General features: G+C 40.0%; 1 protein-coding gene and 1 long non-coding RNA gene across 5 annotated transcripts; one reads left to right on the forward strand and one right to left on the reverse strand.

The window, feature by feature from the left end:
• The first annotated feature begins 7505 nt into the window (after positions 1-7505).
• On the forward strand, positions 7506-95271 carry LOC124721434 (protein phosphatase methylesterase 1). 4 transcript variants are annotated; one of them, XM_047246409.1, is made up of 11 exons: positions 7506-7830; positions 35661-35847; positions 35922-36031; positions 36381-36626; positions 45177-45242; positions 54517-54736; positions 74696-74882; positions 75282-75373; positions 76642-76740; positions 82825-82925; positions 91930-95271. In XM_047246409.1, the coding sequence occupies exons 1-11, from the start codon at positions 7769-7771 to the stop codon at positions 91934-91936; spliced, it is 1377 nt and encodes a 458-aa protein (XP_047102365.1). In that variant the 5' UTR covers positions 7506-7768; the 3' UTR covers positions 91937-95271. The 4 variants fall into 4 exon arrangements, with proteins under 4 accessions (XP_047102365.1, XP_047102364.1, XP_047102366.1 ...); XM_047246408.1 differs by lacking the exon at positions 91930-95271 and adding an exon at positions 83070-84959; XM_047246410.1 differs by lacking the exon at positions 82825-82925 and having other exon boundaries at positions 91930-95270.
• A 26574-nt stretch (positions 95272-121845) lies between these two features.
• On the reverse strand, positions 121846-142293 carry LOC124722125. The gene is made up of 3 exons (XR_007006444.1): positions 142237-142293; positions 135613-135703; positions 121846-122119 (listed from the first exon to the last, which is right to left on the reverse strand). It is a non-coding gene; the product is annotated as an uncharacterized LOC124722125 (long non-coding RNA).
• Between the last annotated feature and the right edge of the window lie 1886 nt (positions 142294-144179).

Consider the following 144179-nt stretch of genomic DNA (forward strand, 5'->3'; position numbering starts at 1 on the left):
GTTATCAGAAACTTTTACAATCAAGTAATAACATTTTTTGTGCATATGCATAATATATTGCAGAAGGAATAGGAACCAAAAAACACTAAAAATACTCTTCACATAAATTTTTAGTATGAATAACCCATTACAAATTATTGACCAACAAACAACAAACGTTCATTTTTTGGTCATTGGTTTTTAACATAAAAACACATTTGATTTTTCTTATTATTTGACAACAACGTCCATTTTCCTCACTAATGGCATATGGGAAATCTCGCAAAAGAGTATCACACCATCACTGCTCCAGCAACTTTACATTTAAATCTCCAATCACTGGTTCATATTTATCAAGAGCCATTTTCAATCAGAGCACAAGGAGTTAGGGGCAACCCCTGTTCTCAATATAATGCACGTCATATTCTGGTAACAAGTCTTTAACCCATCTCACTTTCTTCAAGTCCTACACGAAGACTCACAGCTTGGGTGGAATAACTGAGCATGTATCATTCAGCTCCATATCTAAAGGAGTACTCACTGAGCCCATGCTGTGCTGATGGTGATTTTCGATCAGCCATATTGCCGAAGTTATAACCAATTCATAGTAGGGTGTTGTCCACTGTAGAATAAAACCACCAGAAACAACAATGCTACTTCAACACCACCCAACACCTGAAATGCAATTTCCTTCATAACAAACTTATTTTCTGTGGAGTGAAATCCTTGGAAATAAAAAATATGCGTCGTACATAGTTCTGTGCGATAAGTGTGTTATCACTGTACCCCTTAGAAGTCAAAGAGGTTTCAGGAAAGGAAAAATGATGAGAAATCTCACAAAACTCTCTTCTTAAGCATCAGACATTTGTTATTACCTTCAGTAAGATATCTGACAGACCAGTGAATAGAAGTAGGCAAATAAGCAAATTTACAGTTCAAGTTCAGACCACACAAAACTAATCAGTTTTATTTATTTCCTTCAATCTGTGCTCTGTGTGTTGTGCTGTATGATATGTCTTACCTTGTAGACAATTGAAAGAACTGTATTGCTTCAGGTGTAAGTGGTAGACCAGTTAGCAAGAAACAAATCAATAACACTTTCCAATATTTCATTTGTTACTCAATCTGTTGTTGCAGCTCTGTTGGCATTGATTTTATACTTGCGTCATTAGTAAAGCACTCACTTTCTGCTTCTTCAGTGTAAGATGGAAGGTCATCTACATACTGCAAGAATGGGACTGGTTCCAAGATAGAGCCTGTGGGATGCCCATAGTAATTTATCACCACTCAGAAGAATATTCATCATGAGAGCTGCATGAGTCATCTAACATGACCCTTTGCTTCGTATTACTTAACATTATCTTATATTTACATATACCGAACGAGGTGGCACAGTGGTCAGCACAGTGGACTTGCATGCAGGAGGACGATGGTTCAAGCTAATGTCTGGCCATCCTGATTTAGGTTTTCCATGATTTCCCTAAATTGCTTCAGGCAAATGCCAGGATGGTTCCTTTGAAAGGGCACGGCCAATTTCCTTCCCCATCCTTCCCTAATCCGAGCTTCTGCTCCATCTCTAGTGACCTCGGTGTCAACAGAACACTAAACACTAATCTTCTCTTCCTCCTAAATTTACGTGTATGCCCAAATTCTGATAAATACAGTACCTCTTTCAAAATTTTTGAGAAAGAAGTTAGTAGTGAAACAGGTTTATAGTTATGAACGTCTGTCCTACTACTATTTTTAAAAGAGCAGCCATACAATGGCATACTTCCTTCTGTCTGGAAAGAAGTATATCTGCTACCTGACAATCTCAGCATACAGTGCTCTTTAGGTGTAAGCCACCTATCCACTTTCATGGACTTCGTTGCAGAATTCGTATACTGCAATCCATTACTTTTTTCCATTCCAAAGTGATCCCACATTTAGCCGGCCGATGTGGCCGTGTCGTTCTAAGCGCTTCGGTTTGGAACCGCGTGACCGCTACGGTCGCAGGTTCGAATCCTGCCTCGGGCATGGATGTGTGTGATGTCCTTAGGTTAGTTAGGTTTAAGTAGTTCTAAGTTCTAGGGGACTGATGACCTCAGATGTTGAGTCCCATAGTGCTCAGAGCCATTTGAACCATTTTTGAACCGACATATGGAACATGTAAAGGACTTCACAATTAGAGAAAGTCAGTAATCGTTGGTCTACCTTTGGTCCTCATGCAAGCGGTTATTCGGCTTGACATTGATTGACGGAGTTGTTGGGTGTCCTCGAGAGGTATATCATGTCAAATTCTGTCCAATTGGCGCCTTACATAGTCAAAATTCCGGCCTGGTTGGAGAGCCCTGCCCATAATGTTCCAAACATTCTCAATTGAGGAGACATCCGGTGACCTTGCTGGCAAAGACAGGGTTTGGCGAGCACGGAGACAAGCAGAAAAACTCTTGCTGTGTGAGAGCGGGCATTATATTGCTGAAATGTAACCCTAGGATGGCATGCTGTGAAGGTCAACAAACGGGGTGTAGAATATCGTCCACATACTGCCATGCTGTAGGGGTTCCGTGGATGAAAACTTAATGTGTGCTGCAATGAAATGTAATGGCACCCAGACCATCACTCCTTGCTGTCAGGCTTCATAGCATATGACAATCAAGTTGTTATCCCACTGTTGTCTGAGGTATCTCCAGACACATCTTTGCTGTTGTTTGGGAATCAGTTCGAAGCTGAACTTATCACTGAAGGCGATTCTACTCCAGTCAATGAGATTTCGGGCCAAGTGTGCCCATGACTACTGCAGATGGGCTTGTTGGTGTACAAAGGTCAGTGGTAGTCGGCGTTAAGTTAGAAAAAAACGGAGAACATTTTTGTCTGACATTATCCATGTTGCAGTTGATTACGTTCTGTTTTCTTTTCATTGATTCTACTTTACTATCACCTGTTTACACTGTTTTGTGCCAAAATAAAAGCAAACTTGCAAAATTTTCGTTTGTTTCTTTAATTTTGGAGACTAGTCTACATCCACATTGACAGTAGCTGCCTCGTCCTATGTGACAATGGGATATCTCACCCTGTATGATGTTGGCTTAAGGCCATATATATGAAGCCAGCGAATTACGCATTTCATTTAGACAAAAACATTGCGAGTAGGGTATGAGTACTGTAGGATGATTAATAAAAATACAAACCTAAATTTGTGTAAAAATGATTACTTATATTACCTACAGATGCAAAAACACGAGTGGAGAGTCAAATATTACTGTCTGTAGGTAAATGCTTTAGCTACAATAATGCAACGGCTTTAAAAATAGACTATTCGTTTCGAAGTTTTTAGAGACTGACTTTTATACTTATAATATGTAGGTTCCTGAGGAATAGCACATGGAAAAGCTTGTGGGTCAAGGCTTTGTGACGAAATATAGCACACACTCAAATACAGTACAGTATGTTCAGAATGTGTCCTCAAAACTCAGTTTGACTGAAGGTCGGCGTCATATATTCACATCACAGCCTAGCACTTTTTTCATATTTTCTCTCATGCATGCAGCATGTTTGCTGCACTACAGTTTTCATAAATGAATGTAATGTTTCTGTGTATGATACCTATTTATTTGACAGAATTTGATATTAAACTTGTTTTACTTTGCTCTTGGCAGTTCTGTTCACAACAGCTGACTATGCATTACATGTTTTACTTGAATATTTACCTTTAAGATAATCCAGTGGTTGAATTTTGTGAGTAGGTAACAAATTATTTGTTTAAAATTTTCAACATACGAATTCTTTTCTGTGCGTGTATGATTATTCTGCTCTGTGCTAATTGTTATGATGGAAGAGTTTTCTTTATTATTGGAACTGTTGCTCCAGAAAGTAATAATGACCGATGTGTATCAAAAAGTTCAACATTTCATGCAAATTCTACACATCTGTTTGTTTTCTATTGTTGCCAAAAGACATTCCCCTCAATCTAGATTTGAGGAACAGTTGTCATTCAGTTTGCCAAGACAATATCCTGTAATAATAACTGGTAGCAAATGAGGCACTTGGTTTCAGAGGTGATGCAGTATGTACATCCACAGAATTCCACTGATTTAATCTTTAGTGCAGTTATGAGTAAGTGTCTGTCATGTGAGACATCAATTGCCACCTGATAATCACTTAGTATTACAATGTAGTATGGTTCACGCAGTGAGAATGTTGAGTGAAAGTCTTTTTATCACATGAACAAAGGTGAATGCAAACACAGGAATCGTATTATCTTTAAAAGATAGTGAACCAGATTTGTGATAAAGTACACTGCTTAATAAGTAGCAAAGCTGTGTTGTTTGCAAAAGTGGAATAAAGATTTAATTTCATAAAGCAGTGGAATATGTTTTGCTGAATTTAAAATGATAATTTAGGTATATAACCCATTTGTTGCTGAAATACGTTTTTACAGACATTCTAACTGCTTATATGTGGAACAGTGATTGTAATGGTTGGCTAAGATCACTACTGAAATACTGATGGAAAACAAAAACGCAATACCAGCAAGGAGTTGTGTAACGTAAACGAAAGTTGGTAGGTATGGTTCTACAGCTGAAAGATGACATCTGTTCAAATTTAGCATCACTCGTGTAAGAGTGGTGCTAGTAGTGTCACCATGAAGATGTAGGTCAGGTTCGTTTTAAATACCAACTGCACAGTCGTTAGCCTTCACTACCTTTGAGATTGGATGTGGTGAGCTGATGTTAGTCAAGAATGCCTTTAAGGCGACAAAGATGGCATTATCAACATCGCACTGAGTTTGAATGAAGATGTGTACTAGGGCCATGAGAGGCCAGATGTTCCTTCTGCGATACAACACAATGACTTGGCAGGAATGTGGCCACAGTATATGATTGCTGGCAGCAGTGGTCGGGAGAATTTACAGTCACAAAAGACCAGACTCTGGATGGCCACGTGGCGCTGCCAAGAGGGAAGACCATTGTGTTTAGCGTATGGCTATTGTGCATTATACTGCATCTGCAGCAGTAATTTGAGCACAGTTAGGATCACAATGACACAATGAGCTTTCACAAATCAGTTACTTCAAGTATAGCTTCGAGGCAGATGCCCTGTAGTGTGCATTCTACAGACCACATACCACTGCGATATGCCACTTGAGTGGCGTCAAGCCAGAGCTCGTTATTGGAGGGCAGGATGGAGGTTTGTTGTGTTTGCTGATGAAAGCCGATTCTGCCTCAGTACTAGTGATGGCCGTGTGCTGGTTAGGAGGAGGCCATTTGAGGGCATGTAACCAATCTGTATGCGTGATAGACACCCAGAACCTACACCTGGAGTTATAGTCTGGGATGTGAATTCTTATTACAGCAGGTGTGGTTATCCCACACATGCTGACTGCAAAATTGTATGTCAACCTGGTGATCCGACCTGCTGTGCTGTCATTCATGAACAGCATTCCAGAGGGTGTTTTGCACCAGGATACACTCGCCCACATACTGCTGTTGTAACCTAACATGCTCTACAGAGTGTCGACACATTGACATGCTGTCGTGACCTGCTCGATAACCAGATCTGTCTCCAAACGAGCACATGGGACATCATTGGATGACAACTGAAGCATCATCCACAACAGCATGAACTGTCCTTGTATTGACTGACCAAGTGCAACAGGCATTTGGAACTCCATCCCACAAACTGACATCGAGCACCTGTACAACATAATACATTCATGTTTGCATGCTTGCATTCAACATTATGTCAGTTACACCAGTAATTAATGTACCAGCAGTTCATATTTGCAATGTTTTATCTCTCACTTACATTAACCTGTGACCTTGCAATGTTAATCACTTAAATATGTTTCCTAGACAAATGTATTCCCAAAATTTCATTACTCTACACAAAATATTTTTTGGTGTTGTGATTTTTCCCGTCAGTATTTATCTAGTGCCATTTAAGTAAAATTGTAAAACGAAATTGATAGTGTATAAAATGACCTAAACATTCCTAGAGAGAGAAGAAATGTGTGTACGAGAGAGAAACATAGATAGGCTTTTTCTGGTAAACCTTCCGGGATGTAAGGTTGTGGTCCATGAAACTCTTCAGCTCCTAACGTTTCGTCCAGCGCAGCTCTGGACGAAACGTTAGGAGCTGAAGAGTTTCATGGTTTACCAGAAGATATGTCATCCGGTCGTGAAAGCTTTCATACTATGATAGATAGGCTTTGCTTAGCATTAAGCTTATGATTCTAATAGTAACGCTTAATTGCATCTAAGCTCAGTCAATAATTTTCATACAGTACTGTCAGAATTGTCATGTTCCTTTACAGATAACTAAAAAGTGTCAGTTTGGCACTTATGTTCTGAAAATCTTGCATTGTAATAATAAAATGGTAGGAAGGATCTTGTGCCATTTGTACTGTTAACCATTAAAAGTAACAGATAGACTAAAGTTAAAATGGTCATCTGATTTGCCACGGTATGGTCAATGCCTAATGAATGAATTTTTGCATCGACAGATTAAGTGCTCAGCTATGAGCATTCCTCTATGAAAGTATGTCATGTCTAAGTACATACTCGGATGTAACTGTCAATTCAATGACCTTAAGTAGAGAGGACAAGTTTCACACAGGGTTTTATGAGAGAAATCCTTATTTCGGTCTCAACAAGATGGCGGATTTCTGTGACCCCCCCCCCCCCCTCCCCCCCCCCCCCGCCATCATCTAGTGCCTAGGTAACGCTATTTTCCTTTTCTTCTTATTCTAACCTCCTTGTAACATATGCCTTTGGTGTCAAGTTACATTAATATTACAGCCCAATATATACATTTGCATCACTCACTGCTGCAAAAATATTTCTATCTGTTAGTTGGAATGACACTAGGAGCGCTAGCTGCGAGAAAGCCTGCCGTAAAATTAATGTTTGTTTTTAATAATTTTTCTTCGTCATTAACGAAATAGATATTATGTTTTTGCATTCCAAGCATTACTAAATTATCAAGAGACGTGCATGATCGTAAAATAAATGTAAAATCAACCAGATGCAAGTATTGTATTTCATAACAGTTTCCTATGTTCTAATTTCACTGTTTTGACTGGAAGTGTTGTGAAGAAAATTTTATGTTGCTCAGTAGATATACGACAATTTTTTGTAAAAGGTTATTTCTTTTACTAGCTATTCACTTGCACTGAAAAGAAGACGACATTCTTCAGTAAATATCTGTAAGTTACAACAGAATCGTAAATAAACTGTCCTGTAATGTACCATTTCATACCTCGTAGGGTCCTTAGGAGAGAAATAGAAAGACAAATGTGGCGCCATTTCTTAATTAGTACCGATTTTGGTGGCACAGCATACGCCCCCTGTTGTAAATCTATGTTACAAATCAATATAAACGGTGCTATTCGCGTTCGTCCGACATCGTATTCAAAAGTGTAGGTTTCGGTCCGCTGGGAGCGTTGTTTTCGCAGTGTTCAACAAAAATGAGCAGGCTTGTATGTACGGGTGGTAGGTAGTCTCTGTGGTAATATCTTTATGGGCGATTGTATGCTTTGGGGACGAAAGAGAGAATGCTAATTGGCGCGATGGCTAGTGGTGTGTTGTAATTTGTGCCCGAGGAGTTTGTGTGTATTGGTTGGTGAAATGTGATTATTTCATTCGTATTAACTTCAGTTTAGTGTCCAGTGAAGTGTTGTAGAAAATGTAGTGGTGTACAGACTCTATCCCGAAACCGACTCATCGAAATTTTTTTGGTTTTGTTAAATGTCATCATCTGTAGCAGTCGTGACTCGAGCGTGATTTCACTTCAGACGTAGAATTAAATAATGTCATCGCTTCAGAAGAAAGTTCTTAAAACTAATCTCCCTCCTGGCCCGTCTGTTGCAAGGTATTGTTAAATTTGTTCATGATTATTAATGTTAGAAATGGTTGAGGTTGTTTAATATTGGATTCTTTCGGTGTAAAATGAAACATTATGGTTAGAAATTACTATGTCAAAATGAAACACTATTGTCGTATCAAGTGTCTATAAATGACATCTTGTTACTGATTTTGGTAAGATTCAATTTGATGTCGTTAGTGATAGTTCTTTCACTACTGCTATTTGTACACAATCAGTAGTATGTCGTGACTCTTTTGAACTGTATACTTTTTATATCATTTAACAAGTTTTTCTTACCGGCGTTTGTCATGTTAAGAAAAACGTTAAGTGGAAATTTCGTAGACTCGTTGTACCTAGCTGTATACTTTTAAACCACTGATATTACCCTTGTATACAGTTTGTTTACTGTGATAGTTGTATTGAGAAGGGATGGAATGTTGAATGATTGCCCTAAACTGCATAAATTTATGAAAATTTTCCCTGTGAGCGGTCGAGAAAGCAAGTAATTTTATTAAATGTAGGAGTTTAATCATATTATTTTTTTTGTTTGTGTTCCATCAAATATGTTAGCTATAACACAGAAGGTATTGGATGTTTGTCAAACAATAATATCAACTTCTGTCTACAAATAGATAGTATCTTTTGTGAATAGGCTTACTGGAAATGCACAGGATAGGTGTAATTTTATGTGGTGTAAGGTGCCTCTTTCTGCACCCCCCTCCCCCTCATCATGCAATGGACAGGTTCATCTGTTAAGAGAGGCCTAATTCCATGTGTGTGAAGGAAACTATAGTGGTTTTCCTCTTTGTGACAATTTGTTACTGAGCATATTGTAAGCTTTTGAATTTTATCCATTTCTGCTCCATATCTTTGTCCTCAGCACTTAATATTTTATATTGACAACTCCATTTGTATCCTGTCACTGTTGCTAAGCAAGATTATTTTCCTGTCTTTCATAACAGTCATAATTACACTGTATATAACCAATGATGCCATCACAGCCTTATCAGCATTGGTGGCCTAACTTACATTGAGTTGAGTAGTTCAGGATGTTAATATGAGGTTTAAGATGTTGCCTTCAGGAATTGGTTCTCTGCCTGCTTGAAGTTATTTTTGGGCAAGACATTCAGAATGATGTCAGGTGAATCCTTGTCTGTAGCACTTGTTTTGATTGTATGAGTCTCGTAGTCTACACGTGTCAAATTGAAACTCCCCTTTCTGAACTACATTTGATGCTTAAATTCACCCACATAATTTCACATGCAGTACCCTTAACAACTTCACTGGATATTATTGAATTCTTTACTCCAGTGCCACCATTGGCCTATAACCTATCCTTACAATTAATATTTCAATCTGTATTTAGGATTTTGTTGCTGTTCACATTTGTTTTCAACTAACATTCTGTTCCTGATACTATATGGGCAGTATTATCTTAAATAAGTCACACTAGTTGTGGGACTGTACCATAGATACTCCTGCAGTTTAATAATATCATATTAAACTTTTCTATTTCCAACCTGTGAGGCCAAATAGTGTCTAAGAGTAATGTGGCTAATCTATCTTCGATTTCAACGGGCAATTAATCACAGATCCAAACAGGGTGGGGGTCCTCAAACTTGAAAAAAGGTTCTGTGGCAAGGAACATGGATGACAAAACACAGAAAATTAAGTTTTAAAACAATAAATCCACTATTCAAATTTGACTCTCATTTTTAGTGCTATCAGAATATACAAAAATACAAGACTTGATTCTTCTCATTTCCTCTTGTACACTGTACACAAACATGCACAATTCCATGAAGCTCCCTTGTGTACATGAACATGCTCTGTGGCTATGTACTTCAAGAAGTATGATGCACTTGTAGTGCCTCTAAAATTTAGTGGTCTTGGAATGCCATTGACACAAAGTGCTAATGATGCGGAGAATTAGATGCAAACGATCATGGAGAACTGAATAAGAAGCACCAGAGTACCACAACACTGGATTAGGAGTGTCACAAGTCTCTCCATCATGCCAGTATGGCACACACACAATTTGCATCCATTTCACATGCAGAAGGTACAAGCATTGCTGCAGGAGACTAATAAAAGAAGCTAGAATTGTGGAACTGCATTATACATCAGATGCAAGACCAGTGTTCCCCCATTAACAATTTTTGAAAGGGAGATTGTAGGTAGACTCATAATATGCACAAGTGTAAAAAAGTGGACCCTCTGGGCACTCTAATATATACACAGTGACAAAAACAGTGTTGATATCTGGTGTAACATGTTTTCATAACTTAAGGCCATAGGTGCTACAATTAACACGGATAGGAGAAATGTAGGCCTATTTGAAAGTAATGTAACAACAGTTAACGTATGCAAAGTGTAACACAGTCAGATAAGTGTCTTACCTTCTTACTTTGTTGATATCATTACTACAGATGTGAAAATGGGCACGGGCTGACACTGGGAAGTAATGTAGTGGCACAATAGAACGTGCAATAAGGGTCAACATTTATAGATAATTTGACAGTGTGTGGCAGATATTTACAATAGTTTTATCATTCATGAATATATTTGTATCTTTGATCTTTTTAGGAAATATTTTCAGAAGTTTGTTGACCAATCATGTAAATACAGAACATTATTGAGGAAAGTTAAAGGTCATCTGGATCCTTTGATAGTGATTGCTTGTGGACACAATATCTAACAGCTAATTTGTGAGATCTCAGAACACTAGAGTTTCTTTCATGTGTCCATCTGGAATCTCCAATTTGTGAAGGGGAGATTTCAGTAGAGAACATAAGTAGCCTATGTGATTTTGGACACAGGCATAATGGATGTGTATTAAACAATTCTATCTATGGAGAGTTCAAGTTTCAAAAAGAACAGGGTGTATAAAACACTTTTGTTTTACAACTATATGTTTTTAAAAAGTACCCTGTTCAAGCATCCATTAGTTGCTGTGTAAGTACTAAATGTGCATATTACAGATTTCTTGCAATTATTATGTCACATTTTTCTTCGCACACGACATATACTATAGCACTTTGCTCATGTTCTTGCTCACATGCTTTAGGAATCATTGAGGGATCATGCCTACATTACTGAACTGTTGTATGTATGTTTCTCTTCTGTTACAGTTAGTTTTGTATTGTGCTGACTTGGGGGATATATTAATTTTGTTTTAATGCTTTACTAATATTGTGTGTGCATTGGTTGTGATGTATTATGGTGTTGAAGTATATCTTTTCTGGTGTGTGTGTGTGTGTGTGTGTGTGTGTGTGTGTGTGTGTGTGTGTGTGTGTGTGTGTATGGGGGGGGGTTGTTATATGTACACACATTGTGTTGTTGTTGTTGTCTGTTTGTGTATCTGGATTGTTTTTGATCTCCCTGTCTTCTGTCCGTATTTTCCTTTAAGTGGTGTTGCATGGTTTGTGTACTATGTTGCCTTTGTGTCTATTTTTTGTGCTATGTTGATAACAGTTGTTCTTTGTGACCTATCTAAGGCACTTGACAGTATGACTCACAGTATTCTTCTAGATCTAACCAGAAGAATGCAGAAATTTGTACTTTTAGTCTGGGGACCTAATTCTGACTGGGGTGAAGTTACATATGGAGTTCCCCAAGGCTCAATCTCACATTTACTATTTTTCCTCACCTGCATAAATGATCTTCTGTGTAATATACAATGAGCAGAATAGTTGTTTTTGCAGATGAAACCAGTATTGTAGTCAATCCAAGCATACATACAGAATGAGAAGAAATGGTAAACAATGTTCTTAAAAGTATCATTGACTGGATCTCTGTGAATGGTTTCACTCTGTTTTAAAAAGACACAATGTATTCAGTTCTGCACATTTAAGGGTACTACACCAATGATAAATGTAGCAAGTAGCACCAGTAGTATGTAGTAGGAATTACTAACTGAACTCACATACGTATATATTTTTTCTTTTTGTGTTAAAAAAAAAAAAAAAAAAAAAAAAAAAAAAAGGCAAAATGATTCGTGGAACATCTAACTAACATGTTTATTTCTTCCTGATAGTTCTTTTTGCTTAGATCACACACAAAATTTTGCCTCCTTCATTTCCCACCCTACACCACACCACTCTCACCCTCTGATAAGTCAGACCTAGAGCGTGTGAGCAAGAACAGTGTGCTATAGTGTAGGTTACGTGTAGAAAATGTGGCATATCAATTGGAAAAAATGTGTACTATGTACATAAAGTACATACAGAATAACAAGTGGCTTCATTAATAGAACAGCAAATGAATGTAAATGAAGGAAAACCGGTTCTAAATAGAAATAGTTGGATTCAAAAGAGCTGCCAAGAATCAGTACCTGTATAATTAATTTGCTTTGTATTACGGACCACTGAAGATGCCTAGCATGGATAGGCAAAACATGTACATTTCAGGTGCGTCATATAGCCATGTAAGAGGCATGCAACCTTTTATAGATGGGGAGCTTTTTTATATACGCTGTTGTTGTGGTCACGATTTTGTGATCACTGGAGAAAAATTTAGTCACTTGATGTTGAGCATTATCAGCAAACTCATCTCCAGAATATATGCAGAAAGGTTACAAATGTCTTGAGGAACACAGCTTTTTTTTAAAGTAATTACCAAATAATGAAATGGACAATAGTTTAGAAGAACGTAAATTAAAATGAACATACATTATGTGATCGAAAGTATCCGAACACCCCCAAAAACATACATTTTTCATATTAGGTGCATTGTGCTGCCACCTACTGCCAGGTACTCCATATCAGCAACCTCAGTAGTCATTAGACATTGTGAGACAGGAGAATGGGGCACTCCGCGGAACTCATGGACTTCGAAAGTGGTCAGGTGCTTGGGTGTCACTTGTGTCTTACATTTGTATGTGAGGTTTCCATGCTCCTAAACATCCCTAGGTCCACTGTTTCCGATGTTATAGTGAAGTGGAAACGTGAAGGGACACGTACAGCGCAAAAGCGTACGGGCTGACCTCACCTGTTGACAGACAGAGACCGCGGACAGTTGAAGAGGGTCGTAATGTGTAATAGGCAGACATCTATGCAGACCATCACATAGGAATTCCAGACTGTGTCAGGATCCACTGCAAATACTATGACAGTTAGGCAGGAGATGAGAAAACTTGGATTTCGTGATCGAGCGGCTGGTAATAATCTACACATCATGCCAGTAAATGCCAAACAACGCCTCGCTTGATGCACGGAGTGGAAACATTGGATGATTGAACGCTGGAAAAACATTGTGTGGAGTGACAAAACACTGTGCACAATGTGGCGATATGATGGCAGGGTGTGGGTATGGCAAATGCCTGGTGGAAGTCATCTGCCAGCGTGTATAATGCCAACAGTAAAATTCGGAGGTTGTGGTGTTATGATATGGTCATGTTTTTCATGGAGGGGGCTTGCATCCCTTGTTGTTTTGCATGGCACTATCACAGCACAGGCCTACATTGATGTTTAAGCAACTTGTTGCTTGCCACTGTTGAAGAGCAATTTGGGGATGGTGATTGCATCTTTCAACACGATCGAGCACCTCTTCATAATCATGGCCTGTGGTAGAGTGGTTGCACAACAACAACATCCCTGTAACAGGCTACCTGCAGAGAGTCCCGACCTGAATCCTATAGAACACCTTCGGGATGTTTTGGAACACAGACTTTGTGCCAGACCTCACTGACAGACATCGATACCTCTCCTCAGTACAGCACTCAGTGAAGAATGGGCTGCTATTCCCCAAGAAACCTTCCAGCACCTGATTGAATGTATGCCTGTGAGAGTGGAAGCTGTTATCAAGGTTGAGGGTGGGCCAATGCCATATTGAATTCCAGCATTACCGATGGAGGGCACCACAAACTTGCAAGTCATTTTCAGCCAGGTGTGTGGACACTTTTGATCACATAATGTACTAAAGGGCGTAGGGAGCATCATAAAGATGATATGGCATCATGTAAAAATACCAGCATCAGAATACAAATGAATGAGGAAATATAAGGTTATTTACAAAAAGTAACAAAGTGGCCAGTACGTGGTGTGAATAGTAGCACAAGGAGCACTGAATGTGGTTGACAAGCCAAATAGATGCAAAATTACTTAAAAACAAAGCACATCAATAAGAATGTGATACAGCAAAGATCATAAAATACCTAGTTGCCATATATCAGAAATAAGAGACTTACAATAAAAATGTAAAACCTAAATGTAAGATAACGGACGGACGTGGGGCAAGAAACGAATGAAAGCTGGATGGCACATTAGGCACATGTCATATTACATGAAGGAAATACATAAATATTACATTTTACAGAAGACAGACTCTTATTAAGCTGCACTATGAAAGTCAAATTCATATGATTAAATTAAGAATGTGAAGAGAAGGGGACAGAGGTGCCCATTGACAATTTTTGTTTAATACTTACATTCACAAACAGTGAATAACATAACATAGTATATAATTAAAATAAGTACAGTTTTATTGTTAAATCAATGATAAAGAGCCTAAAGAAATGGATATGCAACTCCATTGCAAAGGTTGAAGAGAAAAATGGTTTACATGATCAAATTTGAATGAAGGCCGAATGTTGTCAAAGTGCTGGTTGAAATATACTGGTGTAAAATGCATGTACATCAACAGAATCGTAAATGTCGTCTGGATTTACATGGGCTCCATTGTAATTTATGAATGGTAGGTACATCAATAAAGAGTAAAGGTAAATAAAGGGGAAAGCGGAAAATAAAGTAAGGGCATGGAGATGGGTGTAAAAAATTTTGTTAGAAAGACATAAAGGGGAAGGGACAACATGGGTCGGAAATAAAGAGAACAGTGATACAGGGAAACAGATAAGCACTGTGCAAGAGCAGAAATTGACAAACTGTAAATGAAAAGTAATGGTACATTGTTGCACAGTATTCTAAAGAGGGGAGGTAACAGAGAAGCACAAGAACCACATATAAAATAATGAACCTATACAGGAAAAATAATAAGCAGGCTGTATAGTGGAACGTGGAAATAAACTATGTAAACAACAGGTCATCAGGTACATTGAAAAACTATTGGTGAGCCAACCCTGTTTGTTGGTTAACCACTTTTGGATGACTGATAGAATGATGAATATAAATTTAAAGCTCCTGAAGAATGTCTAAATCCTGCCCTTTAGGCTTGGTATGCAAGATTTCTGAGTTATCGTTAATCAAGGATAGTAGATGGCCTTCATTTTTAAAATGAGCAATGGGTACTGTTGTTTTTATGTGTGTTCCCTTAAATGTGTGACAGTCCTTTTGAATCTGCCATATGTAAACATTATCACATGAGCCACAGTTAATTTATGCTCCAGATATTTTAAATTTCTCCTGCCATCAGGCAATTGTGTGTGTGTGTGTGTGTGTGTGTGTGTGTGTGTGTGTGTGTGTGTGTGTGTAAAAAAAAAAAAAAAAAAGGGGGGGGGGGCTATTTTCACATTGGCTCTCTTGAAGGTATAGCCTCTTATCATAAACAGGGCCAAAGTAAGATAGGGAAGCAAACTTGGTTTTCTCAGTAAATGGTGCAAGTAGGTGGTTTTTCTCTGTTCAGAATGTTATCACCCATTGCACGAATAAAGCTTTCGGCATCTCCGTTGGCAATTCCAACTTCAGTTATGATGTCAGTTCCTTTTCTAATAGTTGCAAATTTCGGAATGAAATTCCTTTCTCAAGCTGTAGGACACACACACACACACACACACACACACACACACACATTATTGGGGGGGCAGCAAGTTACCTTTGGTTTAGGCTTGGGAGGCTACAGGAGCGAAAGATTTGCTTTATGGATAGCTGCCATCTGCGCAGTTCAGAAAAGCTGGAGATGGTGGAGAGGATCCAGATGGCACGGATTGTGAAGCAGCCACTGAAACCTGGCATTTTGTGCTCTGCTGTGTGTTGTGCCACTTCTTCTGTTTGGAAGCAGTTTGATTGTGGTCATTTATTTCTGGTTGATAACTGGTTGGTTGTCAGATCAATGTAAAACACTGTGCAGTGGTTGCAGCAGAGCTGGTATATAACATGGCTGCTTCCACAGGTGGCCCAGCCTCTGATGGGATAGGACAATCCTGTGATAGGACTGGAGTTAGGTGCTGAGTAGGTGGGTAGGGCAGGTCTGCCATCTGGGTCTTCAATAAGGGTAGGATCCATGGGGCAGGGGTTGGAGTGGGAATGGCATAGTGATGGACTAGGATTTTAAGTAGGTTGGGTGGGCAGTGGAACACCACTTTGGGAGGGTATGGAAGTACCTTTGGTGGAGTGTGCCTCATTTCAGAGCATGATGATAGATAATCATAGTCCTGGCAAAGAACATGGTTCAGTTGTTCCAGTCCCAGGAGGTATTGGGTGACAAGGGGGCACTTCTTTTTGATTGGTTCTTGGGATGGGTTGTGTGTGAGTATGGCACGGGACGTATGTTTGCCTGTCTGTGAAGGCCTTCGTGAGACCTCACCCCAGTACACTCACTATGGGCCGGGAAAGAGCTGGCTGGTTTTTTTTGTGTGTGTGTGTGTGTGTGTGCGTGCGTGCGTGCGTGCGTGCGTGCGTGCGAGAGAGAGAGAGGAGGGGGGAGGAGCACACATGCATGCACGCTTGTTCCTCCTACAGCGTGAGAAAAGAATTTCATTCCGAAAGCTAGCAAAGCAAAGCTCTGTACCTTTTGTTTTTGTATCTGTCGAGGACGCAGCACTTCTGCCTTTCAGTGAGTCATCTCTTTATTCCTTAATAATTCATTTCTCTCAACCAGAACTTTTCATGCGTCTTTTCTAATAGTGTCATCCTTAAGTTGTTCAGCAAGCATATTGAACGTAGAAAGGAAATGTACTCACTTGTGGGAGATGGGATGATTTAAGTCCATGTCAGTAATTATTATCAGTGGTTATTAGCTTATGATAAATATCAGTTAGGAGGTCAGGGCACTCCGTACTTATTGTCAGACCCAGTGCTTATAGTGTGAAGGTTTTAATGTGTTGCAGAGTGGCTGGCTTCTCCTTTTTTATTCTCATGGTGAGCCAACCATGGTAACCTGCTTTGTTGTTTTATTCTCTTCATCCCGTTTCTTGTATTTCTGTGGTTTTCTTGTCCACTTTTGTCCATTTACATGTTTGTTGCCCTTCATCGTTCTTGTGATTTTCCCTTTCATTCTGTTTTGAGTTGTCAGTCTCTTTTGTTTTCTTCTCACACTTGTGGCATTGTTTTATTTGGAACAAGGGACTGATGACCTTGTAGTTGTGTCCCTTCTCCCTCTTTTAATCCAACCAACCAATTAGCTCATTCTTGATGGAGCCGCTATGATTATGTGGTTTCCTGGTCATATCACTCTGAGAGTAACAGACTGCTGCCAAGGCTGCAGTCCTTGTACCTCAGGCCGCTAGTTCGTCCAATCCCTCTGATGATCTCTCTGTTGCTGCCTGTCAGCAGGTGGTTTCACTTTGGCATCCCTTTGTGGGATCAAGCTCCAGGGAAAGAAGCTTTTTGGAGTGGCTTGGATGACCACCTCTGGCCCTCTCGCCATGGGATCATTTTAGCTAGGTTGCGTATTGGACACTGTCTTTTTAGCCATCGCCATTTGTTAAGTGGTGCTCCCCCAACACTTTGTGCTCATTGCCCTCAACCTCAGACAGGCTGCCATTTCCTGACAGAATATCTTGTTTTCAACCACTTATGTTCTCATTTGTATTTGCCATCTGAGTTATTGGCCATTTTAGAAATGACGCGCGAGCTGTCGACAGCATTTCACTTTTTATCTTTCTCACAGTATGACAAATGACATTTAATCTTTAGTCTAGAAGCTGCATTTCTCTATGGCTTATTTTATAGACCTTTCTCCACATCCCTGGTATTAGCTGTTTTTCCTTCCTTTGGTTGGGCTTAACATGTAGTCGTTTTTAAATCCCGTCATTGTCTACATGGTTCTGACATGGGCACGTATGACCCTAGTTATTTTTGAGCCCTAAAACAAAACAAACAACTGCAGGCCTTTTTGGGTAAAGTTAGTTATTATTCTAAGTTGCTCCCTCAAGCAGCACACATTATGTACCCACTTAACCAGTTGTGCAAGAAGGGAGTTCAGTTCAGGTAACTGGCTGCCTGTGAGCATGCTTTCAGCTAGCTGAAATACCTTTTATGCTCAGGGCCCTGTGTTACGCCCTTTTCTCCATATTTCCCCTTGTTTCGGCTGCTGATGCTTCCCCCTGTCGCATTGCTGCAGTGCTTGCGCATCGAAACGATGATGGTACTGAGCAACCCATTGCCTGTACATCTGAGATACTGACACCTGCTTAGAGAAACTACTCACAGATAAAGAGGTTTTGGTGACCATCTTTGCTTATAAGAAATTCCATGTGTACCTTTTTAGGACCAAGATTACCCTCACTACCAACCACAAACCATTGGCCACATTCTCAACTTCCAGAGTGGATGGCTGAAAGGCTCCAGCATTGGGCTCTTTGCCTTAGTTCTTATAATTACACTACTAAGTGCAAGCCTACCATGCAACATGCAAACATAGAGGCACTCTCTCGTCTATCCTCCGTACCAGACCTGGCATTTGACTGACAGATCTTCTGTTTCCACATTGACATAGAACAATGCTACTTGGATGGATTTCCCATTACTGCTACTCACATCAATGCAGTTAAGTGCTGGGACCCTATTTTACGGTGTGTTACTGTGTGTGGGTGGCCCACTTGTTTTTTAAAATCAGCTGATCCACAACTCTAAGCCAGGGCTCACCTCCCTCACTACCCCCCTGCGGGCCCAGGGTTAGAATAGGCCCGAGGTATTCCTGCCTGCCGTAAGAGGCGACTAAAAGGAGCCTCACACATTTCGGCCTTTATGTGATGGTCCTCTGTAGGGTTTGACCTCCATTTTTCAAAAATTTTCCCAAAGAGCGAGCCAATTGAGGAAGGTGCACCTTACAAGGTGCATTGTGTCCTTTGTGCATTAGATCTTTAGCACACTTTCTCGTCTTGGCATTGCAGTTCCACTCATCTTCCATCTCTTGGGCGAGGACACTTTCCTGGGTGTGTTTGCCTTCACCCACTATGCAGTGTCATTTTCTGCACCAACGATGACCATGGAATTCTTTGCACCTCATATCCAGCACGGTAGCCAGTCCGTTGTGGTGGGACTGACATGTACCCTGTTGGTTGTAGCCCCCTGACTACACAAGGATTGCTCTGCTGATGCCTGCGCCATTAACTCCCCATGTATGCCCAAGAGTAGATGCCCGTCACCCTGGGGCATTGGGACTCCCTGCAGTGGGCATCCTGCCAGGTGGCCTTTGCTGCAGCTGGGTGGTGCTCGTGGGGAGGTCCCCTGCTCAGAGTGCGTGGCATCAGGGTGAATGACACGCGATTAAGGTACCATGTCATCACTTGCTGGTGATCAAATGCCATCAGTCTCCAAGTGTTCCAAGTCTCAGTACACTGCAAGAAAGTATGATCCTAAATAGTTACCCTCCCTGGCAACACTATGGGAGGAACGCCAGGCTAAGGATGGCAGCTAACCTTTCTCGCCCCGTTACCTCATATGTACGAGAGTGATGGGGACTCCTTTGTCTCAGTAAAGTCTCAGTTTTTTTTTTTTTTTTTTTTTTTTTAGAGGACAGGTTTGGGGAGGTGGAGGGCTTGTCCAATATGTGGTCAGGGTCAGTCTTGATAAAAACGACATACTCTGCCCAGTCACAGGCATTACTCGCTTGTGATAAGCTGGGGGATGTTTCCGTCACCATTGTGCCTCATAAGAGCTTAAATATGGTTCAGGGTATTATATTCCACATGGACCGTCTTTTGCAGTCCGACAACGAGCTGCGCGCCAACTTAGAGCAATGAGGAGTTCATTTCATCCTGCGCATCCATTGGGGTCTGAGGGATAATCGGGTTGCCACTGGTGCCTGCCACTGGTGCCTTCGTCTTGGCGTTCGAGGGTGACACATTAACCAAGAAGGTCAAGATAATGGTCTGTCACTGTCATTTCGAGCCATGTATCCCTCCCCAAATGTGGTACTTTAAGTGCTGGAAGTTTGGCCAAATGTCTTCCCGCTGTACTTCCAGCATCACATGCCAAGATTGTGGACATCCATCCCATCCCAATACTCCATGTGCCCCACTTCCCATCTTTGTCAACTGTGGAGAGCATCATTCACCTTGCTCGCCAGACTGCAGGATTTTACAGAAAGAGAAGAAAATCATGGAATATAAGACCCTGGACTGACTGACCTACACTGAGGCCAAGAGGAATTTTGAGTGCCCACATCCTGTGACCGTGACCTCCTCTTATACCGCTACTACAAGAACAGTTGTAGCCCCATCAGTTCCATGAGTTCCAGTCAGCTCTCAGAGCTGGAAGACTACACCTGCCTCCTTGATGGTAGGGGGCACTTCCCTTCCTGTTGCTCCCATACCATATACCTCAGGAGCACTGTCCCCCAACCACTGGGGACACCAGTCCCCACTTCTCAGCTGGAGAAGTGTAAGTATTCTTCGGCTCCTCTTGCTAGGAAGTTGTCCCTTGTATCACTCCCTCCCCAGGTTTCTGATAGTGGGAAAGATGACTACTGCCAGAGGCTGAAGTGCTCAAAAGCAGCTGGTTGTATGGCTTCACGATCAGCCTCAGTCCAAGAGACTGAATCAGTGAAGCCCTCCCAGCCTGATAAAACCAAGGATCAACAAGAGAAATCCAGAAAGAAGACGTCCAAGACCAAGGGAATTGCGGTGGCACCCACACCACCACTGCCTACAAGCTCTGGTGTCCACTGAGGACCTAGATATCGCCAGACCCTCAGACACAATGGGTATAGCCTGCTCAGGAAATAAGTCAGTGGCAGCAGGTGACCCTGAGGTGTAGACTGCCTCATTGTGTGTTTCATGCCTTCCCAGTCTCATGATCACATCATCCTCTAGTGGAACTGCAGTGGTTTTTTCCACCACCTGGCTGAGCTACAGCAATTGTTAAAATTTACACCTGCTTTCTGCATTGACCTCCAGGAAACCTGGTTCCCGGCAATGCGGACTCCTGCCCTACGCGGCTACAGGGGATATTACAAGAACCATAGCGAATATAATAGTGTCAGGTGGAGTTTGCATTTATACCTTGAACTCGGTATGTAGTGAACCTGTGCACCTTCAAACTCCTCTTGCAGCTGTGGCTGTCAGGATACGGCCGACGCAGGAAGTAACTGTCTGCAACATATATCTCCCTCCAGATATTGCGGTATCGTTGAACGTATTGGCTGCATTGATTGATCAACTCCCTGAACCTTTCCTACTTTTGGGATATTGTAATGCGCATAACCCCTTGTGGGGTGGCACCATGCTTACTGGCCAAGGCAGAGATGTCGAAACTTTACTGTCTCAGTTCGACTTCTGTCTCTTAAATACTGGGGTTGCCACACATTTCAGTGTGGCTCATGGTAGTTATTCTGCCATTGATTTATCAGTTTGCAGCCCAGGACTTCTCCCATGTATCCACTGGAGAGCACATGACGACCTGTGTGGTAGTGACTGCTTCCCCATCTTCCTGTCACTCCCTCGGCATCATGCCAGTGGACGCCTACCCATATGTGCTTTAAACAAGGCAGACTGGGTAGCCTTCACCTCTGCTGACACTGTTGAATTGCCCCCAAATGGTGCCATTGATGTTGTGATTCAACACATAACTACAACAATAGTTTCTGCATCAGCAAATGCGATCCCTCGTTCTATAAGGTGCCCCCGGCGAAAGACAGTCCCTTGGTGGTCGCTGGAAGTCGCTGCGGCAATTAAGGAGCATCGGCGAGCTCTACAGGGGCATAACCGGCACCTAATAGCCTTCAAACAGCTCCATGCCCTCATTCGCCAGCTTATAAAATGATGAAAACAAGGGTGTTGTGAGAGGTACATGTCAACCATTGGGTGCCATACATCACCTTCCCAAGTCTGGAAGAAGATCGTCCATCTTTTTGGGTACCAGACCCCTACAGGTGTCCCTGGCGTTAACATCAATGGTGTGCTCTCTACCGACACAAACGCGATGGCCGAGCACTTTACTGAGCACAATGCTCGAGGCTCTGCATCGGAGAACTACCCCCCAGCCTTTTGCACCCTCAAACGGCGGATGGGAAGGAAAATCCTCTTGTTCACTACACGCCACAGTGAACCCTATAATGCCACATTTACAGAGTGGGAGCTCCTCATCACCTTTGCACATTGCCCCGGCATGGCTACTGGGCCTGATTGGATCCACAGTCAGATGATTAACCATCTCTCATCTGCCTGTGAGCGATATCTCCTCGTCACCTTCAACCATATCTGGTGAGATGGTATCTCTCCATCTCAATGGCTGGTGAGCACCATCATTCTGGTGCTAAGACCTGGTAAAAATCCGCTTGATTTGAATAGCTATCAGCCCATCAGCCTCAACAACATTCTCTGTAAGCATCCTCATACGGTGACCAGCAGTTGGGTTGGGTCCTGGAATTACGTGGCCTACTGGCTCCATGTCAGGATGGCTTCCGCCAGGCTCGCTCTACCACTGATAATCTCGTGTCCCTCGAGGCTAATTTTAGTGCATTTTCTTTGGTCCTCTGTGTCCTCTGACCTACGGCTTTTAGGGTGGAGGTTTTAATGTGTTGCAGAGTGGCTGGGTTCTCCTTTTTTATGCTCATTGTCAGCCAGCCATGTTAATCTGCTTTCTTGTTTTTAATCTCTTCTCCCTGTTTCTTCCATCTCTCTTTGGTTTTCTTGTTTTGTCCAGTGTAGTGTTTGTTGTCCTGTCTTTCTTATGGTTCTCCCTTTCTCCTGTTATTGTGCTGTACGTCTTCTTTCTTTCCTTCTTTCCCTTTGATAATTGTTCTACTTGGAACAAGGGACCGATGACCTTGCAGTTTGATCCTTTTGTCCCCCCTTTTAAACCAACCAACCAACCAACCAACCTCTCTCACTCCGTCGCCTTTGCGACCACATTCGTCTGGACTTTGCTGGTCCCTTTCTGGGATCTATGTGGCTCATTGTCGTGCATGCTTATTCCAGCTATCCACATGGGGTGAGCATGGTATGCACCACTACCACCACATCACTCAATACACTTAAACCAGAGTTTTGCCATCAAAGGGCTTCCCCGCATCCTCATGTCAGACAACAGGCCCCAATTCACGGCAGTGCCCTTCGAACAGTTCTGCAAAGCCATTGGCATCAAACACCTGTTCAGCCCACATTTTCACTCATCCTTCAATTACGAAGTAGCTGGATGGTGCAAACATTGAAACAACAAATTTTGAAAGCTGTGAGAGCATCCATTAATGCAGGAGAACTTAGGGTTCCTGAGTACCTACATGACAGCTGCTGTCCATGACCGCAGCCCGACGGGTCTCCTCCATGGGTGTCCGCTGCGTGTTCTACTCCACCTTCCTTCACCACAGCCCTCTGAATGCCAGATCCAACGTGCTAGACGATACCCCCAGGTTCAGTGGTATGGGCACACTCATGAGGAGCAAAACCTTCACGGATGCCTGCTACAGTGGTGGCCACCCATATGTGGCACCTCATTATGCTTGATACTCTGAGGGCTTTGGAACATTGGCCCACTAACTGCCTACTGACTGCCCCATCACTGAGTAACTTGGGAGTTGTAGCGCCTGCTTATGCAAATTCCTCAACCAAATGGGTGGTACAGTAGGAGCTCCAGGACACTGTCAGTGGTTCCCGTGGACGTGGATATGGATCTCACTGCAGTCTCCCACACAGCCATTTGCCAGCCCATTGTGCAAAGTCCCTTGTTCCTTCTCCCAGCTGGTGAGCTTCTCCACCAACACTGCTATTAGTTCTCCTTGTGAAACATTGTCCTGGGTGCTTTAGGTCCTATGTGCCCATTTTGGAGTAGAGGGGGGGGGGGGGGGGGAATCTGGTATCCTGGCCTGATGATTTTGAAAGCCCGCCAGAACACATGGGCCTAAACGACAGCCTCTACGTGGCACTCCTAAAATTTGCAAGTACTGCTGTCGCCACCTTAGTGCTATATGTGGGGCACTCCACACATGCAAGCCTATTGACACTTGCGGCTGCACTACAAAGCTAGCAGCGCAGGAGCCTGGACCTCAGTCATGTTCAGACTGTGCTGTAGTATTGTTCAGTGTATTCATTGTTGTTTGGTTCCTGATATTGCTATGTCTGGGCTCTAGATTTGGTTCACTCTCTGGAATTGTCATTCTGCCACTCTCTGGACTTGTCATTCTGAAATGTTGTATTCATTGTCCATCCATTGCTGTTGTTGGCTTTCCGTGATATTTGGCGGCTCACCATTGATGCCCTCGGTTGGTCAGCCAGTGTCTCCTGGCCATGTCCAATGCTTGTATATTGTCTCACGTGATATTGGCGTAGTTTCTTTGTGAGGAACAGTATAAAATATCATTGAACACCATTTTTCACATAACTGAATGAGTGAATACTATATAGGCCTACTACTCACCACATGTTGATGCCTGATAATTCTTTGGACCCTTGTTTGACCTTTCCTCTGCATTCTATTTGCTAATTATGGAAAAAAAAGTTGATCTGCTTACAGCCTGAGTTCTCTTACTTTATCCATATGATACATTTGTGAAATATGATGGGGGTTATAGAATCATACTGCAGTCTGTCTTAAGTAAGTAGACTGTTGGCCATTAATGTTGCAACTCCTCGAAAGGTAGCGAAAAACATTTTATTTGTTGTATGTATGCAGTACAGTAGGAAAATACATAGTTTAAATTTGTAGGCGATGTGGGGCTTCACAGGGGAAATTAAGTACACAGAACTGTCACCTCAGGCAGAAAGAATGGCTCTAACCCAACTAGGCATAGAGTTGAGCTAGGCTTGGATGACAGAAATTGGTATGTCATTCCATGATGCTTCAACTGTGGCATAGAGTCCATCAGTCACAATGGCTGGTGAGTGGTGGCTGTGCTGGTCGGGGCAACAGTTGAACACCCTGTGCATTGAGGTATGTCAGGACAGCCTGGGCATTGTATGGTCTGCATTATCCTGTTGAAAGCTAATGTCACAAGGCCCTCAAAACAGCTGCTGTCAAAATAACTGCCTATATAAACCAGATGTGATGATGATATGTACCCAGTGGCACCCATACCATCACATCACATTATGGTCTTGCATGAAGTTGACAAATGCAGTCTGGTCATGTTTGCTGGTGTGGCTGTTTTCTGCAGCAAGTACATAAATATTCATTTTATAAATTAAAAATGCTATTTTCTTGCTGCGATCTATATTTATTTGTTTTACAGGTGCATTTTGCCTTTGTGTTAAGGCATCTTCCATGGATTTAATCTGGAATAATATAGTTTGTTTTTATACTATATTAATAGATTAGAAAACACCTCATGTCCTAATTTGTACATTACTAGATTATTACTTATCATCATTTGCTTTTCTGGCCAAAATCAGCATGTTCTCATCTGGTCATAGGCTAGGCGTCACACTGTCACATCACTTATAAAATGTAGACACATTTTCCACAAAATTTAGCTTATGAAATATGAAGACAATACACAATGATTGTCACATGAAAATGTGTCAATGCTTTATAAGTGAAATGAGTGTACATCCTCTAACCAAAGACTAGATGAGAGGAAATGCAGATTTTGACTGGAAAAACGAATAACATGAACCGTTTCCTCACCTGTAAATGTCACATATAAAAACAAACCTGTATTTTTTCCATATTAAGTCTACTGAAGATGTAACACGCAAAACATGTCTGAGACATAAATACAGGGCTATTACAAATGATTGAAGCGATTTCATAAATTCACTGTAGCTCCATTCATTGACATATGGTCACGACACACTACAGATACGTAGAAAAACTCAGTTTTGTTCGGCTGAAGCCGCACTTCAGGTTTCTGCCGCCAGAGCGCTCGAGAGCGCAGTGAGACAAAATGGCGACAGGAGCCGAGAAAGCGTATGTCGTGCTTGAAATGCACTCACATCAGTCAGTCATAACAGTGCAACAACACTTCAGGACGAAGTTCAACAAAGATCCACCAACCGCTAACTCCATTCGGCGCTCGCATTCGGGAGGACGACGGTTCAATCCCGCGTCCGGCCATCCTGATTTAGGTTTTCCGTGATTTCCCTAAATTGCTCCAGGCAAATGCCGGGATGGTTCCTTTCAAAGGGCACGGCCGACTTCCTTCCCCGTCCTTCCCTAATCCGATGAGACCGATGACCTAGCTGTCTGGTCTCCTTCCCCAAACCAACCAACCCATTCGGCGATGGTATGCGCAGTTTAAAGCTTCTGGATGCCTCTGTAAGGGGAAATCAACGGGTCGGCCTGCAGTGAGCGAAGAAACGGTTGAACGCGTGCAGGCAAGTTTCACACGTAGCCTGCGGAAGTTGACGAATGAAGCAAGCAGGGAGCTAAACGTACCACAGCCGACGGTTTGGAAAATCTTACGGAAAAGGCTAAAGCAGAAGCCTTACCGTTTGCAATTGCTACAAGCCCTGACACCCGATGACAAAGTCAAACGCTTTGAATTTTCGGCACGGTTGCAACAGCTCATGGAAGAGGATGCGTTCAGTGCGAAACTCGTTTTCAGTGATGAAGCAACATTTTTTCTTAATGGTGAAGTGAACAGACACAATGTGTGAATCTGGGCGGTAGAGAATCCTCACGCATTCGTGCAGCAAATTCGCAATTCACCAAATGTTAACGTGTTTTGTGCAATCTCACGGTTTAAAGTTTACGGCCCCTTTTTCTTCTGCGAAAAAAACGTTACAGGACACGTGTATCTGGACATGCTGGAAAATTGGCTCATGCCACAACTGGAGACCGACAGCGCCGACTTCATCTTTCAACAGGATGGTGCTCCGCCGCACTTTCATTATGATGTTCGGCATTTCTTAAACAGGAGATTGGAAAGCCGATGGATCGGTCGTGGTGGAGATCATGATCAGCAATTCATGTCATGGCCTCCACGCTCTCCCGACTTAACCCCTTGCGATTTCTTTCTGTGGGGTTATGTGAAAGATTCAGTGTTTAAACATCCTCTACCAAGAAACGTGCCAGAACTGCGAGCTCGCATCAACGATGCTTTCGTACTCATTGATGGGGACATGCTGTGCCGAGTGTGGGAGGAACTTGATTATCGGCTTGATGTCTGCTGAATCACTAAAGGGGCACATATCGAACATTTGTGAATGCCTAAAAAAACTTTTTGAGTTTTTGTATGTGTGTGCAAAGCATTGTGAAAATATCTCAAATAATAAAGTTATTGTAGAGCTGTGAAATCGCTTCAATCATTTGTAATAACCCTGTATAGTTTGCACCAAGAAAATGGCAATTTCAATTTGTAAAATAAACTGAAAATGTTCATTCTCTTTGGAGCCTCCACACACAGTTACATACATCGTGAAGTTGTATGCTGAACTGAGACTCATCTAAAAAAGGCATGGTGTCACTGATCTGTTACTGCTTTTGTCGGAGGCATATTCATTGACGTGCTTCCCTTTGTTGCTGCATCAAGGGAAGCCTCAACAATGGCCACCAGACTGACAGTTTGTGGAGCTCAAGACATCAGTGTACTGTCCATGTGAATAGTTGTCTTGCTGCAAAGAAGCCAATTTTATGACTTGAGGTGCACAATATGATATGTCTGTCTGAACCTGCACTGCTGACTAAACAACACATCTGTCCTCCCGGGTGCTAATCACATGGAACTCTATAGAGTCCTGCATGGCAATGAAAGTGGCGCTCCAGTGCCCCTGAATTACGTATTTGCATGACAGTTATGGGGTCCCAACCAGTGTGAGCAGCAATATTGCAGACCAATGAACCGCAGGTCTTGATAGATCACAAACCTTCTGCTGTCGAATTCTGACTTGGTGGTAGACATTTATCCCTGTTACATGAAACGCAACATGATTTTATCACATACAACCAACATTCAAATATGATATTCTGATTGAGAAATCCACTTCGTAATTGTTCCTTATATACTGAATTTGGACGGTATTAGTCCTATCTAATTTGTATTTTGCAAATGCAGACATGTACTACATTTTTTGCCAATTTGACATTTGTAGCTTGCCGCATTTGTGCTGTTCCAATTTTAATGGAAAAAGTGTACTTTTTCCAATATCGCATTCTTAAAAGAATCTCACTTTTCTAACAAATATTTATAAGTAAGATCTCAGAGCATTTGTAACATTACCAAAGACTCCAGTTACAAATCTAAAAATATGCATCTGAATTCCTTTGACCCCCCTCTTTCCATCTGACATGGTGAAGATATGTGTATAGATCACCACCAGAATTCAAATTGATTTGGATGCTAAAGAAAACTCGGGCTATATTAACTACAATGTTCTTGATATTTGTCTAACTGTGGTAAGTAGAAAAACTGTCAGTTATTGTTGTCACTGAGTTTGCAAAATTCCATTAATCAAATTCTGTCCTTAATTGTGGGTAATCCATTTAATTCTTACTTTGAAGTTAAGAATATGATGCTTACATTTAGTGGGATTGACCAATAATGTGAATAATTTTATGTATCTTGTTCTTGATTGTGTGTTGCTTGTCTCTTGGTAAAACAGAACTGTTCAAAATTTGCCTTATAACCTGAATCTTTTTAGAGTGCAGTTTCTGAGAAAGACTTCTTATTTACTGGGCCATTTCAGCCTTTTTTTTAAATTCCTGATTGACATGATGTTGCAGTTTCAGGGTAATTGTTCACCAGTAGCAAGATTTATGTTCTGGGAGGAATATCCCTATGGTAACCTCAGAAAATTTGCTTCAAAATCTTTATTTTGTTCTCATAAATTCGTCTGCTTTCATATATATGTATACATAAAATGCTTGATATATTATGTTCCATAATCTCATGACACATTAACTGATGTCAGTGGTGTTCATCCACTCTCCTATTATCTCCCTCCTACTGTTGTAGGTAGTATCACTACTAACTTCATATCGTCAGATATTTTTGCTGGACATTTTACTAAAAAATCATCAAATTATGCACAACCAAGACTAAAAACTTTCTAGTTTAAGTCAGGTTCAGTTAGGTTAGTGACATCTGACATTAATAAGTGGAAGACCAGTCAAGTTGAGATAATTTGCAAAGTTGCTGGAATTAAAAAAGCCTCAACGCAGAATGAATGTACATTTCCAGAAAACTGGCATATGCACTGGAACAGGTGAGTTGTCAGTTGCAACTAGTAGAGAATTTCTCACTGACATCATTTTTTATAACTATTAGGTATCGATATGGATGGTACACAGTTCTTAAAAAAAGTGGCTCACTTTATATGGAACCTTACCTTTAATAATTGATACCTGGTTGGTTACAGTGAAATGTGGGGGAGATATGTTAAACACTTTCTGTATTTGGAGCGATTGCCCAAATACAAAACATAAGAGGGGGGGGGGTTGGGTAAAGCCTTATGGTAACACTCAGCTAGGATATTAATGCAGATGTGATATTTGGACTATTACTCCTGCACAAGAAAAATACTATATTTGATTTGTAAGCAGAACGGGGGAAGTGTGACTATGAAATCTTTCACAACAGATTTATTGTTGTAAATGTTCTCAGTGTACTTACCGCATTAAATTTCAACGAAAAAAATGAGCTTTTGGCAGTATTCGCCATTATATTGGCAGGAAAGCACCTGACAGTTAAAGGAAAAGAATTACACAGATATAACTGATACTATGTAATAGTGCCCACTGTGACCCGATGTTACATTAGAGCCAGCAATGAAACTTCACTGACATTGTCTTTATTTGCATCAAAGTATGTCGTTTTTACTCCTGTACCTCTAAGAATCATCCACCACAGCAGTCACCACTACATCAGATAAATCTGTTTAATACTTTTTTTTTTTTTTTACAGTCAGTTGCTTTCTTGGCACTGGCAGCAGTGGACATTGTGAAAAGCTTGAATTCTCATTTGGAATTAAAGTGACAAGTGCTCCGAGACCATTTAATACAGAAGAGAAATAAGTTTGTATGTTGGCTAATGTGGTTATACATCTAATACTGCTTCATTTGACGCCTTTCTGAGAGACAATCTCCACTCCTTCCAAATTAGCAATGTACTAGCTTGAATTCAAATAAATTAACCAGCAGTGGAGCTGATACTCCTTTGTACACAAAAAGTGTCAAAACACTGTTGCAGAGACAACAAAAAAAACATGCCAAATTTAAATGAACGCGAAACCTCCCAAGATTGGCTATCTTTTACGGAAGCTTGAAATTTAGTGCGGACTTAATGAGAGTTGCTTATAATAGTTTCCACAACGAAAGTTTGTCTCGAATCCTGGCCGAAAATCTAAAGAGATTCTGGTCATAATGTAAAGTATGCTAGCAGCAAGAGACAAGAAATGTCCTCTCTGCGTGATAGCAATGGAAATACTATTGATGACAGTGTTGCTAAAGCAGAGTTACTAAACACAGCTCCTAAGAAGACAGCGTAAACATTCTGGAATTTGAATCAAGATCAGCTGCCAACATGAGTAACATAGAAGTAGGTCTCCTCGGGGTAGTGAAGCAACTTAAATCACTTAATAAAAGCAAGTGTTCTGGCCCAGACTATGTACCAATTAGATTCCTTTCAGAGTATGCTGATGCAATAGCTCCATGCTTATCAATCATGTAAAACTGCTCACTCAACGAAAGATCTGTACCCAAAGATTGGAAAGTTGCACAGGTCATCCAATATTCAAGAAAGGCAGTAGGAGTAATCCACGTCGATGTGCAGCAGGATTTTGGAACATATATTGTGTTTGAACATTTATGAATTACCTCAAAGAGAATGGTCTGTGACACACAGTCAACACGGATCTAGAAATCATTGTTCTTGTGAAGCACAACTAGCTCTTCACTCATACGAAGTGTTGAGTGCTTTTGATTCTGTATTTCTAGACTCCAGAAGGCTTTTGACACTGTACCTCAGTCGGCTTGCAGTCAAGTTGTATACTTACGGAATATCTCTCTGTTATGTAACTGGATTCGTGACTTCCTGTCAGAAAGGTCGCAGTTTGTAGTAACTGACAGAAAGTCATTAAGTAAAACAGAAATGATTTCTGGTGTTCCCCTAAGCAGTGTTATAGGCCCTCTGCTAAACAATTTAGGGGACAATCTTAGCAGCCGTCTTGGTTGTTTGCAGATGATGCTATCATTTATAGTCTAGTAAAGTCATCAGAAGATCAAAACAAATTGCAAAGTGATTTAGAATAGATACCTATGTATGTTACAAAAATTAGCAATTAACCCTAAATAATGAAAAGTGTTAGGTCATCCACATGACTGCTAGAACGAATTTGTTACACTTTGGTTATATGATAAATCAGTCAAATGTAAAGGTCGTAAATTCAGAATTACAATTAAGAACAACTTAAATTGGAATTAACACATAGAAAATGTTGTGGGGAAAGGTGAACCAAAGACTCCGTTGTTTTTTATTGCAGAGCTTTATGCTGTTCTCCAGGCTGTCCAATACATCCGTCACCATAAGGGGATACACTATATTATATGCTCGGATCCGCTCGGCTCTCTTCTCAACCTCCAAGCTCTTTATCCCATTCATCCTCTGGTCCACCGGTTTCAGGACTGCCTCCACATGCTCCACTTGGGAGGCATCTCTGTGGAATTCCACTGGCTTCCAGGGCATGATGTTGGTATCTGTGGAAACAAGGCAGCTGATATAGCAGCAAAGGCTGCAGTAGTCTCTCTCCCTTGGCCCGCTGTTTTCATGGTTCCCTTTGCCGATCTACAGAGTGTTTTATGTCATCGTGTTGCTCATTTATGGTACACACATTGGTCTGCACTTCCCAATAATAAATTACAGGACGTCAAACCTCTTCCCTGTCCTTGGACCTCTTCCTCTCGGTCTTGTAGTCCGGAGGAGGTAATTTTAACTAGTCTCCAGATAGGGCACTGTCGTTTTAGCCATCAGCATCCTTTAAGTGGCAGTCCTCCCCTGCTTTGTCCCCACTGCTCTCAACCATGGACGGTGAGACACCTTTTACTTCACTGCCCCTATTTTAATCCGCTACATGCCCATTTACAGCTGTCACCTGACATACCTTCACTTTTAGCAGATGATACCCGCTCAGCCGATCACATCCTTGAGTTTATCAGTGTCAGTGAGATGACATCAGTCATTTGAAGCTCTTTTTCGGGGAAACCACCCCACCTTCAATAGCAATTTTCTAAGATTTCCTTCAGTTTTGTTACCCTCCTCCTTGAGTTTTGCTCCCATTGCTGCTCATTTGAAATTCATCTTTTTACCCTTTGCTAAGCCACAGAATGGACACTTATGACCATAACAATTTTACACCCTAAAACCATAACAAAAAGGTTGCGTTTTGTTGGCAGAACACTTAGAAGATGCAATCGATTTACTAATGAGACCGCCTGCACTACACTTGTCTGTCCACTGTCGGAATACTGTTGTGCGGTGTGGGATTCTTACCAGATAGGATTAAGAGTACATTGAGAAAGTTCAGAGTAGAGCAACACATTTCGTGTTATCGAGAAATAGGGGCGAGTGTGTCATTGACATGATACAGGACTTGGAGTGGACATCATCAAAACAAAGGCGTTTTTTGTTGCGGCGTAATCTTCTCATGAAATTTCAGTCACCAACTTTCTCCTCTGAATGTGAAAATATTTTGTTGACGCAGATCTACAGAGGAAGAAATGGTCATCATAATAAAATAAGGGAAATCGGAGATCGCACAGAAAGATGCAGGTGTTCATTTTTTCCGGACACTGTTACAGACCAGAATTATACAGAATTATTTGGCAGAGGGTTCATCGAAGCCACTGCCAGATGCTTAATTGTGTTTTGCAGAGAATCGGTGTAGATGTAGGTTTTATATCTGCAAGACAGTTGGTGAAGAGAGAGGGCATATGGTGTAATTTGCTAGATTGTATGGTCATAACTGTCACTAAAATGCTTTGAGAAGGTTGCAAGTTGTTCAAATGAAATGGATACAGCCATGTTTACATGATCCAGTCTTCTTCTTTACTTGAGGTATTGATGGTTTTCCCAAATCATTACAAGTAAATTTGTGAAGGTTTCTAGTAAATAAGGCATTTTCCACCTTAAATTCCCGTTGATAATATTAGCAGAATGAAGTAAATTTGGACACACTGTTTATTATTGTCATGGTGTTGTTTAATTTTGAAATTTCATGGTTCCTTTATTAATCTGTTTTTACTTTATTTTATTTATTTATTTTTTATATGCTTCTACCCAATTAAGTTCAGTGTGTGTTATATTATAATCTGTGACACTATAATCATCGCAGATGTTCGGTTTAATAAAATCAGTAAGCAAAGACATAAAAAATGGGTTGTGACAAGATTAGATGTCCAGTCCTAAATAGCAAGGTGTTAGATATATATATATAATCTATCAAAGATGATGTGACTTACCAAATGAAAGTGCTGGCAGGTCGACAGACACACAAACATACACACAAAATTCAAGCTTTCGCGACAAACTGTTGCCTCATCAAGAAAGAGGGAAGGAGAGGGAAAAGACGAAAGGATGTGGGTTTTAAGGGAGAGGGTAAGGAGTCATTCCAATCCCGGGAGCGGAAAGACTTCCCTTAGGGGGAAAAAAGGACGGGTATACACTCGCGCGCACACACACACACACACACACACACATCCATCCACACATATACAGACACAAGCAGACATATTTAAAGACAAAGACTTGTCTTTGTCTTTAAATATGTCTGCTTGTGTCTGTATATGTGTGGATGGATATGTGTGTGCGCGCGAGTGTATACCCGTCCTTTTTTCCCCCTAAGGGAAGTCTTTCCGCTCCCGGGATTGGAATGACTCCTTACCCTCTCCCTTAAAACCCACATCCTTTTGTCTTTTCCCTCTCCTTCCCTCTTTCCTGATGAGGCAACAGTTTGTTGCGAAAGCTTGAATTTTGTGTGTATGTTTGTGTGTCTGTCGACCTGCCAGCACTTTCATTTGGTAAGTCACATCGTCTTTGTTTTTAGATATATATTTCCTACGTGGAATGTTTCCCTCTATTATAACTATATATATGCTATACTCAGAAACATCCAATTGGCATTGAAAAATGCTTTAAGCATTATAATCTCACAAAACTGTGAGTTACAGGAGCTGATGAGGTCAATCGATATAGTGTTACTGATAGTCATTTAATTTAAGAAAAAAAATGTTTACTATTAAAAACTACCAATTTTCTTGTTTTTGTCATTTCATGCTTCAGGTACTCTGTCTTTTTTAGTTTCCTCACATTTATGTTACCTTGTTCCACATTTTTGCACTGTGATTGTTAAGTTTCAAATTCTACTTGTATTATAATTTGTATATTACTGTCACTGTACTAGTGCATATATTGATCCGTTGTCTTTGTTGATTCATTACTCTCTCCTTTTTTTCCATATTTTAATTCTCGTGATGTTTACATATGCTGAATACTGTACAAGGTCATAATTTCTGCTCACTGTTTCTCTAACACCTGAACATCACACACAAACTTTCCAGTGTTACCAATGTTTCATAGCAAAGTGTCCATTGACTTGTAGTGTTATTGCGGTACACAAATGTAATCCATTATGTGAACTACTGGCAGACTGATGAGTCTTTCCCATCCATTTCTGTTTGAAACTATACACACTCATTTGGCCCTGCATGTGTTGTATTGCTATGTTCTCACCTTTCATTAGGCACTCTTCTTAGTCTTGTCTACTTATATCCAGAAACAAACTTCCTTGATCGGTATATCTTCAATCCATTCATCTGGCTATGTATCATGCTAACCTATTTCATTTTGATCATAGTTGTAATTGCATCCTGCACTGTATGCTGTTCCCTTGATCCATTTATTTTCTTTTACCGTATCTCTTAATAATTCTTGCCATAATCCTCTCAACTACCCACTGAGCAACCCTAAGTTTTTAAGATTGTTTTTGCATTAAAAGCCCACCTCAGTGACAAAAGGCAAAACTGGTAAGTCACATTGATGGAGAGCTTTCATTTCAGGTACATCTGGATCTTCATTTTAAAAACTCTGTAGTTTAGCAAAAGCACGCCACACCTTTTTATGCCAATTTCGGTTTGTGTAAGTGTGATCATTGTCTTCAGTTACCTGTAGTACTGAAACTAATCCAGCTGGTTCTATGACTTCGTTGTATATTTGTACTGTTTTCTTTTTGATGTGTGAATTATGCATTTTTTCTTGTCTGTTTACATCAGCCTCTAATTCTTGTGTTATAACATTTTCTTGGGGATGGAATCTTAAATTTTTGTTGTTGTTGTGTCTCTCTCTCTCTCTCTCTCTCTCTCTCTCTCTCTCTGTCTCTGTCTCTGTCTCTGTCTCTGTCTCTCTCACTTTCCCCCTCCCTCTCTTTACTTTTTTTACTTCATTTCATCTCCCTGTATCCTTGTGTTTCTTGCGCTCTTTCAATAAAAAGTGGTAGTGTTAAGTTTACAGTTTTTATTGGGCTTTGTCTGCAGTTGACACCATTGTTTGCTAGGAAAAGACAGTTAGCCAGGTATGAGAAGTTCACACTTAAAACAGGTGGAAAATGAAGTTTAAGGTTCTAGAGTATTCGGTTTCAGAATCTAATAGTTTTACCTGCGTGGTGCTGCCCTTGTCATTAGTGTTGTGTAGTATAATCATTCTACAATGCAGAGCTACATTTTGTTCTCACTCACAGCCCCTAGTGATTTTTGTCTTTTAGGATATACATTCTTTTCTTCTTTGAGACTGGGTCTACAGAACAAATGGCAACTGCTGGTATCATTAAATAATTTAAACGTGTTATTGTTTTACAGAAGGCGCCTTGCAGTGGGCAGTAAACGTGATTACGCTCCCACAAAATGGAATAAATATTTCAGTGAATATGAAGATGTGCATGTTCGAGAAAACACATTTCGTGTGTATAAGCGAGGTGACAGTGGTCCTGCTTTGGTTTTATTACATGGTGGAGGATTCTCTGCACTTACTTGGGCAGTCTTTTCAGTAAGTAAATTCTCCAATCTACAACTGTTGCACAATTAATTTATATGATAGTGTCAAAGTCTCAATGTTCATAGGCATCGGTGACAAACTTGGTTGCGTGCCGAGTTCTGGCTATTGACCTGAGGGGCCATGGTGACAGTGAAACGACAGATGATGAGGACCTGTCTGCTAAGACAATGGCAAGGTAGGTTCATTAAACAAAAAGTTTTGTAAATTTCTAAATCTTCCTCGTGAAGTTAGCTAAAAAGTATTGCTAAATGAGAAAAATATTTTGTAAAGAGTTTTGACATAGGATGATAGTAAGATTTTTACAGAGTAACAGTAGTAACACTTTTCATTTTGTACCCAGTTCTCACTTTTCTAATTTTCCAAAGAAATGAGTCGTCATAAATATTTGAAGTGCCATTCCAATTTTAACTATTACATCTACAGACAGTATTAAATTTGAATCTTGAGTAATGTCTTACAGTGACCAGCTATAATTTTCATGAGCGATGATATTGTTTTTTGAGTGTTCTTATTTTATTTTTTAGCGATGTTGGAGATACTATAAGCATGCTGTATGGCACTGATGCTCCCCCAGTAATTTTGATTGGTCACAGCATGGGTGGGGCAATTGCAGTTCATGTTGCTGCTGCTGATTTAATACCATCACTTTGTGGACTAGTGGTAATAGATGTTGTTGAAGGGACTGCTATGGATGCTCTTACAAGTATGCAGAGTTTCTTACGTAGCCGCCCCACTGGGTTCAAATCAATAGAACAAGCTGTCGAATACAGGTAAGTGCTCAAAACTTTCAGCTGGCAAAAATATGTATGCTATCTTTAATTAAGGGGCTTAGTAGTAAATAAAGAATATCAGTTAAATACTGTGTACAAGAGACACATCCTTCATTCTCAGTTGTTGCGTATGTGGGTGTCTTATTAGCACCTAATTGATTTTGTTTTGAGTGTTTTTATGTTGCTGAAGAAGCCTAAAAATGTAATTAGCAACATATATTCTACTAAAATTCCCATGTTTTACCTTTGAATTTAGCCATTCAAGTAATTTTACAAGGCATCACCGAACATTTTAATGGGAAATAGTTTTGCAAGTTATCAGATTCTTTCTGCCACATGTATAAAATGAGAAACTTAATCCATGGTTAAAATGTTGTTGTAAACAATATTACTCTCTTATGGATCCATTTTGTTTGGTGTCTGCTCACTTCAGGGCACAATTAGTTTATATTGTCCTACTCAGTTTGATAAACAAATGACTTACTTTCTTATGAACGGTTGATTCTATTGACAAGGAACCCCTTGAGTGCTAGGTTGCAGAAGGCCAATGATGTTTTCAGCATATGGTGCCCCCCATGTTCTCTACCATGCAACCACAGTATTGGCTGCAAATGGCAACAGTAGTCGGCACTGGATATATCAAATAGTGAGCATAGCATGAGGCTTTCGAGTATAGTTGAACTGCTTAGTTGACTAGTAACTCACAACAGTGCTACAGTGCTAGTGGTGTTGATACAAAGCTGAGCAATAGCAACGATAATCAAAGCAAACATTGCATTATATGTACAACAGTTGCCGAATTTGACATTTGGTCAGAAAGGAACCCAAGGGATTTCGCAGAATAAGAAAGAAATGGCAGATGAAATATTAGCATTTCTGCAAGATGAGTCAGTGGAATGTGTGGTGCTGTATACACCCGACAGTGTGGACAATGTACATGAGGAGTACAATGATGATGCTTAACAAATGAAAGTGATATTGAAACAGGTGTGGAGCCATGCAGTGCATCATCATTGTTGGACAGGGAGCCACAAATCCCGTCTACAGTGAAACATAGTAAAGGACAATCGTCCAAGGAGCTGGTACTAAACATAATTACATATGTGGAGGATTATCCATAGCATAGTAAAAATAATAAGCAAATAAAATTGTGAATAGATATTCAATAAGTGTGCAGCAATATAACAGTGTAACTCATCAGAAAAACTACAGATATTCAAGAGAGAACAAGGTGCACCTGTTACAAAAACTGGTGTTTGCGAATTTCAAGGATGCTTGATTCAGTTTGAGGGCTTTGCATGGCAGTGACCTACTATGTCATGCTGCATGCAACATAGATTAGTCATTTCAGGGGAAATAGTGGATGTTTGCATAACTTGAAACAATATTACAGAACTGGAAAACGTAAGATAATGAAGTTTCAAACAAAGCGTTAACTTGACGATGCACACCAAACTGCAGAATTGGCCTGAAAATTTGTAGATAGATAAACAAACTTATCCCATCATTCAGTACGGAATTTGTGTTTTACTCTGACCAATGGGGATTTGAAGAGCAAATGCATGTGAAAGAAGCTCTGTAAATTATAGGTACCAAGACAGTTGTGTGAAAATCGACTAACATCAATGCCTTAACACATTTGTAGACAATTATGCTAGTTGTTAATCTGGATGGTAAATTGGCTGGAAAGTTATTAGTTATTGTGCTACAAGAAGTTGGCGGTGCTCTGCCTCCTACAATTCTTTCACATGTGCGTGATCTTCAGAAGGAATATTTATGTCACAGCAAGCAAGAATCGGAAAATTGGTGTAAGAGAACTAAAACTGTGGTATGATCACTGTTTTTGGCCAGTAGCTGGTCAAAATAAATTGCTTTTGCTTGATTCCTGGTCTGTGTGTAAAAATAATACTTTTTTAGAGCAAACTATCCCTCCTGAAAAATTTGTGACATTGTAAGTGATACCACCTGGAACCACTGAACAAATTCAGCCTCAGTATGTTTGTTTTCTATCATGCCTCTAAAACACATTATCACACTATCTGCAGCTCCGCCTTCCAGGATATCCAGTTTCATAATGATTTCAATGACAGACTGTTTCGCATTTGGTTTTATGCCATCACAGTCAATCAGTTCTCATTACCATGTTACACCACTATGAGTGTACATGCATTCTTTAAGAGTGGAAACGTAGCTGAACATCCTGCACGGTTTGTAACTCCCAAGAAGTTCACCTTTGATCTTGAAGGTGCAAATCTTTGTGATCACTGACACACCTTTTTTCATGCGGTTTTTATGGTGTAAGTTAGTGGTCTGTGTTGAACATTTCTTGAATGTTGTTGATTTCCATTTTGTGAAGTGTAATACATACATCCCATTGAAGGTTGATCTCTGCACCTCCTGGACACTCATTTTGTCACCCTTCTGATGAACATGGTGATTCGAACTTATGACCTCACACTCAGGGGGTTCCGTGTGTGTGTGTGTGTGTGTGTGTGTGTGTGTGTGTGTGTGTGTGTGTGTGTGTGTGTTTTATGATGATTAACATTAGACAGTAATGTGTTTGTTATGTAATGTGATGCAATAATTGATGTGACATGAAATAGGCTATTTAGGTCATCAGGTTAAATAACATAAACTTTTTTCTGAAGGTAATAAATCATATTTTCGGAGTTAATTGTTTCCAGTGTATAATGTTACTCAGTGTCTCACAAAATGTTCTTTCTTCTTCAGCCACACTATCCAAAATTAATAATTCACCATTTGGAAGCATTCATTATTTCAGCTCTAACTGTGATTTTAAATAATATTGTCATGTAGAAGAAGGTGTAATTATATGAATGACTTCACTTAACGAAGGTTTATTCAGCACTTGCACATACAAGAGTGTGGAGTGAATTGCCTCTGACCAGAACACATACAGTATATGTACAGTTACAGAACATTCCAGTACACTGATTCTTGACATTTGTGGATACTTCTAGAATGTACTCGAACCAAATATAGAAAATAAAATTGTACAGCCCAGGTAAGTTTTGAACTCGCGACCCTCCCTGCAACTGTTTAATATCATAACCGGTACACCACAGTGATGGTGCTACTCGGCTTCTTCTGCGACATTGCTCCCTCCTTAAGAGAACAGCGTCTCAGTGTTACGTTCTCATAGTCTGGGACCAAGTCATCGGTCCTGCATACTCAGACTCCCGATAACTGATGTTCACCCTGGTGGTGATCCTCTTAGAACTTCCTATGCTGCTACGCTCTTCATCACCTTTCCGCTTGTTGCCTGTTGCTGGAGCTGCAAATTTACCCTGGGTTGCAGGATCCTTGTGGGGCTTCATTCGAAGGATGTGGACCGTATCTCTGATCTTTCATCGTTTTGTGTTGGGGTCGAAATCTTCAACATCATAAGTGAAATTAGACAACTGTATTACAACCTTATAAGGTCCAAAGTAGCACCAGAGGAACTTCTCAGAGACCAACCTTCCATACAGGAGTGAAGATCCAGATGAGGTCACAAGGCTGGTAGACAACGGGGCAGTGGCTCGCGTTATACCTTTGGCAATTGTTTTCTTGAGCCTGCAGCATGTAGAGTTGAGCTAAGTGCCAAGCTTCCTCAACTCTGGTTAACACCTGGCTGATGTAGTCATCGTCCACGTCATCAGGATGTAACGGAAACACAGTGTCCACCGTCGTAGTCGCCTCACGCCAGTGCACCAGAAAAAAAATGGCGTAAATCCTGTGGTGTCTTGTTTGGCAGTGTTGAGGGCAAACATCACGAAAGGTAGCACTTCATCCCAGTTGCTACGCTCAACATTGATGAACATTGATAGCATGCTGGCCAAGGTCTTATTAATGTGTTCAGTTAGCCCGTTAGTTTTCGGATGGTAGGCAGTCGTCATGTGATGAGTAATGTTGGACTAATGGTTTATCTCTGTCACAAGATTCGATTGAAAAACTTTCCCTCGATCCGTAATCAACGACCTTGGGGCACCGTGTTTTAATACATTGTCTTCCACGATGAATTTGGCTACCTCGGATGCTTCGGCTGTTTCTATGGTTTTTGTAATGACATTGCATGTCAGATAATCAGTGCAAACAATAATAATTGTATTGCCACTAGCAGATGTTGGAAATCGTCCGAGGAGGTCAATCCCAACATGCTGAAAGGCATTTCGGCTGGTGGAATTGGTATGAGTCGGCCACGTGGTTTCTGAGGAACTGCCTTTCTCCTCTGGCACTCTTGACAGTGCGAAATATAGTGGCGGACACTCCTAAATAAACCTGGCCAGAAAAATCTCTTGCGGATTCTATCATATGTCTGAATAAATCCTAAATGTCTGGCATCAGGTGTGTCATAGAATTTCTGTAGAACATCTAAGCGCATGTGTTTAAGAATCACTGGTAGCCATCTCTTTCCAAACGGATCAAAGTTTTTCCTGTGAAGTAATCCATTAACTACCTTAAATTGTCCTTTCACATCCTCTGACAGACTTAAGGCGAGCATAATTTGAGATATCTTGGCATCCTCCTCCTGCTCAGCAGAGAGATCTTGGAGTGCAGCGAGACAGTCACGATCTTCATCAGTCTTGATGGTCTTGCACAGGGTTTCTTGAGAGACATTCGGCATCTTCGTGTTTTCTTCCAATTTTTTACACTATGGTAATGTCATATTCTTGAAGATGTAGTGCCCACCTGGCGAGTCGTCCTGTTGGATCCTTAAGACCTGTCATCCAACAAAGTGAATGATGGTCTGTAACAATTGTGAATGGCCTTCCATAGAGATACTGTCGAAATTTGCACATGGCCCAGATCACAGCAAGACATTCTCTTTCTGTAGTTGAGTAGTTTCTCTCAGCTTTTGTAAGTGTCTTAGTAGCAGAGGCTATAACCTTCTCTTTTCCATCTGAAATTTGTACCAGATCAGCACCGATCCCATACCTACTGGCATCTGTGTGTAGTTCTGTAGGTGCTCTCTCATCATACAAACCAAGTACGAGGTCGGTCAGTCAGAACATTTTGCAGCACATCGAAAGAATCTTGTTGAGCACCACCCCAGATAAATTTAGCATCGGCTTTTACAACTCTTGGAGTGGCCAGGCTTTGATACAAAAGTCTTTGATAAAACATCGGTAATAAGAACATAATCTGAGGAAGCTTCTCACACCTCTAATACTTGTAGGAATAGGAAATTCTGTTATAGATCTCACCTTTTCTGGGTCTGGCCGCACACCTTCGTTTGACACAAGGTGTCCAAGTATTTAGATTTCTTTTGCTCCAAAGAGACACTTTCTTAGATTAAGTTTCAGTCTGGCTTGTTGGAGACACTTAAGAACAGCCCTCAGTCTTTTTATGTATTCATCAAATGTCTCTGCGAACACTATAATGCTATCTAAATAACAAAGACACATCGTACACTTCAGGTGACTTAGAAGATTATCTATCATCCGTTCAAAAGTTGCTGGTGCATTACACAAACCAAACGGCATTCCCTTAAACTCATACAGGCCCGCAGGGGTGATGAATGCAGTTTCCTCATGATCAGCTTCATCTACTTTGGTTTACCAGTATCCCGAGTACATGTCCATGATTGAGAAAAACTTAGCCCCATTCAAGCAATCTAATGTATCATCAGTTCGTGGAAGATGGTAAACGTTCTTTTTAGTTACCTTACTAAGCTTCCTGTAATCAACACAGAAGCGGCAACTGCCATCCTTCTTCTTAACGAGGAGTGCTGGTGACGACCATGGGTTCTGCGAAGGCTGAATGATGTCATTCTTCATCACTTTCTCTAACTCGTCGTGAATTATTCGACGTTCCGTTGCTGACACATGGTTTGTTCTTCACCTGTTTATTGAAGCATTCAGAGAACTCTTGAAGAACGGCAAGTAGCTTCTTCTGTTGTTCCTTAGTTAGATAGTCGAGCTAGAAGATCTTGTCTCGTAGTGGTAGCACTAATTTTGCCACAGACTTGGCATGGGAGGTTTCTGTGACGCTCAGCTGTTCTTCGATTAACGGCTCAGTGTTTGCTACGCACGTGTGTCTTGGAAGGATCTGCAGTTCTCAGCGACATTTAACTATACACAATTCAGCGAATCCATTCTTAAACGAGACGCCGGAGGCTGGGATGACTAAGTTATTCTTCAGTGGTATGCTTCTCTTACATTCCACGACAAGATCCATGGGTTGCTGCATGGCATGACATGTGACAGTTACCTTTTTAGTGCTGACTGCAGGACCAAGGAAGACTAACATCTGGAGGAGCACACGTAGTCTCCACACACTTGGATGCGCATCTTCCTATCCACAGTATCTCATCTCATCTAGCATAATCTTCGAGCGACCACAATCTATAATTGCCTGACGAGCTTTAAAAAAGTCCTATCCGAGAATGACGATTAATTCTAAGGGCTGTGCATGGCCACTTATACCCACACATATCTTTGTGTACATTTTACATATTTCCCATTAGCCACCTTCAGCAGAGATGTTTTGTTGTCGACGAATACGGTTTTCTGCAAGTGGCGATGCAATTTCTCTGAAATGACTGAATATGGTGCTCCAGAGTCCCCAAGAGCTTGGGCTGATCGGCCATCCATGAGGATATCAACGTAGTTTCCTATCGTTTTTGTAGTGATCGACGGCGGAAGATTTTTCTCTTCGACGGCCTCACCTCCAAGAAAGGTCGCACCCTTTAGTTTTCCAGGTTGTGGTGGCTAAGTGATTGGCTGGCGCTTCTAAACGGCAATGGAGACCTTGATTGGCATGTTTGGGAGTGTCCTCTCCAGCAGCTAGCTTGTGTTGATGGTGACCTACGTCATCCTGCACCCACATCTTTTTGTTCATCTTTGTCGTCCCGGAGTTGGCGTCAGCTAAGATCGGTCCGCTGTCTTCTGGCGCGGTCGTCATCAAATATCTGCTGCCTTTCTAGACAATAGTGCACCACATGTCCCAGTCGTCCGCAGTGGAAACATACTGGTTGGTTATCCTGGGTCCTCCAGACGTCAGTCTTCATTGGTGCCCAAACAGGTTCCTCATGTGGCATTGTAGGAACATAACTTCGCCTTGGTCTCGACTTTTTCAACGTTTTAAAGGCAAATGAAGGATGAGAAATTGGGTTCAGTGTTTGTTCCACTTCCTCCCTTATGACCTCTTGAAACGTCTGAGTTTTTTGCTCACTGTGCAATCCAAATGCCTTCTGAACTTCCTCTCTCACTATCTGACGAAGAACACTTGTGAAATCAGTTCCTTCCTCCATCACAGACATCGATATAACTTTTGGAAGCTGTTCGATCTTCTTGCGTGTAATTTTTTTTATGCATTGTCTCGATATACTGGCACCATTTTATGAAGTCATCTGCTGTTGAAACCACTTTCAGGAGTAGGGCTTGATACATGTCCTGAGAAACACCCTTTATGAGATGTGCAACCTTATCTTCCTCCTTCATTCTAGGATCCACTATTTTTCACAGCCCCAAGACATCTTGAATGTAGGATGCTGTAGTTTCTCCTAGATGTTGTGCCCTCCACTTTAATCTTTCTTCAGCCTTGTCCTGTTGTTGTTGCGTGTCACCGAAATACTTGCGCATTTCCGCCAGGAATACTTCCCAGCTTGTGAACTTCTCCTCGTTGTTCTCATACCATTGCTTGGCAGTGCCCTCGAAGTAGAAAAATCCATTAGCCAAACACACGGTGTCATCCCATTTGTTAAATTTGGCTATACGCTCATACACTTTCAGCCACTTGCTTGGATCTTGGCCATTGTCACCAGAGAACCCAGAACGATGTCTCATGTGGTGGCACACAGTTGCTGTCATCATAACATCCTCTTCTTCTTCTGCCTCTGATGGATTGCAATCTGTTGAATATGGCATGAACTGGGGTTTCTCGCCACGTAAACGGCGGCTCTGTCGTTGCCTGATGGGAGCCACTGTGTCGTCAATAATGTGCTGTGTAACAGGTTCCAATACCCGGCGCCTTCACCAGAATAATGTCGCTTAGAGGAAGGTGTAAGTAGATGAATGACAAACACTAACTTCACTTAATGAAAGTTTATTCAACACATGCATATACAAGAGTGCGGAGCGAACTGCCTCCGGCCAGAACACATACAATATATATACAGCTACAGAGCATTCCAGTACAATGAGTCTTGACATTTGGGATACTTATAGAATCTACTCGAACTGAATATACAAATTAAAATTGTACAGTCCAGGTGAGTTTTGAATTCACGACCCTCCATGCAACAGTTTAGTATCATATCCGCTACACCACAGTGACGGTGATACTCAACTTCTTCTGCGACAATATTTTCAATAAGAAATTTTTTTATATTGTCATAGCTATGATAATCATTTTCTTTCACACACACACACACACACACACACACACACACACACACACACACACACACACACATCCCGTAGCTATGTTTTGTTATTCTCTGTGAATGTTAAGTCTTTGTTTCATATCACGTAGATTGGAAAAAAATACTTACATGCAACAATTAATATGACATAAAGTTATATACTATTTATTTATGTATTTCAGTGTTCGTAGTGGACAAGTCAGAAATTTGGAGTCAGCTAAAGTTTCTATGCCTGGCCAAATAAAGAAGTAAGTACAATATAGGCTTATGAAGGAAAGTAGTGAAGTAATGTTGTAGTAGTGAATGAATGAAACCATTATCTAACCTACAGCAGATTTTAAAACCCAGTAACTTCTATGTAACATTTTAGTAGAATGTTTTGCACCCAAAGTAAGAAATATATGAAAGAGTTTTACTTGCTTGAATTGTTTGCATGTGTGAAAGAGTTTGAGAAATAAGGCAAGTTCATAAAATTTCAATATTTTGTATTAAATAGTATAGTGAGAAGTAAACTATGGAATGTCAGAGTTTGGACACTTTTCACTTACAGCTTCAGAATTCCAATGCCGAATGTTCTGCTAGTTCACATACTCCGATAAATGCAGCCATGCTTCATCAGATAAAAGGACATTTCAGGATTATCTTCATCATGGGCAGTTGGAGTACTAATGCCAAGCTACAGTATGTGCATTGGTCAGTCAGTGCGCTAGAGTAACTTGGTCAAGTTTGAGTTTGTGCACAGCTCCGTGAGCCGATGCTATTGGTGAATCAGTCTGAAGTGCTACAGTTGGGCCACTGAAAGAAGGTCTGGGGCAGCCAGTGTCTCTTTTGCCAGTGCTTCTACATGGCTGTTTGTTGTTAAACGATGTAAATTACATGATTACGACCATCACACCAGAAGATTTTAGAGCCATTGCAGTGCCAAACTACTGAAATGTGAAAAAACATTAATAATCTCGAGGATCAAAACACTCTTATCTTCATAATTAAAAAGAAAAGGTTTGGAAATATATTGTGAGGTAAAGAAAAGATTTTAATGTTTCAGTATGTATTTAAATGCATAGCTGCACCTGTTGTCTGCATCTTACGGAAGAGAGTAGACACCACAGTCTCCAGTGTATGTGCATTCAAGATCAACATCTCCTGTTTCATCATCACTGTCTTTACTGTACTCTTGCTGCTGCTGCTGCTGCTGCTGCTGCTGCTATAATCCCCTAACCTTTTACTGATTCTTCCACTCTGTGTTCCTGTGCAACTTCTCATTACCATTCCTGTATGGGAGTAATACTGCCCAATGCCTCGTACACATTAAAAATTCAATACCTTTTAAATTCAAATTTTTATTTCTGTCTGCAACATTCAGATTTCTCCTGAGCCCAAACGAATTCCTCTGTGTTGAAATGGCAATGATATGGTGGATGGCACAATACTTTATGACCGTTTTCCTTGCAATTTTGTCAATGTCATAAATGATATACGATTTATGGTGTTTCCAGATTTCAAGATTTGTCAAGGTGTATATGACCCGGGAGATCTGGGAAAAACCCGGTAATTTTTTCATCTGGGAGAAAACTGGGAAAACCTGGGAATTTTTTAGAATTCCAGGAATTTTTCATTGTTTTAGTTTTCAGTTAAATTTTTGTAATTTTGGCTGGTTGAACCGATAATCTAAGAAAGGATATTACTGTATCCCGCTACTGCAGCAATAAAATGTAAACGAGAGAGAAAAATGAAAATAAAACTTCATTTCCGAAGGAAATGTGCCACGTACATCATCAAAACACAGTGCTCATACAAGTGTCTGCCAACAGCAAAATGTGTCAAAGCTTTTAGGAAGACTATGAAATACTTCATAACAACAAATTGCCTCTGATGAGCGTGACGTCACAACTGTTTACATTAGAGTCATTCGAACAGTTGAGAGCAGGCTCATGCGCATGCGCAGTTGAGTCACATATGAGTAGTACATTCTCCCGTTTCTGGCTACAGAAGTGTGACTGTCACGTGTATAAGCAGTAGCAGTAAGCAGCCAAATGCTACCTGAAAAAATTTTACTGGTGCGTCCAATCTGCCAGATTCACACGTGCACAGCAGGCGCGGATCTTGCGGCCAGTGGTGGGGGGGGAGGGGGGAGAACTGGGGTGTCTGGGTCGGCTGTTTGGAAATATCGTAGATCTGGGGAAGATGCACAGAGCAGTCTGAATTATAGTGGGAAGGTGGGTAGTCTCCACGTGACCCGTGTTTACGTTTAGTGATTTTGCTGTTTCCTCTTTGTTCACTGCTCTCCAGTAAAATGAAAACAAAACAGATTTCTGTGGCCTGAAGCTATCAAGTGAATTAAAATACGTTCACATAATTATGAAGGCCTAAAATGTTATTAGTTTCAGATCTTATTTTATTTCCATGTTTCTGACAGTCAAGCATTAATTGCCTTGCAGAACAATGAAGTTATTTTTGTCAGTTTGCTAAAGAAATTTGGCTTTTATTAATCTTTTCTGCTGAGGCAGTCAATTTATTTGAAACGAAGTGTTTCATTCCACGCTTTTGGCTAGTTTCAACTGTTCACTGCATTTCAAGTGCACATTTTCATCTTCTAGCACATATGGCATTATGCCATAATAAAGAACCAATCAAGAAATAATACAGTACTGGTACTCCAAGAACGTTTAAGTCTTTAAAACCAGACTGAAAAGCTTAATATCATGTCAAGGCCTACTTCATTGGGAATCTGGACATACAAATGTGCACTATAAGCCGAATTATGCATTTTAGTATGGTTCATGAAATTCAAATGCTCGTGGAGTATCCACTGATGTCTTGTTTCTTTTAGGACATAATGTAAGATATTTTAATGTACAAACATATGGGCTTCCTACGTAATTGTAGCTGCACAAGTGCAGGGACGACTGTTATCTGCTACTCTCTGCCAAGTGCTGAAACGAACCTATTTCTAACAGGTCACGGGAAAATATTGCGAATGGTGGTTTGAAAAGCATTAAGCCTATTTTGCACAACGACTGTGTGCAGATATCCGAAAAGGGAACATTATTCTCTGTTCCCCCACTTCATATTTCAGTTCGTCCACACACCATGAACACACGTAATCTCAAAACTCGCGCAACTAGTGTTGCCAAAGTTGGAATATGCCGAAAGTGTTTAGTTTGACAGAGTTGGGCGACTGTGCATGTGCAGTGGCCGGTAGTGCAGTTGCCTGCAACCTAGTGTTGTGTAAACTAGGCTTTACTTTCAAAGTAAATTTCCTTTTACGCAAGATGAACTATGTGCGAGAATGTACGATGAATTTTTAAGATGAATTTTTAAAATCAAAGAGCGTTTGTCTCTCATTTAAAAATCAACTCTTTGAGGACAAGCCATTTAGAAGAATTTAGAGTCCAGAAGATCAGACATTTATGTCATTATTAAACATTTTTCTGGCACATTTGTGTGATGTATCTTAAAGTGTAACACGCGCAAAAAAAAATCAACATTATATGGGAAAGCATAGCTTTTCTCCGCAGCTTCTTAATCTATAGGTAGTGGAGAGCAGGCGTGGTAATTAAGAAGATAATCACTCATTCTTCCATCACTTTCTATGAATACTTTTATTCTCGCAGTGTATACACAATGCGTGTAGCGTAGAGTGCGTACTACAGAGAACTGATCTGACAAAGATACAGTTGTTCTCGCTATGGTAGGGTAGTGACATTATTGGGGAGTGAGCCAGAGTTCTACGTCCCCAAAAATCGTAGAGACCAATATTATATGTGAATGAGCTGTTATTCTCATAGCAACGCTATGTATATTAATTTAAACCATCAACTTTTTCCTGTTTGTCTTTTCGCGCTACTTAACAGTGATATTGCTATTGGCTGACTACATCATGTATCCTGTACTCTGAATATCCGCTGTCATCAGCTGGCAAGATCATGTGACTTGAGCTGTGACTGGCTGAAAAAAGCACATCACAATCTTGATTTCAATGGTTCAGAAAGTAACATGTGGTATTAGGTGAAATTCGCATTTATACTTCCGTAAAACGAAAATATGCAGCGTACATGTTGCTGCACGTCAAAGATCTTTCCAAAACATGTTCCCCTACTGAGTTTTGTTTTCTAAAGTGCTAAGAAAGTCTACACCAATGTTTAAAACCATAGCCATTCAAAGGATTGATAACTCTTACAGTTCCGAGATAAAGTATACTGTGACGTAACATGGAAAAGTGTATTTTCACCCAGGAGAAGATTAAATTTTAACCGGGAAAAATCCGCGAAATTTTTTTCCTTGTCTGCGTATACACCCTGTTCGTGCTTTTTTTCATTTTACTATTAAATGAATATATGCCGTTCTTGCCTACTTAGTCCACTGTGTCACTTCCTGCTGCTGCATGTAGAAGCTTTATTTAACTGAACAGGTATAAGATGCATTATCAAAAATTATTCAGTTGAGTTTTCTTCTGTGTTTGGAAGCAAAGAGTGTGCTAACCATTCTTTAAGTTCTGTTGCTGTAATTTCTTCATGGTAGTCTACAGATTTCTTCTATGTAAGCAACAAAACGTTTGGAACAAACCCACTGATCGTTCTAGCATCTAAAACAATGAACTGACTGTCTTCTCCATTTGGAACTTGCAGTGTCATGGATCTATGCAGTTGGTTTGAAATGACTAATATTTACCTGCATTTAGTCCAAACAAATGATTTCGTGAGGTTTGCATTTGCATACCTCCCTCAAAAACTGGCATCTTCAGGCAACAATACCTTCCCATTCAAGCAAAACTCCTCTTCCAGGAATTGTTTTCCATTGAAATCTCATCTTCTTTAGCGCCACTGAAAGTCCGGGTTTTCATTAAAAAAAAACCTCAGGATCTCATAGTGAGAGATTGAACTTCTTCCATGTGAGATATATTTTCTGCACATAACAGTCTTATATATGTTGCTGAATTGCGTCTTCTTGAAAATGATCCAGTTCCATCATTTTAGCAACACACTCTCTGGTTTTTCCTCAAGTCAAAAGAGTAGCAGTTGTTTCTTTTAAATCTTCATCTCACTTCTCTCTTATTTCCTTCATAGCGATAGTTACAATTTTCAGAGCTGCAGCTACTTGTTCGACAAAGATGTAAGAGGCCCACTGTTATCATTTTCTTCATCAAAATAGCATCGTATATTATATACAAACCCATAATTTTGGCAGAGGTAGCTCCCATATCTACTTTCCTGTAGCTTGAGGAAGAGATCATACTTCCAGACACATTTGAAATTGCCAGTACTACACTACACACACCTCACTGTTAACAAAATCTGTATCAGTAACTCATGATCTGCAACAAATGTGCAGCCTTGAGTTGTGTAAGTGTGGCAGTGTCACACCATCACTGTAGCAACATTTATTAGTCCCAGAGCACAGATTGTCACTGAAGTGTCCCCCCCCCCCCCCCTCTCTCTCTCTCTCTCTCTCTCTCTCTCTCTCTCTCTCTCTCTCTCTCTCTCTCTCTCTCACACACACACACACACACACACACACACACACACACACACACACACACACACACACACACAAAATAAATACACCACCTGCCACACTGTCCAAGCACTTGACCAGAATGTCATGTGATGACCACAAACAGTCCATGTAGGTACTGATTCAACTCGAAGCTGGAGACTGCACTGAATTGTACATGAAATGCCCTGTATTTTTGAAGCTAAATATAGCTTACTGTTAAAGTATTATTATTTATCTCAAGGTTGATGCAACCAAACAGTTCAAACTCGAGGATGTCGTATTCATAACAATATTAGCTTTCCCTTTTGTGAAGATAAATGCCTCTCTCTTGTGATATCACTAGAAGTGTCATCCTCTTCATATTCAGATATCTCAATTCTACCTTCATTTTAATCCTCGTATCCTCTGAAGATCAGGAGGACGTTATCAGGAGAAAGAAAACTGGCATTCTTTGGTCGGAGCATGGAATGTCAGAGCCCTTAATCAGGCAGGTAGGTTAGAAAATTTAAAAAGGGAAATGGATAGGTTAAAGTTAGATGTAGTGGGAATTAGTGAAGTTCGGTGGCAGGAGGAACAAGACTCTGGTCAGGTGAATACAGGGTTATACATACAAAATCAAATAGGGGTAATGCAGCAGAAGGTTTAATAATGAATAAAAAAAAATAGGAATGCGGGTAAGCTACTACAAACAGCAAAATGAACGCATTATTGTGGCCAAGATAGATATGAAGCCCACGCCTACCACAGTAGTACAAGTTTATATGCCAACTAGCTCCGAAGATGATGAAGAGATTGATGAAATGTATGATGGAGATAAAAGAAATTACTCAGGTAGTGAAGGGAGATGAAAATTTAATAGTCATGGGTGACTGGAATTCGATAGTAGGAAAAAGAAGAGAAGGAAATGTAGTAGGTGAATATGGAATGATGGTAAGGAATGAAAGAGGATGCTGCCTGGTAGGATTTTGCGCAGAGCATAACTTAGTCATAGCTAACACTAGGTTCAAGAGTCATGAAAGAAGGTTGTATACATGGAAGAAGCCTGGAGATACTCGAAGGTGTCAGATAGATTATATAATGATAAGACAGAGATTTAGGAACCAGGTTTTAAATTGTAAGACATTTCCAGGGGCAGATGTGGACTCTGACCACAATCTATTGGTTATGAACTGAAGATTACAACTGAAGAAACTGCAAAAAGGTGGAAATTTAAGGAGGTGGGACCTGGATAAACTGACAGAACCAGAGGTTGTAGAGAGTTTCAGGGAGAGCATTAGGGGACGATCGACAAGAATGGGGGAAAGAAATATAGTAGAAGAAGAATGGATAGCTTTGAGGGATGAAATAGTGAAGGCAGCAGAGGATCAAGTAGGTAAAAAGACAAGGGCTAATAGAAATTCTTGGGTAACAGAAGAGATATTGAATTTAATTGATGAAAGAAGAAAATATAAAAATGCGGTAAATGAAGCAGGCAAAAAGGAATACAAACGTCTCAAAAATGAGATCGACAGGAAGTGCAAAATGGCTAAGCAGGGATGGCTAGAGGACAAATGTAAGGATGTAGAGACGTATATTACTAGGGTTAAGATAGATACTGCCTACAGGAAAATTAAAGAGACCTTTTGAGAAAAGAGAACCACTTGTATGAATATCAAGAGCTCAGATGGCAACCCAGTTCTAAGCAAAGATGGGAAAGCAGAAAGGTGGAAGGAGTATATAGAGGGTCTATACAAGGGCGATGTACTTGAGGATAGTATTATGGAAATGGAAGAGGATGAAGATGAAATGGGAGATATGATACTGCGTGAACAGTTTGACAGAGCACTAAAAGACCTGAGTCGAAACAAGGCCCTCGGAGTAGACAACATTCCACTAGAACTACTGATAACCTTGGGAGAGCCAGTCCTGACAAAACTCTACCATCTGGGTGAGCAAGATGTATGAAACAGGCGAAATACCCTCAGACTTCAAGAAGAATATAATAATTCCAATCCCAAAGAAAGCAGGTGTTGACAGATGTGAAAATTACCGAACAATCAGTTTAATAAGCCACAGCTGCAAAGTACTAACACGAATTCTTTACAGACGAATGGAAAAACTTGTAGAAGCTGACCTTGGCGAAGATCAGTTTGGATTCCGTAGAAATGTTGGAACACGAGAGGCAATACTGACCCTACGACTTATCTTAGATAATAGATTAAGGAAAGGCAAACCTATGTTTCTAGCATTTGTAGACTTAGAGAAAACTTTTGACAATGTTGACTGGAATACTCTCTTTCAAATTCTGAAGGTGGCAGGGGTAAAATACAGGGAGCGAAAGACTATTTACAATTTGTACAGAAACCAGATGACAGTTATAAGAGTTGAGGGACATGAAAGGGAAGCAGTGGTTGGGAAGGGAGTGAGACAGGGTTGTAGCCTCTCCCCGATGTTATTCAATCTGTATATTGAGCAAGCAGTGAAGGAAACAAAAGAAAAATTCGGAGTAGGTATTAAAATCCATGGAGAAGAAATAAAAACTTTGAGGTTCGCCTATGACATTGTAATTCTGTCAGAGACAGCAAAGGACTTGGAAGAGCAGTTGAACGGAATGGATAGTGTCTTGAAAGGAGGATATAAGATGAACATCAATAAAAGCAAAACGAGGATCATAGAATGCAGTCAAATTAAGTCGGGTGATGCTGAGGGAATTAGATTAGGAAATGAGACACTTAAAGTAGTAAAGGAGTTTTGCTATTTGGGGAGCAAAATAACTGATCATGGTCGAAGTAGAGAGGATATAAAGTGTAGACTGGCAATGGCAAGGAAAGAGTTTCTGAAGAAGAGAAATTTGTTAACATCGAGTATAGATTTAAGTGTCAGGAAGTTGTTTATGAAAGTATTTGTATGGAGTCTAGCCATGGTTGGAAGTGAAACGTGGACGATAAATAGTTTGGACAAGAAGAGAATCGAAGCTTTCGAAATGTGGTGCTACGGAAGAATGCTGTAGATTGGATGGGTAGATCACATAACTAATGAGGAGGTATTGAATAGAATTGGGGAGAAGAGGAGTTTGTGGCACAACTTGACTAGGAGAAGGGATCGCTTGGTGGGACATATTCTGAGTCATCAAGGGATCACCAATTTAGTATTGGAGGGCAGTGTGGAGGGTAAAAATAGTAGAGGGAGACCAAGAGATGAATACACTAAAAAGATTCAGAAGGATGGTACTGGGAGATGAAGAAGCTTGCACAGGATAGAGTAGCATGGAGAGCTGCATCAAACCAGTCTCTGGACTGAAGACCACAAAAACAACATCCTCTGAAGATATACCAACTCCTCTTCATGTGAAGGCTACATATTGCTATTTGTATAATAAAGTGTTGTGTTATGTTCTAATGTGTGTTGTTTTATACAGATGCCAAGATACTTCATCTGACAAAGTTGGTCACTTCCTTCTCATGCTATCCTTATCTGAGTGTGTTGAATGATGAAATGTTGCCTTAAACCATCCATCCGTATGACTGCTTTTGAAAGGATAAAATACCCAAATCGTTTTCTTACATAATGAGTTGTGCTACATTTGTTTTAAACAGTTGCTTGAAATGTTTAATGGTCTCACAGGAATTGAGGACATAATAATATTCAGTTACTAGTAAATGCTTGCAATATTTTCAGGAACTAGCTTAGAAAAGCATTCTTTTAGTCTGTTTCTTTGTGCTAGCTAGTAATTTTTTGAACATTGACCGCAATAAGTGTCTGTACTAATTGGCCTAGAAACAAGGAATCAAATCTATATACATGTCTCTATCTTGTCTGATCTGAGGTCCTTTTGTATCTTAATGTTTTCACAGACTTTGATTATAATTTCCGTTACTGGGGTGGTGAACATTCTGAAAATGTTACTACATTTTCCACTTCCCACAATTTATTGCATTGTCATCTTACCTGTCAAGTCATTAAACGTTTATTTGGATTTGATTGCTTTGCCATTGCTTATAATTTCATTGATGAATTAAATTATTGTTCTTTCTCTTGTATACACAGCTGTGTTACTAACAAGGCAGCTACAAATGACCTTAATTTGTATGAACCTTCAGAGGAATCACTCGTTGCTGAGATATTATCTTCCGAGAATGTTATCCAAGAAGAACCAAGTGGAGAAGAAAATGACAACACTTCTTGTAGTGGTACAAATGCAACTCATCATACCAGAGACTCTTCAGATACAGATGATACGTGGGATCAACAAAGCTGTTCTGTCCAAGTAAGGGTAGATTCTTTGTAAATTAGCTGTTCTCTACAAATGAAGTGAAACTTAATTCTGATAAGTCACACAAAAATTGTGGTACTTTATTTGCATATTAATTCCTGGTTGTAAAGTCTGTTCACCATTTCATCTTACTAGAGTTTTGAAGTTAGTGGGCTATGAAGTACTGTGTCTAGATTGTCAGTGGTGGAAACGATAAACAATTTTAGCAACATAATTGAAGAAAAAAACTGATGCTATTTTCTATTCTGTGCAGTCACAATATTGAATGGAACACACTATATGGTGTCACAGACACTACCGTCCCACTATCTGCAATACTATCTCCTTTCTGCCATTTAACCATGCAGATTTAGAAATCTACATCTTATTGTTTATGGCAACTATGGTACATTGAACTTAGTATTAACACACACACACACACACACACACACACACACACACACAGTTTTGCATCACCCCTATATTTCAAAATGCATGGCACAGAAACATAATTCTCTGAGGCATGCACATAATTTCTTTGCAATGTTTCTAGATCACCAAATGGAAAGAAAATCGTGTAGTGACAAAATCAGTTTCACATTGAAGTTTTTTTACAGCACTCTTTACTTCTGTACAGGCTTGAGTCTGTAGTGGCATACCTTTGATGAGATCATCAAGTCAGCCTTGGTCCAAATTGTCCCACTCTTCAATGGCAATCCTGCATGAGTCGCACAAAGTGTGTGGTCATTGTCAACACCCAAAAACAGCTTGTTTCAATTGATCCTACCCATGTTCAATTGGTCTCATATTTTGGAACAGGCAGGCCACTCTGTGGTGGTGATCCTAGCATGCTGAAAGTATGTGTTCACGAGAAGAGCACCTTGAACGTGAGAGTTATCATCCATCAAGATGAAATTGTCACTAAAATGTTGACAGCATGGTTGCGTTGTTGGTTACAGAATTTCGTCCCTGTACATTAGAGTGGTGAGTTTTCCCTCAACAATCAGAAGAGCTGTACATGGCCTCATGCACCCCAGAACATCTCTCTGCCACCACCTTGATGCACATGGGAAACAGTGTTGGGAGACATTCAGTATTATCTGGTTGTCTCCAGACACGTAGTCTGCAATGATCGCTGTCCAAATATCAGAGCTGCATGCATCAACACCACTTGACCCCAACTCTGGTGCATCCATACTGTAAGATTTCTTGCTAATCGGTGGTGATGATCTGGTTCTCGCCATGTTGTTGAGAGTGGAGATTCGCATCATGCACTCTTCTCCTTATCGTTTGGTGCAATCTGCAACATCCTGTAGCCCTTCACATGCTGAATACAGTTCTGGAGCACTCAGCCCATGGTTCCTTTGACTCAAAAGTTGTAGATATCTGCCGTCTTGTGCACTTTGCAAATGTGGACAGTATGTGTGGTGTGAGTCCTCAAAACTATCTTCCAGGCGGGACTGATACCCCATCCACAGCACATCACTTTGACTCTGGTGCACACATCGAGCAACTTCCTCGGTTGATAAGCCTTATTTGCATTGATGGTTTGGACCCGATCATCGGTTGCAATTGTCCTTAGTAGCAGAATTGATGTTCACTCTGGTGTTCCCGTGCTGTCCCTAAGGCCATACCCTACAGCAAGGAACATTTGGATATGCGACACTCCAGAAACAAGTGGCAACATCAGGCGATGTGCTTGGGTGTGCTGCATGCAAATGATAGTCTCCTGCTATAAGATGGCTTCTAGAACTGACCATCTGTTTCTATAAAATGGCACCTCTAAACTGTAGAACATTGTAGCTTGAGGGTAAGGCAGCAAAATTAGCTTTGCTTAGGAAAATAAAGTGATACAGAAGCACTGTGCATGAAATTTATGAAGGGAGGTATCTTCATGGAGAATTTCGTAATTTATATCATAAAATGTGAAGATTGCCACACAAATGCTTTGATTATAAGTGGATGAGCAGAGACACATTCAGATGTCTCGTCAATAAATTAAAGATGAATGTTTGTGACATGACCAAGAACTTTCAACAACTAGTAAGTGCGGGAGAGTGACTAGGTAAATATGGAATAATGAGCGATTTACTGCTGAAGGTATACATGGTGTAACGGTTGCATCATAAAGTAGTAACTGGTATCATTATTAGGTCCCAGGTTCGATCCTGGCTACTACTTATATTTTATCACCTATCCCAGAATATATCACACACATTAAATTCTTAATAAAACACAATGAACAAGCATGAAATTTTACTGATATTTTATTGTTGGCAACGTAATTCATCAGCAATCATTGTTAAGGCCAAGTGTTTCAATTCATCTAAATAGTATGTGTAAGTAAAGCGTACCAAATCTTTGAAAAGAAAGTGAAAATTTTTGTGAAATGACATAAGAAAAGTAAGAAAACAGGTTAGACGAATATTTGATACATCTCATTTTCTGTACATGATTTCGAGGCAAAGGCACATCAAATGTCTCTGATCTGTTTTATTTTTTCAGACAAATCATTTTCACAAAATATTTAACAGATTTCTTTCATTTTTTATTTTTATTTATTTATTTATTTATTTTTAATTCAGAAAGCACGATTTCATTGACACCCCATTTGCCTTCCTAGTATCTTCTGTTCTCAAAATTTCTAAATTTAGCACTTGATTTTGAAGGAAGCCCTTTGGGCAGTTAAATGTAGCACCAATGTATCTTTTTATGCACAAGGTAGCCAGACCTTGAAGAGATGAACTTTTTCACACTTAATTTACATAGCTGGCAGCAGCTGTTCATGAAATATTTCAGTTTTCCTCAAATCGGTAATTAAATTTTCCTTAATTACCCTGATTACTTATAAACAATTAAATATTTTCTTGTAATACTGGACCTCACACTGGTCACTTTGATACCTCATTTGCCCATTTCTCACTCTTTGTTTGGCTATGAAAATTTGGACAAAATCTCTTTGTGTAATTTATAGGAAGTCTTGTTTTTCCTCCGCTCAAACATTTGACCAAAATGTTTAGAGTGTTACTCATACACCAAAACACATCCTTTTTGTCTGCTGTCATTTCCAAAAACCTCATCTTGATATCTTGAATCATTTATAAAATACGATGATTTTTACGGTCACTTGATTGCAGGTCCCAAGGAACTCATTCGGGTGTGCTGCAAGCGACCTGTCATTTGATATAAGAACCAATAGCTCAAGAATGAAAAGAGCTATCATTCTGCTCTCAACTTTAAATACAATTTCGATGTGTTGGCTGCATTTAATATGCAATAATATATGGCTTAAAATGAACTACATGCAAAGTCTACTCAGTGTGATTTTATCTCCGGAAACTCTTAAAAATTTTGTGCAGTCATTTATTTAGTTTCGTGCAGCACAGTAACTATGACAAATAATGAAAAGAAATTCAGCCCTCCATTGAGCGAAGATATCAAGCTGCAAGGTGCAGAAGAATCAAATGTTTTCATAGAATAGTTTTCTTAAAATCAGGTATTTATTTCATAATTTCATAACAACCATCACGTCTGCACCTGTGTTTTGCTGAAAAGACTAGTAGTGGTCACTGTCACTGCCACACATGCTGTGGCAACAAGATTCAGACACATTTGAATCCAAACATCACAAGTTGTAGCAAAATGCAATTTCAATATTCAATAACAGTAGAATAGCTCTGCAGTCAGCCTCAAATGCCTGTTCTCTAAATTTGCACAATAGTGCCTTGCAGAAAGATTGCTGTTTTCCCTCCAGATGCTTTCATTTGAGTTCATGAAGCATATCTGTAAATACTTGCATGCTTATGGTATCTACCATTAACAAATCAAGCAGCACGCCTCTGAATTGCTTTGAGCCTTCCTTTAATTTGACCTTGTGGGGATCTCAAATACTTGAACAGTCCTCAAGAATGGGTCGTACTAGTGTTCTGTATGCTGTCTCCTTTATGAGTGAGCTGCAGTTTCCCAAAATTCTCCCAATGAAATGAAGTCAAACATTCACCTTCCCTACCACAAACCTTACATGCCTGTTCCATTTCATCTTGCTTTGTGCCATTACGCCTAGATATTTATAACACTGTCAAGCTGCATCCTGCTAATCCTGTATTTGAATGTTACAGGGCTATTTCTTCTGCTTATCCACATCACCTTAAATTATTATTGATTTGGAGCAAGCTACCAATTATCACACAAACTAGAAATTTTGTCTAAGTCATCTTGTATATTCCTACAGGCACTCAATGACACCACCTTCCCAGTTCACCCCTGGTAGCTGAGTGGTCAGCATGACGGAATGTCATACCTAACACCCGGGTTTGATTCCTGGCTGGGTCTGAGATTTTCTCCGCTCAGGGACTGGGTGTTGTGTTGTCGTTATCATCACCATTTCATCCCCATCAACACGCAAGTCACCAAAGTGGCGTCAACTCGAAAGACTTGCATCAGGCGAATGGTCTACCTGATGGGAGGCCCTAGCCACACGACATTTATTTACCACCTTCCCATACACCACAGTGTCATCAGCAAACAGCCGAACATTGCTGCTCACCCTGTCTGTCAGTCAGGTAGAGGGAAAAAAAGAAAATAGTTCTGTCACACAGTCCTCCTCCGAATGCGAAAATATTTTGTTGACACCGACCTATATAGGGAGGAACAATCACCACGATAAAATAAGGGAAATCAGAGCTCGTACAGAAAGATATAGGTGTTCATTCTTTCCACGCGCTATACGAGATTGGAGTAATAGAGAATTGTGAAGATGGTTCGATGAACCCTTTGCCAGGCACTTGAATGTGATTTGCAGAGTATCCATATAGATGTAGATGTAGCTGTAGAGATGGAGATGTAGATGTAGATGTTGATGTCCTGGGGAAGTCCTGATGATACACTGTCTCCTCTTTGAGGACTGCTTACTGGCTTCCATTACTTAAAAAGTCCTTGAGCAATTCACACATCAGGGAACCTAAACCATATGCGCGGACCTTTGTCTCCATTCTGCAGTCATGGCACCAAGTCAAATGCTTTCTGCAAATCTGGGAATATGGAATCTGTCTGTCTGCCCTCCATTCATGGTTTGTAGGACATCATGTGAGAAAACGGTAAGCTGAGTTTGACACAAGTGATGTTTTCTAAATCTGTGCTAATTTGTGGACACACACCTTTTTTGTCTCAAGGAAATTTGTTACATTAGGACCTGGAATGTGTTAAAGAATCCTGCAGCAAACCGATGTTAAGGATACTGGTATTTAATTATGTGGGTCAGTTCTTTTACCTTTGTTATATACAGGAGTCACCTGCACTTTTTTCCATTCACTTGGGGCTTTTGGCTGGGTGAGGGGTTTGCGATAAATGCAAGCTAATTAAGGGTCCAAAGGAACCAATGCTGCCCAGTACTCTCTGTAAATCTGAATTTGGATTCCATCTGCACCTGGTGACTTACTTGGTTTCAACTCTTTCAGTTGCTTCTTTATGCACAGATGCAGATTCTTTGTCCCCCAGGTGAGAGTGTGTGTGACAGTCAAACAATGGTATGTTTGTACAATCCTCATGCATGCAAGTGTGAAATTTAAAACTACAGCTTTCGTTTTGCTGTCTTCTACAGCCACATCAGACTTAATGAGGAATGGCTGGATAGAAGCCTTCAACCCGCTTACTGATTTTACTATGTATGACCTGAATTTTCTCAGGTTCTTAGCAAGATTTTTCACTAATGTGCAACAGTAGAAGTTGTAGTTGTATGCATCATGAATTGATCTTCTTAGTTACACACGAATTTCTACTAACTTTTACCTGTCTACCTGTCGACATTTTGTGTGTGGGTTTTTTTTTAAGCCAAGAGTGCAACTATCTCTGTTTCCTCAGCATTTTCTAAAGTTGATTATTAAACTGCGGAAGGTCCTTCCCCATCCTTAAGCCATCAAACCACATGTCTCCATAGTGTGATTAACAGTCAGTTTAAACATTGCCCACAATCCCTTTGCATCCATTGCACTGGAGCTAAATGATGCTCCTTAATTGTCTAAGTGGGGTGTTATGTTACACCACATGTGCTTTGAAAATGACTTAAGGTCGAAATTAACCAGATGTTGTGATTCAAATAAAGAACATTCACATTACGGCCTAGAACTGTCTGTGTTTTCATTTAGGGGTCCTCACGGAAACAAAATTTATTACCTCTTATATTTGGCACCATAAACAACTCCATATTTTTTTGAGATAAGATAGAGATTTCATTTAAGGCATATGCTGACAGGATATTAATCAGGATAAATTATGTGATACGGCTGAAGATTGGTTGTCCATTTCAGTCCTCCTCCTCCTCCTCCTCCTCCTCCTCCTCTCATATACTTTGAAGCAATCAAACTGAAATAGTTCACTGTGACAACAGAGTTTGTTCACAGTTGTTGGCTGAAGGAAAGACTTTTTGTCATGTGCAGAAGAGAACAAAGGGTAGAAAAGCCCACCACATACCTCTCCTGTTGGATTCTTTTTTTGTCCATTTACGCCCCCAACCACGGCAAAGGTACTACTTACCACACCTGTGGTGCACCCTATTGTGGTGTGAAGTGTAAGTACTCTGTTTAATTTTTGGACCTGAGGATATTTCACACCTCATCAAAGAGGTTGGTTCCTCTTTACAAGAACATGGTAACTTGGTGTACGTATCAAAAGTTTGGGCAGATCAGCTAGAAAATATGATCTGCAATGAGCACATTTTATTAGCACAATAGGATGTAAATGAGTACTAAAACATTATCATACTGTTCTTCCTTTCTCTTTGGGAAATGAAATTTGAACGAAAATATCACTGTAGTTATTGGTCTGATTTCTAAGTGTAGACGGCACAGTGTGGCAGAAATTCACTGTAAAATATTTCATGACAGCATAGTTAATGTTTTACCTTCCTACTACCATAGTAATTACTTACTACTACCATAGTAATTACTTACTTCACTGAGTCCTTTCAGAGAAAGAACTGTCCTGAGTTGAAATGTAATGTTCTTCAGATAAGAAAAGCTGTAAAAACTTGGCTGCCCTATACGTGTGAACATGGTGCATAGATATACAGGGTGTTACAAAAACGTACGGCTAAACTTTCAGGAAACATTCCTCACACACAAATAAAGAAAAGATGTTATGTGGACATGTGTCTGGAAACGCTTAATTTCCATCTTAGAGCTCATTTTAGTTTCGTCAGTATGTACTGTACTTCCTCGATTCACCGCCAGTTGGCCCAATTGAAGGAAGGTAATGTTGACTTCGGTGCTTGAGTTGACATGCGACTCATTGCTCTACAGTACTAGCGTCAAGCACATCAGTACGCAGCATCAACAGGTTAGTGTTCATTACAAATGTGGTTTTGCAGTCAGTGCAATGTTTACAAATGCGGAGTTGGCAGATGCCTATTTGATGTATGGATTAGCACGGGGCAATAGCCGTGGCGCAGTACGTTTGTATCGAGACAGATTTCCAGAACAAAGGTGTCACGACAGGAAGACGTTCGAAGCAATTGATCATTGTCTTAGGGAGCACGGAACATTCCAGCCTATGACTCGCGACTGGGGAAGACCTAGAACGACGAGTACACCTGCAATGGACGAGTCAATTCTTCGTGCAGTTGACGATAACCCTAATGTCAGCGTCAGAGAAGTTGCTGCTGTACAAGGTCACGTTGACCACGTTACTGTATGGAGAGTGCTACGGGAGAACCAGTTGTTTCCATACCATGTACAGCGTGTGCAGGCACTATCAGCAGTTGATTGGCCTCCACTGGTACACTTCTGCGAATGGTTCATCCGACAATGTGTCAATCCTCATTTCAGTGCAAATGTTCTCTTTACGGATGAGGCTTCATTCCAACGTGATCAAATTGTAAATTTTCACAATCAACATGTGTGGGCTGACGAGAATCCGCACGCAATTGTGCAATCGCGTCATCAACACAGATTTTCTGTGCACGTTTGGGCAGGCATTGTTGGTGATGTCTTGATTGGGCCCCATGTTCTTACACCTACGCTCAGTGGAGCACGTTATCATGATTTCATACGGGATACTCTACCTGTGCTGCTAGAACATGTGCCTTTATAAGTACGACACAACATGTGGTTTATGCACGATGGAGGTCCTGCACATTTCAGTCGAAGTGTTCGTACGCTTCTCAACAACAGATTCGGTGACCGATGGATTGGTAGAGGCGGGCCAATTCCATGGCCTCCACGCTCTCCTGACCTCAACCCTCTTGACTGTCATTTATGGGTGCATTTGAAAGCTCTTGCCTATGCAACCCCGGTACCAAATGCAGAGACTCTTCGTGCTCGTATTGTGGACGGCTGTGATACAATACGCCATTCTCCAGGGCTGCATCAGCGCATCAGGGATTCCATGCGACGGAGGGTGGTTGCATGTAACGGAGGACATTTTGAACATTTCCTGTAACAAAGTGTTTGAAGTCATGCTGGTGCGTTCTGTTGCTGTGTGTTTCCATTCCATGATTAAAGTGATTTGAAGAGAAGTAATAAAATGAGCTCTAACGTGGAAAGTAAGCATTTCCAGACACATGTCCACATAACATATTTTCTTTCTTTGTGTGTGAGGAATGTTTCCTGAAAGTTTGGCCGTACCTTTTTGTAACACCCTGCATTTAACTGTATTATACTGTGGGTCTTTAAATCGTGTTAAGTTGCCAGCCTGGTTGTCCACGTGTCAGACCAGACTGACCACCATCCTGTCCACAAATCTGGTCTCTCAGCAGTGCCATGCGTAAGCTCCTACCTCTGAGCTTTGTTGGTTGCCAAGCTGTCACCTGCTGAAGCTTCTGCACATATTTTGATTATTTCTCTCTTCATTTTCTTTACAATTCTTTGGCTCTCACATTCCAACTTGTCAAATACAGCTCTCTCCATGGTTCTGACATCTCACCTTTTTTGTAATCTTTATGTATTCCTTTGGACTCTTACTACTTTGAATGGTTATATTTTAAGAATTTATGATGAAGTCTTTCTATAACTCCATGTCCACCCCATTTGGCTTCCTCAACATCATGATACAGTAGGACAGTTCCAAATTTGTTGTTATTTTTGTGTTCGTGGCCATCACTGTCGATCAGTGTCAGCTTGAGATTAACTATGTTCATGTATTGTCCAAATATGCCATGTTGTTTTGCTCATCACAGTACAATCACCAACATACTTCATCAAAGCTCGTAATTATGTTCTGTGACAATTTGGTACTAGTTTTGAACTGTCATATTGTTACTGATCTTCAACTTGCTGTCTTTTTCCCCCCCTCCCTGTCATATTAGTGGTACTTAATTATCTTTTAATAAGTCCTTCAAATTACCCTGTTGATTCCAGATGATCTGAGCCCCAAGAACTATGTTAGATTCTTTTTTCCTCTTCTACTTTCTTAACTGGATGCATTAATTTTTATTTTTACATTTTACTATCTAGACTTTTCTATTGAACATTCAGAATTCTTAGAAATTGTTTGTATTTTTTTTCCACAGAGGACTTTCCACTACTGTATTGAAATTGCATATGGTGCTTAACTTCCCCAAACATCTCCACTTTTGTATAGTTTCCAGAAATTTGAATATTTTGTTTTTGAACCACTGGGCAGTTTCTTCTTTTCTTATTTTTCAGGTAGGAATTTTATTTCTTAAATGATTGTTAGTGTTATCCTTGATGATGGCATGTGCCTTCTCTAATATGTGTGTTACATTTTAAACAAGTGTTAAATACATTCATATTTAATCGTAGGTAGAGAGGAGGCTCTGCCAGTAGCCATTGAATACACTGGTTGTGACTGGCTGTATGTAGATTGAGGCCCACATCACACAAAGTTGAGTTACGTGTACCGCTAGTCTTGTACGAGGGGTGGAAACACAATTCTTGATTTACAACATAATTCACAGAACTGCTTTTAATCCTCTAGTTTGGAGCTGATTGAGGTGTTAAACTAGAATCTCAGAAGTTTCTGTGCCTAGCTTTGATGTAGATTACTTCACCTATTTCATCAAATAGAGAGTCATTCCCCTTAACACTTTGAGGGCTGGGCAGCTAGGGTGTCATTTAAGTGGCTTATACTGCACATTTCCACAATTTTTCTGAATTTTATGTAGGAGGTTCTATTGCACAGAACTAAGATTAGTTTGTTGCATTTGGAAGACAGCTTTTGTTTCTGTGAAATGCTGCAAAGAAACATAAATGTACATGTATGACAAATATTTTATATCTAAATAAAAATGTGTTATTTTCACAACAACAACATTTTTTTCTGACATTATTTCCTAAATGGAGATAAGATTATAATTTGTTGGTATTAAAAATAAGACTGTTTGAAAATGTATTTTTTTGTCTAAAATTGTTTAGTTATATTTGGTTTAGTGTGAAAACTTCTGAAGCATTCTGGGTGATCTTGTGGCACATCCTTTCCTATAAAGGGGGTCTACAGTACAGAATTTGTAGACTAATAGTCAATTTCTGTTTTCTAACAAGTCACATATGTAAAACCACAACAAAAAACTTGTGCAGTTCACTGAGTTTCAATTGACTCCACTAATGCCAAACTGTGCGTGGCTCCAGGTTCCATGTTACATTTAACTTGTCAGTAGTTGTTCTAGCACAGCGGTTTCTCTCTCGTATTACCTTCTTCAGCAGTTCTTTGCCGAAAAAGTAGGTGAAGCAATCAAACACTGTAGAGTTCTTGTCAATCTGAGTTTGAATTCCAATTGATTCTCCAAAACCTTGAAGCTTTGGTGTAGTAGTGTTACCTCTTCAGTGCACAGTTGAAAGACGCAGATTGATATTTTGAGATGGGGGATCTCTGAAGCAGCATCAACATCAGCAGCTTCACCATGAGGGCTCCTGGACTCATAGAAATGCCTCCTTCTTCTATATAATAAATCACAAAAATTAACTTTCTTGTGTACAGTAGACAATATGTACTCTTACGGAAAAATGTGGTGAAACAAGTAGCTTACCATCACTGCATTCAAAACTAGAAATTTGTTCATCATGCCCAGAGTCACTGTTGTTCAACAGAAACTCTATCATCACATAAGTTCATCTTGAAGACAAACATGTAGTGTAAACTGGCAACACAGACAACATTGGAAGTCCTTTGCTGTGTGTGTGACATTGGGAGACACTGCATATGGCAGCTAGGTGAAACAAAACAAAGCAAGCAACATTCCTTTCCCACTAAGACAAGTGACACAGGCTGCCAATAGCATTTTTTTATGGTCGCACAAGTGTTAAAGAATCCCTTCATGCAGAGGAGACGTAAAACAAATTTTGGGATTCACATATGAAGCTGAGAAACTGCAAATTTAGCTCCTACATAAATTATCCTTTTTGGAGTAAACCTGTGCGTCATAAGAGCTATGTCATTCATCTTGAAAGTGTTAATAGGTCAAATGAGCACCACCCACAGAAAGCATCTGCACCTCATGATCTAGTGGCTAGTGTTGCTGCCTCTGGATCATGGGGTCCTGGGTTTGATTCCCAGGTGGGTCTGTGATTTTCTCCACCCGGGGACTGGGTGTATGTGTTGTCCTCATCATCAGATCCTCATTCGGATAGTGGCGAGACTGGAAATGGAAAGATTGGAACTCGTTCAGGCGCTGATGACCACGATGTTGAGTGCCCCACAAACCACCACCACCACCACCACCACCACCACCACCACCACAGCCAACCAACCAACCACAGAAAGTGGTTACTCACTAAGCGAAGTGTATATGTAGCCTGGCATGTTACATGTGGTGTTTACATGGGGATAGGTTTTTGAGGCTAGAGGAACATGTCTGTATGTCCAACGATGAAGTAGATACTAAATTCAGAGAAAGATCAGCTACCTCAAGTAGGTATGACATCTTCAAATGTATTTATGTGCCGTAATTCCCCCTCCCCCCCCCCCCCCCCCAATCAATTTTAGTGTTGCATTACACCATCCTCCGACCTATGAATGCAGTATACTATCTTTGTTGTAATTGTACACAATGCAATATCGAACTACCTATATTTACTTCGAAATTGGTTACATATTAATTCCAGTAAACTAAAAAACTCCAGTTTTGATATGTATGTATGACCAGCAAAGTGTTAAAACCATAACAAAAGAAATGACCCATATATAGTGTGTATATGGCACCATATTTATAATGACTGCACTGAAATCTGACAACCTATGATGTAGAATTAATAATTAACAACAGTGCAGTCACACAAAGTAATTAGATGTACACGTGGTTATTCAGTAGGGTGAAGAACCATATTGCTCTACTCAGCCTTTGTCAGCATTCACTGCTTGGCACTGGTACAGGCAGTTACATCTACATATATATTCCGCCAGCTACCAAGCGGTGTGTGGCGGAGGGCACAATTCGCGCCAAAGTCATATCCCCACCCCTGTTCCCTCACAGATTGTGCGAGGGAAAAACGACTGTCTGAATACCTCAGTACAAGCTCTAATTTCCCTTATCTTTGAATGGTGATCATTGTGCGATTTGAAAGTTGCTGGTAATAATGTATGCTCTTCATCCTCGACGAAGATCGGATTTCAGAATTTAGTGAGCAGCCTCTTCTGTTTAGCGCGTCGTCTATCTGCTGGTGTGTAACACTTCAGACTTTCTATGAGATTTGTAACGCTCTTGTGATGGCTAAATGTACCAGTCAAATCTTGCTGCTCTTCTTTGGACCTTCTCAATCTCTTGAATGAGACCCAACTGGTAAGGGTCCCATACAGACAAACAGTACACCAAAACTGCACGAACTAATGTGTTGTAAGCAATTTCCTTTGTTGAAGGACTGCATCGCTTCAGGATTCTACCAATAAACCGCAATCTAGAGTTCACCTTGCCCATTACTTGTGTTACTCTCGGTGTAAACAGATTTAACATATTATGCATAAATAGGTGGGGAAAGCCCATTGCTGTTTGATTACAAGATTGATGATAAATTGCTGGATCTCATCGGAACCAGGAAATAATATCTAGAAGTGCCCACACACGTAACTGCGTGCTTGACAAGCATGGATGCACAAGCATGCTTGGCCAAACATACTTGAGCATGTGTAGGATAAATTTGTACAAGTATCATGATTGTACAGGCAACTTGATGCATGATCAAAAGTCAGTTATGCATGCTTGTGCAAGTGTTCAAGCATATGGGTGCTTGAGCATGTGTACGAATAATAGGAAAGCTTATGCAAGCATTCGTCAGTGATTTGATTTGGTTTAATTTTTAATTGGTCCTGTTAAATTACATTGTGTACGGAGGTTGTTCTGTAATGTAGGACAAGTCAAATAATACAATATTACATGGAGAAAAAGAGAAGGAAAAACAGCAGTACTGTGAGACAGTTTCTATAGTGTGTCTCTCTTGAATAGTTAACATGGGAATAATATTTTCTATCTTTACTCCAAATAACACATTTCCATTTTTTCCTGTAACCCAAGCAAAAAGGCTGCCAAAACCAGCGCATCGTCATCTGAGCTTGACATTTTTTGTTAAACAAACTGGTGCTTGTACAAGTATAGTTGAATGAACTGAAAGTGCGAGGAATTTGTGCATTCTTGTGCAAGCACATTGCCCATGCGCGCATGTCAAACATGCAGTTGTGTGTGTGTGATCGCATTAAGATTGTGGTTTCAGAGTAATTGTCAACAGTTCACATCACTGCTGATGCCTAAAAGTTTGAGCACTTTTAGGGAATTACACTTTTTAATTATCTTACTTTGAAAGTTTTTCATGGTACACAGACATATCCTCAGTGACTTGTGGTGCGAACTGTGTTATATTTGTAGAACATATTTTTCATATCAAAAGTAGTTCGGCTTTTCATTGGTGAACACCCTGTGTTTAACTTGTGGTTATAGCACAGCCGTACAATGTACTTGTCAACAAGGTTAGGTATGTACTTTACTGGAGCAATAATATCTACGACTGTTGGGGACATGAGAGTTGTAATAAGTATACAATAATCAAGCAAAGATGTGCAGGAGGAAATTAACAGGCCCTTGTCATTCTCATCTTAATGCAGGTATCACCATTTGATGCCACTTTCACAACTTATCTGAAAGGGGAAAAAAAAAATATCAGTGACAGAACTGAACCTCTAACCTCCACATTATTAGGCAGCAGCACTTGCCTCTTCGTATTGAAAATGATCTATTCGGATGTGTGTGGTGATAAATAGGAAAATTTGTAATGACCCTGGTGTGTATTATATAGTACTTTAGTGCTTGTTGTCCAGAAGGATAATGTAGCATTTTGTGTATGAAGAAATGGGCATCAGGACATAGTCCCCAAATACTAATCAAAGACTATGATAGAGATTTGTCAGCTCAGCAGTACCTCAAACTGCTTGCCTTGCACCCAAGCACATCTTCCTCTACATCAAAGATACATTCATGGTGTAGTAGCATAGGAGACAGATGGTTTTGAGAACACAAAGTTGCTGTGTTGAGCAAACTGCTGCTGGGGAGGTATTATTATGGGGAAACCCATGTAAATGAGGATCCTTGAGAATTTTGTTTTATTGAGGAGGCCAAGTCCCATCCTGAGATTATAGTCTGTCTGTAAACTGAAGAGCGAGCAGCGCTTTTGGTGGGGGAAGTGGCCTTTCCCGGAAGAACCCTGCCACTGGCCTACAGGGCAACCCAAAATCAACTGCCCCTTTCCTGTCTAGCGGTGTAGTTCGGCGTGCAGTGATATACGTCGTTTCTGTTCGTGGGATCTTAGTTGCCAATCTCAGTCAGTTGACTTTGTATACTCACTGATATACTTCAGTATCCGGAAGTGATGGATAATCGCCCTGCATTGCAAGAAAATGTGCAGAATACGAGGAACTTCCGTGTCGGCACTATCACACGCGCTTGTTCGGAGAAATCACACGCGCTTGTTCGGAGAAGCTGTAGAAATACAAAAACACGCGAACAGTTTCAACAAGAAAGAGGAAAGCCTTAAGGTAAACGGGTCCTGGCTTCCCGTACTGCAGCGAACGACCGTCGCAGGTAGCAAGAGGAGAACCGCACCGGAAGTGACCGCGGAGAAGCCCTCGGACGTTGGCGCGCCAGGTACATATAGTCTGCGGCCGCGAGCTCGGCTCCAGTTCACCACCGGCAATGGAGAGTGAAGCTTTGACAATGTCAGCCACTCGTGCTGGCGAAACGTCAGAAAAATCATTAGATGAACGTCGGCTGAAGAACCCGAGACAGAAGCCAATTGGCAGTTTGTCAACAAGTGGCCACGAAAGCCTTAACAATTTTGTATTACAGCGTGTACACAAAACCAACTGTTGGCTAATATTACCAGTCCCAATCAAAGGGCTGCACTTTATGCAAACGTCAGCCTCGCCACAATAGGACGCATAAGGAAGGAACGCGAAAATAAGCCGCACGGTTTACTGGAATCGTCGCAAAGGAAAACCAATAATTTAGGGAGGAAACCCACCGTTATAGACAGTTTAACAAAATCGGTCATTCGACAAACGACGGAGGACTTTTACATAAACCAAAAAATAGTGCCCCCATTACGGAAATTATTTACTGCCGTGAAACAAAACATACGTTTTCCTTGGCAGAAAGATGTTTCACACAAGACATTGCGAGAAATGGGATTTACCTGGAAATACTTTTCAGACATGTTTACGAAGACGGTGACAAAAAAAGCAGTGCGAATCGAACTAGCATAACACACGAAATTATAAATTTCTGGTCACTTTTTAAACACTCTTCATGATGCAAGAGTTGTTAAGTTTCAATGCAGCCCTTCGAAGAAAACTTCAACCTTTTAGTAGAAACACAAAGTAGGAACAAGCCTTAAATTCTACAGATTTATTGCGCTATATCTGGTTCGTCTTACGAATAGAGGAACATACATTCACATGAGTAGTCATTCGGTTCTATGTTTGTAGCAGAATCCTGACTTCCGTTCTTATGTTAATATCAGTTACTCTATAACGTTTTGTTTCGAAGAAGCTATCGTCTTTTGTTTTCCTTATACTCTTGAAGCATTTGTCTAAAAATAAACGCAGCCGGGACGTATCTGCACACGGCGTCGCCACAGATTTAAACGCGCGCCGGGGCAGGGCCGGAACTACGTTGTGAAACAGCCTGTGGAAGCACCTCGTGACGTAGCAGGGTAGGCAGAGTGGGGACTTGCTCGCTCGCTCTTCAGTTTACTGCCAGTGGAAGAAGAGAGTTTTGTTAATGGTGGCAAAAGTTATCAGCTAAGTCAGATGTGAAATTCCTTGTTGGAGGCTATATGCATAGAGCACATCCAACAGTGGACAGCACATGAGACAGATCAAAAATGCCCATGCAAAGGTTAAAATGTCTCTCTCTTGGCTCCCAACCCCACCTCAATTCGCCCTCACACCATCTCAACCTGCCCACAACGTACACAAGATTTAACTAGGTGGAGGGGGTGCTCCCCACTGCCAGTAGAGTATTAGAAGTGTAGGAAGAGCTGCAGTGTCTCAACACCACCAGAAGATGATTTGTTTGACATTCACCAGAACTTCTCAGTGTCTAAATACTACTGCTGGCTGCAAACCAGCTTTATGTTAGTTGTATATTCTAGGAAAGTCTATGTTTATCCAAAACAGAATGAGGTAACACAGTCTAGGTTAATTTCTGTGATATGTTGCTATATTTCAGATGCACAGTGTAAAGTGAAAACCACACAGAGGGATGTAAGGTCGTATAAAAAAAAAAAAGTCTTTCACGTACACCTAAGGGAATTATTATGAGCTGTGCTTTGAAAATTACTTCACATCTCTTTTACAGTGTCAAATTTATGTGTGTGTAAGAAGAGTAAAGAACAGCAGAAAAGGCTTTACAGAAAATTGTGTGTTAGAAATGATTCAGTTTGAAAGGGAATATTTTATTGCCCTCACAGCTTTCAAATGTGGGACAGAAAAGTGCTTTGTATCTTCTGAACTTTTGATGTCCAAAGGGAGAAACAGCAGTGTTACACAGAAGTATGGGTGGAACCAATGACAATGTTCCAGTTGTACAACTTACATAGACAATAAGAAATAAGTGGGATATGTTCGTGAAGTAGACAGACATCTTGGAAATATGATATAAAATTGACAGGAAAAGCTGAAAGTAACTGCCCAGAATTTTTTCCATTTCCACTTCCTTGGTATCACAAATGCATGTCCTCTCCAAATTAAGATCCCCAGGTGTGTCAATGGCTGTGAAAGTATTTTGTATATGCATTGTCAAAGGTATTCGCACGAAAAGGAATTTCTCTGAGAGAATAATTTTAAAGACAGATATAAAATGCCCAAGAAATGTAATCCAAAAACTGCACAGGACTAAAGTTTCACAGAACATAGGCAGTGTAAGCCTTCTAGTATGTGACATGCTTAAATTGGAGCACCAAGCAGGAACCACATCACTTTGATGGATCTTCAGAGTATTTGATTTATCAGTGTGTCTCACATATGAAATAAACTACATTGTTAATTTTTACTCTAAGGTAATATAACCATATTCCGTACCAAGAACAATTTATTTTACAGCTCTTGGACTATTTCCCTTAGTATAGCATTCTTCAGGAACATACCAGTTGTAACTTTTTTCACCACAGCAATCCATAATATTTACATATTTGATCAACAGTTACTAGTCCAATTCACAACACCTAGTTATCTTCCATTTCACTGTGACTTGTCAGCTGTATATGTTACTTTGATGATTATCAACAATGTAGGAAAAGATAGAGGGCTACTTACCTTAAAGAGAACACACTAAGTCACAGGCAGGTACAATTAAGACACTTACACATAAGCTTTCAGCCTCTGCTTTCATCGGAAAAAGAGAAACACACCATTCATTCACGCAAGCAAGCAGGCCTCACTCAGCTGTATTCTGGCCCTGAGCTGCCGGAGTTGGCAATCATGTCTACCACTTGGGGTGGAAGCGGCAATTTGGAGAGGGTGGGGAAGCGAGGGAAATATACAGGTGGGCGAAGAGAGGGAAATATACAGGTGGGCGAAGAGAGGAGCATTATCTGGCGGAGTGACTAGAATGCCAACAGGCATAGTGTCAGCAGGTTGTGGGGAAAATGAATTAAAAAAGGAAAGAAGTGGGGAAAATGGGTGGGTGCACTGTTAGAGGGTGGGAGAAAAGAATGGAAAGGAGGTGATAGGACAGAGGGGGTGGAAACTGTCGGGTGGAGGGTGTGGGGACCATATGTTCCCATAGGTTGAGGCTGAGATAGTTAGACAGCAGAATTTTTGTTTGTAACTTTCAGCAGCTTTAGAAGCTAATGAGGCTAAAAATTCATGAGAAACTCATGATTTTGACATTTAGGGAACATTAAAATAAGAACGCTGAAGGAGCTAAACATCCCAAATTCTTCTATGACAAACACTCTGATGCAGACAGGTTTTGCATGTTACAATTTTAAAAGGATTTGTTTAGTTGTAGCACCATACAAGTTTCAGCATCTTATTTGAAAATCTGAAATACCACACTTAATAAACATTTGGACTTGGCACTGGAACCTACAAGACAAATGAAGCATCCAGTGTATCTGTTGAATATGATAAGCTGCTAATTGCTTTCATGCAAATTGCGTATAAGGTACATTACTAATGACGTTGATCACCAGGCTACAAAGTACAAGTTCCCAACAGCAGCATGGTCATTTATGATACAGGTGTACTTTGGAGGGTCAGGTGCGAAAATTGTTACTTAAAGCTATGACACTGTTCACACGTTTGGTTTTAAGAAATCTTGACCCAAAAATTCTATAATACGAGAGAAATATTACTCAAAATCGTGTATAAACTGCTCATTAAAAGTTTAGCACCAGCTGGATATCTGCAAACGTGTGGGCTTACATTCAAGGAGAGTGGGAAATGAAATAGTAAGCTTTGTGAGACGGAAAAATATTGTAATGAAATAAAAACGAAACAATAGCTTAAATAAAGACAGTTTACTCGAAAGTGAGCATTTTTACACAGGTGTGGTATCAAAATTTGATGCTGAGTAACATCCTCCCTTGGCATATTGTCTATAAGGTGCTCAAGATGATATCAGCCCTCAAGAGGTATTCCGGTGTGTGAATCAGGTTCCTGTGATGATGATTTGCAAGTTTCAACTGACCCCACATGTGCTCTGGTTCAAGTCTGTAGATGCAGCAGTCCTCTCCATTCAGTCGATTATTGCCTCCAAGAGTTTGGGTACGGATCTGATCTTTTCATTCATTATCATCTTGAAAGGCAAATCCTTTGCCGAAACGTTCACTATAGAGAATCGACAGTAGCTTGGAGGATACTCTCCTGGTAGTGCACAACTGAAATTACGTAAATTGCAGTAAGCTGTGTCAGACATCTGTACGTGGCTCAAAACATGATTGATCCATCTCCCTGCTGAACACGTGGACATGCATACCACGGACGTGATCCTCCTCTACTACAGTCGTCATGTGTCACACAATTCCTACATTTGTCAATGTAGGAAACCAAACACAAGTTATCCAGGTTTCATTTCAGATGACCCCTTGTCCCCCCCTCCCCCTCCACAAACCTCATTGCAGGAGGGTTTGTACTGTTCTTTGTAATGGACATGTAAATTCAAAATTGATCATGTGGAGACGGGTGTGTACTTTCTGGGGTAATATGTCCTTGTTGCCCCGAAGGTAGCACATAGTTCTATTGCATTCTTCCCTTCATTCTTCCTGTTTTGCTCTCTTCTTCCTATTTTATTCTCCAGTCTCCCTGCATATCTCTCCTTCTGTAAGAGAGGTTGAATCAGTACCTGAAGGAACGATCAGTTTCTTCAGTAAAGTTATTCCCTAATGATTAACATAACTTTTTTGTTACCCTAGTGAAAATCAAAAACCACCCTATGCAGATGCTATGTTTTATTTTGTATTTAAGGCTTTTGCGTACCAGGAATATTACTGAAACCTTGTGTAATTTGCATTTGCTACTGAAAATCTTATAATTTTCCAGGAAAAGAAACGCAGTAGAACAGCTGACAAATATACGTGGCGAATAGACCTAGCAAAGACAGAGAAATATTGGTCTGGATGGTTCAAAGGACTGTCCAACATTTTTTTGAATTGTCCAGTGCCAAAAATGTTATTGTTGGCTGGAATAGATAGGCTGGACAAAGAGCTCATGGTTGGGCAAATGCAAGGTAATGTGTTCAAACAAGTTTTGAGCCTGGATAATATGTGTTACCATTTTGCTGAAAACTGTAGAGAGCATTAGTTGTTTTGAACTGTTGTAATAAACCCTGTATATCCCCTGATAAAAATAAATATCCATGCAACTTTTACTTAATTTTCTGTATCGCCAATGTTAGGAATGTTAATATTTAGAGGGCAGCTATCATTGTGATATTGTGCATGTGTATTGCATGTTTTTGGGAGATAAACTTGCTGTGTTACACAACTACTAACATCTCACTCAAATTCTGTGGAATTGTTGTCTTGAGTGTTTCTAATGAGAGATAGAAATACTCTTTATTTTGTGAATATAGTTGGTTTATAATATGTTTACCTATTTTGTTTTGAATATTGCTTCTCTTGTGCAGGTAAATTCCAGTTGCAAGTTTTGGGACAGTGTGGCCATGCTGTGCATGAAGATGTTCCAGAAAAACTAGCAGATATAATGGCATCATTTATGGTGAGATATAAATTTGCAGAGCCAACAGCAAACTTTCAGCGGTATGTATTGGTGTTGTGGAATGATGAAATGTTTTTCAGTAGCTGCTCTAAAGCAATTAATTTGCTTTTATTTGAATCTCCAATAAAATTTTCATTTGACAATGTACTTTTTTGTGGCGACATTCTTGTATAAATCCTTCAGAGTTCTTGCCATGTCTGATTTTTCAATCTTCAGCACTTGATGGCATCCTCTTTAATCATTGTCAAATTTCAGGCATTTGTTATAGGTACTAAAGTTGGCTGAATTACGTCACGGAAATATCATAAAATAACGAAACTTTCATGTGTTACCAGAGATTATGTTGATGTCTGTGACTGAAGAACATTGTTAACAATGTTGATTTTGTTCGTTTAGAAAATTCACCACATTGTCCACAGTAACTTACTGAAAACAATACTGTGATACATTTAATCATTCTGTGGATGTATGTGGGATAACCCATCTTAGCTCTCTTACTGTGCAGACTATGGCTTGTTTATGTCCATTCTGTAGGCTTTTGATCAGTACCTATTTCCAAACAATGATACTAGACAAATTATTGTCTTTGAAATGAAAGGATCTTTTTTAGGATTCAGTGGATAGCTGTATTATGCACCATCTGGTCCTAATGTACAAATAGTGAAACATTTTGTGGAATATTTGAATACTACAAACTAAGCTTCCTCCTCCAGATTCTTGTGCCATGAGGTGAACAATATAACGGAAAATTCATGAATGATACAAATAGTACACACCATGAAAGATGTTAGTTATCCATCACCATCAAACTATTGTGCCTAAATTGGAGATGTATACAAGACTAATACTAACCGTAATTGTGAGGTCTATGACAAGGAAGAAATATTTCTTGTAACCACATGTATAAAGACTGTAGCTTCCTAATTGATCTGCTTGGTTGGGTGATCAGGAACATCACTGCCACCCTGTTGAAGACTGACCATCCCTTTTTCCTGTAACATAAATCTGTAGTACCAGCAATAGACTCAGCTTCTTCTCATTACATTGGAATTGAGTGAATGTCATTAGCTTTTCCCCAATGAAGTAGAAGTTGAAGAAATTTTCAAAAAATTACCATATTATGTTTCCAACCCATTTGCTAACGGACCAACTGCAAATAGTGTTCTTTAAATCTTAAGTTAAATTTTTGGTCTTCTTGTAATGAGTAGTAGTATGGACTAAGCAATGATTGATTGTACATAAAACAAAAAAATCATTATTGTTCACAGGACTTTCCCTGCATGCTAAAAAATAAGAAAGAGTGCAAGAAGACAAGAAACTGGGAAATGCAATGTGTTCTGAGGTGGAGAAATTGGCTGACAGTTCTGGTATGTGAAATGGAATGTGAAGCAGAAAAAAAGTTAATCATTTATCCAGTCATGTTAAGATATCTCAGCCAGCTGTACTTCTATAAAAATAAGTGTACTGTAGCTGAGCTTATGGCCTATCTTAATAATCTATGGTGTAGTGAGAGAGAGGGATAAATGGATTGATAGCTGTTCAGCACTTTGTATTAATTCCTTTACCAAGATGCAGTGTTTTTTAAGAGATTGAATAGCATGCTGGTGTGTTTATTCTCAGCAACAACAGTAATTTAACAATTTATTCTTGTATTGTTAATGCTATGACTTTCAATTTCAGATTGTGGTTCATTGCAGTGATTTCTGTTTTCTAATAACTTGTCATCTTTCGTCTTTAATTCAATGTTATTCCAAGATAGTTATGTAGAAATTCACTCTGATCTTGGGAACAGTTTATAACTCAGTGTAAAAGCTCATACTAACTCCAAAAGCATTTAAGTATGGGATTTTTCTTTGATTTTTAACGTCATTGTAAGTTTAGTGAAATTACTATGTAAAATTCACTGTTGTGTAGATATACAGGTCGTCCCAGGAAGAATAGTCAGTATTCAGGGAAATGACAGGAATGATCATTTGGATCGAAAAACTTTGTATGAACATTTGCTCTATGCCAAATGGTTTCCGAGATAGAACTCATGTAAAATAAATATATATATATATATATTTTGACAAGAGCCCTATGGCTCCTGCCACATCCCGTATCTCGGCCTCCATAATAACCTATTTTGTGTTTTCAGTGGTCAAGCTTCTATCGCTGACACCCCTTCCTATCCTTTGAATACATTTAAGTCCTGGTCTTCCTCTGCACCTTCTGTTTGTTTGTCTGTGTTCAAATAGATTTTTAGGTAGTCTTCCTTGTCTCATTCTCATTAAATGTCAAAACCAGAAAAGTTGTCTGCATTTCATTTCATCCAGTATGGTATCCCGTACATCCTCATTTGTTCTTTGTTCCAAGTGAGACATACTTGAAACTTGTCTGTATTATTCAATACATAGTCAGATTTATTCATGTACAGTAGTTAGTAAATATTATAGTATGTGTTTTACAAAGTGTCAACTGATTTGTACATTTTATAACACATTTATCTGTAAGCAAGATCATACACTTCACATTACGGCTGTTGTACAGTTCCCAATAAATGTTTCAGTATCCCACCGTCAACTTCAAGGCATTTGTGCACTCTTCGGAGAACATTTGTGTTGCATATCTGAGTGCCTCTGCATGTTACATAATGACGGCAGCAGCATCCATGATGTGACCAAGCAGTACATCTTGCATATCCACTTTTTGTTTGTACACATGAGACATCATCCAACCCCTTTTACAAAAATCTAATGGCATAAGGTCTGGCGATCTTGGTGGCCTGTTAATTGTACTACCATGACCAATCCAGCGATTATGGTAAGTTTGTGCGAGATGTTCCCTCAAATGTCTGGGGAAAATGTGGAGAGACTCTGTCATGCAGAAATACAACACAGTCTGTGGGGCCAAAGGAACAACCATCACCAAGGTGTTTAACAAATGAATTTTCCCATAAAAGGGGGGGGGGGGGGGCAAGTTATTCTGTCTCGTCATTCACTCTTCGAACATGACTGGATCTGTTTGTTACAAAACATGCTCCACCAAACATTGATTGAAAAACAAACTTGGAAATCAGTTTCCTCTGTAGCATATAAATTTTCCTAGATGATTATTGTGTGTGTTGTTGTTTCACTTTTGTGCAAAGGTGACCTGATCGGTGAATAGTATTAATGGAAGCAGATGATGATTGTCATTTAACCAGTGACAGTATTAGTCCTGTGGTATTGTTGTCAATGTGAAGATTGTAGACACAATGTATGTGAAATGAGTGCAGTTTTTCCCAGTGTAATCTTTGCTGTATACATGTTCATGGGACATTGACATGTGTAGAAAGTCACCGTGTGCTGCTAGTAAGATTATACTACACCATTTCAACAATGTGTTGCTGTTCCTAGACAGGTTGTTGAACTACATGATCAGAAGAAAAATGAGAACTTGGAAGAATACCTGTTTCACACAATGTGCTGAAACCTCTGGTAAACTCTCTGTCATCAGGAATTCAATGAGTCAGAAATTAGCAATTGTATTGCTAAAGGGCAGCAGGAGCACTACCATTGCAGCAGCTATGTATAAACTCAGTTAACAGACACTTCTCTCTGCTACATGCTCAGACTCCCACACTACTTTACTCACAACACACGATGGACAGCTGTGCATTCCATGGGCTATTTTATTGGCAAAAAGACATCTTGAGCAAAAAGGTTTGAAAGCAATGAGGTAGGTTGGGCTAACATGAAATTTCAGAGGTTGAGTGGATAAGACACACAATCATGTGTGCCACTAGCCCGAAAACAAATGTACATTATATGTGTCCTATCCCAGAAACCATTCAGAATAGGACATGTGTGCATATGAAGTCCTTTTTGCTATGAATTAGTGTTCCTGTCATATTCCTGAATACTGACCATTTCTTGTGGGACACTGTATATCACAGTAGTCACAGCAAGTGACCAGAAAAATTAAACCCTGCTTGATTTACAGGAAACTTCATAGTAGTATCTTGTGAGATATATTTAAATGCAAGTGCCCCCCCCCCCTCCACACACACACACACACACACACACACACACACACACACACACACACACACACACACACACGTGCCAGACTAAGTGCATTTTGTTAAAAGGTAATACTGACAAAGAAATTAGCTTCCTTTTGTTGTAATTTTTTAGTAGTACTTTAAAATGTTTAATAGAGTCCTTTATAGAGAATGAGTTGTGAAAAATTTTTGGAACGTGACTGCCTTCAGTTATCACAAAATGGATGTCTTTCTACTACTTTCTAGAAGCAGTGTGGGTGATATATGTGGATTAGACTAGCTAATGACACAATGCAGTATTTGTCAGGTAATCAGTCTACTCTGGTGGGAATCTGTCATAGTCAACAGCTATTAAAGCATAATTCAACTTATATTACCACATACCATTTTGTCAAGCTGAAGAAAGATTGCCCACTTTTTGAAAAAGAGGAATTTACGTTACCATTGTTAAACATGTTTTAGTGTCCGCCATTTGTGGCACATGTGGAATGACACGTGCGAGTTGCCCTGGTGTTAACATGCATTGTCTCTTAACTAGCAAGATTGTGGCATCATTGTCCTTAGTTGGCTATTTGAAGCTTTGGCAGTGGGACTATAAATAAACCAATCTCCTTTCTGGTTGCTACCATATATGTGGTGTTTTTGATTTCTTATTTGTTCAACTGATCTGAACCAGAATGGAATACTTGTTTCTCCATGCTGTAACTGTCTTTCAGAAAGGTCCAGACATAGGCAAGGAAGAGAAGGTTTTTGAAAATGCTGAAGGTAGTACTAAAAATGCATTGCCGATAACTATTGGATGGCTTATATTCTTTCATCATTTGTGTGAAGTGATGAACACTGGTAATCCATTTATTATGTCAAAGACCAGCTTGAAGTAAACATAACTTTTTGTAGTGTGGTTGAAGTGATGTATACTTGAGCTGTAGGTTTTCTTAAGGAGAAATTAGTGGTTTTTGCTGAAGATAATCTGACTTATTATAGAGTTTGGAGACAACTGGTTACCCTCCATGAAATGAATGCGAGAAAAATATTGTAACCACAGAATAAAAGAAACCATGTATCAAACTATTTTGCAACATTTTAGCGGCACATTTCAGGTGTGTAAGGTTCTCCCTTAAGTGGAATAATATGGAGATAGTAATTAAAAGCCAAATAGTTCATTAATGAACTGTTCAAAGCAGTTCTCCACCACATCCTTTCTCTCAGGTGTGCTAGTGTTGTGTGGGTTAAGCAGCAGAGCATCTTTATGGGCTTTGGAAATCACTCAGATTTAATAGTGTGCCATAAATTGCTAGAGGGCTTCATATTTTGGTGCTTTAGTGTTAACAAAACACTACAAGAGGCATTAAAAAAGAAGTGTTATATGATGATGCATAGTAGATGTCTTAAATAACAGCTTATAAATATCTGACAAGTTCTGTTCATCTGCACATTTTGGTTTGGTGGCAATAGCAAAATTGTTTGTATGTTGTATAATTAGTCATTGGCGGTGTGAAGATAGCCACCACAAAACTGTAGGCAGATTGTTTTCATGGTACACAGGGGTATCTTCATTGTTACAAAATGGGCTAAGTATCGATTCATAGTCATTGTAAATTGGTGGTAAAAGAATACATCAATATAAATACTATGTCAAAGTGTATTAATTTACTTTCTGACTGTAAAACATTGTGATATATGTTATGTAGGCATGCAAAAATCAAATGTAGAGCTGTGAAACATTTATTGAATATCGGAAAGTATTGGAATTATTAGGTTAAATTATACTAAAAGACAAGTTTAGACACAGCTTTACTTTTCATGCTAGTCCCATCTTAAGTGCTAGCTCAATTGGTGTTACCAATGTGTAACACATACAGTTACGACACACACTGCTGTGAAAGTTGTTACCCCAGAAGTTGGAACAACACTAGCTCCCCTTGTGGTGAGGGAGCAACTGTAAGATGACATTATGTGTTTAATTATTTTTCTACTTGATTAACAAAATAGTTACTATATTTCTGCAGTTCAATTATTGGTAAATTATCGAAAGATGTGATTGATCCTGAAATAAATGTTAAAACAGCTAAATCTCACTGATCAGCACTATAAGCTACAACTTAGTCATGAATAAATACTTTTTAATATGTGTATAATTGCAGCTTATACAGCTGAAATTGAGAGAATACATACGCATATTTTATGCCTGAGAAACACTTAATTCTGTTGTCTGTTCTTATTATGATAAGCACTTTCTTTGACATGTAACAATTTTCTGTGAAGTCTAATGATTTGCACATTCTTACACTTCTCTCAACTTTCCAAAGTGTGAATATTTTTGTAAATGCAGCTGCTATTGCTTCAAAAGTGAATGCGTTGAAGATTCTTGCCATTTGTGGTTCAGATGTAGCAGCAATAAGAGAATTGCTTTCTTCTGTGTTGGGAAACAGGCGTACGACATATTTTTGCAAAAGGTTGGGTTTATGCTCTTTACTAATCCTTTCTTCTTGTTCATAAAAGAAAATGGTATTCTTCAATAAATATCTGTAGGTTACAAGATAATTGTAAATAAAGTGGTCTGTAATGTACTATTTCGTACATCCCAAGGTCCTTAGAAAACTAAAGAAAGTCAAATGTGGTGTTACCATCAATTTTTATGGCACTATATATGGTGTCCATTGTAAAAACTATGTTGCAAATCGATATGAGTGATAGTATTCGCACTCATGCGATATCATTTTCAGAAGCATAACTTACTGGCTGGTTAGAGTGCTGCTGTCACAGTGTATAACAAAAATGTCATGACTCTGTGTGTTAGACTGTGGTGTTACTAAGTGATGAAAATGAAGTGGAAGTGGGGATGTTGTGTTGTGCAGAATCCTTCATGTAATGATTGCTAGTTAGTCTACCAATGGTAATTGAGCTGATCTCTCAAATCCCGGTGTTGATTCTTTGTTAATGCTTGAATTTATTTTTTTCTTGATTTTTTTTTTTTTTTTACTGTGTCTATAAAAGCATAAATTACACAACATAATTGTTTTCACAAAAGTCAGTACCGCCTTTAGCGAGGTATTTGATGTTGCCATATGGCAATGCTAGGTGTTTTCAGTACCTAAATTTATATGGATTAGTACTTCAACAAAATAAATAAATTATTGAAAGTTCTTATTGCATATATAACTTTCATTTAAAATTATTATTAACTCTTCGTTATACAATTGATATTTTATGATACAATACAATTGCTAACAATACATGGCTAAAAGAATCAAATACCTCATACACAATCCCACATTACACTTGGAACAGTGTTCTCACAGTAGATTTACAGTCATTGTGAGAACATGTATTCTTCTTCTTCTTCTTCTTGTTCTTCTTCTTCTTCCCTCCTGTATGTCAGATGAGGTGGTGAGTTTTATCAAATCTAATTGAACCTGATATACAGCTCTCAGAAGATGCCTTTGATGCAGAAGTTCTTCCAGCTCCTTTGGGTAAAGCTTTTTATCTCTGCAAGTACACAGCTGCTACTTCGCCGTTGAATTCCAGGTGAGAAATATTTTGTTTCTTCTTTTATTATACAAAATCCAACTCTTTTGTATGCCAACATCTTACATCTGTCTGTGTGTGTGTGTGTGTGTGTGTGTGTGTGTGTGTGTGTGTGTGTGTGCACGCGCGCGCTCACTTTTTTAGTTGCGGAAATCTCTGGACTTGCTCAACTTCTGGAGCACCATCACATGAAGAAGAGATTGCTGTGACAACTGAGTTGTCCAGCCACTGCACGTACTGCTCTATTGATTCTCAACTGCTGGCTCAAAATGTATTGGAAAATGATTTTTTTGTTTCCCAGTGGACATTCTTTAGGAATTGTGTTTTCTCTCATGGTACCAATGGCAGAGTATCCACAGTACTTGAGAAATGAAAACAGAGATGCACCTGAAAGTAGATTGTCCATGTGGAAACTGTAGCAAAGTTCTCTCTTCACTTCAGGAATTTCATATAATAAAACAAGTTAAGGACTTGTTGCCTTGTCAAAAAACTGCTCATAGACTGTATTTTCTTTAGGACCTTTGCCCTTATAAAGTCCATAATTTACCAAATATCCATCTTTGGTGTTGAGGCTCCAAATCTTGTAGCTGAACCTAATAGGCTTACCACAGCTGAATTGTTTGTGTCCATCTCAGCCAGAGTACTTCAACATACATTCATAGTATGACAGATGTTCCTCAGGTATGAAATTCTCAATGCAGTGCTTCATCTCCATAACTGCAGCCCTTGGTCTCGCCGGAGATCTGCCCACCATCCTCACAGATACCGATACCAGTGTTAACAGTTTGGTGAAATTTTGTGAACTATCAGGCCTCGTCCCTAAAGTGGTGGGGAAGGGCAGCAGACTTTAGTATGTTATAAACTGCTCTGCATGTGGGGACAGCCTTCGTCCCCACCCATGAGATTTCATGTTGACTTTTCGTCAGGGCACTGATGACCGTGATGTCAAGCGCCCCCCTCAACCCAACTCATCATCATAATCATCATCATCATCTCCATAACTGGACAGATTTTCCGTGCTTTGTCATTTTGATCGATCTTAGTATTATGTGCACAGTGTAAAAACCTCTCTTCTTGCAGGCTGAGTCACAGCCAAGTTTTGCATCTCATCTTTTGAGTCCCAATAGTCCCTTTTAGAAGGTAACTTGTTGTAGCCACTAACATACAAAATGGAGATTAAACACTATATCTTGTCTGCTGTAATTTTTGGGTCTTGACAATTGAGAACTAATATTAATGCTTTGTTTCTTTCATCAAATACTCAATAAATTCCTGGTCAATAAAAAGTTCAAATGTATTGATGATCAACATGATTCTGTATCTTGAGTACGCAGGCCTTGGAAATGTAGAGGGATTTTGAATGTCAAAGTCAGCTCCTTTCTCCCACCTCTGCCCACATGTATCTCCATTAGAAGACCAGTTCACAATATTGCCAGATAATAAGGTCGATCCTTCTTTGTATACAGAGTGCTCTGGTAGACTTGGACATGGTGCAGCTGGTTCAGATGCAATAGGATCTGCGCAGCATTCATTGATTGTGCCAGCGGGTCATGGTCCTCATAATAAACACAAATCCTTTTGTTGTTTGGCAGCCTTATTTCAGCATTAGCTCATAACTGGGGAGAGGATAGGTTGTCTACTAATCTTTAACAATACAAAATGGAATAAAAAAATCATAAAGTAGTCTGTGTCAGTATCAGTAAACAGGCAATTCAAAACAAACCAGTGATAGGCCTACTTACCTGCCAACATAATTTCCTGAATCTTCATCTGTGTTTAAATTCAGATCTGATGGCTCAACAAACACATCACCATCAGTATCATCATTATTAAGAACACCCAGTGCATCAGAAAGCAATAAACCTCTTCCAAAACAAGAAAGGGAATTTTTTTCATTTTACTGAGTAGAAGTGCCTCATGGCAACACCAAAGTTCAAACAGCCTAGCTCAACATAATTTATTGCACAACAAGCAATAATTTTCAAAGAATTTATATTTGAGTATACAAAGTATAACCATACTAAAAACAAAGTCATATTTCGTATATTATTGTGTAAAACATACTTACTCAAAATTATATTCCATTTTTCTTTCTCATTCGGCAAATGACAAATTCCAACACTGCATACATTGCGACTTTTAAATGTACTGTTAAAACTTGCATTGTAGTGATCTTTACAGTCTTATGAAATAGAAGCAAGTGCTACCAACACTCTTGCTTCATTGATGTCATGGAAACGATTTTAAAATAGTGTAACAAGCATTGCCATATGACAACGCACAATGCTAATGGGTTAATGGTACATTTTGTAGGACTAAAGCAAGTTTTTTGCAGAAATTAAGCTGTTATTCATGGTCTGAAAAAGCAAATACCAGTATCACTATAGTCTGATTAAAATTACCTTTTAGTTGACTTCTGTCACTTACTGCTACAGTGTTGTCACATTGGCTGCTGCTCTGTTACAGACGACACACAAATGTGGCTGGTCACTTCACAAGTGCTGTTAAGGAACCTGCACTGTTTGATATTTATTGACAAAACTAGTTTGTCAAATTTTCAGTATAGTGAAGCAATTGTCACACTATCAATGATTTTGTCAATATTCTCAGTTGACAGAGCGATTTTACAAGGTTAAGATGTTGAAAACCCAAAAGAAAGCATGTGCCACAATTTTTCTAGCTTTAGCTGGTAAACAACAGAAAATGATAAGTGGAAATAGGTCCAAGAATGGCTAAAAAGAGAGGTGACTTGTTGCATGTTTATTTACTGACTAAAATCTTAACCATGGACACAAGATTTTGTAAATTATTTTCTTATGAATCCTGCCTCTTACAACAAATTATTAATGTTTGTATGGCATAAAATAGGAAGCAAAATTCATTAATAACAAAAGAGGCAATCACAGTCAAAGAGAGATCAGATGTAGCTGTTTTTTCTGACAACAGGCAGATCATTCGAACATTTTTATTGTAGTACTGTATTATCAGCGAATACAATTAGCAAAACTGTTATTTAAACCTGTGAAGTAATTCAGTCAGTCCTACAATGATAAATTCATGTAAGCAATGTAATTTATGTTTTTTGATATTGTTGTGAGGCTGACCTGTATTTTTCACTCATCTCACTCTACTAGGTTTCCAAATCAATAAAGAAGTAAGTGCCATAATGAAGCCTTCACTGACCACCTTAAAGTGGTAAATGTTATGACTACCACTGCATAGTCCTATTGAAACTTTTTTGTGCTAAGACTTCTTAAAAAATTGAATCAGAGGGATGTTATGCTTAAAGACGAACTGAAAACATAAATGGTGCATAGTAACATTGTGTGGCTGGTTCATGAAGCTCTGTCAACATGTTAATAGTGAATATTGTGAAACTGTCAGTTCTTGACCTTACACACTCGGTGTGTATTGAGAATATGTTTGAAGGCCATCAGTACTGATTGTCAATATATCTGGTATATCTATTATTGACAATACGCCACTACACATCCTCGGTGGGTCAATATATTCAACAATATTTTTGAATGTGTGAGGGCCACTTTACCCACGTGTAACATGGAACAGTGTTGTCATGAGGTATGACTGGAACGCAAGATGATGTGTTGACAGTGATTTTAACTTTGAACTGCTATCGTAACCACAACCAAGTGATGTGCAATGTGTCCAAGATAATGGCAGCCAACAACTATTAAACACACACTCTTTGTTCACAGCAGTTAAAACTAACATATACAAGCAAACTCTAGAAAGAAGAGTGCTAAAAGCAAACTATCATTTCTCACTTTTGTTGGTTACCTGAAACTAGTCTCACACTGATGACATGAGCTGACACATTATGGGTTAACATGAGTACGGCATATACAAAATAAAGCCTTCCTGTTAAAAAGTAAGGAAATGTTTTCTGTGTACATATCTCCACCAGTTGCTAACTGCAGACAGCTTCTTTGTCTGAAAAACAGTAGATACCACTGATTTCAGAGTCACTGGAACTTTCCAAAGTGGATGAACAGCTGGAAGCAATAAGTAGTTCCTTAACATTATCTTCAAGAAAACCATCATTATTCCACACATCAGTTACTCACTTTGAATGCATAGCAACAGGCCCCTAGCCCATTTCAGTAACGTTTCCAGGCCCTGGTAGTTAATTGGTTTTATGAAGTGGCAAGGGTTCTAATAATTATAGTTTCTCTGTGTATCATCCAAAGTAACTTAGTGTTATCGTAACCCCTGAATGATGTCTAATGTCTGATGAGTTTCCTGAACTTGGTAACAACATATTTTTGAACCAGTTTCTGTGGTGTACTTCAGGAGAAGGTTGAGCAGATAAACACCTTCCCCCCCCACCCACACACACACACACACACACAAATTATTAGTAATTTATTAAAACTTGAACTTTGTATACACTTAACTTTGGAAAAAATCCATTGCATGGTTATAGTTTCACATCAGAGCACAGTTGGCCTTAAGTGGATATAATTTCAGAATAACTGTTCTGTTAGCACACAGCCAGATCTGTGCTAACACAATACTATTGTTCTTAGTAATGGTTAAAAGTGGTTGCTGATTACAGAGGGACTGGGCTGAGTGGCACTGCACTTGGACATAAATAACTTTCCGTTTGCAGTGCTGTAAGGAAACACACAGCGTAACAAAAGTCTTACTTGTGGTGCTGTCTTGAGGTACCAACGTCAGCATGTGACCTTGTTCTGCAGACAACACCAAAATTTTGTGATGGTACTCTGACTTCTCTTAGATTTGTATACTCTCACTTTTCTTCAATTTAAAAAGTGGATAGGCAGAAATGAAGCCATGGTAGATACCAACATGAAAAAGAATAATCCTACCTTCTTTGCCTGTGGAGAGTGCTATACCTTATCCTTCGTAGTCATTCCAATCTTTAGTAATGGTATGAACAGCATTCACTCATGCTTTATCAGTCCAAAATGTCCTTGAAATTAATGTCTCTCTTATGTCGCACAAAAATCTTTGTCGCCATGCATTTATGTCTTCCAGTTCCATCAACATTTTATGACCTGAGATATCTTTGCATTTAAAACTGATCCTTTTGTTTCGCATTTCATCAGATGTGAAAACACACACACACACACAGTGAACTATTTATTTTGGCAGTAGCATGATGTGGAGTGCTCTGATTGAGGAAACCAGCTCCGTGTGAAGTGTTGACCAATAAGTAATTTCAGTCAGACTATAGAATCCTAGTACACGTTTTTGAGTGAAACAAATTGTGAGCAGTTTCCCTTGCTCTATTGCTTTGATGCACATAAGGTAGTCATGGCACTGAGCAATCAAAGGTTGCAGTTAAATGACAGACTATTATTATTATTATTATTATTATGATTTCTGTTTTTCACAACAGAGCTCACATTGTTGCACATTGACGTCTACTCCAGGTTACTTCTGCTTCCTCAAGAGTAGGCCTGGTGACCTGAGTGATTTTATAGTACTTTAAGCAAGATATAGGCAGTATCAAACAGTACCTTATCTTTTATTTTACTGTCTTTACAACATCCTGGAATTCCATACAGTGAACTGACCTTGATGCTCAGATCATTGTATTTAAATTTCTTCTGAGCCGCATTATCATGTATGCTCCCATGACACTGAACTGAGACATCAGTGAAGAGGCATACTCTTTTTATCTGGCTGAACAGTGTCAGACTCGTTAGCGGCAACTGTACTATTGGTATACATTTGGTAATGGGACAGGGTAGACTTGATCTGCATCCACTACAACGTCTTCAAACTAGGCAATTTGGGTCCTGCCATTGCAAAATTTGTTGTCAGATGTGACGGAGACATAACATTAGGAGATTGCTGAGAAAAGGGGAAGTATAACCTCCTTATGTAGAAGCAAGTATACATACATTAGTATAACAGAAAATCTTCACTGGAATAGACAGACATCTGCTCACCACATGAATGAGATATTGTGCAAGGGATAAGGACAGCAACAAAACATTAAAATTTGCATCTAAGCATTTGAAGTTGAGCAACCTGTCTTCATGATCTCATCACAGTGTCGTCAGCTGTGACCATGAAAGTATACCACACTTGGACAAATACACTATTTTGCTGCCAGAAACAATGATTGTTGATGTTCTGCTGCCATTGCTGGTATATATCCTTGTACTTAGTATTACACCAGACTAATTTGAATTTGCGTAATTGAGTGGTCACATGAAGTTGCGATTTTGACAACATATTTTGTATAATGAGAACCTGACCGATGGTTCCTGCTGACAGGATGTCAAATGAAGCAATTCATGGATGTCTTTTTTTTTGGGCTGATTGTGGGTGCACACTCCAAAAGAAAATTGTAAATATATTTAGAAATACCATGACCAAGACTGCCAGTTTGAACAGTTATAAGATGCCATTTGTTACACTTTTAGAGTAAACATGGCTACTAAATTCTAAAACAGAATATGGTGTAACAAAGATTTAAAATTGTTGAAAAAATGGAAAGATTCAAGGAAGGCAAATGAAACAGTGTGTAATTTTATAGACAGTTGTATGCCCCAACCTTGTTTGTATGAAATAAGTACTGTACACTTCTTACACAATCAGCTGTGATATTCCAGAGTACTGCCACATACGTTGCTGTAACATATATTCTGTTCATTTGTAATTATTAAACTTGGAATGTGTTTGAGAAGTAAGTTCTAGATTGGTATTTGTAATACATGAGCTGTAAAGCCTTCTTCTTTCAGTAGCACAATTCAGTAGATGGTTTTTGGACTTTGTTTTCAACTCTTAGTTCAGCATGAACCATAGTAGTGTGAACCATTCTACAAGAAAATTACTTGAGAAATTACATGGCAATATTTAATATGACTGTTTCTCGTGCCCACCAGTTCTGACTCGTACAGTTGCTTGTGAAGGACTGTTAGCAGGAGCATATTGTTGGCAATATTAACATTTATAATTACACCACCATTATATTCTGAAGTAATAGTAGCTGCAACTGCTGCTGCTCCTCTGTTTCCCATGTTCAAGGCGCAAACTTTTCATATTATATTCTTTTAGAAAGTTACTTGTGAAGTGTGTACTGTGTGATTGTGTTTGCAGATTGCTTAGTCCATATTATGGTATATCTGGAATATTTTAGACTGTGGATGCTTCCTTAAGGTGCTGTTAAATATAAATTACTGGAAAAAAAAGTCTGCACTGGAACATGAACATTTGTACAAGAGTTGTGAATTATCAGTTTACCTATGCATCTATGAAAACATGATGTTGATTCCATTCACTATTACACAAATTTTTATTCATAAATGTACTATCAAGCATTATGGAAGCAGGGAAGAAATAAAGTTCCACTCAACAAATGTGCAGAAGAGCACTAGAAAGTGCAGATCTATAATACCAAGCCCTTAAAACATTTAAAAATTGGGCTCAGGCTTGTGAAATGAATATACTATTCTTCTAAGAACGTATTCCTTTCGTGGACTGAAATGAACTGTTAGTTTATTTTAAGGATTTTGTACATTCTAAGACTTACTTCTTGGTTAGTGTGTGTTCTGTTCAGTCGGTAAAAAGTATATGTGCAGAAGTCAGTACATTTAGTGTTATTTACCAACCTTATTAAACTGAAATTTGGTGAGCACACTGAACTACAACTGCAACTACACCTGGACCTGGATGTAAATTCCACCATTTCAAAATGTAGAACATGCAAAAATTTTATAACAAGTTTTTGCTTTTCTTAGGATTTAGAAGGGTGAGGGAGAGCTTGTATGTGACCAGTGATGTATTTGGATTGTTTTTCTCAAGCATCCTTCCAACAAAAGGCAGCTACATTAAAACTATTATTTCTGTAAAATGTGCTTTAAATATGAAACTTACTTTAAATTAGAAACAAGTGTCCTACATTCTCCCATTAACATGGTGTACTTTAGTTCCTCCTTCTGAAAAGTTTTATTGTTTGTAGAGTTCAGAGGTACTTGTTATGAGCATGTACATTTCTTTTCATGTTATCACTTTGTGTGCATTAAATGTGTCTAGTTATGTATGACAGTAACTCCAAGTTTGTGATGCAGTGTATTCAAATGATTTCATATTATAAGCTGGAATTGCTCAGAATTTTAAAAATGAGACTTTGTATTTTCAAGTATTTCTGTTAGTTCAAATCCAGTTATGAATTTACTCTCACTTACAAAGATATATTTATCAGAGAGCTGAATTACCAATATTGAGCACTATAAGGATGGCTGTTTCAATTGTTTTGCAAAATTTCTCACTTTGTTCTAATGTCCTTCATGTAAGATTACTATTGCTATTCGATTTTTTAGTTTATTAAAGAAACAGTCATTTGGAAACAAGCCTTCTGTTCCTTGCAGTGCAAGATTTGTCGTTCTTGTAACTTGTTAGTGGTGTACTTCATACATACTTACAATAAGTTTTCCCTTGATAGTTGTGCAGTTGTTTTCATGATTGACACCTTACTCACATGACATCAATAGATTAGTAAAGTGTTCTGTCTTATACAAATTTATGGTTTGATTTGAAGAATTTTGTCCACACATACCCTAAAAATTTCTAACGTTATGACTGTATACGTATATAATGTGATTCTGATGGAAAATTATGTTTCTCCATGGAGTGATTTATTAGGGTATATTGCTTACTTTTAAAAATAATTGTTTGTGTTCAAGAAGTAACAAAGAATTTTTATGTAATTAAAAAAGTATTATTTTGTATGGAAGGTAGATTGGGTTGTAGGTATATTTGCTTAACATATATTTGACAGTTACAGAAAAAATCTTATATACTCCATCACAGGACGGCCCAAATTTAACAGAAACACACATTTCCCCTTAAAATGTGTTTTGCATCAAAATTGCCAATCATCAAATAGGATTTTTAAATTCTAAAGCTTGTTTGCTTGTTAGTCCACAGGACTGCTTTACTCAAGTATTCAATCTTTGTCCACTTACATAACAAATCCTCTGACTACATTGTATATTTTGTTTTGCAGCATGTAAGAGCTGAGCAGTATGCATTATGAAGGTTCAGAAAATCGTTTCAGTGGGGAGCAGCTTTAACTTTCAGTTTCCTGGTCCCAACAGTGGTTGTTCAATTGTAAGGTGTACTTTTGTGCTGTTCACAATACTGTAAATTTTGAGAGGGAGAAACTGAGTTCAATGGCTGTACAACAAATAATATAATAAATGATTTTTACCTCCCTCAATAAAATAGATATATATATATATATTATTAACATCTTGCCTGTTGTTATGCATTCTCAATGGTCTTTTGGCAAAAAAGGCATTATTCATGTCTGCTATATCCTTTTGTCTTCTTATATGAATGAAATGATGATAACTTTCATTACTATCACTTACAACATCTGCAAAATATAACTTCAAACTGCAGCGTAGCAGTATTATTTCATACATCCAGAATGTCTGCCTTTTTGGACGTGTTCCATAACAAGAGAGAGTAAGAGTGAGTGTGTAGCATACTGTAGGAGAAATTAAGATATTTATTACTTGCTTAGACAAATTCCTGAGTAGATTAATAAATCTAATTATCATCTCTACACATTTTTACATCTTCAACCACTCTCTGCATGAAATGGTACAGTGTCATTAAGCCCTTTCTTTGCTTGTCCTAAAGTAGATATTATGTTCAAATCATGTCAGCAAATTTCTTTTTGCTGCTGCATCAATCCTCTGAAGTTGCATTTCATGTTCCGTACTCGAGTAATTTAACATGTTGACTACCATGAGGCCACTGGTGGACACAGTGGAGCCTTGTGACTGACATTGCGTGCCCGCTGACAGCCACACATTCAGTCTAGTAGTGTGCATTAACTGGTATTCCTTGATTAAGTTGATTCTAGTATACAGTAAGTCTGGTACTGTATCTTGTTCAACTTTTATTATTGTTATTATTATTATTATTATTATTATTTTGCAAGTTTACGTTCAATGGTTTTTATTACTAATTCTTTACAAAATTACATCATGGCTCTAAATCCATTATGAAGCTGATTCCTAATTTACCTTTTGATATGGACAGTGAGACTTCCTGTCATATAACGTGATTGTAAATGGTTTTCACTCAAATAAATCCCACACTGTCAACATTTTAAATTTCCAAAAACTGACTGGTTTCACTGAAGAATTATTGAGGATGTCGAAAAAATAAGGTTTTTATGGTGAACCAGAGTTATCATAGCTTTCTTGTAATGAGGATGTGTTTGTGGGCACAACTGATAGCAACACCAGTGACAATGACGTATTGGTAATGGTGGTGATGATGGAAATAGACACGAAGAAACCTACGGTAGTTTGAACTGTACGAGGCCACAACTATGACGAAGGCTAAACTGGTAATACCATCCATTTACAGGCTGCATTGATCCGCAGTATGTGATTAACAGGGTGCAGGGGATTGTGATGGAATTATGAACACAACTTCCAAAGATATGCTGTATTGAACAGGGTGGAACTAGGGGCTGCCTGCTGACACACATCGGGCATGAGACTGCTGCATCAGCCAGTGGCCTTGTGGCAGCCAACTTGTTAAAAATGCATCCCATTCAGTTACACTACTCACCAATGCCTTATGTGGATGCACATGAGAATTATTACACATGTCTCCACTTTCTTTTACTCTTGGAACCCATTGTGCAATATAGCACAGTCTTCTTGACTTCGTCAAATTCTATTTTGAGCATAAGAATGAAAATTATCATAGTTGTGATTGTTGTTGTGTGTTGTACAGTATGCATTAAATGGGCAATATTGTACTCGATTTTGCCTGTATAAATTTGTTTTATTTTGTGTTACTTGTACTTTAACCTATATAGTTTGCCTCTGACTGTTGTAAGCAATGTTGACTCTTTACTGTTATCGCCTTTTAATGTTTTAATGCCTTTTGTTTTTCATAAATCACTGCTTTTATACTATAATGGGAAGCAAAAGATAACATCTCAGTTTTTAGCACAAATTGTGTCCAAAACACTTTTTCTCCTAACTGATAAGAACCATTCATTTGATCAACTTATTTTCATAATTTGTTGAATATTTATTTTTTTCCTAATACCAGTGCTTTAGTGCACTTGTCTTGAAAGACTGTTTGATACTATGTACAAATTTCTTCAAATGGTATTACGGCCAAGATAAAACAAATCTTTTACTGCAAAGGGTCCATAGAGTTATGATACAGAAAAGTAACAATTCTGGAAATGATTGTTTCCAGGTATATTTTTGAAATACATATTGCCAACACACTTTTTGTGGACATTTGATGAACAAGCCAATTTGTATTCTGATTTCTTTGTTGTTTAAAGTTGAAAATATATTTATTTCATTCCTTGGAGTAGACATTATGCCATAACTGTAACTTATCACACCCTTCAAGTAACTTTGCAATGGGCCGAATTCAGACGATTTTTTTTATTTTCCGCTATGACTGTTGGATGAAATAAAATAAAGTGTTCTAAAAATGTTTGTTTGTAGAACATTCTTTATTTTCCACTACTAGACCAAGGAGATTGTGCAGAAGGGTGCCCCAAGATGTGTAACATTGAAAGAATTGTATTGTAAGTTTGGTTAGAGTTCCACATTTTGTTTGGCATTCCGGATCTACAGAATAGAATTATTTAAAAATATGACTTGCCAGCAGGTTTCATGTGTTTTGTCCTAGAGTTATTTTCTTGTAGACATAGAGAATTTGCATTGGTCATGACAGAAAAGAAATAGCCAAATCAAGCTTAGGATCTTTCCTAGGCTCACTATCCATAATCTTTTTTCACTTGCACACAACATCTGTAAAAAGCTTGCATTTGTAATAGTAATTTGAATAACCAACATCTACAACAGTTACTGATATTTATTAATTAAACAACCCACGATTTTGATAACTACAGTTGATTGTCAAGGTGCGGTATGTATAAGGAGAGGAAAATTTCACAAAGATGACTATGTGAAATTTGCAGTTTTGAGCAAAATAGCATGAAGTCAATGATTTTTACGAGATGTGCTATAAATTTGAGTGTGTGAGTTTACTTATATAAGTAACTGATAGTTATTAAATGTTAAAATCACATTTTTATATCTAGTCTCCACAAGGCTGAGGTATGTATATAATATTAAAATCACAGTTCATTTTCTGTGTAACAAATTCTGATGTGATGACAAAAATAGTGTAGAAATTTGTAAAAATAATACCAAATTTGGCAAAAAACACTGAATGTGACAAAACGGACAGAATTTGGTAAAATGTAAAATTTGGCATAAAAGATGCCGAATTTGGTGAACTTGTATTAAAAAAAAATAAAAAAAAAAAGAATAAATGGACAAACCACCTGTTCATCCCAGAGTAGCACTTGCAACCTAAATCCTCAGTTATTTTCTGTATGTATTCCAATCTCTGTTTTCCTGTACAGTTTTTATCCTCTACAGCTGCCTCTAGTACTGTGAAAGTTATTCCACGATGTCTTAACTGATGTCCTATAATTCTGTCCCTTCTTCCTGTCAGTGTTTTCTTAAGAACCACCTCTTTCCTTACCTTATTGGTCCACTAATTTTCAACAGTCTTATGTAGCACTCCATCTAAAATGCTTTGATTCTGTGCTTTTCTGGTTTCCCCAGTCCATCTATCATTACCATACAATGCTGTACTCCACACTTACAGTCTCAGAAATTAAAGGTGAAAGGATATCAATTCAAGGTGAAAGGATATCAATAATAAGATTTGCTGTTGTATAACATCACCAATACCAAACTGCAACATTCTGCTTACATGGGTTGAAAGACCACACATCCAAAAAAATGTGGCAGTGGCTTCTTGTCTACGACACAATAATGTGCAATGTAATCGGCGGCAGGTATTCCACAACATTCTGTTAACAGCCTTGAGGTATTAGTGTGGTGCAGTCTATCAGAGATCAGAATCATCATCTGGTTGATGAGTATGATGTCACAATAACAGTGACATCCGTGTACTACATCACCACGCCAAATGTGTTCTAGGTGTGGCTCTTTGAAACAATATGGTTTCAAGCGGATTGCCCAAAGCTACACTGTTGTTGCCAAAATCGGTTTTTTGCTCCTTCTTATGATGTGTGTGAAAGCTAGTGTGTATGAAGCTAAACTGCATAAGCGTGGACTTCAAACAAGACTTTCGTCAAGAAATCACCATTGTGCCAGCATTGGTGTTCAAAAATTAAATGGATAAATTTGCACAGTGTGTCTGAACACGTATTAACAACAAGCAAGTCAATTTTAAGATGAATATGCATTTAAAGACGTATGTAGCTGGCAGATACAATCAAATAGAAAATAGAGGTGTCTGCTATCTGAGCTGCTAAAGTATCGCCATTCCGACGATATCCCTAACTTTACTTTCCCAGCCTCCTGCCCTCACTCATTCCCAATTTTTCTATCCTTTTGCTTTACATACTACCGCCTTGTTTACTTAAGACTATAAATTTCTCACACACCCTTCAGAATGTGCAGAGTTGCCTCTGTATTACCACCCCAACATCCATCACCCTTTCTACACCTTTCCTTAGCAATTATTCATCTCAGATGAATTGTGTTGTCTCCAGAAATGTGAGAAACGTAAGTCCAAAACGTATTCTTTAATAGTGCAACAAACTGACAGTTGTGAAACATATCTGTTGTTTTGCATGTCTTTTCTACAAGCTTTATTGTACAGTATGTTACATTGCTCCAGTAACCTTCAATGAAACTGCTACTAGATAACCAGAAGATGGGGAACTTCTGTAATCATGCACTGTGTTGCCTAATGTTTGTTTCACAAATGCCAGCCATGTAATTAATAGTGCTACTATTTCAGATTTATTTCCATTTTTGCTGAAACATGAATAGTTGTTACAGATTCTTGGCCAAATTGATCTGCTATACAGCTGAAACAGTAATTTATTTTCAACAATTTCCATATGAATGAGGCAAAGTGACAATATTGTCAAAACTGATTTGTGCCCTTGTCGGAAACCAATGATTTGAGTCCGAACCAAGTAACACAACCTCAAGACCATTGCACATCTTCCACTGAATATCACTGTTGCCACAACACACTTAATGCCAGTGCCATATCACAGTAAACATTTCATAAAATCTTGTTCCAGTGCTCAGCAGTGGTTTGCAAGGTATGCACCATTTGTAGGTGATCTCTCTTTATTTTTGTGCCTAGTGATGTCTGGCAGCAGTATGACCATGCAAACTTAGTCCCATTTCTAGAGCACCTTGCAGTGTGCATATATTCCCATGTGTGTTAAGTTGGGTCTCTCTGAGCCTTTCACTTCTCTACATGAGCAGTGGGGGGGGGGGGGGGGGGGGGGTACATTAGCACTGTATTCTCATTTGGGAGGATGGTGGTCCAAATCTCCATCAGGATTTGTTTTCCATGGTTTTCCTAAGTTGCTGAAGTTAAATATGGGGATGGTTCCTCTGAAAAGGACATATCCGATTTCCCTCCTGAAACCGAGCTCTAATGACATTGTCTTGAGCTGAAAGTCAAACCGTAATCTTCCTTACATAACTTATGGCCATAAATAATTATTAGAGAAGTAAATTATTATGCATAAACATAAGCACTGCTGAATGTCATTGTTATTCTCAAACTGAAAAAGATATTTAATAATAAAGCTCATTAGCAATAACTGTTTGCCAAGGATGCTTATGCATATAATTGCAAAATGTGTGCTTGCAAAAACCACATTTAATAAATAAGTTTTGTTTTATGAAGGGTAGTGAAGTGAATACTTCTTGCATAAGAAATAAATTGCCCCAACAGACTGTAGCAATAGGTGGCAGTGAATGAAAATTCAGTACATTGGATGCATACAAGATTTCCATTTATAACTATGTCAAAATTGCCCAGTGCAAACTGACCCTCCAGTGGATAGCAAAGTGTTCAGTACAGTTCCTCATAGTGAACAATTACAAGCTTACAGAATATTAGGCTGGATTTATGATTTGATTGAGAACATCCCAGAAAAAGCACATGATGTGTTCTTAGCTGGGATAAATCATCAGATATGAAAGTACATAACTGTTTTTTGATGACTGTCATGTATAGAGAAGTCGCAGTATCAAAAAATTGTAGTAAACTGCTGACAGATCTGTATGGAAATGGAAAAATAAAAAAAAGTTCAACCACTATGATTGCTGTATTATTTCACTTTACTGAGTCGCCATTTACTGAACATGTATTGCCATATGAACTTGCCTTTGGAGTGTCCTCTCATGAGATCGTAGCCTTGCATCATCAGACACTGTCCTTTGGCCTGGATGAGTGAGGAGGAGGAGGATTTTCATCGTACATGGCCAGAAGGTAGTACATTTTAGCCAATTTGTAAATTTTCCTGCTGCAGCTTATTGTCCAGCCACTCGTATTTTCATATAAGCGAGACCTTACCTCAACATCAAGATGATAGCACATTGAGCTGTGAAATTTGTTGTACATGCTTCTCTAGCTACCATAATCTGCCACTTTGTATTCCCATGAGCCCTAATAAGTAACAAAATAACACCGATTTCCCCAGCCTGTTGTTGACAAAGAAAGGTGTGGATAGTCTGGATTATTTTATGTTTTGGGTACATGTGTTCTATAGACTGAAGGGTAAGTCAGGAGAAATTCTCATCCAGTGTCATGTGCTTCAACACCCCTACAATTGCATGTATCTCCACATCATATACTGTAAATCATCAGATAAATGGGTTTCAAGAAAAAACACACACACGCGCCCTGATAGAGAACCTCTGTTGAGACACATCTGTGAATATTGTGACATAGTTGTGGTGTTCATTTAAAATTTCATAAAACAAAAAGTTAAAAAAAAAATCATTGGGTGCAGTCTTCTTGTCCCTCAATATATCTAGTCTAATTTTGAGCTTCTTGAGTAACCTGGTTGACAATCTGGGTTGGAGTTGGTATCTGTCAAACGCCAAGAGGTCATACTTTGAATGGATTCGTAAAGGCTACTTGTCGTTAAATCCTGATTATTCTGGGGGTTGTGGCGCTCATGATGTGATGCCACAGGTAACCAGTGCTGCCTCCAGGTGTCCCTCTCAGCAAGTCATCTTTAGAGAGAGAGAGAGAGAGAGAGAGAGAGAGAGAGAGAGAGAGAGAGGGGGGGGGGGCAGCAACACTGCTACTTTGATAGCCGTGTTTCTGCCTAACTGCTGCGGCAGTTACAAATTGTCAGTAAAAGAGTTCAAACTCCACTGTTATACCTCAGACACCAAGTCAAATACATAAGATGAAATGGCAGAAAATACAATAGTTAACTTGTTTTGAACTATCTTACGCTTATTGCACTAATAATACATCTCCCTAGTGCTACTTATGCTAATGGTATGTGGAGTTGAATACAGTGAATATAAAAGATATTTATGCAGCTTACATATTTCTGCTTTGAATCTTTGTTCAGGAGACAAATCACAAATTAGGTGTTTTAAGATTTGTTTTCCGTGTCAAGTGCAAGAAGTTAAACATGAAACACACATTACACCACATAAGATGAAACCCCACAAGAAATATTAGTGTATAAATTAAGACAGTAAATGTGCATGTGTGCTATGTCATGAGACTAAGAAATTTATAACCTGAAGTATTGTCAGTCTCATTTGTTCAGCAAAATATCTTCATGCAGAAACTTATCTACAGTAAACAGTGGCTACAGCAACCAAAAAAAAGACATTAGTCATCTAGTAGATTCTAGTACTTTAAAATTTGAATTGCTGGACTATATCTACAGAAAGATCTGCTGGTCAACTGCAAATGCATGTTTTCCTGTGTCAGTCACTTACTGCTGAAGCCCACTAATTTCTTTGTTCCATGGAGAAACGAGCATACTAAATGGACCAGTTGTTGATGAAACTTCCTGGATTTAATTTACATTAGAAAATTATGATTCAGTGTTTGTTTACGAGGGTGGTTTGAAAAGTTCTTGGAACGGAATAGAAAAAAAGTACTTACATCACTGAAACTTTTTTATCTTTCAATATAGTCTCCTTGTAGATTAATTCACTTGATCCAACAATGTTCCAGTGCGTTGATCCCATCTCGAAAATGAGTTTCCTCCAGGCCTGCAAAATAGTTGTCAACTCTTATAATTTATTCGTTTAAAGTGCATCTTCGTCCACCAAGGAAAATTTTCAGTTTTGAGAAGAGATGGAAGTCTAACGGAGCCATATCAGGTGAATAAGATGGGGTGTGGCAACAATTCATACCTTAGTTCGTGTGATTTTGCCACGGTGACGGCACGTGTATGTGGGCGCGCATTGTCTTGATGGAAGATGACTTTCTTCCTTGCTAAACCTGGCCTTTTTTCGCACATCTTTTGTTGCAATTTGTCCAGGAAGTTAGCATAGTATTCTCTAGTAGTTGTTTGCCCAGTGGGGAGATTATTTAGAAACGAATCCCCTTCACATCACAGAACACTGATGCCGTGACCTTTCCCGCTGAAGGAATTGTCTTTGCTTTCTTTGGTGCCAGAGAATCAGCATGTTTCCACTGCTTTGATTATTGTTTTATCTTTGGGGTATATTAATGCACCCAAGTTTCATCTGTGATCACAAACCAGTGCAAAAAATCTTGTTCGTTTCTCCTCGGATGGGCCAAACATTATTCTGATATGTCTATTATCACATGTTTTTGATCCAGCGTCAAGAGTCATGGCGCCTATCTTACAGATAATTTTTTAATTTCTAACTCTTCAGTTAAAATGTGACATACCCTTTCAAACAACATCTGGCATGCATGAGCAACTTCATGCACTTTCAATCGGCGATCCATCATGACCATTTTGTGGACTTCTGCAATGATTTCTGGAGTAGCAACACATCTTGGCTGACCACTGCATGGATCATCATCTAAGCTCTCCCGACCAAATTTAAATTCATTTTTCCACTTGGCAACAGTTGAATATGAAGCAGCAGAGCCCCCTAATGTATTCTAGAAATTGGCATGAATGTCCTTCGCTTTCATACCTTTCTTTATGAAGTACTTAATCACTGCTTGAATCTCAATTTTTTCCATCTTCGCAAATCACAATGCGAGAACAGCAGCAGAGCCATGTCACCGCCACAGCTCTCTTCCAAGAGCATTGACATGGCACATGTTTACAGCCAACTGTCCAATGAATATCACATGAACAATTCGTTGCGCTAGTGCTGACCTCTCGTGGTGATTCCAAGAACTTTTCAAACCACCTTCGTATTATAATTTCCGCTTGACAAAAAGATGTAAAATTTAAAGAAAAGAAAAGAAAAAAAAATTGGACCATAGTAGATTCAAGCATGAGAGACAGTACTCATTTAGCTACAGGGCTCTGTTTCGCTTTGGCAAATTGTTTTGTACCTGACAGAGCTCTGAAATCATCTCATTTTTTAGAGGCTGCTTTTTCTGTTTTAAAATTGTGTTGCACTGTATTAGGAAACTGTAGGAAACTGATATATTTCAAATTGCAAAAATATACATAAAGGAAATCAAAGAGTGCCAGTCTGCCGTCTGACAAGAGTGCAAACACATACAGAGTGCGTAACAGATCTGACAGTAAATCAAATACATCATAGTCATTTTCAAAAGTCTGGAAAAGAACACCTCGCTTGGAAAAGAACACTTCGCTGAGTTTGACATCTACTGGCAGCCTTGGTATCGTATGGCATGACATCATGCACTGCGACCCCAGAAAGCTCAGGATTTAATGACGGGTGGCTTGTGGGCAATTTGTAAAAACTGATTCACTTGCAGTGCAAGAAAGTTGGGTGTATCGGTGACACTGCAGCAGTAAGTGATCCATTTCCCTGATACACGATAGGTAGTTGCTGTCAGATGCAAGTGTTGGCTCTCCAGCCTCAACACACAGGATAGGTATGCAGCTGTCCTAGTACGCACATGTGGCCAGTCTAATCTCTTCATGATGGATAGTGTTGGCAATTGGCAGATAAGTAAGATTTGCTATTGCTAATTAGTGCTATCTGCATTCAGAATCTAGTCAGAATTGTACACAAACTTTCTGAAAATAGGGCAGGCATCCCCAAAACATTTGACTAAACCACTAGAGAGCTTCAGGTCCCGGGATGTTGTAACTATGACAGTCTTAAATCAAACATGAAGCTGAGAATTGTCATGATACATTTAAGACATAGAAGTGTACACTGTTTGCAAAACAGATACAGGGTGCCCCAGGAGGTATGGTCAATATTCAGGGATATGACAGCAACAATCATTTGGGGTGGGGGAGATAAAAGTGGCTCTGAAATGCATACCTTAAGAGCTACAATCAATTCATCTTCAGTATTGTGAAACAAATCTATTCTACTGAAAGCTGCTCGGTTTTGAGATTTTGGGAGCAGGTAGTATGGATAAAAAAAAAAGTCGAGTAAACTTATTAAAGAGCTACGAGCACTTGTTCAGTAGAAGAGATGTTTTTCACAGTAGTGAAGATGAATGGATTCTCATAGCTTTGAAGGTATGCATTTTAGGGCCCATGTTTACTAAGATTGTTCCTGTCACATCTCTTAATATTAACCATTCTTCCACAGGCATCCTGTATATGAAAAGGATGAGGTTGTCAATGTTAAATCAATAACTTCTGAACCCAGACTAAAAGCATCTTTGTAGCTTTCTGGTCTCAAAAAAATCTCCAAATTATGTTTGCTACTGGTTTGAGGAAGAGGACTCAAATTGCCTCCCTCCACAAATTGGGAATTTGTCCTATCTGTCGTGTTTTCTTAAATAGTCATAGAAGTTTTTTGGGTTCGTTTCAACCTGTCATGGCATTCTGCACTTGATTCAGTTGTGTCCAGTGCAAAATTACCTTTAGAGAATGCTGAATACATCTCCCACATTGAAAAGCAGTGGTTATTAAATCAGAGCCCAAGCCTAGGTGGTGATCAAATGCTCAGCGTATGGACCTTATCAGAGACTCATATGCCCGCGATGCCTAGGTGGCACACTTCACATAACCAGGTTCTTCATAGCTAGCCTCCCTACATCAGATCTGTAGAAAATCACATTCATATTCCTAGGCATTGTTGCAGTACTTAAATGCAATTAGTTGGCTGTGCAGCATCTTGTTAGCCTTGCTTAGAGTACATTCTGGCAGCTTCTTTATGGGCATTGCTCTATTTGTTACACATATGCAGCTTGTAAAATAGTCTCTGGAGTGCAAATCATTAACCACTTCCCACTGAGCAATACCCCAGAAAGCATATTGATAGCTTTATGTCAGAGAACAAAATCAACATTAAAATGCTTTGAGTTTCCATATGCATGATGCTTTCAACAGCACTACCTGTCGAGCAGATGATAATAGAGTCCTGTAGCGTGTAATGTACATTAAAGTCTTCATACCAGAGAAATTGATGAAGAAGCTTTGCTGCAAATTCTGTTAGTCCGTCCCGTCTGGTGTCAGAAAAGAGATATAGGGAACATAAAGAGGTAACTGTATGAATGTATACTATTACAGTGACTACTTGTATGTTTGTGCTGTGGAGAGATGACGGGTGATATTTTTCATTGAAAATGTTAGCTTTCCACTCAGGAAGGTCATCTTTAGTTTTCACTGAAGTATGGGAGCCGTTTTATTGGTGAGATTTGTCTACATCTGCCTTTTTTCTTGCTTGTAAGATTGTAACTGCATGGCAGGTGAGGCTTCAGAGGAGAAACTGGTTGTAATAATTGGGACTTGAATTACCACTTCCTGAGGCATACAGCTGTGTGATTGATAGTTTGAAGTTTCACGAGAACAATTAGCTGGCATTACTCATAGTGGATTACCAACCAGCTGTTTGCTAAAGAAGTTGAAAAAGATGCCTCCAGGGAACAATATGCCCAGGACTGGTTGGTTTCCTCTGACAACTTTCTATCTGCCATTTTATGTTTCTACATCTATAATCTGTAAACCACTGTGAAGTGCATGACTAAGGCTATGTACCCATTGTACCGGTTATACAGGCTTTTTCCCGTTCCATTCATGTATGGACTTTGGGGAGAATCATTATTTAAATGTCCCTGTGTGTGCTATAATTAATCTAATCTTGTCCGCATGGGAGCAATACGTAGGGGGTTGTATTATATTCCTGGAGTCATCGTTGAAAGTCAGTTCTTGAAACTAAGTAGGCTTTCTCAGGATAGTTTACATGTATCTTCAAGAGTGTGCCAGTTCAGTTCTATCAACACCTCTGTGACAGTTACACAGTCCCACATGTTAAACAAACCTGTGAACTTTTTTTCCTTGTTTTTTCTTTTCTTCAGCTTGAGCAAAACACAGCTTTCTTTTCTTCTATTACACAGACATGTTTCACTGAAGTTTCAGCATTGTCAGTCAGCTTTTATTTTATTTGTGTTAAACGACAGGAAAACATCCTCTTTACTACCTCTAAATATATAAGATTGAGTTTTTAAAAAAGTACACTCTAACGAAAAAAAGACAAAGAAGACGCACCACAAAGGAATTATCCAGATGGGACAGAAATCAGTAGATGTGATGTACACATTCAGACAAACCAATGATTTACAATTTCAGAAAAATTGGATGATTTATTCAAGAGGAAGACCTTCACAAATTGAGCACGTCAATAATCTCTGGCCCTTATGCAAACAGTTATTTGGCTCGATATTCATTGATAAAGTTGTTGGGTGTCCCCCTAAGGAATATTGTGCCTAATTCTGTCCAGTTGGTGGCTTAGATCATCAAAATCCTGAGTTGGTTGGCGGGCCCTGCCTGTAGTGTTCGAAACGTTCTCAGTTGGGGAGAGATCCGGCGACTGTGCTGGCCCAAGGTAGAGTTTGACAAGCATGAAGAGAGGCAGTAGAAACTCACTGTACTGTAAGCCCAGGATGGCTTGCTATGAAGGGCAACAAAATGGGGCATAGAGTATCACCAATGTTTTGCTGTACTGTAAAGGTGTGATGGGTGACAACCAAATGGGTCCTGCTATGAAATTGATTGGCACCCTAGACCATCACTTCTGGCTGTCGGGCCATATGGCAGGTGACAGTAAGGCTGGTATCTCGTCGCTGTCCAGGGTGTCTCCAGACCCATCTTTGCTGATCGTAGGGACTTATTTCAAAGCAGAACTCATCACTAAAGACAGTTATACTCCAGTCAATAAGATTTCAGTGCGAATATGACTACACTGTAGAAGGGATTGTTGTTGTACAGAGGTCAATGGTTGGCACCGTGAGCTCAGGCCCCTTTCTGTGAGTTGCCTGTTAAGGTCCTTCTGGTCACTGAAGCACTAGTTACATGTAAAATCGTTGATTATGCTGATAACGAATCCAGGGTTCTGAGTGTCTCTCTGACAATTGCTTGGTCCTCACGTTCTGTCGTCTCCCTATGTCAACCGCTTCCTACTTGACACTGTATTCGGGCATGGTTCATCCACCCTTGCCAACACTGTCAAGTAGTCGCATGACTCCTATTCAAATGTCGAGCAATTCACCAGTTACTCCAACCAGCTTCTTTGAGATCTACTACACATTCTCTCTGAAATGCTGACACTGCATGTATTGTTCACCCACCTCTCTGTGATACGTAGTTACTGTCCAATTGAGTACATGGAATGAAATTCACAAAGACTTCATGCCCTGGTATCAACATGTCCTCTGTTTACTATCCTTGCTAGCTGTGTGGTGAAATTGCACTGCAGTGTAACACATTCATCCACTGGCCATCGAAGTTTACAGATTTTGCATTTTCTGTTGATGCCTGTATGAATATCAATCTATGACCAATTTGCATACTCCTTCATATATATATATTAGAGGGAAACATTCCATGTGGGAAAAATATATCTAAAAACAAAGATGATGACACACAAACATACACACAAAATTCAAGCTTTCCAACGGTTGCTTCATCAGGAAAGAGGAAAGGGTGTGGGTTTTAAGGGAGAGGGTAAGGAGTCGTTCCAATCCCGGGAACGGAAAGACTTACCTTAGGGGGAAAAAAAGGACAGGTACACACACACACACACACACACACACACACACACACACACACACACACAAGCAGACGTTTGTAAAGGCAAAGACATCTCTGCCCAAAACTAAAAAGGCAAATTGTTCAGGTGCCCATGGAGGCCCTAACATGAATAAGGCATCCATAAGAGAACTGAAAAGCAAGCTCAATCCAGAGGGTCCGTGTTTTTGGACATGTGGCTTACATACATTGCATGGTAACTTTACGACAGGTTGTACTAGCGTTGGTTGGAGCATTGTTCAGTTTCTGAGAGCTTTACATAATCTATTTAAAAACATTCCATCCCACCAAGCTTATATCTACAATATTACAAGCACCTCTGTTTTCCCGCAGAAGTTTTGTGCTGTTTGGTGAGTGGAAAATAAAATGGTACCGGTCTAGGCTCAGCAAGTGTTAAGTGTTTAAAACTTTGTGGAGGAAGCAGACATGGTAATAAGCATAGAAGGGGATAAAACCAAAACCTAAGGTCATTACTGGAATTCATTAGTCATAATTACCAAGTAGTGTGCAAATCTTTGAGGGACAAGATGAACTCCTTTTTTTGAGACTGACACTCAGGTTGAGTCATTTCTGACTAAATTTCAGTTAGATGCTCCCTTAGCTGCTCCTTTCATCTATATGTAAATACAATAGGGCCAATCAGCAATTGAGGAAGAGCATTTGCATTAGCCTGTTGTTCTGTGGGTCAGAAGGGAATCTCAGTTATAGCATGACAGAAACAGAGTCCAGCTTTGTAGGTGACAGACTGCTTTTTCCAGTAAAGGTGCCAAAGGACTGAAAAGAGAAACCAGAGGTTTATGATCAGTAATCAAATGAAACTTGGAACTGCATAGAAAACAAGAAATTTTTCGAGCTCACACACAATAGTGAGGGCTTCCTTTTCTATCTGCGACTAGCACTGTTACACCTGTTTCGGAGTTTGGAAGCGTACACAATAGAGCATTAAGAACCGTCCACATGTTGGTGTGCAAGAACAGCCCCAAGGCAATACTCAGAGGCATCTGTGGCCAAAACAAGATGTTGGGCTGGTTGGAAGGTAATCGAGCAATGTGCCTTGTGTTGTTTTGACTTTAATAGGATAAAAGCATGCTCATAGGTGGGTAACCGATGTAAAGGAACATCATTACATAAGAGAACATGAAGTGGTTGGACCAATGTGGCTGTACCAGGAAGAAATTTATGTGGTACAAATTTTTCTGAGAAAGAGTTGCAACTCTTTGACATTGGTAAGACACGGCAAAGCTGTAATAGCATCAACATGCTGGCATAAAGGCTTGGCGCAAGCATGCAAGACTTCAAACCGAGAGATAATAGATGACTGAAAAAATTGTGATTTGTCCAAGTTAAATTTCAAACCGGTGGCCTGTAGCACCATGAACAAGGCACGAAGGTTCTACAAATGTTCATCTGTTGAGCAGCCTGAGACCACAATATCATCCAGGTAGTTAATGCATCCTGGCACGGAAGCCTTGAGTTGCTCCAAAAATCGTTGGAAATGGCAGGGGTGCAAGCCATGCCAAACGGCAGGCCCTGGTATTGACACAGTATACCAGAAAGGGCGTATTCGCTATGAGGACACATTTGAAATCATCATCCAGAAGCAGTTGTGAGTAGGTTTCTGATGAGTCTATTCAGGAAAAATGTTGGCCCCCAGAAAGGCATGCTAAGAGTCATTTGGATGGGGTAAGGTGTATATATCAATAATAGACTGTAAATTTACAGATACTTTAAAATCTCCACTGAGCTGAAGACGCCATTAGATTTTTTGACTATTACCAATGGAGTGGACCATTCACTAGAGGAGACAGACGTGACAACACCGAAAGATGTAAGTTGATCTAGTTCCAATCTGACTTGCTCCCGTAAAGCTACTGGGACTGGGCAGGGCACTAAAAGAACGGAACCACGCCATTGGTTTGACTGTGATGCAAGCCTTGAAATTGGTATCAGATGCTAAACCTTCCAAAAACACAGAGGAACATTCTGAGCAAAGTGTGTCCAATTGTTGATACAGAACTTGATCTGATACCATACGCACTTCATCACAAATAGAGAACAAAATATTTTGAAGTTGTCTAACACAAATAAGTTTTCAGTGTTGGCATCATCCACTGCTAGAAATGTCGAAGGCCGAACAACTGCTTTGTATACTATGGAAGTAGAAAACTATCCCTATATGGGTATTTGTTGTAACCCACCCGCCGACGAGAGACGGGACAATGCCAGTGACCCGAGATCCACATAGGCTTGAAAATTTAACGAAGTCACTGCTGCACCTGTGTCCACTTGCATTCTTAACATCTTCTCCATCACACATACTTTAGAGTTTTTTCTGGGCTTCCATCACTTGGGAAAAACTGCTCACATCCATGTTCATGACTGGTGAAGGAGATTGAGAGCTGCACCCAGATGCAATTTGCCCCCGCCCCCGCCCCCCCTTTTTTTTACAGTAGTTCCACGTTGTCAAAAGCTTTGTACATGCAGCCCACTCATGTTGAATGAAACGAGGGCATGACAGGAAAGGAGCGCATGGCTGCTGTTGTGGCGCTGACTGCTGCTGCTGCTAAACAGGATGCTACCCCATGTGATGTGGAGTGGAGGCCACTGCCATGTCATCTAACCCCCCCCCCCCCCCCCCTCGAGCTAACCAATGAAGAAAGGAAGCAATGGTGGCTACTTCGCACACTTCTGTCTAGAGCCTGAGGTGAAACTGCAGCTCCAGAACTGATCTCTCACGGAAAAGGCCGAAGCTACAGGAGGTAGCAGATGGAAAATTTGCAATGGTCAGCGGATAGCTGCCTGACACCTAGTAGTCGATGTGGGCTATCGTTTTATCTATCAAGAGTGTACAGATCGTGCATGTTTACTTGAGCCCTCTGCGATTGGTGGCAGTCGGCTAACTTTGTGACACTTTGGAATGTGTACGTTTGCTGGCAACAGTAGTTACATAATAGTATTGTGCAACTTAACAGTAAGCAGCCATTGCGAATATACTGTCGATCCGTCTGTGGTGTTGTGCTTAGTGATTGTTAATATCATTTATGAAAGTGAGCAAAGAGTCTGTACCTGGTCCTTTCAGCAGCTCGTCAGCTTCTGCTACGCATTAAACTGTTACACTTTCATACCTTTTATAATCTTTAGGCTAGGCGCAAATTGAGACGTGTATAGCGCGACGCAGCGCAGCGCGCATTTTTGTAACCTCACAGGTTCAAATGGGACCGCGCAAATTGCGACGCGACGCGACTGGGACGCGACACGCGCCACTTGGGTCACGCGGCGTTGTGGTTGAGGAACAGTTTCTCGCGCCGCGCTTCGCTAGCACCGTGGGAAATTTGAGACGGGGAGCGGAAAAGTAGCCCGGCCATATGCTCATATCGGAACGGTGAATATGAGCAGTGGTAGTATTGCCCCATATGATAAATTTTGCCTTACTGTGTACTAAATTTCATTGCCTTTGGGCAGTGTTTCGTTTTTCGCCATTTAAACGCTCCATCTTTCTTCGTTAGTACATTATACTTTTCTGTTATTTATATCTGTATGGTTTTGTTTTGTTTTTGTTCTGTCAAGAAAAATGCATATTTCAGTAACTGATGAGCCATTGTCCGCTGGAATTGTATCATATGCCTCCGCGATGTTTTCAGATCGCAAGAAGGGACAGAGGGTAATGAACAAGGAAGCAAGGAATATTATAAAATCATGTGATTAAGAATCAAGGTAGGAAAGTAAAACAAGGTTATCTTTTCGCTGCCTAGTATGCTGGCGTATCTGTACGATCTGTTACAAAAATTTAGAAAGGGATAATCTCCACAGGTGTGATCCCTTTGTGCTCCTGGTAAAAAGCGTCCAAGATCTGAATTATAGAAGTCTCACTGTGATTACTCTGATATTGATGTAATAATGTAATACGACACATTGTACTACATGCATGTGAACATCAACATTTCCACTGCAAACTAGAAACAGTCGAAAATGGCTCTGAGCACTATGGGACTCAACTGCTGAGGTCATTAGTCCCCTAGAACTTAGAACTAGTTAAACCTAACTAACCTAAGGACATCACAAACATCCATGCCCGAGGCAGGATTCGAACCAGCTGTCTTGCGGTTCCAGACTGCAGCGCCTTTAATCGCACGGCCACTTCGGCCAGCTGAAACAGTCGAAAAGCAGTCACAAATAACAATGTTTTAATTGGTTCGCCGTGATGAGAAAAAGCATTTCAATTGTTGCATGCGCATTATCAGCATTAATAAACTAATTATACAACAGGCTAAACAGATGAAGAAAATGGTCGGTATTATTACGAAAGTAGGAATATCCTGAAAGAGTGTTGTGATTAGATATATTTAATTTGTTGGAATGTACTGCTGACAAAGGCAGATCTACTTTCATGACAATGTTTTTCGAACTCCAACTCACAAGGCACACATGGCTAGCTTGTGCATTCCTGTCGCGCTCATTATCCTCCGCTGCTGACGATACACTGACCATTGTGTTGTGCGACAGGTCAGTTGTTTATTTTTCTCAATAACAACTATTTTATTCGCGATCACACATTGTCAGTTTGGCAAGCCGTAGGTGAGTAACCAGTATCTGGCATTTGCCTATCATTCCGCCTGAAGGAACGCTCGTCATTATTTTAATACTGCTCAGATCAAGAGAAGGAATAAAATCCTTTGGTAAGTTTCCATTCCAGTCGCTCAGTGTTAAAAATACGATGGGTTACGTGGATTCCACCAAAATTCCAACGGAATTGGCAATCTATTTTTGTGAGAGTTGTTAATCTTTTCTCATTCGAAGAAGCATCACCGTTTGTGAGTAACTGCCACATTTCTCTTGGTGAATGGTTTAATTGTATTTCCTTTGTCACAGTGTAATTTGCCAAACTCCTCTCACAGCAGCTATTGAGACAGAATCCCGAAACGGAGTGCCTCATTAAACAAGTAATCGGCAATCACAGAGCTCATTAGCTTACGAAAAACCTCATAGTGTCAGTATGCAGTAACATAAAAGAAGAAATTTCATGTTTATTTTCATACTAGGAAGCTCTTGTTTCGCTAGATGTCGATAACTCTTAAATTACAGTCACTGGAGTGAAATAAATAAAAAGGGAAGTATAAGTACTGATATATCGCCATAGATAAGAAAGTTCTGTGTGTCTAAGAATTGGCAAAACACTCTCCTCCTCGTGTGCTATCATTCGCCAAACTTTCGTTTCGATGTCTCGAGCGGTTTAGGAGATACGAGAGATGTTGCGAGTATTTCATTCTCGCGGGCGTGAGATCGGGAGTGAGCGCGCTACTTAGGATCCATTTTCTCGAGACAGATAGAGACCTCCTCCCAAGTCTAAACAAAAATACAACATGTTAGCTAAATTTCATAGCAGCAACATATGGTGTAATATGCACCAAACGCAAAATCATAGCGACCCCTAATTTTCGTTGCAAACTTTTTGAGTTTTGCGTAGTGTACATCACAATAATAATGGTCATTAGCGAGTTGATGGGCACTTGGTCACGAAGCTGACGTATAACGCTACAAGTAAGGCCAAAATCATGTATTTTCAGTGAATAGTTTCTGTAAAATCGTTTGAGAAAGATGACAGGTTGCGCGCGCTTCGGTTCTGTCAGCGCAGAGCGTCGCCAGTCGGCGCATGCGAAGTATGGTGTACGCGTCGCAATATGCGCTGGACACGTGCGTGTCGCGCTGTAGTGTCGTGTCACGTCACACGTGCTATACGCTTCTTAATTTGCGCCTAGCCTAAGTTGGTTGCTCTAGGAGAAGGAGGCGAGGCCTGTCTCTACAGCCAGTCACAAGCTTCCACTCCCAGCATCCTCTTCTCATGAGCCAAGTAAAAGTATGCAATCAGTTGGTTTTCTTAGCATCGTGTGAAATTTTTGAGGAGGTGTGAAAGTGTGAAGGTTTTCTCCTCCTTGAACTAGGACAGTACCATCATAAATATGATGAATCAAGAAAATAAATATGCATCTTCAGATTGTGGAAGAAGCAATGACCATAACTAGTCTGAGGAAACACATATCACAGACACATCCGGGAAAGTTAAGTGATGTTGCTCCATAATTAAAAGTGCAATAGTTTTATAAATATTTGTGTAGCTTATGCGGCAAACAATTCGACTATGGGCACAATTTAATGTGCCATGAACGAAACGAAGTTGCATTGAAAAATAGTTGTATGAAAATGAAATGCCCAATGTGTGATACTTCAGTCCTTTCGAAGAAACGCTATTATGATCACTTGTCAGTGAAACATGCTATGTCGATCGCATCAAAAGAGACTGAATTTGCGTCTTTTCAGGAATTGAGTGACTGGAAGAAGCAGACAGAGAAACACATTGTCTCTATACGTCAAAAAGTGTGGGTTGTATTGTACTTCAGACGTCACTTGGCATTTCTTTGTATGCCATTGGTCAGGGCAATATGTATCTAAAAGTAGGGCATACGCCACATGAAAATTCAAGGAACTAACATAATATGTGTGTGGTGTCTATTGTTCCAGCATTGAACTAATTGAAGCTGGAGATGGAAGATGCAAAGTGAAATATGTGGTTAATCATGTTAACAAGGTTATCTTCTCGCTGCCTAGTATGCTGGCGTATCTGTACGATCTGTTACAAAAATTTAGATATGACAGAAGAAGAAAGAAACACGTTAGCTGTCGACATCACAAACAGAATTACTTTCCACGTGATACTTGACAAAGAAAGAGCCACTTTATTTAATTCCAAGCTAGTGTGTACCCATCTGCTAACAAAAAAGATATTTGTATCACTGAGTAGTATAATAATTTATGTTCTGAGGTCGTGAGGTGATGGCACCAGTGTACAAGCGTGGATAAACGAAACCAGTGCTAGCAATGATGATCTATAAACCACAAGATACAAGCAGCCAACATCATTTACTCCTGAGAAAACACTTTGTCATCATTATGAACAATCTTCAATGTGAAATTCTGAATAAGTGCAGCAGTGACAGTATTTGCATCGATGGAAGTAGTGGTTGAGTTAACTACACTTGTTGTGCTTGAAAACATGAGACATGATTTTCCTTGTGCTTTCCTTATTTCAAACAGGTCTGATCAAGAGGTTCTACTATTTTTTAATGAAATATAGATTAAGTGGGGAAAATACGTCCTCATGTGCTTATGGCAGATCTAGCCGAGTCGTTTTATAATGCTTTACTTTCGCACGTGGAAGAACCTGTGAGAAGACTATTGGTCATGGTACACTGACAGGGCATGGAGGAAAAATATATGTTCTAAAATCAAATCAAAGGAAAGACAAGCTGACACTTATAAGCCAGTGAGGATTTTGATGCATGAAGGTGGCGTTATAACATTTGAGCACTGGAATGACAGATTTAAGATTCTGTTACAGCTGAGTTTGGTTTGTATCAAAAAAACGTCCATTAAGCCAACATGCACATGGCATGCTGTTGCAGAACCAACAGCGGCATCAATACAAACATGCATGTTGAAAGACTGTACTGAACAATAACATATATTTGCATGGTAAAAATAGAATTCATCTTGACAAATCCATTCATGCATTAATGAGCTTCATCAGGGACAAAAAGACATGACGGACTCATTATTCTGACAAAACCTTTTAGCAAACTCCAGGAAATTCACACAAAGCATGACTTGAATACAGAGGTGGTTCATGAACACATTGTTGAAGGAGGAGAAGGCTGGCTTGTGCCATCTGCTTCTAAGATGGATGACACTTTCTATTCAGAAAAGTTTGCACGACTGCAGCTTCAAATTGATTTGTATTGGATGTCAAGCTTGCATGTATCAATATACATGCTCGCGTGTAGATTCCAATCTCAGATGGAACATATGTAAACATATTCAGTCTGTTTGCCTACACAAAATAAGACAGCCATCCTGTTCAGGGAACGTCTATGACTTCCGTGAAGTCAATGACGACATCCATGAGAGTGCATTCCATATTTACGAAGAACAGGAATCAGTAAGTGAGAAACAAAGTATACTGGGCTATCTAAGCAGAGACAATATTGAGCCCTTAGATTTAAATCAACAGGAGGAGAAAAATTAAGAGAAAATTCGTCTATCTGATTGACACATCTTCTCCAAGGCAGCTGGAGATTTTAAAATGCCAGATGTCAATCCTGAAACCTGTTTCAGCTGCTGTTGACTCCTACATATATCATCAAAGAATTTGACCCTGCAGTGCTCCACCAAGAAGGGGACAAAGCATACAGCCTCAGAGATGGCTGTTCTGTACAAAGAAAAGGCGAAAACTAGTGCATCATAAGCACTTTGAGAAACCATGTACAGCTAAGACAAGACATTACTGTTTCTGTGTTACAAGATAGGCAACAGATATTGCCTTTTATGCAGGGAAAATTTATCTTTGGTAAATTTTTTGTGAGCTTTCTTAGTGTTTTGCAGTCCACATTGTTATTATGGTGTTGCTACAAATCTTCAGTCAGTGACATAAAAATTAATATTATCCCTAAATAAATTTGAAGAACTTGAATTATGCAGTACTGTGTGTTTCCCTTTTTCTTAAAAGTTTTTTTTCTGCTAGACTCATGATGAAAAACAGTAGAAAGTGGCCTCATGCCATTCGGGTGCGATTTTGGGTTTAATTGATGTCATCAGCACAGAACAAATACGCAATATAGTAAGTAAAAGATTCCATTTTCACAGTTGCATTTAATTTCTGTGTTTACACGTACTTCCAACAATGTTACAATGTAGTGGTACGTTGTAAAGATCAGTGCACCTTCAGTTGCAGTGCTGCGTAAATGTCACTGGTATTTATATATCCTGTGAAAACTCAGCTTCCTTCGTACGTGTGGAGGTGCAGTTGCACCTCAGGCTCTAGACACAAGGACTCCACGTTTCCATCTGATTTCCTGCTGCCGTAGACTGAGCAATGTTCATAACTTCTGCGAGAGAGGCATTTTCACATTGTAAAGCAGGTTCACAAACTTCCCTATCAGGAGCCAGGTATAACATCACAAACCATGGTGCCAGTATATGAATCCCAGTGGGCCTCTGTAACAAGCTGGCAATGACGGCTAAGCCCATTACTTTCCAGCTGCCCGAGCTCTGTTGACTGTTTCAGCCGCTTTTAACAACTGTAGAACCCAACACGAGTAGGTTTGCAATGATAATTAGAGAGCAACTGTCACATTTTATCAAAAAAGGGATTGGCAGCTTGCTGAGGAGGTGCTAGCTGACACACAGCATGATAAACATGAGGAGAAATCCACAACAGAAAGAAACCCTTACACATGCTGGGGTTGGCAAAGGCCTTTTTCATGAGCATTCCAATCTTCCACAGACTCATCACACAAGGAAACAGGGCTGCCAAATTGTTTAGTGCCACGGCGAGAGCCTGCAGCTGGTCGGCGAGAACTCGCTGTTGTTCAACAAGACATTAAAGAACTTCTCCCACTGGCATGTTGGCTGTGTATTGAACCAAAGAAATGAAACACGTGGAGTAGAATACCCCACTCATTGCCAAGTACATTGTGCATTGTGTCATTGTGCACACACAATATCGGAAGTAACACCAACTAAGTTTTATTCAGCTTCCACATAGAGAGCTCCATAATAACACTGAATGAAGTATGGAACAGTACAAAGTCTCATAACTATAGAACACATCAATATATAGTCCCATAGGTAAGCATATAATAAGCAAGTAAACATAAGTGAGGCCGAGGACCTGGCATGCCAGGATTACACTGACCATCCAGAATCTTATGAACACCTACTGGTACCTAATAGCCAGTATGTCCACCTTTTGCATAGATAATAGCGGCAACATATTATGGCGTGGAAAAAAGTAGGTTTTGGTAGGTTGCTGGAGGGAGCTAGCACATCTTTACACACACACCACCTAATTCCCACAAATTCAGGGGGGGGGGGGGGGGGGGGGGGGGTGAGCTCTTACGCCTTGTTCAATCACATCCCAGGTGTGTTCATTTGGGTTCAGATCTGGTGAATTGGGGACCAACACAATTGCAACTCACCATTGTGTTCCTCAAACCACGCCATCACACTCCTGGTCTTGTGACAGGGCACATGATCTTGCTGAAAAATGACACAGCCATTGTGAAACATGATCGTCACAAAGGGGGTGTACGTGGTCTGCAACCAATATACATATCCTTGGCCGTCATGTTGCTTTGCATGAGCTCTATTGGACCCATGGATGCCTATGTGAATGTCCCCCAGGCATAATGGAGCCACCATCAGCTTGTCTCTATACTGCAGTATAGGTGTCAAGAAGCTATTGACCTGGAAGGTGACAGATTCGGTGTCTCGCCATCGGCATGATGAAGGTACTGGGATTCATCAGACAGTGCAACACTCTGCCACTGTGTCAATGTACAGTGCCGATGGTCACGTGCTCATTTCATTGTAGCTGCCGATGTCACGGTGTTAAAATTGGCTCATGTATAGGTTGTTGGCTGTGGAGTTCCATCATTATGAGTGTTTGGCTTCATTAGAAGTGTTCGGTGCACTGTGTGTTCAGACACACTTGTACTCTGCGTAGCAGTGAAGTGTGATGTTAGTTCCACCACAGTTCACTGCCTATCCTGTTTTTGCCAGTCTGCCCAGCGTACAACGTCTGACACCTGGAAGGGGTGGTCGCACAACCCCGTAACATCTTGATATGATGTCACCTTGCTTTTGCCATGTGTTGAAGACAATGATCCCAGCACTCCTTGAAAACCCAAGGCATGCAGTTTATGAAATGCTTGTGCTGAACCTCCGGGCCATCACAATCTGCCCTCGATCAAACTCTGATAGATTGCATACCTCCCACATTCTACACGTGGGCAGTATGCTCACTGATACTACATGCACCATGCGTGTGTCTGACTAGCAATCATCCCTCACTAGGTGATGCTGCTGTCACCTGGGTGGGATTATATTGATAGTAGGGAGGTGGTCATAATGTTCTGGTGGATCAGTGGATATTGGGCTGTTATGAACACGGCACATCACTAAATGTCCAGTCGGTCCAGGTTGCGAGGTGACATCTCTAGTCCAGCTGTCGAGGCGCTTGTATCACGCGCTGTTTGATTATGTGTGCCCACACTATAGTGTCACAACAGCCTTCCATAATCCTTTTGTTCAAATTGTATTTGAATTTTATTCTTAGATCTCTTTGTAAAAAGTGTAACTTTACTGAAATAAATAAGGCTCTTTGTTTTTATGTCTGTGTGCTCCCAACAGCTGATTGTTCCTAACATAAATATTTATTAACCCTGGAGTGGTTGTGTGGCTTCTCACAGTTGCCGGCCATGCTTCATTTACTCGGTATTGTTGATCAGATACACTGGCGAACTTGTGGTGTGGTCTGTCCTCCAGTTAACTAAATGCAAACACATTTTGCTGATCAACAACGCATCAGGTGAAGTACAATGCTGGAGGAAAGAGTTTATTACCGAAACTGCAGTGCTGGAGTCTACCAGACACCATGCTACCTTTGCCATTACTAAAGATAAATATTTTATTGTTTATTTACTCTATTAGTTTTTAATATTTGTCAGTAGTACCCATTGCTAATATGTATCTACTTATCTTCAGATGCAATATGAGCTGACAGAAGACATGCAGGCGTGTCTGTCTGAAGCTTACGAGAGCTCAACAGTGATGTTAGCAGTGCCCTTACGCACACTAAAAGAAACGAATGTAGATAAAATTACGAAAATGCTATCATACATTGAGGAGGAAACCTATAAAATGACAACGATGCACTCACTCTCACCTCACTACTTGCATTGACTCACACAATAACTCTTATCTCACACGCACTAAGACAATGACGAAAAGGTAAAAGGAGCTACACATGGGATTAAAACAGAAATAAAACAACAGAGGAGCTAAAAGAAAGGCTCAGGGAAATGTGACTGGCTGACCACTTACAAAAAACATGGGTGAGCGGGTCACCCTGTTAACATGTTAAAAACATCTCGTTAAAATTTTCAGAAAAATGTCAGACAAATCACAAAACCTTAAAACTCTCACCACATTCATTTGAATGTTACCTAAAACAGAGGGCAGATCTGGCAGCAGATCCACTGCTGCCCGCTTGTCGGAAAATAGAACAAAACACAGTCTAATAAAATGTGGCACACAGTGATCTGTATGCCACAAGCATCATTGGAGGGTCCTCTCGCTGGAGCAAGAAGCCATGCATCGTAGGACTGTGACCTGTGTGACGGTGGGTAAGGAAGACCTCAGCCCGTCTTCATGGGTGGAAGGAGGTACACCACAGCAGCGTAGTGGGCTTTACAAGACACATCTTATTATCAGTCAATTCCAGCCACTTGTCTTTCCATTCACGCAAGACTCCATATCTCAACAGCGAGGTGATAATTTGTAGGGAGATGGTACACTGAGCATCCTGAAATGCCTCCTTGGCTGCTATATCTACTCTTTCATTCCCCACAATACCCCTGTGTCCTTGCACCTAGCAGAAAGACACCGTCTTCCCCAGCTGTTGTAGTTGGAAGAGGGTGTCCTGGATATTCTGGGCTATTTTATCTGCTGTGTACAAGTGTAGTAGAGAGTGAAGGGCACTCAGAGAATCAGAACAGACAAGGAATTTAGTACTCGAATCATGTCTCACCTGCTTCAGTGCCTGCAAGATCACATATAATTCTGCATCGAAGACAGTAAACTCTTGAGTCAGTCAGACTTTGAGAACACTGTCAGGGAAAACAAAGTAGCAGGTAACAGAACCCCCTATTTCAACCCATCTGTAAAGACAGCTGTAGAGTTGTGGTTCTCAGTTAAAATATCATAAAATAATGAATTAAAAACATATGCGGGAGTGCAACCTCACCTGTACTGCACTAAATCTAAAATTACTCGCGGGTGGCTTCTGCAGTAACCATTGTTTTGTATTCCATGATAGTGGTGAGTGTTCGAATGACATCACTGTAGTGTATGCCAGTTTGGCAAGCAACTTCCCTTACTGACAACCTTTCTTGCCATAAAGTGAAACAAGCGCACAGAGTAAGCTGGAAATGGTCCCTTGTGGCATGTTTACAGAATGGTCAGAGTACACAAGCAAGATTGTCCTATCATGACTGAACTGAGAATGCAGCTCTGCTTTTAACATTATTGCATAGGTGGCTACAGATAGAAATTTCCTGTAATGTAGTCAGAAATTCATAACAGAGGGTTGATGCTCCATGGATTCCATGAAAGCAGCGTATAAACAGCACCCATGCTTGCTTTGTGAATATGCCTATCAAATATGGAACAGTTATCGGCACTTCTGAAACAGAAAGAATTACAGATAAAATAGCTTTTAGGTTTGCTGCCAGGTGGGCATGGAAGCAGCCATGTCATATACATAGGAGATGATGTTACGTATGTGTGTGTGTGTGTGTGTGTGGGGGGGGGGGGGGGGGGGTATAGCTTGGCAAAGGATTTATTCCAAAAGCTAGCAAGTTTTCTTTCTTTCTCTTTCTCTGTTGACAATGCAACACTTCTGCTATTCGGTGAATTATTTACATTCTACCATAACTTTCATACATATGAACAACAGAGGCTACTATACTGGTCTGGAATATATGAACAACTCCCTACCAGGGTCTTCAGTTTCATATTTACCCATGCTGGGATCTAAAGTCCTCATGACAACCTCCTCCTCCTCCTCCTCCTCCTCCCCCCCCCCCCCCCTCCACCCTCCACCCAAAATAAGAAACTTTCCTGACAAAACATAATGCCCTATCACACCATGATCTTGCCATCCATGTGATGCATAGGCCAGTGGCTGTAAAAAATTCCTTAGCACTCTTCTCATTATAGCCATCACTAGGAAAATCTTTATCAAATCCTAATACAACACTAGTTACTAGATCAACATGATTCAAGTCAACATAACAACAATTAGTATTATGGACATCAATAAGAATTTGTTGTACTATCATGCAAATCCCCAAACACAGAACTATATGCAATACAACAGCAAGGCTTGAGCAAACTACACTCTCTGACAAAAAGAGTGAAGCACCCAGGACAGAGGAAACAAAATGAAACTTCATTGGTTGAGAGGGTCTGTAATGTTTCAGTGATTATAAAGACTTATTACTAAAGTCCACTTATCAATATGACATTTCATCCCTCTGGCTTGGATGCATGCACTGATTCAGTTGGAAACAGTGTGATAAAGCTGTTGTATCCTCTTTTGGGGCAAGCTGATGCACAACTGTTGCAAATGCTCCTTGATATTCTGGATAATGTCATTAGGAAGGAGTTGATGTCTGAACTGGTCCCACACATGTTCAATCAGGGACAGCTCTAGCGATATCGTGGGCCACAGGGCAGTACCTTAACACCATATAGACAATTCACAGGGACATGTGCCAAAGAGAGGTAACATACTCGCCACTGATAGTCGTCTGTGGTATTGAAGAACCATGAACACAATGTGATGCCATTCATCAGCAGTCCACACTGTCCAGTCATGTGCAGCCATTCATGTTATGGTGTTAATGGCAACCTACACACAGGATATGAATTCCCTACTCTAGCTACTGTTAGTCTATGACCAATGGTGTGAGATGACACACAATGTTGCAGGGTGTCTATTACTTGCTCTTGGATGGCAGGTGCAAAAGTGAAGGGGTTACAATGTGCTTGGTGCACAACATGGTGATTCTTTCTTGTGGGGCCAGATGTAGTCAACCAGCACCTTGACGAAGAGTGTTCCTCCACTTACGTTCCCATGAGGTCCAACAGTGGGCCACTGCCACATCCAAATGTCCCACAAATCTCTATACTGCACTATTTAACCAGCCAGAAAATGTGCACCCACAATGAGTCCTCTTTTAAACCCCGTCAGGTGTTGAGAACGTAATCCCACGTGAACAGACAGTATCTCCGTATCCTTCACAGTGCTCACTCAACATCTGATGCTGTTCACTCCCTTTCATACCCTACGAGGCCTGATAACAACATTTTAAACACAAACTACACTAATGCACTCTGGTGGCTGTTCTACCTGTCACAGAGAATTGCAACTTTTATCATTTACATAGTCTGTACATGTACAAAGTTACATCGACACTTCACCTTTTTTTTTTGTGAGGCTTCCTCCCGGTGAGAGTATTTCGAGAGTTTCACAGGAGGAAACCACATAGCATAGCCTGCTGCCTCCACCTTCATTTCTCCCAGTGAGTGTGTCTGCCTTTCCACTCTTATCTTCATCTTGTTTCCATCTATTACGCCCTCATTGTTGAATGAGAATTTGGTATTCAATGTTATTTGTGATTTAAAAAGTGTGTGCGTGTGTGTGTTTCTTTTTTTGCCTGGTTGTCAATGTCGCTTCTGTTAATGCAGTCCAGTTTCTATTACTTTTTCCTGGCATTGCTGATATGCTAAATATCATGTGTGAAGTATGTAACATTTAACATGTTTTCTCTGCATAAAATATGTCTCTGTACTCGTCTTTGTACTCCATTATTAATTTAAATTTTTTCTTTCAGAGGTTTATAAAACTCACACTTTTGAGTATCTGTCTGGAAAACTTTTACATGTCAAAACTAAAGCTCACACAATTTACACAACAGATGTAGGTTTTAGAATGAACTGATTTGACAACCAAGAATCACAGCACTGGTGTCTATTATGAGTCCACTGTAAAGAAAGTAAAGGGTTACCAGTTTCAAGGCTAAGTAACTTGCAATTGTCTTTTAACATCATATGACTTAATTTTCCAAACATCATTCATACAATACACTTTCTCTAAAACCAGTTTCAATTTTTGTCACTTTTCCAATCTTAGGTTTTCTGAAAAATCTAACAATTGCTGTTCATTTAAATTAACTTGTAAAGATAATGAATTTAAACATGCTATTCCACTAATGCACAATGATACAACAAAGATAATGCTTCCTGTTGTGGAAATGAAAAAGTTTATTTTCCTCAAGCAACAGAGATGATGAGTAAATGATATCTTAATACATGGTAATATCTTTCTACAGTACAGATGCAATCTACAGATACAATGTTTAAATATAATCACTGTTCATCTCTCTCCATCTCTCATAACTGTTTAAGCTTGTTTCGGAGCGTATCACCAGCTGTAGTATTATCAATAGCTGCCTTGATATCAGGTGTAAACAACTTTTTGACAGACCTCCGAACGGATGGAATTTCTGTGTCAATCAACCTGAAAATACAGAAAACAATGATGTTAACATCACAAACTGACAGCATGATCACTATAAATACACAACTCAGATCTGCAATATTATGGAAAGGGTAGACTGCTAGTCACCATATGATGGACATGTTGAGTAACAGACAAGCACAACAAAGAGACTACTAAACAAATAAGCTTTCGGCCAAAAGGCCTTCATCTGGAGATCTGGAGTGCGCGCGCGCGCACGCGCGCCCACACACACACACACACACACACACACACACACACACACACACACACACACACACACACACACACACAGAGAGAGAGAGAGAGAGAGAGAGAGAGAGAGAGAGAGAGAGAGAGAGATATTTATGCAAACATAATTCAAACACACATGGCCTGCGAGCAAATGTGCACAATGGGAGAAGCAGTCTGTGTGGTGGGGGGGTAACGAGGAGACTGGCATGGGGAGGGGGAGGGATACCAAGTTAGGGGTGGAGGATGTAAAGTGCTACTTGTTGAGCACACATGGATGAGGTAGGGAGAGGGTAGGGCAGCTAGGTGTAGTCTGGAGGTTAGGCAGAGAGGTGGTGGGGGGGGGGAGCCGAGGAAAGGGAGCGGAAAAGGAGAGAAGCGAAAAGAAGACTGTGGGTGCGTTGGTGGAATAGATGGCTGTGTAGCGCTGGAATGGGAACAGGGAAGGGGAAGAGGAAAGTGACTTCCGAAGGTTGAGGTCAGGAGTATTACAGGAGCACAGGATATATTGCAGGGAGAGTTCCTAGCTGCACAATTCAGAAAAGCTGGTGTTGGTAGGAAGGATCCAGGCTCCAGGTGGCACAGGCTGCGAAGCAGCATTGAAGTGAAAAATAATGTGTTGGGCAACTTGTAATGACCATGTAGAATGCAGCAAAGTGATTGCATCTTAGCTTGTAAATCACATGACGTCTTTCACAGGCAGCCCTGCCTCTGATGGAATAGGTGATGACTGTGACTGGACTGGAGTAGGTGGTGGTGGTGGTGGTGGTGGTGGTGGTGGTGGTGGTGGTGGTCATGGGATGATGTATGGGACAGGTCTTGCATCTAAGTCTATTACAGGGATATGACCCATGAGGCAAGGGGGTTGGGAGCAGGGGTGGAGTCAGGATGGCCTATGCTTCCATCATGAAGCTTTACTCCCACAAAGGTTTGAATTTTTGCAAAGACCATGCTGCAACCCTTTTGGTAAGAAAAACCATACTGAACGAAAAAGTTTGCATTCAATCAACGTGAAAACAACTGACCAGCTAAAAAGGATAACCACATCCGATATTAAACCAGGCCAAAAAATGTGCCCATTCTGTACAAAAGATTTTGATACAATGAATATTCACAAATGGAAGGTACACCTCAATCAGATGAAGATGATGAGACTAATGTTTCTCACAATTTGATTGCAAGCCTAACAGCTCTTGGAATATCACCATTATAATTCAAACAAATTAAGGGATACAAAAGGCTATGCAAAGCGAAAAATACATAAAGTTGAAGGTGCAATTATTAAGAATATTGCAGCAGCTGGAGGATTTGATCCCTGTGACCTGGAGCAATGCTTGACTTGTTTCGATTACAACCAGCTGATCCAAGAATTGAAAGAAAAATTACACATACCAAATCATAAAGAGAAAATTCCAATTTTGAGCTTAATTCCACAAAGCCGGCCTATCAAAAAGACTATGGAAGAATTTTGGGCTCCAGAAAGAATGGTAAGAAAGGCTAGAAAGTTAAAAAGCTGAACAAGGAATATTGGCACATTCCTAAGGTAACTGTGGAAAAACGCTTTCTCAGGCTGTGAAGGCAAGAGTCACTGAGTATCTTTATGATGAAGAATTTAGCTGGATTTGTCCAAGTAAAAAGGCTATATTACTGTTTGAACAGATGGAGAAAAGGTTCAAAAACATGGATATTGGATTTTCCAAATTTTGTGAATTAAGGCCAAAGTGGTGTGTGACCGTAGGTGTAACTGGCTCACATTCAGTCTGTGTCTGCATGATACATCAGAATGTGAAATTAATGTTGGCACAAAATCCAATAAAAGATTAAAAATTTTACTGAGCAAAATTTTCTGTAATTTGGAAAAGGAGTGTGTGCTTCATCACTGTGAAGTATGTCAAGGAACAGATGCTCTAAAGGAATATTTGGAAAGTGTTTTTGCAAATATTGATCCTGACAATGACAATCCAATTCAATTTAAACAACAGATTCACACTGACAGAAGTCCATTTGAAACCAGAAAAATGACAGTTGATGAATTCACTGAAGAATTAATTGCAAAACTTTTGGACCTTTCTACTCACCACTACGTCGCAAACCATCAGAGCAAGCATTTGCAACTGACTAAAGGTCTCAAACCAGGATAATTGATTACATTAATGTATTTTGCTGAAAATTATTCCTTTATTGTCCCAAGATGCAGTTCAAGGATTTCATTGGAAAACTAATCAAGATACATTATGCCCAATTGTCATTTACTACAATGATAATGAAGAACTGAAACACATCAGCTACTGCACAATCAGTGATTGCCTCCAACATGATACCGTTGCAGTGCACGTGTTTTTTAACTTACTTGATCAAGTCCCTGAAGTGCACTTTCACAGAAATTAAGCGTATTCATTATTTTAGTGACTGTTCTGCTGTCCAGTACAAAAATCTCAAGAATTTCCTAAATCTTTGCCATCATCAAAAAGATTTTGGCATTACTGCAGAGTGGAAGTTTTTCGGGACATGCCATGGGATATCGCCATGTGATGGAACTGGGGGCACAGTTAAGAGTATAGCAGCAAGAGCCAGCCTTTAGTGTCAAATTGAAAACCAAATCTTAACACCAACTGATCTGTTTCAATACTGCAAAGCAAATGTGCATGGCACTGAATTTTATTTATATCAAAAACGAAATTATTGAAGATACAAAAATTGAACAAGGAAAGCATTTTGAGGACAGATGTACAGTTTCTGGTACAACAGAGCATCAGCATTTTGTGCCAACTGATGAAAAGCAACTTCAGATTCATAGAGTATCAAATGATACATTGTCCTTTATAGAAAATGTTGACCGAGATGCAAAAGTAAGTTCTAAACATGCTACCATTACTGAACTATAACCCGGCCAGTACGTTGCTTGTATTTATGATGGAAAATAGTGGATAGGAAATATCTGTAAAGTTTCATATGAAGAAAAAGATGCATCGATTAATTTCATGCATCCCCATGGAACTGCTCAATCATTTCATTGGCCTGCTAGAAGAGACATATGCAGGATTCCATAACAACAGATAATTGCAGCCATTCCAATTCCAGCTGCATCAATGATGAGGTGGCAATAAAGTCTGCTAGAAGCAATAGTTTTGGATATCAGCAACAAATTTAAAGCATTCAACAACTGAAGAATTCTGAATTATGGCTTGGGATCCACAGAGAGACCCAAATAAGGCTTGGAAACCTGCTAGATATGCACATTCAGACTTGGGAACCTGCCAGATAGCCACATTCAGGCTTGGGAACCTGCAGTATAGAAACTCACCCGTGGCTGACCTCGTCTTGCTATTGGGTGTGGCCACTTGGCAATGGGGTTACCAGTCACTGAGATCGGTAGTGGCATAGGCACCATGGACCAATGCAAGGATTTTTCTTGAATTACAAAAAAATCTTCATAGTTTAGGTGAAATTTTTGCACCTTACGCATAGAGACACCAAAATGGAAATAAGTGTTTCTAATAGAATGAAATGCGGTAGGTGCCCATTTTGAGACACATGACTTTTAACATGGGTATAATCTGGTACATTCACATTGTTTAGAAAATTTACAGGATGGTAGCACAGTAATCAAACACACAAGCTAGGCCCTAATTCATGGAATATCAAACAGCCAGACAGACAATAGTTTGGCAAAAGACCAGGTCCGCAGTGCCCTTTCCTCACTACTTGTACCTTGTTGAACTACATGGCAAATTTGTTGTGACATGATTTGTTGCCCACTTTGAACTGAGATTATCCCAAAAGCATTGCTGAAATTTACTTGCATCATTTATGTATTGAGCACAAAAATTGTACCACTACACCCAGTAAAAAGGGACTAGTTCTTTTCGATTAGGAACGGTGGCAGGCCAAACTTAAAAGATTTCTTTGTGACTTTTCGGTCTCCGAAAAAGTGATCTTCACAAAAATGACTCTAGTAACTCAGCCAAATTACAGATGAACCTGAAACTTTGCAGAAGTTCATGCAGGTCCCTCAGGTATAGACTCTACAAATTTCATCGAAATTGAAGATGTTCAAGCCATGAACCCTAGGACACCTGACACGGAATAACCCAACTTGTTTTGAAACACTTTTGTTGGGAACTGTAGGTTATTTTCCATTTTCACTGGTGCCAAATTGATTGTCTACATCTTTCCAGTGTGCCAATACAATCTGTTTTAAGTTTATTAGTCCTCAAATCCTTTTTATTCATTTGTCTTATAATTTAACTGCAAGTATTTAAACAATTTACTCAGTGTGTCTATAGAGACATCGTTAATAGCAGCACTACTGATTACCCTAAATTTTGTTATAAAGTGTATGAAGGAGAGTTATGTTATATGAAATTACACAGGATTTGAGTACAACTGTATAATAGATTTGTTTAGAAGTTAAAACATTAATAATGTATATAATTACTTCTTAAATAACTCAAAATCATAAGAGGGAGCCCATTACATCACAACTATTACTATGAACTTCCCATAAATTCTACTTCTATAACACAAGCTTCCAAATGCTAATCACTGCAAGATAGAAGTGCATATTTTGTATTACTTCTTAATATCAATGGCAACTTTGGCTTCCACTTCACAGAGAAGTTTGTGGTCCTGGGTAACTTAAAATTCTAAAGTAAATTTCTAACTCAACATCTCTGTGTGTGTGTGTGTGTGTGTGTGGGGGGGGGGGGGGGGGGGGACCTACACAACCAAGCTTCATAAACAGAGAAACGAGTCACAGCCATATTGCCCACACACTGCTGCTAACAAGCCAGGCAGCCATACTGCATGGTGATCCTTCAGAGTGCCTCAGATTTCCGGGCAACCAGCAATCAGTGAGCATCACACATGAGCAATCTACGAAACGATCAGTTGCCCATGCAAAGGAGCACTACGATCTGTAGCTCGTGTGTGGGGTCCTTTAGAAATGGAAACAGTTGTGGTGTCATGCTCATCGAAAGTGGTTTGTTACTTAGTACTGCATGGGCTTCGTCCAAAAGCCTCTGACACATTTTGCTGTTGGCAGATGCTTGTGTGTGCACTGTGTTTTGTTGGTGCAAATGGCATTCTTTGCAACTAAAGTTTTATTCTCTAGTTTATTTTTTATTGCTGCAGAAGTGGATTACTGTAAAATTCTTTGTTTGACTATTAATACTTACCAGTCACAATTACAAAAATTTATCTAAAAACAAAAACAATCAAAAATTCTTGTAATTTTAAAAAATTCGCAGGTTTTTTCTACATGAAAGATATCCCAGGCTTCCTGGGGCATATATTCCCCATAGGCTGTAAGGAAAGGACTTCTTGGTACGGAATGGGTGGCAGCTATTGAAGTGGAGGTATTACTGGTGGTTGATAGATTTAATATGGACAGAGGTACTGATGCAGCCATCTCTGAGGTGGAGTGAGGAAGGTGTCTTGTTGGGTTGAGGAGGACCAGGTGAAGCGAATGGGAGAGAAGATGTAGAGGTTCTGGAGGAATATGGATAGGGTGTCCTCTCTCTCGATCCAGATCATGCAGATGTCATCAATGAATCTGAACCAGGTGAGGGGTTTAGCAATCTAGATGCCCCATGAAGAAGTTGGTGTAGGATGGTGCCATCCAAGTGCTCCTTGCCATACCATGGATTTGTTTGCAGGTTATAGCTTCAAAGGTAAAGTAATTGTGGCTGAGAATATAGTTGGTCATGGTGACCCAGAAGAATGTTGTAGGTTTGGAATCTGCCAAGCATTGGAAAAGGTAATGTTCAGTAGTGGGCTATTGGCATTAGGGATGTTAGTGTAAAGGGTGATGGCATCAATAGTGATAAGCAGTGTACCTTATGGTAAAGGGACAGGAACTGTGGAGAGTCGGTGGATGAAGTGGTTGGAGTATTGAAGACATCACCTACAAACAAATCCATGTTATGGCAATGGGCACCCACAGGGCACCATCCCATGCCAACCTATTCATGGGCCATCTAAAGGAAACCTTGTTAATCACCCAGAGTCCTGAACCCCTCACCTGGTTCACATGCATTGATGACATCTTCGTGATCTGGATTGAGGGTGAAGACAGCCTATCCACAGTCCTTCAAAACCCCTACACCTTCTTCCCCATTCGCTTTACCTGGTCCTCCTCAAACCAACAAGCCGCCTTCCTCTATGTTGTCTGCCACCTCAAAGATGGCTACATCAATACCTCAGTCCATATCAGACCTACCAACCACCAGCAACAGCTCCACTTTGATAACTGCCACTCATTCCATACCAAGAATTCCCCTCCATACAGCCTGGCAACACATGGCAGTCATACCTACAGTGACGAGCAATCTCTCTTGAAATATAGGAGCAGTCCAAGTGCTAATACTGTGTCTTTAAAATTTAAATTCAACATACTGAATAATTTTTTTTGTGAAATTTACAGTTTTGATTTAATAGTACTGAAGCAAGACTGCTAACTAGATTTTTCTGAAGCAAGCAAAACCTGATCAATTTTGGATCTTTAGAAATTTGTACTGCATACTTTTTGGAAAGCAAGTACTTGATGACACATTTACAATATTCAATTCAATGATTTTTATAATTATGAATAGTAATTATCCCTTAAGTAGTTAAGAATTCCTTTGTAACACACGACGGAAAATAACATAGTTTTTGCCTCTTGGTCATATCCTTCAATAATTTCACTTATTTTATAAGCTCTAGTTTTATGTTCTAAAACTCTCATAATTTTTAATGATTTGTACCACATTTCTATTATAGGTCATGTTAGGTATTAATGTGTGTCCTAAATGTTACAACTGTATTTTTTTATGTTGTCCTTTTTTGTACAGATCTTTTTGTGTGTTCATGCATTTGTTATCTTATTTAATTTTTTTCTGTTATTATTATTTTAGTCTATCTTTGTTTTGTACGTTTTGACTAGTTGACAGTCTCAAAATTAAAGAAGCTGACACTTTCTTGAAAATAACATCTGCAATATCTACTGTATTATCAATTAAAACTACAATATTTTCTCTCTTTCTGGGGATACACAATGTCAAAGACAGAAGTGCAAGTTCGATGCAAAAGATGCATAAATGACTAAAACATGAAAAACCAGATTTTCAAAACAATAAAACAACCGGATCACACAATTAAGGAAGATAAAGAAGCAAGGCATGACTGAAACTGAGCTGGACAAACTCTGAAAGCATGAGAGAAATCAGAAGAGACTGCAGAGGTCAAAGAAATGGGGCGAAAAAGTTTAAGCAGCGATCTCCCTCTGTCTCCTCATAAGACTCTGTGGGTCCACATCAATGCCTGCAGTCACTGGGAAAGGCCGTATGGACAACAACATGAGCATTGCCCAATTTACCAAGGAAGAAAATGGCAGTTTTAACATGCTTAGCAGAATGTGCTCGTTTGTCGCTATCAGCCACAGAAGTGCATCATTCTCATACAAAATCTGTTGTGTACACAGTTCCGCATAGTCAGCACGTACACAACTTTCGCACTAGAGCGCGCCCCGCTAAGCACAACAGCGCATGCGCAGCGCTCGTCCGTCTCCGCACTACGAGATGGCGCTGCCTTAGAGATGGACCAAATTCTGCTTCCGCCGATCCGCGTATTAATCTGTAATGCAGCCAATGCGAAAGCTGTTAACATAGAACCTTTTCTCCTCGCGGATCACACTTGCGCAGTGGTACCTGAACGCATGAGGTATTATAACGAGTGTACATACCTCCGATTAGTCAGTCTGCATTTATCTGCACCTGTCTGTACCAGTCTATAGTCAAGTTTCAGTATGCACCTAAGAAGATTACCATATTCCTGTACATAGCCATGAAGATAAATGTATAGACACTTTTGTCAAGTATCAGAGATATATGTGAGAATAAGATTAACGTACCAAGACCAAAGGAACTTCAGATTGTCAATTGTAAATAGCATCCAGAATCAGGTTACGTAAGGTTTATGCTTGTTACTATTTTAATAAATGTGTGTGAAAATTAATCAAGTTCTGTTTAAAGTTGGTCACCGTCATTCTGCTACTCTAAGCGTGCAAGTGGCATTTCTATCGTCTGATCTAATGGCAGAAGATAAACACGCCACGATAAGACCACGAGACATATTGCTGACACTCGCCTACTTCGTTAGAGCGACAAGTCAAATAATCTGATGGTGTGTGTACCGAAGGTCTTACAGTACGCACACCACAAAATCCAAAGTCAACCATTCAAAAGTGAGAGATTTCTACTTCAGGCCAGATATTGTATATACATGCTCAGGAATTACAGACTTTATCACTATCTGCGAGAATGGAATCAAGAAAAAGTCACGAAAACACACTGTTCTTGAAAGAATTGTTCCTAGTTTTTAAAGAAGAAAACCCAGACCTCATTATCAGTTTCTCAAAATCTTGTAGCTTGCTACCAAAGAATGTTTTACTTCTGAAAAGTACTGCATCCAATCAGAGCAAGTGCAGAATACTTAAAGTCTTAAAATACAGCTATTCAAACTCTTTCTGGGAGAAAATACTGTGTGATATGATAATCACTTCTGCTTGTTGGCAAAATAGTTGTGAAGCCTGCTGTAACGGCAAATTTTTGCTGGCGCCACAAAACAGCAATGATGACGTTATTAGCAAATGTTGGGAAAACTCAGATCAAGGACTACAACTTTCTACTAAAGGAGGTCAGGTTGGAGACCTATTTGAAGCCACACTACAAGACTTGCCAAGCTTTAAAGCCCATGTAAATCTCAAATGAATGCAGTCTGCAGCGTTTGAGAATAGTAAAACTAGAAACCAGTGGTACCTGTATTTTGCAGATAGATTTTGCCATGTCTTTCTCATGTGAATGCTAGAATGAAATTATGACTGCACTTTGGTCCATAGAAAGTGTTCTGTTATTCACAGCAGCCTTATTCTTTAAAGGAAAATGTGGAACATTTCTTATTTGTTCCAACACTAAGAATAAGGACGAAAATGCAATTTTTACTTTCACTGTTTTTTTTATTGTAATATTTTCAATACAGAGCAACTAAACAGTGGAGAAGTAATATGGAGTGTTGAACCTGCCCCTGAATTTAAAAACAGATACATGGCCAAAGTTCTATACTTATTCTCCCAGAAATATGGCAGAAATTTTTCATGGACGTATTTTGCAAGAGGGTTGTTGATGGAATACGGGGAATGTCAAACAACATGTTCATGAGAATATAATGAGCCAAGGAGAAAATGTCCCAGTTGTCCAGAGTGCAAAAGACTTTGCTGATCTTGCTACAAAAATTGTAACTAATAGAAAGATCTTCTATGTTGATGAACAATTCATCAACAAAAAAACTGAAAAAGAAAATCCTTGGATGGATGTTCTACCAATCCCTGGATTTCATCATTTCATACTGAAAACAAAAGGACAGGCCACATAGTGTAAAACAAATCATCTTCCTCGAGATTATGTTACTTTTGAAGCTGACACAAGTACAATGGATTTGTTGGACCTATCTATCAACCAGTGGGTGATAGTTAATTACCGTGGTGTTCACTACAGAGGAGAAGTAACAGAAGTTCATCACAACACCATAAGAGTTGCTGTCATGCATGAGTCGAAGGTTCCCAGTTTATTCAGATGGCTAAAAGAAAGGGATGAGATAACTTACACCCAAGATGAAATTGTGAAGATAATTCCTGGAACAGTAATTGCTACAAACGGGCGACTATACAAATGTATGAACAACTACACTACTGGCCATTAAAATTGCTACACCAAGAAGAAATACATATGATAAACGGGTATTCATTGGACAAATCTATTATACTACAACTGACATGTGATTACATTTTCACGCAATTTGGGTGCGTAGATCCTGAGAAATCAGTACCCAGAACAACCACCCCTGGCTGTAATAATGGCCTTGATAGCCTGGGCATTGGCAAACAGAGCTCGGATGGTGTGTACAGGTACAGTTGCCCATGCAGCTTCAACACGATACCACAGTTCATCAAGAGTAGTGACTGGTGCATTGTGACAAGCCAGTTGCTTGCCCACCATTGACCAAACGTTTTCAATTGGTGAGAGATCTGGAGAATGTGCTGGCCAGGGCAGGCAGCAGTCGAACATTTTCTGTATCCACAAAGGCCCGTACAGGACCTGCAACATGCGGTCATGCATTATCCTGCTGAAATGTAGGGTTTCGCAGGGATCGAATGAAGGGTAGAGCCACGGGTCGTAACACATCTGAAGTGTAGCCTCCACTGTTCAAAGTGCCGTCAATGCGAACAAGAGGTGACCGAGACGTGTAACCAAATGGCACCCCTTACCATCACGCCGGGTGATACGTCAGTATGGTGGTGACGAATACACGCTTCCAATGTGCATTCACTGCGATGTCGCCAAACATGGATGCGACCATCATGATGCTGTAAACAGAACCTGGATTAATCCGAAAAAATGACGTTTTGCCATTCGTGCACCCATGCTCGTCGTTGAGTACACCATCGCAGGCACTCATGTCTGTGATGCAGCGTCAAGGGTAACCGCAGCCATGGTTTCCAAGCTGATAGTCCATGCTACTGCAAACGTCGTCGATCTGTTCGTCCAGATGGTTGTTGTCTTGCAAACGTCCCATCTGTTGACTCAGTGATCGGGATGTGGCTGCACGATCCGTTACAGCACTGCGGATAAGATGCCTGTCATCTCGACTGCTAGTGATATGAGGCCATTGGGATCCATCACGGCATACCGTATTACCCTCCTGAACCCACCGATTCCTTATTCTGCTAACAGTCATTGGATCTAGACCAACGCGAGCTGCAATGTCACGATACGATAAAACCGCAATCGCGATAGGCTACAATCCGACCTTTATCAAAGTCGGAAATGTGATGGTACGCATTTCTCCTCCCTCCTTACAAGAGGCATCACAACAACGTTTCACCAGGCAACGCGGTCAACTGCTGTTTGTGTACGAGAAATCGGTTGGAAACTTTCCTCGTGTCAGCACGTTGTAGGTGTTGCCACTGGCGCCAACCTTGTGTGAATGCTCTGAAAAGCTAATCATTTGCATATCACAGCATCCTCTTCCTGTCGGTTAAATTTCATGTCTGCAGCACATCACCTACGTGGTGTAGCAATTTTAATGGCCAGTAGTGTAGTTAAAAATGTGGGTCACTTTAATGTTACAATAATGTAACTTTAACTAATAAGTTATTATTATATGTGTGTTTTTTTTCCCTTTGGGAAACCAAGAAAGAATGAGAATTCACATGGCGTCCCACACATGAAAACAGAGGCCACATATTTACTTTTGCCAATTTGTTCACTCTTTCAAATATAATACATTTAATATGTAGCTAATATTATGTAGTTTTAACAAAAACATCTATTATAGTAAAATGGTCTTAGGTTCACAGAGTTTTTAAATACTACTGAGAAAAAAAATTCCAGGTCCAATGACCAACTCCCATGCATGACAGTTGAATTTCCTTCAGTATTTCAGATACCCACCGCATACATTCCAAAAATTAATCCATGTAAATAACAGAGTTCGTTCTGGACAATTTTCAGTGGCACATTACTTGGTTACTACATTCTATTTTTAAAGCATAATAATACAAAAAGTACCATTAAAAAGGGTGCAAATGTCCCACACATCACCACACTGACGCCCGCACTGACTGAAATTACCCTCCCAATCTTGCACAGAAACAGATCTCCCATGCCTTATCTCTCCAGTCACCCACCACCTCCCAAACACCCTCCATCAGGCCACAGAGGAGCATTCTTCTAATGACTCAGTACCACCCAGCACTGGAGCAACCGAATCGTATTCTCCACCAGGGTTTTGACTACCTCTTGTCATGTCCTGAAATGAGAAATGTCCTACCCACTATCCTTCCCACCCCCTCGCACAGCCGTATTCCGCTCCTCACCAAACCTATTCACTCCTGCTCCCAACCCCCTGCCTCATGGCTCATATCCTGTAATAGACCCAGATGTAAGACCTGTCCCATACATCCTCCCACCTACTCCAGTCTGATCACAAACATCACCTATCCCATCACAGGCAGGGCTATCTGTGAAAACAGTCATGTGATCTACAAGATAAGCTGCAACCACTCTGCTGCATTCTATGTGGGCATGACAACCAACAAGCTGCCTGTCTGCATGAATGGCAACTGACAAATTGTGGCCAAGAAACAGCTGGACCACCCAGTTACTGAGAGTGCTGCCCAATACAGTTTTCTTCATTTCAATGATTCCTTCACACCCTGTGCCATCTGGATCCTTCCTACCAACACCAGCTTTTCTGAACTGCACAGGTGGAAACTCTCCCTACGCTATAGAGTACATTCCGTAACCACCCTGGCCCGAACCTTCATTAGTCACTGTCCTACATTCCCTTCCCTGTTCCCACTCCAGCACTACTCAAGTCTTCTATTCCACCAATGCACCCACTGTCTTTTTAATTCTCTCTTTTCCTACTCCCTTTCCTCTCCCCTGTCCAACCTTGTGACTGCACCTAGCTGCCCTACCCTCTCCCCACCCCATCCCATCCCTGTATGCTCTCACAAACAGCACTTTATCATCCTCCACTTCTAACCTGCTATACTTCCTCCTCCCCACCCCAGCCTCCTCCTCACCCCTACCACGCAGATTGCCTCTCCCATAATGCACAGTTGCTTGCAGACTGGCTTCGGGAGCCAGAGACAGTGGTCGTGTGTGTGTGTGTGTGTGTGTGTGTGTGTGTGTGTGTGTGTGTGTGCGCGCGCACGCGCGATGTCTCATCAACATATGGTTCATGGCAGACCAAATATATTTTGCATCTCCAAAAATATTTATTTATTGTGCCTACTATTGTAGTTTCAGTTAATCTCAATTTTCCATATAAAATGCACTTAGTTCAAATGGCTCTAAGCACTATAGGACTTAACATTTGAGGTCATCAGTCCCCTATACTTAAAACTACTTAAACCTAACTAACCTAAGGACATTACACACATCCATGCCCGAGGCAGGATTTGAACCTGCGGCCGTAGCAGCAGCGCGGTTCCTGACTGAAGCACCTAGAACCGCTAGGCCACAGCGGCCAGCAATGCACTTAGTGTCCATTTCTACAGTGTCTTGTTAACACTTAGTAAATTAATTTATTCATATTAATAGGAACCCAATCATTTTTGTATGTTACTCCAATCCTATTAGCGAAGATATCATTTCATTGTTGGATATATATATAGAACTATGTTACACTCCAGAATGCATTCAGACAAGCAAACTTACTTAAGAAATATGACGATGCCTGCTCTGCCTTCGACCCATGACTTAATATCCTCCTGTGCCACAGCTGACAAGAAGAATCCACTGAATGTAACTGAAAAAAGAAGAAAAAAAACATCAAATTCCATATCGTACACCCTCAAAAATATAATACTAAATCAGTTAAGACTTTCTATTCATGATCAGTTTGCCAATGCCCATGAAGGTAGAAAGAGAGAGAGAGAGAGAGAGAGAGAGAGAGAGAGAGTGTGTGTGTGTGTGTGTGTGTGTGTGTGTGTGTGTGTGTTTTGGGGCTTATGGGCAGGCACTCAGTGGCAAGGTTATCAGCGCCCTTAAAGTCATGAAAACAATCGAATGTGGCTAGAACCTGGGAAATTGTTCCACACTCATACACTAGAATCGACCACAAAATCACTCTATTTCGCACGCACTAAAACAATGGAGATAAAGTAAAAGTAGCTATACATGAGATAAAAACACAAGTGAAACGAGAAAGGAGCTAAAAGCAAGGCACAGATAAATATCACTGGCAGACTACTCACAAAAGATATGGGCGAGCCAGTTACCGTGTTAACGCATTAAAACCATCTCCTTAAAATCTTGGGAAGGATGTTGGACAATTCAAAAAACTTTAAAACTCAAACCAACTTCATTTGAGTGTTACTTAAAATAGAGGGCAGATCTGCCAGAAAATCCACCGCAGCCCGCTGGTCGGAAAATAAAACACAGTCCAATAACATGAGGCACACAGTGATCTGTATGTCACAAGCACTATCATTGGATGGTCCTTCTCGCTGGAGTAAAAAGCCATGCACCATATGGCTATGGCCTATGTGAAGACAAGAAAGAAGGCCATCGTCCCATCGACATGGCTGGAAGGAGGTATGCGACATATGAGTTGTGGGCTTTACTACATGGAGCTTATAGTCAGTCACTTCCAGCCGCTTGTCTTCCTATCGATGCATGACTTTGTACCTCAACAGCGAGGTGATATCATGCAGGGGAATGGCACAATGAAATACCGACTGGGTATGTGACTGGTCCTGTAAGCACCCACAGCCAGTTAAATTCCCTGATGGTGGACAGTGTCAATGATCTTCAAATAAGAAGGCCTCAGTGATCCATACACCATGCACCCATAGTCCAGCCACAAACACACAAAAGTCCTATAAAACTGGAGCAAACACACACTGTCCGCTCCCCAAGACCTGTGGCTAAGTCACTTGATTATGTTCAGTGCCTTCAAAGTTCCGGCTTTCAATTCTCTCTGGTGTGGCAACCATGACAATTTGGAGTAAAAAATGAGGCCCAGGAACCTCACTGAGTCTCTAAAATGTAGGATGGTGTCCCTCATATGCAAGTCAGGCAAATTAAAAATACGATGAGAATGATTAAAATGCACACACACACACTTATCTACAAAAAAACTGAAAACCCATCTTTGCAACCCGCTCCTCTAACCCCCGCACTGTAAGTTGCAACTGAGAGCTCATTGTTGCAACACTGGAGGAGGAACAGAAAATAGCAAAATCGCCCACAAATAAGGAGCATTGTACAGGACTCCTTACCATAGACATACTGTTTATGGCTATGGCAAAGAGGGTAACACTTAAAACACTGCCCTGAGGGATACCTTTCTCCTGCTCAAAACGATATGACAGTGAGTCACTGACTCTGGTCCTAAAAAACTGCTGAGACAGGAAAGACAATATTAAGATAGGGCAGGGGGCACGAAAGCCCCACTGATGCAGTTGTTCGAGAATACATTGTTTCTAAGTAGTGTCGTACACCTTACTGATATCAAAAACATGCTAATAGGGTGATGTTTATGTGGGAAAGCCTGCTGAACAGCTGCATCTAACATGGTCATGTTCTCAACAGTGGACCAAAATCTCTGGAATTCACACTAAGAGTGGCTAAGGACTTAACTGGTCTGTAACAACCAGACCAGACAATGGTTAACCATTTGCTCCAGAGTCTTTCCTACATAGCTCGTTAAGGCAATACTCCGATAACTACTGGGACATGTGCGGCCCTTTTCTTGGTTTGAGGAGAGGTATCAGCAGTGCCTCTCTCCATGAGTTGGAGAAGTTACCTGCCTGCCATATAAGATCAAAACATGTGATGAGGAGTTCCTTTGAGATTGCTGGCAAATGCTGAGGTACGCAGTACAGAATTTGGTCGTGACCAGGTGCAGTATCACGAGTCTCAGACAGAGCAGATTCCAACACCCACATGGAGACAACACAGCTATAAGTCTCACAATTGTCAGATCTAAAGTCCAATTTTTTCTTATCTACAGTCTCATGGTAGCAATGAAACATTGATTCCTGGCTAGCACTGGCAGTAGTTTGCGCAAAATTCTCTGCCAGCATCTGAGCAACATCCCTGTTTCAGCACTGATAAACAACTGTGTTTACCAGAAATCCTCCTTATGGCTTCCCCTACTTTTGAAAAACAAATGGAGCGATTGATGGAGTCCAGAAACATTTACCATGACCTTTTCTTGCTCTCCTGAATTATGCGTCGAACCTTGGCTCTTGCGAAACAAAATGCTGTGAGATTCTCCACTGTGGGGCAGTAGTTAAACTGTCTAAGTGCTGCATGCCTGGCCCTGATTGCTGAGTGGCACTCGCCAGTCCACCAAGGTACAGGTTGCCTCCGAAGACGGCAAGAGGACTTTGGGTTGAATAAGTCAGCAGCATGAAGGTAGGATAAGTCAGCAGCATGAAGATTGGATAAGTCAGCAGCATGATGGATCACTTATGTAATGTGGTCCACCCATTCCTGGAAACTGTTGTGGTGTTCTAACACAGCATACTGCACCAACAGCATTCAGTTAGCCCTGCTAAACATTCATTTTGGTGGCTGCTCTTCAGGTCCATCCAATAGGTGAATGGGGAGTGGTAAGTGGTCTCTAGAATGAAGGTCATCAGTGACTTCCCACTGAACAGTCTACAAGGGCTGGCGAGCAGAAAGGGGATGTCAATGGTTGAGAATGACCCAGTGGTAGCACAGAAATGGGTGAGAGTACGTATGTTGAAGATGCAACGCTCGTGAAAAATCATGAGGCTCTCCAAAGCCCAACCCCAAGGGCAAGTAGAGGTCAAACCTTACAAAACGTGATGGGCATTGATGTTTCCCAGCAGGAGATAAATGGTCGGGGGAGTTGTTCTACAAGATCTGTGAGAGCCTCAGAGTCTATTGCATCCTGCGGAGGCAGATAAAGGGAGCAAACTGTGATCCTCTGACACACATGAATTTCAACGGCAATGGCTTGCAGGTCAGTAGCCAGGGGGAGAGCAGAGGAGTGGTGTGTGGTGTTGACAAACACTGCAACCCCTCCCTTGGCCCTTTCCCCATTCAGATCATCCTTGCGATAAAACATATAACCCTGTAGTACAGGGTCATCACATGCTTTAAAATGTGTTTCCTGCCAACACAAGCACAGGAAGCATTGCTGTGTTAGGAGTTTCAGTTCCTCCACATATGTCCTGAACCCATTAATGTTCCATTGTATAATGGGAGCCATCTATCATGGTGTAGTACTTTAAGCTTGACTTTCTGCTGGGGCAGCAAGCACACAATGGGTGGAGGCTCAATCTTCAGACGAGGTGATTGCCCCAGTCTGACATCAAGTTCCATTGCTTCCGAAGAAGATTTGGGAGAGATGTCAGATAGGATGACATTGAAATCATCAGACTGTGTACCTCCTGTCTCCATCACTGGCCAATTCATCACCTTCGACTTCAGATTTTTGGGTCTGAGGCGGCTTTGGAGCCACAACTTTGGAAGTGGTGGGGGGTGGGGGTGGGAGGGGGAGGGTTGGCAGGCTTGAAGGGAACTGCAGCAGTAGAAGTGCATTATCAGCTGCAGGTGCTAGTGCTGATACAGCAACCTCCGTTTGTGTAGTGGCATCAGTTTTCTGCTTCTTGGCTTCACAATATGGGATGCGCTTTGTTGTTTTGATCTCCTGGATCTTCCATTCCTGCAGTCCCTACTTCACACTGAGTGATCACTAGAGCAGTTAACACACTTTGGTGGAGAAGAACAACCAACTCCATAGAGGGCAGCTTTACCACATTTCCCACAAGTGGCATCTCTTTTACAACCAACAGTAGTGTACCCAAAGTGCTGGCATTTAAAACACTGCACTGAGTATGGGAAATAAGGCTGTACACTTAGGTGTAGGAAACCTGCCCTGACATGCTCTGGTAGTTTGGTGCTGTTAAAAGGTAGGTCTGACTGGACAAGATCACCATCCACCAGTTTCATAATGTTTTGCACATCAACAATGCCTTCCCAGGACCACTCAGGTATCAGTTCTTATTGGGGAAAGCCAACCAGATTTCTGCAAGTCTCAACACCTTTGCTTCAACACCTTTGCTGTAATTCAAGGTGTTGTGCAGTTTAGTTTCATTTGCATACTCCCCAAGGCATTGAGCTTTTTGGAGGGTCTTCATTTGTTGGTAATTTGAGGTTTTGACCAACAGAATCCCATTTCGCTAACACTTGATGGATTTTAATGTTCCTGCAAGGCCCTCCAAAACTTTTTGTATATTAAATGGTGAAACTTTGTCGAAACTGCCCTGTTCCCTTTTAAGTATGATAAACACATTCTGTGAAAATAGATATGTTCTGTTACAAGTGACTGAGTGAGGAGGACAGGCTATCTGAGCACTCTTGATAGACTGGGTGTTGTTGCCTTCCAGTTGCCCACCCTTTCCACTGGGAGGTGGAAAAGAAAATTTCAGAGGATACAGTTTGGTCCTACGAGCAGCTAGGGAAAAAAGGACCCACTCAGACAGGGCCCCATGTGCCTAAATAAGCCTTATACAACTGAGGTGCAGCAGATTCCCCAGAGGTTTCCTGCTAATGACTGTTCCACCTCAACAGTCACGCATCTCATCGGCACGTGGTACACCTTAAGATGAGGATTTTTTTTATGGAGGTTTTTACCAGCTTCATGGTCTGGGCTGTCAAGTCAAGATCTCCGTTCCCTGTGACACACAATGTTACACTACAGCATCGCATGATGGTCCCTGAAGTACGCCCGGAGTTTACAGTGACAGAGGACTGGTAGCGCTTACCAGTCTCCAGCTCAGGAATCCTGGAGTTGCCAATCAACAAATGAATGGTCAGCCCTTGAGGGCATGAGGAAGCAGACTCCCCCCCCCCCCCCCTTCCCCCCTCCCCACAGGGGTTGTTTGAACCTTATAACTGAAGAATGTCTTGTTGCTAAAACACACACACACACACACACACACACACACACACACACACACACAAAACACTAGTGGTACTTTTATGAAGAGGTAAAACAAATTATAAATTGCAGCTGTAAGAAACCAAGGTCAGAACACAGTATGAGTGTGAGCAATCTTCGATGCGAGGATGCATGTTAAAACTGAAGAGGATGCTTTAGAATTGGGGGGAGGGAGGGAGGGAGGGAAAGGGGGGGGCAATAGTGTACCATTCAGCATACATATCTAAAAAAAAAAAAAAACTGATTACACAAAACAAAGGCTCCAAAGAACAACACAGATATAAAACCATAGTGCGAAAGCTGCCATAGCAGGTAAAACAACAAATCTAAACAGACTAATGGTAAATATTGCTCACCATCTTTCGGAATTCCTCCATTATAAAGTCAAACAAGACAGTAAATATAAGCTGCAGACAACATTTACTTATTTTGTCATGCATCACTTTGTTTGTCCCCCTCTTCATCCACCACTACTTGGTTCATTTCTATCAACCACTTTCTGTTTCCTTACTGATCAACACCATTGAGCCACTCAAACTGTTCAATGGCATGCCTAAATTATTCTCCTGTTTTGCTCCCATGCATATCACTGCTTTTCAAATTTGTTTTCCCCTTGCCCACCTGTCAAGCTTTGATGTACCCTCCCAAAATCCATCTACTAAAGTTTAATGTTGATTACAACATTAATACTGTTAACACACACTTTCTTTGCTGTTGGGTTTCAAATAACAATAATGTTTGGTCAATAAACACTGGTACAGATTTTAGAAGGAAATTGTTAGAAACTGACAATTGTTTTCTATAAGGAAACTTCCCAGAATTTGTGTAAGGTAGTTACAGAAATGTCAGGATTGCTGGATAAGAATCTGAAACATGATTCTTTGGATTCCAAATCTGGAACTTCATTATTGTGTAGAAAAAGGTACTAATATTGGTGTGTTCTCTTGTGTTCTGTGAACTTTCTTGTTCCAAAATGCAGAAAGGCTCCAAATTTAACAAATAAGGGACTCTTAACACAGTACCCCTATTTCAATTAAGTGACTGTTTCCTCCTCTTCCTTGTCATATCAAATGCTTGGAGTTTATGGTCCCACTTAGTGCCTTGATCTTCTAAGTGGAAACCATTGGTGAAAGTATTTCAGTGCAATATGCAGACACCTATTGAAAACTAAAGAGATAACCTCTTTTCCATTAGAAAATTGGCACTGCAAGCAACAAAAAATCCAATAATTGTTTTACAAATATGTGACAGTTACAAACCTCTTTTCCATAGAAAATTGGCACTGCACGCAACAAAAATCCAATAATTGTTTTACAAATATGTGACAGTTACAGTAGAAAGGAAACAGCATGTGCTCTTACTTTCATTCTCTTGAAGACGCTGTTTGTCTGACTTTATCAGTTGTTTCAACAGCCATTTTCCTTGCACACAAAGTGTACAATGTTTTTCAGCGCTTTCTCTAACTCGGTACCTGCAAAGGAAAATAAGACAAGTGGATAATATTCATGAAGAGTATGAACTTTGTTTGAAAATAACTAGAGAAATGTAGCCTCAGATATGGTAGCAGAACAATTAACACTTCATCATACAATTATGAGCACTGGTGTGCTCTCATGGAAACTGAGCTTTATGAATATTATTCACAAATAGCATTCTTAATCACTATGTATTCAAGTTTACACATAACAAGCAACTATGAATGAGATTCTACAAATAATTTTCCATTAAAATTAACAATTTATCATATTTATGTATGATTTTAGAAAGAGTAATTCAGTGCAAGAGGCTAAGTTCAAATTATGTGTTTCTTAAAGCAGTACTCAGTAATTTCTCACTCAAGACCACGTTGAGCTCCAAATTCAGTTCCATCAAATCTGTTCTGTATTAGTTAGCATTATGATACATATAGCTGTAGATAGTTATATTTTATTTTAAAGTGTGAGATGGATTAAGTTGTATGGATCCTCTTATTTCTGACTGCAACTCTGTTGCAGTTGGCTTTTCATATTTACATGTATGTTTCTGTTCTGGGGTAAATTATCACTCCATTTTTATTTTGCTGGTTAGTTATAAAAGACACCTATTCTGTGTAACATCTTACAGGTAATTTTATAGGCTTGAAAATTTTATGTGGGGTGAAAGGATGAGGAGGAGAGGGGGGGGGGGGGGGGGGGAGAAGAGACTGTTAACATATGAAACAAAATTTTTATACCTTCAAATTTCACATCACTAAAATCAAGAACAGTTTGACCAAAATAATTCAGTTGTATAAAGTAGTTTTAAAGGTAACACAGGAATAATAAACAGTATAAGTAATTGGTCAACTGTTTACAGACATGCACACAAAAAACTGAAAATATATTACTTGATCTTTAATTAAAATGACTTACAAGAGCATTTTCTTCAGTCAGGTATCTAATCTGGTGGGGAAAAGAACATCTTGTATATAGACAAATAAATTGTGAACAGTATGAATGATCCAATACAAAAAGAAAATAAATATTAAAAAAGATCTTTTCAAAGGAATACACAGATCCCAACAAAGATAGCCAATGTAAGCTCCTTTCCTTTACTTTTCTTTCAAAAGACGAACAGTTAACAGCCCAACCCAAAGTTCGCTCTAGAGTCCAATGTGGTGCATAAACCATGGAAAAATGGAAATAAAGCCCCATACTGCTTGACAGAGCGTAGAGGAATGACACAGGAGACACGCACTGCCGTACTAGGCAAGGTCTTAATGGAGGCGGTTTGCCGTTGCCTTCCTCCGACCGTAATGATGAAGAATGATAATGATGATGATGATGACACAACAACACCCAGTCATCTAGGGACAGGTGAAAATCCCTGACCCTGCCAGGAATTAAACCCGTGACCCCATGCTCGGGAAGCGAGAATGCTACCGCGAGACCAGGAGTGGTGGACACATAAACTATAACTAATTTAAGATAATAAGCATTGGTTCTCTCACAGACAGTACACAACCACCTGCTCAAGTACAGGATTTTTTTTTAAAAAACATATTATTTATTTTTTTAAGGGGGGAGTGCAGTCAATAAAATTTTTATGAATAATATGTCACACTGGCTGTCATTACATGGACTAAAATATTCTTTTAGTTTTGTACTCTTCACTACTGCATAGTGTGAGCTATGTAGCTATTTTCAGCTGCTTAGTATAACCCATCAAATTGGATTACACTATTCTTTATATTTGCTATAGTATACTACATAAAACAAACCATTATTACTGTAAAATTCATAATTATGACACTGTGAATTACTTTCATTTCAAGAGAAATGTAAAT

This window comes from Schistocerca piceifrons, chromosome X, assembly GCF_021461385.2.
Source record: "Schistocerca piceifrons isolate TAMUIC-IGC-003096 chromosome X, iqSchPice1.1, whole genome shotgun sequence".
Classification (NCBI taxonomy): Eukaryota; Metazoa; Arthropoda; class Insecta; order Orthoptera; family Acrididae; genus Schistocerca; species Schistocerca piceifrons.

What these genes read in the sequence shown, in the direction of transcription:
- LOC124721434 (XM_047246408.1), top strand. Translation starts at nt 7,769, where the DNA reads ATGTCATCGCTTCAGAAGAAAGTTCTTAAAACTAATCTCCCTCCTGGC. An exon ending in TTACTTGGGCAGTCTTTTCA is followed by an intron (nt 35,848 to 35,921) that starts GTAAGTAAATTC and finishes CAATGTTCATAG; the next exon opens with GCATCGGTGACAAACTTGGT. An exon ending in ATATAATGGCATCATTTATG is followed by an intron (nt 75,374 to 76,641) that starts GTGAGATATAAA and finishes TATTGTTCACAG; the next exon opens with GACTTTCCCTGCATGCTAAA.